The sequence below is a fragment of the Coregonus lavaretus genome (genome assembly GCF_964263955.1).
Source record: "Coregonus lavaretus genome assembly, chromosome: 1".
NCBI classification, from domain to species: domain Eukaryota; kingdom Metazoa; phylum Chordata; class Actinopteri; order Salmoniformes; family Salmonidae; genus Coregonus; species Coregonus lavaretus.
The window spans coordinates 38,602,703-38,721,268 of NC_139988.1; the positions used below are offsets into that span (position 1 = coordinate 38,602,703).

Sequence of the window (118,566 nt, forward strand, 5' to 3'; positions counted from 1 at the left end):
CTAGAAACTCCAAGGTTGATACACTGACAAACATACTGTTCATGGCTAACGATCCGGCAGGGAATGGATGTCAGGTCAGGGCTTAAGAAGGGGGATGATCAGGACCAGGTGTGCAGACCGCTGATGAGATGCAGGTGCGGTTAATCGGGAGATCTCCCGCCTAGCAACGTCGCCTGGCAACCAGGCCGGGAGCGTTCACGAACCCTCAGGAAACTGGAGATTCCGAGCAGAAAAATGGCAACACAGGCAGGAACCGACTCAGGATGCAGGGTTCATGACACTATCTTCACACATGTTCAGATTAATGTAACAATTTCTGACTGCATTCTCTTTTTAGACTGTATCTAAAAAAATATATTTTTTAAAAAAGTATTTTGTCCTCTCCTTCGTATATTATTTAATCCTACAATTAGCCTCTTCCCCCCTCTTGACACATAGTTCTGCTTATGTGTCAATTTTTTACCACCTTCCTAAACATTCCCTTAGGTAATTTATCAACCAACTGCCATGCCTTTCATTTTTGAGATTGTCTTTTGCTTCTTTATTGCTCCTCCCACTTCCTTTGTCTTTATGGCGGCTAAATTCGACTTTCATTCAGTTCAGAATCAATTAGTAATCCAATCAAACAATCTCTTATCTTGTAAAAACACTTATGTTTAGTTCAACCTCTGTTCTATCCCGGCTCTCCCGGGCTTGACCTGAAGACTGATTGTTGGACATGACAATCCATATTTAGGTCACCTAAGTGTTCTGCCTAGCAACAAAGAATAAAAACCTCTATGTTCGTGATTAACCCAGTTATCTCTAATAGCCCACCAAAAAAAACCCATCATCTTTAAATCACGACCAATGTCATATCCCTCTTTACTCTCTACCATTTGGGTAACATCCCTGATATATGTATGAAAAGCTAAGACTGTTTGGGAAGAGAGCAACAACATAAACTGTTCTTCCTCCTCAGAGTTCCAAATGATTTTACCATGGGCTGCCATTGCCTTCCCATAGATAAGATCACTTAATTTACCCGTATGTAGTACATAATGGAGTACCCAAGCTTTACAGCAGTCTATCCTTCCCAAAAAGCTCATCATTCTTCATCTATTTTTTTTTTCTTTCTAGTCAATGATCTAGGCAATAGTTGTCTCGCCTTAGATTGTACATTCCTCTGATTACTGCAGCTTATTCCATTAATTTAGTTTCAAATATCACCCAATAAACCCTTCCATCCCACAGCATAGTAAACACCACCTATGAACTGTTGAAAATCCCCTAAATTCAACATAACAACCCTTTATAAACATCATGCTGGGTGTGTTTTTTATTTATTTGAAAAACCCAATTGAAAAATAACAATCAAAGATAGTTAGGCTCAACTTAATTTGGTAGCTCCCTCTTATGACCTAAATATTGCCTAACTTCACTACTGCTCCCCCTTGCCCTGAGCAATATTCCAATGAGGTAAGCTAATCTCTTTCTCCTGGTTATACATTTTGTTAACCTTCAATTACCATCCGTAATCTAAAGATGGTAGTACACACAAAACATGATACAGATATCCCCAGTCCTAATCCATGAATAATGTTTGGATCAATCTAATTCCTTACAACTAATCCATAAAATCCCTCAAAATTCCTCGAGTATACAATGATTATTTAATTGATTACTCTAAATCTGCTACATGTGATCTCATTTCAAATGATCCATTATCAATTATTTGATCCACCCCCTAAGAAAATCTCTCTCCCCTTCTATTCTGGAGTTCTACCTCTACCAGCTATTTCCCTTAGTGATACATTAAATCCCGTATGTTATTTTTCTTACTCTATCCTGTCTACTGTTCCGCTCATGATGGATTGCATATCTCTTGACCTTGGCTAACGAAGTAGTTCCCCATCCCACTAAAGTCCTCTTAATATTCCAGCTTATTTCTGGTCTCATTCCACTAAGGGATGCTATTTTTTAGCTGCTGATGGTACGGAGTATCATTTCCCTGTCCCTGGGGAGGCTCAGGTATTTCACTTGGCTGATGGTCTCACTGTCTTCCTGTTTACATTCATGTACTTTGGAGAAGTCAGCATGTCGATGGTAAGGTTCCCTTAAATTATTACACAACTCAGTTATTTTCCCAACATTTTGCCCATCATCTGCCCATGGTAGGACTGCTCCATTGGCATCCCCTGAAACCCACTGCCCCCGAACAGCTGCCCAATCTTTCCCAACTAGGGTTCTGACTGCCCTCTCAATTTCCCCTGTGTTTAGCTTAAAGCTTGCTGCTAGACTCTCCAAATCCCTCCTGAACCCCTCTATTCCTGTCTTAGGGTGCACTACACCCTCTATAGCTCTCACTACATCTCGCTGTGTCCATGCCCTATATACATCCAGTGTGTCTGGTGCATGCTCCACCCCAGCCCTTGGGTTCGGCAAGGCTATCAAAGGGTACTGGTCATCCCCTTCCTCATCATCTAACCACTCTTTCTTCCCTGACTTATTATTGTAGTTTTCTAATCTTTTTAACTCCCTGTTTTTAAACTCTCTGTGTTTACTCTCTCTAGCTTTTCCTGTTTCTTCCCTCTCTACCCTCCTATCATTACTGAATCAATGATAAAATATTTACATTCTAGTCACCCAGCAGACGCTCCTATCCAGAGCGACTTACAGTTAGTGAATACATTTTATTTTATTTATTTTTTACTGCCCCCCCCCCCCCCCCTGCCCCCCCCCCCCCCCCCCCCGTGGGAATCGAACCCACAACCCTGGCGTTGCAAACACCATGCTCTATCAACTGAGCTCCATCCCTGCCGGCCATTTTCCCCCCTACCATGGACGACGCTGGGCCAATTGTGCACCGCCCATGAGTCTCCCGACAGAGCCTGGATTCTAACCAGGATCTCTAGTGGCACAGTTAGCACTGCGATGCAGTGCCTTAGACCACTGCGCCACTCAGGATAATAATAACTGCAATAACTATCAATAATAATTATAATAACTATTACAAATTATATTGTCCTTTTTCTGATGTTATAATTGTAGTCTATTCCATCACTTTAGTTTAAAATATACATTTATTTATAACAAATCCAGAACCCACCACAGGCTGGCGCTATTCCCCCAGCACATTTACATTTACATTTTAGTCATTTAGCAGACGCTCTTATCCAGAGCGACTTAAAGGAGCAATTAGGGTTAAGTGCCTTGCTCAAGGGCACATTTACGTCATTTAGCAGACGCTCTTATCCAGAGCGACTCACCAATTGGTGCGTTCACCCTATAGCCAGTGGGATAACCACTTTACAATTTTGGGGGGGGGGTAGAAGGATTACTTTATCCTATCCCAGGTATTCCTTAAAGAGGTGGGGTTTCAAATGCCTCCGGAAGGTGGTGAGTGACTCCGCTGTCCTGGCGTCGTGAGGGAGCTTGTTCCACCATTGGGGTGCCAGAGCAGCGAACAGTTTTGACTGGGCTGAGCGGGAACTATGCTTCCGCAGAGGAAGGGGAGCCAGCAGGCCAGAGGTGGATGAACGCAATGCCCTCGTTTGGGTGTAGGGACTGATCAGAGCCCGAAGGTACAGAGGTGCCGTTCCCCTCACTGCTCCATAGGCAAGCACCATGGTCTTGTAGCGGATGCGAGCTTCAACTGGAAGCCAGTGGAGTGTGCGGAGGAAGGGGGTGACGTGAGAGAACTTGGGAAGGTTGAACACCAGATGGGCTGCGGCATTCTGGATGAGTTGTAGGGGTTTAATGGCACAGGCAGGGAGGCCAGCCAACAGCGAGTTGCAGTAGTCCAGACGGGAGATGACAAGTGCCTGGATTAGGACCTGTGCCGCTTCCTGTGTAAGGCAGGGTCGTACTCTCCGAATGTTGTAGAGCATGAACCTGCAGGAGCGGGTCACCGCCTTGATGTTGGCGGAGAACGACAGGGTGTTGTCCAGGGTCACGCCTAGGCTCTTCGCACTCTGGGAGGAGGACACAGCGGAGTTGTCAACCATGATGGCGAGATCATGGAACGGGCAGTCCTTCCCCGGGAGGAAGAGCAGCTCCGTCTTGCCAGGGTTCAGCTTGAGGTGGTGATCCGTCATCCATACTGATATGTCTGCCAGACATGCAGAGATGCGATTCGCCACCTGGTTATCAGAAGGGGGAAAGGAGAAGATTAGTTGTGTATCGTCAGCGTAGCAGTGATAGGAGAGGCCATGTGAGGATATGACAGAGCCAAGTGACTTGGTGTATAGGGAGAAAAGGAGAGGGCCTAGGACTGAGCCCTGGGGGACACCAGTGGTGAGAGCACGTGGTGCGGAGACAGCTTCTCGCCACGCCACTTGGTAGGAGCGACCGGTCAGGTAGGACGCAATCCAGGAGTGAGCCGCGCCGGAGATGCCCAGCTCGGAGAGGGTGGAGAGGAGGATCTGATGGTTCACAGTATCAAAGGCAGCAGACAGGTCTAGAAGGACAAGAGCAGAGGAGAGAGAGTTAGCTTTAGCAGTGCGGAGAGCCTCCGTGACACAGAGAAGAGCAGTCTCAGTTGAATGACCAGTCCTGAAACCTGACTGGTTTGGATCAAGAAGGTCATTCTGAGAGAGATAGCAAGAGAGTTGGCTAAAGACGGCAAGCTCAATAGTTTTGGAAAGAAAAGAAAGAAGGGATACTGGTCTGTAGTTGTTGACATCAGTGGGATCGAGTGTTGGTTTCTTGAGAAGGGGAGCAACTCTCGCTCTCTTGAAGACGGAAGGGACATGGCCAGCGGTCAAGGATGAGTTGATCAGCGAGGTGAGGTAGGGGAGAAGGTCACCGGAGATGGTCTGGAGAAGAGAGGAGGGGATGGGGTCAAGCGGGCAGGTTGTTGGGCGGCCTGCAGTCACAAGTCGCAGGATTTTATCTGGAGAGAGAGGGGAGAAAGAAGTCAAAGCATAGGGTAGGGCAGTGTGAGTAGGACCAGCAGTGTCATTAGACTTAACAAACGAGGATCGAATGTCGTCAACCTTCTTTTCAAAGTGGTTGACGAAGTCATCCACAGAGAGAGAGAGAGGGGGGGGCGGGGGGGGGGGGGGGGGATTCAGGAGGGAGGAAAATGTGGCAAAGAGCTTCCTAGGGTTAGAGGCAGCACCACAGCCAATGCCACTTGCTTCCCTGTAACGAAAATAAATTATCGTTTTAAAATTTTCCAACTATTTGTATTTTCCCGCTAACCCATTTCAGTTCGCTATTCAATATCTTTAACAGTTCTCTCTGATTCGGCCCCAATCAATAAAACAAATGCTTGATATCGTTTATCAGCATACACTTAATGACATTCCTACCATCTGAACTTATTTACTGTCTCTCACCCCCCCCCCCCTCTCCTGGTCCTTCCTACATTATGGGGGAGGCGCGGGAAACTTCCCTACAATCTTCCTTCTTAGGAAATAATGTCATTCGTACTTATAACATATTTTCATTGACCTATCTAATGCAACTTTTAATACATGTAAAAAAAAAACTCTCTCTCCCTACACCCATTCCCCATTGAATAAGTGTGTCTTCCTAGTTACCCCATAACCACGCCTCAAATCTTTTATTCAGCATTTAACCAACCAAATACTAAGTAGTATCCGGTTATCATTCATACCCGCCGTTGAATTCCCTCATACACACACACTTCACCACATGCCATTCAAATGCCCAACACAACAGAACAGTCAATGCAACTCTCTATTGGTTCTTCAAGTCGCTCCGGACCAGAGCGTCTGCCAAATGACCAAAAATGCAAATGTAAATATTCTCTACTTTCTCACTCATTACGTACGTCTACGTTTGAGTGCGAAAGTTCATACATATGCATCGTTGGACTTTATAGGTACCTCTCAAATAATCGCTTTGTGGTGTTTTTAGCCAATTCTTAATTGACACAAATCATTTTTTCAAATATTTTCCTTTGTTACCGTTGAAGCACTTTCACGCTTAAAAAAACACTCGCTGTCTCTAGCCCCTCCTTTCGCTGTTTTTTCAAATTAGTTCCACAGTGTACATGCATCTGTTTGATCATAAGTTCTAATTTTTCTACTTCGAGATGCCCAATAAATCCATACTTTTTCTCCCAAACGGATCCATAAAACACATTTCTTCGATCTCTTCCTAACATATATCTTTCATCCCCCGTTAATTCCCGAGAAGATTTATTTCCCATGGTGGAAAACAAAAAAAATTCCCCCCTTTAGTAATAATTCCCAGAATTATTCTTCTAGGAGCTATTATTTTAGTGCGTCTTTTGAGCCAACGTATGATCTGCTTTTGTAATTAACCATTTAAAATTATTTAACCCCTAACCCAGAGCTTTTATTTAAAACTCTGGTTTCATGAAAGGGGTCGATAACCATTTTCTCTCACGCGACCTATTTCTTTAGCTCCTTCCTAGAAATAATTATCACGTATACTGATGGATTCTTAAGTCTCACACGTACACAACATTATACAATCATTTGCTAAACCTATTTGTAACCTAGAGGTCGTAACTGCTCTAGTTTCATGAAACACACAGAGTTCTAGCAAATCCCCAGTCGTATACGCGACTTTTGACCCGTTTGTCCATAGCACACGACGAAAATCATCCCTTTCCCTGTTTTATCGTAGTACTGTACCCAGTACAGTCTCAATAAAAAACTAGTTTACATTGGTGATGACCTTCACCCCTTGTCATTTCGGACTAGATTATTCTGGTAATAGCTATTTACCTAGGGTCAATTGCGGACCCTCCCTGTTTCGTAATAATTATTACTTCCTTTGAGACTTTGGTAACTATTCTCTGCCCTTTCACAAGAATCACTATTCTCATACAAGTTCAAATCATTTCACCAAAATCCATGAACAAAAATTACTGACCTCTTCCTTGCAGTTTGGATTTTAAATGCTTTTTCAAACTTGTTAACGTCTTTATCGTTCATAAAGAGTAATCACCGGCCTGTTTATAACCTTAACGTCGAAGGCCAGGACTATTCTCCACGGATGCAATCACCCGGCCGTGCACGGATTCGGTGTCCTTAGAACGATAAAGACGTATTTAAGCTCCGCTCAAAGGACCAATCTGTCATGTGAATTTCTATCTCTAATTCAACCTAAGCTTGAATCATTACCAGAGGTTGTAAGGCTCTGGTTTTAACCCTCCCGTTGTCCTAGGGTCAAAATGACCCGCCACTGTGTTGAACCAACTTTATTTAATTTTTATATTTTTTGGATCATTTGTGAGAAGGAGGCAGTGATACTTTCTTTAAAGTCTCACTGCCTCCTTCTCACAAATGATCCCAAAAATATAAAAATTAAATAAAGTTGATTCAACACAGTGGCGGGTCATTTTGACCCTAGGACAACAGGAGGGTTAATCATCAATGATTCAAGGTCCATAACCACGAAGAAGGATTTTTTGTATGTTTATTCATGGAGAGCTCTGGCGCCAAAAATACATACATACTGTTTTTATACCCCTTGACAAACAAAGGCATTATGCTCCTCCCACCTTTAGGTGGGATTCTTAAACAGTTTCCGCCTTCTCCTTTACCCTTGAATGTTTAGTACCCCCTCTGTTAGTGGGTTGACACTACATGATAATTTGAATATCGTATACACATTTCTACTGTATTTGGGGTGAAATCCTTTAGTCATTACTTTTAATACACAAATTAATCTATCAACAAGATATACACAAATCAACCGTTTTACTTCATAACTATCAGCTAGCTATATGTGAATTGTAATAATGTAGCTAACCAAATAGTTTAACAGGCAAAAATGACCTAAAACTAATATTATGCAAGATAGATTTCAATTCTTTTTGGGTAGCTAGCAAAAAACTATGTGTGGCTATCTGGCTAGCTAACAGTACTAGTAGCTAGCCAGTTAGCCCTATTGCCTTGCGATAAATAGTACGTAGGCAGGTAAACATGCCAAAATCAACACAGCATGTATTTATTAGCATATCAAAATAAAATATTGTAGTCAGGCAACATATGAGATGTGAATAGGCAACATTTCATTCCAAAGTGTGAGTGTATTTTTTCTCGGGCTTCAACTCAAATAATGGACACCACTGATTTCAAGAAGTTTTGCGTAATTTTTCACGTGGTTGCATCATATTCTTGCATACAATCGGTTGAAGCTTGCATCGATGCATGCTTCAAAATGTGTACAAATGATGGGCTGCGTTTCAAACTCAAAGTAGACAGCCCATGGCCTTAAACCCTCATCCCTTGAATGACGTTTTACATCGTCACATCCGAGTGTACCTTAAATGTCCCTTTCCCGAGGGAGGTTGATGATCGGAAAGGCAACGTCCTTGGTGGAAATCTTGAAGTTGAGCTTAAAAACAACCAACCTAAAGCTATTAATGTACCTAGTAAGCTAACGTATCTAGCTAGCACTCCTGTCAGGTAGCTAGCTACAGTTACCCATAGCTGGCTAGCTAGTTTTTTGTTTGGTCATTTATTCCAATACATTTTCAGAATTCCCAAAAATATGTGTATGAATCTAGCTACGTTTTATAGGCTCCTCACTACGAGACTAAGCCAATTTAACAACGCTAAAATCAATGTCTATATATATTTCTTAGCAAGCTAGCTTCATACTTTTTTCTGACATGCCAAAAATGCAGCCTTGTTGATAAAATTTACTTCGCGGCCACCAGAGTTTGACATGTGATTACAGTTCGCATTGAATTGTGGGTCACATCAACCCCGCTAGTGACCAAAGTTGTTCACTCACTCCCTCGAGCTAAATTGAGTTCAGAGGGGGCAACGTTAGTGAATTGGACCTCCACTTAAGATGGCAATCAAACTGCATCCGGTTTTGACAGGAATTCCCCCGAGGGAAAGTGGCTAGTGCAAGGGCTGAGGGGTAAAAATAAAGTGTTTGGACTGCAGCCATGGAGTACGCATTCGGGAAGTGCCCTCTATGCTCCATTTTGCAGACTTTGATTTGGACTCATACTCCGACCCTCCTGTGCTCCAATTTGCATGCTCAGAGCACGGTAGTATGCTTAAGTGATAATGCCAGAGAAGCCGGTGTTTGGAGGATATATTGGCACGGGTGTTGTTAGGCCCGAGACGAAGTGCCAATGTATCCTCCAAACACCGGCTTCGAGGGCATTATCAGTTTTATACAACGGATTACCAACATATTCAAATAATGATTTACATATTTTCATTAAAAACGTTATTTTGATGAATGTATTCATACTATTTCATCCTTCCACAATATATAGTCCCGACACAAATCTAGGGTTGCTACCCAAGCCGGCTGGTCATTCTATCAATTCGGTTGACAGAGACATGACACAGTCATTCAGTCTTTATGTTCTGTATCTATGGACGTGACCCAGTCGTTCGTTCTAAATGTTCTATTGCCATTCTGGCTGGCAATATTCTTATCCCTTGCTTGCTAGCTAGCCAACTACGGCTAACTTACTAGTGACAATTATTTAGATACATCCATAACAATTACTTAATGTGCTCTCTCGTCAGGACACTGAAGTTCAGAGGAGCTAGCCAACAACACAGCTAACACAATCACTTCAAACTGAAGTTGGAAAGACTGCAAATTAGCTGCACTTCATTTCATTGTACTTGTTTTCTATTGATATTTCTTTGTACTGTATATATCCATAAAAATTAGTCTGATTCATGATTTCGACTAGCTGAGAAAAGCTGCCTGCCTGTCTGTCTCATCCCGACTCCCAACACATCATTACAATGCGACAGCTGGAGATTGAATTTGAATATTGAAACAATGTTGCAAATGTCGGATAGCAAGGTTTATACAAATCTCCGCTGTTGAAAACTAAATGTTAGTTAGTCTTAAAGAAATGTGAGATAATGTCTAGATGCTTTTTTATAGTGGAGAAAAAGTTTATAAACTGCCTGGCTGGGCTGATGAGACAGTGGAGTGCACATTCAGAAGAAACAGAGTAAAAATACATTTTAATGTCATAGATTTAGCCGGTGGTAACTTGTGGAATAGACACCGGCTGGATGCGGTTTTAATCAGCATTCAGGATTAGACCCACCCGTTGTATACATTTTGAGAAACACCCACAGTATCTTCACGCCTAGAAAGAAACCTCCAGGCTTTCGTCATAACTGTCAATTTATTGAAAAAATTAAAAATTACAGAGGGCAGTTTGGAAAACACTAATCCCGTCCTAATCATTATCTGGAACAACGGACATTCTGGGGTAATAATTACATAACCAACGTTCACTAGTAATACTAGTCTCGTGCGAATAGGGCTGGGATAATAACCTTCCTGCCAAGTAAAAATGACTGACATGGCAGATTCGGACGGGACTAACATTACGGATTTGGTGATTTGTGCTTGTTGGGCCGATAGTCATTTAGACAGGTTACCTTGGCGTTCTTGGGCACAGGTGTAGGGCAGCCCCCGAAGTGACTCTACTTATCAACTGTATGCATGAATGTCCTCTGTGTTGTCTTAGGAATTCAGCATTCTCTGTGATGGTCTTGCCAACCCCCATTGTCACACCTCTGAGGAGCGGAGGTTATATAATGTAGGTCTGATATGTGATTGGAGGTTAACTTTACAGTAATACTATTGGCCAGCAACTCAGGTTTTGAATCCAAACAACTCAGATGCTTATAAAATGTCTAAGATTCATTGTTCTTTCTCTTATTTGTTCCTGACCTGCTGTGATGAGATACTTTCTTTCTTTCTTTCTTTCTTTCTTTCTTTCTTTCTTTCTTTCTTTCTTTCTTTCTTTCTTTCTTTCTTTCTTTCTTTCTTTCTTTCTTTCTTTCTTTCTTTCTTTCTTTCTTTCTTTCTTTCTTTCTTTCTTTCTTTCTTTCTTTCTTTCTTTCTTTCTTTCTTTCTTTCTTGCAAACTATTACAGACTACAAAGGGAAGAACAGCTGCGAGCTGCCCAGTGACACAAGCCTACCAGACGAGCCAAATCACTTCTAATGGGGATCATTTTAGGTCCCTATTCAATAAACGTGGAAAACACTTTAAAGAAGAAAAGCTACTTTAAAAAAGAAAAGCAGATTTAGAGGACTTAGAGAGAGTATAGATGAAGCTAGAATTTTGAAACAATTATTTAATGTTGATGTGAAGTGGAATGTGGTAGTCTAGTACTTCTTATTCCAGTATGCCACTGAGCCAGGTAAATACATGTTAATTAACTAATTGATTATGAAATACAAATAGTTATTTCTCACATTTTAAATGTGAGACTGTTGGTCATAAAACATCAACTCAGTAGCTACCACAATATCAACTGATTATGACATGACAGGTGGAATTCATGATGTTAGAAAGAACCATGCCATCACAACAGGATGAGGATTCTAATTCAGGTGAACATCAGTTGAAACCACATTCTGTCAGTTCTTTCAACAGAGGGCAGAAACCAAAAATATATTTGCCACTTGTAGACATTACAGTGAAATGCTTACTTACAAGCCCTTAACCAACAATGCAAAGCAAAACAAACAAAAAAGTGTTAAGCAAAAAAATCAAAGCAAATAACTAAAGAGCAGCAGTAAAATAAAATAACAATAGGGAGACTATTTACAGGGAGGTACCGGTGCAGAGTCAATGTGAGGGGGCACCGGCTAGTCGAGGTAATTGAGGTGGTTAGGCCTACTGTACTAATTAATGTCTATTTTCTTAAGTTATGGTCCGAACATTATTACTGTTATTCTTTAAGGTTGGCTAAGGTATGTTTTGTTAGGTTCTTCATGAATACTGCAGATTGCATTTTGACAATCAAAATATCTGTTAGCATGGGATTTCAATTGTTCTGCTTTCTTCCTGATGGCATTTGCTATTGCCTTAGCCACGTGGTTTCATTTTATCATGTTGAAATTATCATCAAATGTGATAACTGCTCATCTTCTCTGTATATTTGACATAAAGGATTATTATTTCAATAGAACGGTGTATGTAAGTAGGTGGTCACTGACATTGGTTCTCTTGGTATGGTCATCATTACTTTCTAAACAAAATCTTTGATATGTGTACAATAGAAATACAATAATTAGATTTCTATGATGTGTATCATGCTGCAGAGCACTGTAATCATGGTTATCAAACATTATGTCTGAATGTTGTCAGAAGATTGTTGTCAAAGTAACTAGAAAAAAGTGACTATGGCAACATAACTCAGTGCAATGCATAGAATTAGGAATTAGAATACTAGAATGGACATGAATCTTCCTATGATGGGATAGAGGTCTGCCATTTTGGTCAGGGTAGTTGGTCAACCATGGTTTGCAAGTGCTGTAATAAGATATTGTGTAAAATAATGAATTTGAAGAATTTGTTAGCCAGCTAGCCAGCCAGTTTTAGAGGATTCCATATATTTTTTCAAATTAACTGCCAATATGCCAATATGCCATTCAAAAAATGCAGTCAATCCACAGCCATACACTGGCCAAAATCAGTTAATGATAGGACTTAGATGATAGGACTTAAATTGTAAATGCAACAACTACTGATATTGTATCATCTAATAGCACTCACAGCTTTCCAATAAAACAAACATTTAGACATTTATGGTCTGTTCACATATATTTTAGAGGCTATTTATACCGGAAATGTTTATAAAACCTGTATAAACTCTATTTATAATTACATTATATGCCTTATTTTAATTTTCCTGCATAAGTAAAATCATGAACCGCCATTCAATCAAATTAGACTGGTTTGGATTTCTCCCTAACCAATAACGCTGCCATTTTCGCCCCATTCTGGAACTTTTAGGTTTTATGACATAGTCCCTCTAGTAATTTAATAGGATCTCTATGGTGCAATGTCACAATGTGATTAAAATGATATAGAGACTAGAACACAGAACTAGAATACATGTCTAAAATTCGAGATAGACATAGGGTGTGTTAGTAAATTCAATCTGGAGTGCCAGAGTCTCGGCGTTCGTAAATTCTGAGCGTTGTCAGATTGTCCGTTGGTAAATTCAAAGCTTTCACTCTCGGAGCATTCAGAGCGCACACTGGACGCTCTGGCCGAGGAGTAGGGTTGATTTGAGTGTTCTGTCCTCACAACGGCAGTCAAGCGCCCAAGCTAACTGTCTAACGTTGGCTAGTTTGCTAGCTACTTCCAGATACAAATGAGAGAACACCTCACTCTGACTATTTTACTCGCCCTAGCAGAGCTGGTTAGGCTGTTGTCATGTTATCCAGAGCGTTGGTGACCGTAAATGTGCTGCTGGCAACAATTTATTAATACTTTTTGCCGATGTTCACTGACACCGGCCATATTCAACGGATGTTGAGTGTTCGTAAATTCATCAGTTATTCTGCGCTCTGGCACACTCAGACGAGAGAGCTCTGAAATCGGAGTAGATAGCCAGAGCGAATTTACGAACGCACCCACAGTTTGAAATAATAGATAAACTAAACTTATTTGCAGATAATCTCCTGATATACCTGACCAATATTGAAAACTCAATGCCCCATTTGCAAAAAATTTTTTCCAGAATGCTCAAAGATCTCAGGTTATAAAATTAACATGGAAAAAATGAAATAATGCCAATAGGAAAAAGAAAAAGAATAACTCACGATCTACAGCAATCCTTTAAGTGGACCACAAAAAATGTTAAATACAAACAACAGATATATAAAGATAACTTTATTCCATTACTCAACAATATGAAAGCAGATCTAATTAAATGTAATAATCTTCCCATAAAAATCTTACAGGTAGAATAAACCTCTTTAGAACGGCATGGCTGCCAACGTTTTTGTATTTATTTTCGGTAATAACAACTACCCCACAGAAGACATTCTTTAAAAAAGTATACTTGGTCATAACAGACTTTATATGGGTAAATACAATTCATAGAATAAAAAGGAAAGTTTTACATCTTCCTAAGTCTGAGTGTGGTTTTAACCTTCCAGACGTGGAACTGTTTCAACTTGTTACCAAAGGCTTTTACTTGCAGCATATAGTTAAATGCACTGAAGAGGAACAATGGGTACATATTGAAGATGCGCATGCTCATTCCCAGAATCTTTTTACGTGTCTATTTCAAAGGATAAAGCTAAGAACATTAACAACTTCATACAATGGCTTGCAAAAGTATTCACCCCCCCCTTGGCATTTTTCCTATTTTGTTGCCTTACAACCTGGAATTAAAATTGATCTTTGGGGGGTTTGTATCATTTGATTTACACAACATGCCTACCACTTTGAAGATGGAAAAAAAATAATTGTGAAACAAACAAGAAATAAGACAAAAAAACTGAAAACTTGCCTACCACTTTGAAGATGGAAAAAAAATAATTGTGAAACAAACAAGAAATAAGACAAAAAAACTGAAAACTTGAGCGTGCATAACCCCCCCCCCCCCCCCCCCCCCCCAAACTCAATACTTTGTAGAGCCACCTTTTGCAGCAATTACAGCTGCAAGTCTCTTTGGGTATCTCTATAAGCTTGGCACATCTAGCCACTGGGATTTTTACCCATTCTTCAAGGCAAAACTGCTCCAGCTCCTTCAAGTTGGATGGGTTCCGCTGGTGTACAGAAATATTTAAGTCATACCACAGATTCTCAATTGGATTGAGGTCTGGGCATTGACTAGGCCATTCCAAGACATTTCAATATTTCCCCTTAAACCACTCAAGTGTTGCTTTAGCAGTATGCTTAGGGTCATTGTCCTGCTGGAAGGTGAACCTCCGTCCCAGTCTCAAATCTCTGGAAGACTGAAACACGTTTCCCTCAAGAATTTCCCTGTATTTAGCGCCATCCATCATCCCTTCAATTCTGACCAGTTTCCCAGTCCCTGCCAATGAAAAACATCCCCACAGCATGATGCTGCCACCACCATGCTTCATTGCGGGGATGGTGTTCTCGGGGTGATGAGAAGTGTTGGGTTTGCGCCAGACATTTTCCTTGATGTTTTCTGTTTTTTTGTCTTATTTTTTGTTTGTTTCACCCCAAAAAATATTTTGCATGTTGTGTAAATCAAATGATACAACCCCCCTACACAAGCATTTCAATGCTGTGACAACCTGTAGAGATTGGGCCTTGGTGGTCAAGTTACACTGTAAACTTGGTGTCATTTGATTCGTCGATGGTGGTTGGTCTTGGGTTGAAAGGTTACACTTTCAGATGTTATAAATGTAATTAAATACCTTTGTTCTCTCTCTTCTCCTGTTTCCAGCCATGGAGGAAGGTTGTATGATCAATTCTCATTTCCTAGGCTTCTAGGCCTCTGGCCTAGTAAGCATCTCTTTGTTCATGCTTTGTCCTGTAAATTAACCTTAGGAACTATATGCTTGGAATAATGCCTTGTAATGCTTGTTAATGCTTTGTAACTTGTATGTGAATCCATTAATTGTACAATGTTAGTTAAATATCTGCCTTCTCAGACCAATTATTGCTAGTCAACGTAAACTCAGTGCCTAATGCTTGCTTGTATGTTTGAATTCTCTTTATGGAATCAGATAAACATTTTAATAGGCTAATTGCTTAGTTTAATTACGAGTCGCATGTGAGGTATATATAATTAAGCAATAAGGCCAGAGGGTGTGTGGTATATGGCCAATATACCACAGCTAAGGGCTGTTCTTAGGCACGACGCAACGCTAATGGCTGTTCTTCTGCACGACGCAACCATGGAGTGCCTGGATACAGCCCTTAGCCATGGTATATTGGTCATATACAGTATCACAAACCCCCAAGGTGCCTTATTGCTATTATAAACCGGTTACCAATGTAATTAGAGCAGTAAAAATAAAGGTTTTGTCATACCCGTGATATACCACGGCTTTCAGCCAATCAGCATGCAGGGCTCGAACCACCCAGTTTATAATATCATACAGCCTAGTGTATATACACATGTCAAATATTACTGTCCACTACAGTAAATTAATTTTATGCTGAGTGGGTCATTCTCACCTAATAGTTCATAGAAGTAGTTGAGGATGTTCTCCCACTCATCTCCTGCTTCCTTCCCAGCAGCTTAGCAAAATGAGAGCAGCTGCTGTACAGGTGCAAATGGTCAATGCAGTCAAGGACCAAACCAACGACCTCCTGAGAGAAAGAGATATCAAGTGATGAAATAGCATATTTCAGAACAAAAACATCCCTCAACCATACAAATACAGAAAACGTATTTTGTCGTGCCACTTCTGGGGACAGTAGATTCAAGGCTAAATAAGTCACCATTACCTCCTCTGTTCTTCAGCGCTCGCACACTGTTCTGCCTGGCCTCATGTCCTAGCCTCTCCCCAGGTGTCTGGAAGTAGCCAATCAGATCCTGCAGACTCAGGCCCACAGTCTCTACTGGCAGGTTGAAAGAGGGAATGTTCCCCTGCTGACTGAGACCATCAAGTCTCCTAAAAACAGGAGAGAAGATTGACAACATTCAATCAACCATTTCTGCATATCCATATTTATAGATTTTTGTCCAGGCCTTGATAATATGAGCACAAATGTTCACAAACTACACAATGGCTCAATCATTTACACTCTTCACTCAACCAATCACACTGTTACCTCAGCTAAATCCCTCTCTGTGGGAACCCAGTTAGCCAGGTTTCCCAGAGGGCTGTGTGGTGGCCTATCTGATGAAGTGTGTGAAGAGGAGGACGGTGCTGCGGATGAGTCTGGTTGTGTGGGACTCCTCCCTATGAGAAAGGGACGGGCTCAGAACGTCATCCATGTGACACCCACTGTGCATTATGGCCAAGAGAAAAGGTCATGGGACAATGTGACAACAAAACACAATGAAGTACACAGTACACACAAAAAGTCAACAAATTAAAGATGGGCAAAATAAGCATATGTCCAAGTAATGACTCAAATACTGAGTAAGCCTACAGTGTAATGAAGTTCAGCAGAACTGAGTACTGGAAAAATACATTCTATTACCTTACGCTGCACCCCTCCCAAGCGGGCAAACTTGGCATCGATGGCTTCAAATAAAATTTTATTTGCCACATGCGCCGAATACAACAGTGAACAGTGAAATGCTTACTTACAAGCCCTTAACCAACAATGCAGTTTTAAGAAAAATACGTGTTAAGTAAAAAATAGATAAGTACAAAATAAATAAATAAAATAATGAAAGAGCAGCAGTAAAATAAATTAACAGTAGTGAGGCTATATACAGGGGGTACCGGTACAGAGTCAATGTGCGGGGGCACAGGTTAGTCAAGGTAATTGAGGTAAGCATTTAAATAATCAAAATACTTGTTGGTGTTTGAGATGTGTATGGGTGTGACTGCTCCTCCCCCTGCTCTGTAGACGGGACAGTCAGACACTCCCCTGTGTGTCAATGCTGTAGCTCAACGTGTCCCCGCCCTTCAGATACACTACTATATCCCACAGACATTCCCAAAATGACAGCAGTTGCATTTTGTCCTTGACCGATAGGTTGTGTTCTCTGTAATGACAGAAAGAGGCAACCTGCCTTGAGCAACTCCACTCCCGGAGAAGATGGAGGTGACACTCCAGAGGGTCTGCTGGAAGGCTGCGTCCACAATAAAACTAGGACAATAGGACAAATGATGCATAAAAACAACCAAGACAAGAGCCTTAACAAGATCATGACAGTGATGGAGGATAAAGAGACAGATTATCAGGATAAAAAGGATTTCACATAATGGAAACTGTTTTTAAATAAACCATTCATATAGTGGCTGTTATTATTGTGGGGTCTATATCAGACACTATTGAAGCTTATTCTAATATTATCACGCTAACTACTTCTCTCCTCTTCGAAGGTTACCTTCGTTGTCTGCCTTGCATGTCATGTCACTGTATCTCTTCATGTACTTCTCTGATCACTCACCAGGTATCTCTCAGATGTCACACTGACCATTATGAGGTCGTCCCCGACACGGACCTTCTCCCCCTTTGACCTCTGCTTGGAGGCAGGGTGAATAGTCCACCAGCATGCCTCACCTGGTCACAGGTAATTTGGTTGATTGCCAGCACAGAGGACATACTACTCATACGCCTACAGAAATCATATATAAACATCATCAAAACTAATATCTAAACATCATCAAAACTTTCTGATGTTCCATCGAGCATTTTAACACATCTTTAAAATGATGCAAAATACCTGTTTTATCATCCTGCAGGCCAACATCAAATGCTATCTTATCTGTCGAAGACTGGGTTGTGGACAAACAAAGATACTGAAGAAGGAGAAGAAAACATAGGAAGATCCATTTAAACATTGAACAACCCCTTATGACAGGAATAAATGGCATAATCAATCAAATGACTGCCCTAATGAGATTGATACAACCAAATGACAAGTCTTAGTTATTGAGAGAGACACTGTGATTAGTTGAGAACACTCACCATCCTGTTGTAGGAGTGTAGGAGAAGTGCAGCTTGACCGTAGAGGAGGGTGCGATGACCACCTCCCTGTCCAGCCTGCACAACACAACATAACTAGGGATCTTTATTCTAACAAAACCATGACTTCATCTAAGTCCATTATAGTGAGGCAGCATATCATATTGGAATGAGACCCAAGCTGTTAGCTCAACCCTGCTGCTTGGTTCTCTCTGTTAGCCAGCATCTCCTGCAGAGCTCTGACAGACAGACACTGGGCCAGCACAAAGGCACACACCGACAAGTCTGGAGAAACATTCTGGGGAACACAGTGCACACATTTCAGATTAATCAGTCTCTTATCAATCCTCTGATCTGGCATCCTCTGATTCCAAAGATCATGCTGTGGGATGAAGCTTTACCTTGCAACTGGAGGTGGACTCCAGACAGCAGAATCTGCAACCAAAGCCCTCTGCAGCCAGACACAGCTTCAGATGCTCTAGCTGGGACATAAAGATGCACTGCAGGACCACCTCATCATTCTGACAGAGGCAGGGGCACAGACCACATGGCTGTTACTAAAATATTGTGAGCAAGTTGTTTTCACCTGAAATCAGAATGTATTTAATACAGTAAAACTAACTTAGACACAGCGTTTATTTCATCAACAGAAAATGTGACAAAATATTAGTTAAACACCTATTTTTCAGTTGCAATTGAGAAGACTATAACTGACTAAATAGACCCAGAAAAAACTATAACTAAATAAAAATGATTTTCATTTCAGTTGGCTAAAACGAGATGAGACTAAATTATTTCTGTGACTAAAATCTGACTACTAAGTGGACTGGACAATAGTTTTTGGAGAGATTGAGAGTTTTTCAGTGATAAGCACAATTAATATCAGCAGCAAATCAAATCAAATCAGATTAACAGTGAAACGCTTACTTACGGGCCCTCCCCAACAATGCAGAGAGAAAGAAAATTGAGAAATAATAGAAAAGTAAAACATGTAATAAGAAAAGTAATAATAAATACACGATGAGTAATGATAACTTGGCTATATACACGGGATACCAGTACCGAGTCAATGTGAAGGGGTACGAGGTAATTGAGGTAGATATAGGTTAAACCATTTTGTTTATAAAATCTTACAACAGAAAAAAGGTAGATGTACATATAACTAGAAATAAAGTGACAGATAAAACAGTAGCAGCATATGTGATGAGTCAAAAAAGCTATTGCAAAAAAGGTCAATGCATATAGTGTGGGTAGCTATTTGCATGAGGCAAACGGTGGTCACACCAGATACTGACTGGTTTTCTGATCCACGCCCATTACTTTTTTTTAAGGTACAATATCTGTGACCAACAGATGCATATCTGTATTCCCAGTCATGTGAAATCCATAGACTACGGCCTAATTCTCTTTTTTTCAATTTACAAATGTTCTTATATGAACTGTAACTCAGTAAAATCTTTGACAGTGTTGCATGTTGCGTTTATATTTTTGTTCAGTGTAGGTTGAATACAAATGAGGCAATACAAATGCGATGTGACTCAAATGTGACTCAAATGAAAGGGCATTTAGTTGACTATAATGACTCACTGTTTTCGTCATTTTGACAATAACTAGACTAAATCATTATTCAAATGACAAAAATGTGACTAAGAGTTAATTATATTTTTGTCAAAATGACTAAGACTAGACGAAATCTAAAATAGAGTGCCAAAATGAACACTGCTTAGATAGTACTTCAACATTGTAGCAATAAGTCCTTAACTCCTTTATAAAGTGCACACCGAGGGAGTCAGGTCACAGCCATATAAGGAGCAGCCACGCTGGAACACCTCTCAGTGACCAGGGCATGATGCCACTGTGGTGTCTGACCCCTCCCTCACCCTCCATTTCACCCTATTATGAGCAGCCTCTGGACTTTATGAGTCACACTGCACAGTAGAACAACTTAGGGACCTAACTGAGTAAGGAATAGGCCTCAGAGCTGGCTGGGGTCAAGAATGTCATTTCCACTCAGGCCATACATTTAAAATTGTCAATATCCCATGAGATTTGAAAGGTTTTGAATTGTTACTGAGCTCAATCTTGCATTGTAGAGTTAAGTCAGAGCAGGGCAGAAGGGCTAACTTGGCCCATCGCAAGTTCTTTACGAGCAGAGATAAGGGCCACAGCAAAATTAACTGCAAACTTAGTTTCAGATATTTCTAGTGTAGGCTGAGAGACCAAAATGCCTGAACCAGTACCTGTCACCACAGCCCTTAACAGTCAACCTAAGCATGTGACTGTCCAGCATCAGCCAACACTCCACCAGTGACATGTCTTTATCAGAGGGCTGAGATACCAAGCCGTGAGAGGAGGACTCACAACCACAGAGAATGATAGGCCTCCATTATCTCAGTAGTGATAATACAATTAAACACAGAAAAAAATGAAATAAACTAATATTTCTACAGAAGTTGGCTAATGTTTCTTTAGAGTTTGGAAGAAAAGTCAGCAAGTCATTTTCCAGAGTGACTAAAGAAAAGGGATAAATGAGTGGCTCTCCTGAGTGGCGCAGTGGTCTAAGGCACTGCATCGCAGTGCTAACTGTGCCACTAGATCCTGGTTCGAATCCAGGCTCTGTCGCAGCCGGCCGCGACCGGGAGACTCATGGGCGGCGCACAATTGGCCCAGGGTAGGGGAGGGAATGGCCGGCAGGGATGTAGCTCAGTTGATAGAGCATGGCGTTTGCAACGCCAGGGTTGTGGGTTCGTTTCCCACGGGGGGCCAATATAAAAATAAAAAATAAAAATGTATTTAATAACTGTAAGTCGCTCTGGATAAGAGCGTCTGCTAAATGACTAAAATGTAAATAAATGGCTGTTGTTATTCGCTCAAATGAGAGGAGAGCAATAGAGATAGTAAAAATTATGTAATTTACTGTCTTTCCTTAGCAAATAAAAACATGACATGGTAGCCTACAAACAGTAAGTTTTAAAGGATCAGTGCAGTCAAAAACATGTTTTTCCTGTGTTTTATATATATTTCCACACCATGAGGTTGGAATAATACTGTGAACTTGTGAAAATTATGATAATACCGTTTTAGTGTCAGAGCTGTTTGAAAGAACCTGACATTTCAGCCTGTTTTGGTGGGATAACATAAACAGGCAGTAAATTAGTTAATAAAACAATAACAAATAGAGTTCCAAATCTCTCTGCTAATAACAGCTATAATTTTTAGTTTCCCCCTTCCCACTCAGACCACTCCCAAACAGTCCTAGCAAAATTCTTGCTTGAGGAATTGCTCTTTGTTACGAAACTATTTTTTTAGATTTGTGATCATTTTAATTTAAAACAATCAAGGTAAGGTACTTAATTGTTACCCAAATTTTTTTTGATATTGAGATACAAACGGCTGCATTGGACATTTAAAGACAAGTAATAGCCATTCAACACAGCCTAGTAACTTGCATATACTGTAGACAAAATTGAAACAGTTTCATATTCTACTCTAAACTCTCTATCATGAAAACAAAGGTTTGGCTTTTGTTATTTTTTATAAGTAACTTTCAAAAGAGTGTGTGACTGTGGGAAAAAGTGAACAAGTAAAATAGCACGTACTATTATACACCTCACCATTGTGGCCGAAAGTATCAGTGATTATTTTCCAGAAGCCTAATGTAAACTGTTATTTTTCTGGCTACTGTATCGATACCCTACATAGCAGCTGCGGCACGCAACCTTACTTTCCCGCCAATGCCACCACCTGTGTTAAATTCTCAGTAGCATTACCCTACGTAGAAATTTTATTTTATCTTCGCTTTCTCCCGATTCAGCCATGTCTGAAAATGTAAAACAGTTCACTGTCTTGTAGAAAGGATAGTTGAAAATAATATGTTAGATGGACTGACTCTCATTGGGTGGCTCCTTGTCATTTTGACCCAGCGCCCACTTGGCAGGTAAAACTAGGCTACAGTCGACCATTTGTCCACAACCACGCACATGCATTGACCAACCTGGGCAATTCCGTGCATAAAAGTGCAATTTGCAACATTTACTGTTGCTCAATGGTTTCGCTACCCATTTTCTTGCAGAACATAAAAATGCCTCAGTGTCAAAGGGCACAATGTCTCACAGCCAAGGGAGGTGACAGGACAGGTATTGTACAATAATAGCACAGGAGGCAAGACGATTTATTGAATAAATGTGCAAAGTAGGCCTAATTAATGAGACTTGAGACAGCAAAAGTCTCCACTTTAAATATTATTAAAAAATATATATTATTAATATTCTTTGGAACGCTACTCCTCTTACACTGTTTATGCTAGAAACGCCATTTAAACTATAAAACGTGCAGACCGGTCTGGAATAGTGTGATATTATACAGCTTTTTGATAACATTTATACTTTTAAAAATATTACACTTTTTTATCTTCTAAAAAACCTCATCCACTTTAATGGCATTTCTTCAACATTCTAAAGCTCACATTGTTATAAACTCCCATGACTTCCAACATTCTATTCACAGTAAACAACATACGTTTTGACACAAATCAGCTACTTTGACAACTTTACCAACAAGTTAGACAAAAAACTCAGAGCATATAAAATCTTAATTTACTTCTCCACTATTCAAATCTGAAATCAGAACAGAAATATATTATACCAATAAAACGATATAGCTGTTTTAGTAACAACATCAACAACATTTTCTGTCAACTTTTACAAACGACTGACATTTTGACCACTTTCCCAGCACTTGAGACAATAACTTAGAGGGTATGACATCTTGGTCTGCTTCTCTGCTATTCAAATCTGAAATCAGAATAGAAATACACGATATATACATAAGTATGTGGACACCCCTTCAAATTAGTGGATTTGGCTATTTCAGCCACACCCGTTGCTGACAGGTGTACACTACTGGTCAAAAGTTTTAGAACACCTACTCTTTCAAGGGTTTTTCTTTATTTTTACTATTTTCTACATTGTAGAATAATAGTAAAGACATCAAAACTATGAAATAACACATATGGAATCATGCAGTAACCCAAACAGTGTTAAACAAATCAAAATATATTTTATATTTGAAATTCTTCAAATAGCCACCCTTTGCCTTGATGACAGCTTTGCACACTCTTGGCATTCTCTCAACCAGCTTCATGAGGTAGTCAACTGGAATCCATTTCAATTAACAGGTGTGCTTTCTTAAAAGTTCATTTGTGGAATTTCTTTCCTTCTTTATGCGTTTCAGCCAATCAGTTGTGTTGTGACAAGGTAGGGTTGGGATATACAGAAGATAGCCCTATTTGGTAAAAGACCAAGTTCATATTATGGCAAGAACATTTAAAATAAGCAAAGAGAAACGACAGTCCATCATTACTTTAAGACATGAAGGTCAGTCAATCCGGAAAATGTCAAGTAGTTTAAAGAAATCACAGACAGTGTCACCAGCAAAGCACCCCCAAACCATAACACCTCCTCCTCCATGCATTAAGGTGGGAAATACACATGTGGAGATCATCCGTTCACCCACACTGCGGATTTTCCGGATTGGCTGACCTTCATGTCTTAAAGTAATGATGGACTGTCGTTTCTCTTTGCTTATTTGAAATGTTCTTGCCATAATATGGACTTGGTCTTTTACCAAATAGGGCTATCTTCTGTATACCCCAACCCTACCTTGTCACAACACAACTGATTGGCTGAAATGCATAAAGAAGGAAAGAAATTCCACAAATGAACTTTTAAGAAAGCACACCTGTTAATTGAAATGGATTCCAGTTGACTACCTCATGAAGCTGGTTGAGAGAATGCCAAGAGTGTGCAAAGCTGTCATCAAGGCAAAGGGTGGCTATTTGAAGAATTTCAAATATAAAATATATTTTGATTTGTTTAACACTGTTTTGGTTACTACATGATTCCATATGTGTTATTTCATAGTTTTGATGTCTTTACTATTATTCTACAATGTAGAAAATAGTAAAAATAAAGAAAAACCCTTGAATGAGTAGGTGTTCTAAAACTTTTGACCGGTAGTGTATAAAATTGAGCACACAGCCATGCATTCTCCATAGACAAACATTGGCAGTAGAATGGCCTTTCTGAAGAGCTCAGTGACTTTCAACATGGCACCGTCATAGTATGCCACCTTTCCAACAAGTCAGTTCGTCAAATCTTGGCCCTTCTAGAGCTGCCCTGGTCAACTGTAAGTGCTGTTATTGTGAAGTGGAAATGTTTAGGAGCAACAACTGCTCAGCAGCAAAGTGGTAGGCCACACAAGCTCACAGAATGGGACAACTGAAGCGAATGGTGCGTAAAAATCGTCTGTCCGCGGTTGCAACACTCACTACCGCGTTCCAAACTGTTTTTGGAAGCAACATCAACACAAGAACTGTTCGTCGGGAGCTTCATGTAATGGATTTCCATGGCCGAGCAGCCGTACACAAGCCTAAATCACCATGTGCAATGCAAAGCGTCGGCTGGAGTAGTGTTAAGCTTGCCGCCATTGGACTCTGGAGCAGTGGAAACCTGTTCTCTGGAGGGATGAATCACGCTTCACCATCAGGCATTCCAACGGATGAATCTGGGTTTGGCGGATGCCAGAAAAACGCTACTGGCCCGGATGCATAGTGCAAACTGTAAAGTTTGGTGGAGGATGAATAATGGTCTGGGGCTGTTTTTCATGGTTCGGGCTAGGCCCCTTATTTCCAGAAGGAAATCTTAACGCTACAGCATACAATGAAATTCTAGACGATTCTGTGCTTCCAACTTTGTGGCAACAGTTTGGGGAAGGCCATTTGCTGTTTCAGCATGACAATGCCCCCATACACAAAGTGAGGTCCATACAGAAATGGTTTGTCGAGATCGGTGTGGAAGAACTTGACTGGCCTGCACAGTGCCCTGACCTCAACCCCATCGAACACCTTTCTGATGAATTGTAACACCGACTGTGAGCCAGGCCTAATCGCCCAACATCAGTACCCGACCTCACTAATGCGCTTGTGGCTGATTGGAAGCAACTCCCCGCAGCAATGTTCAAACATCTAGTGGAAAGCCTTCCAAGAAGAGCGGGGGCTGTTATCCTCTACGGGATCGGTGTCCTGTGTACGGAACGGTTGAGCTAACGTGCGCTAATGTGATTAGCATGACTGTGGTAAGTAACAGCAAACTTTCCAGGACATAAACATGTCTTATATGGGCAGAAAGCTTAAATTCTTGTTAATCTAACTGCACTGTCCAATTTACGGTAGCTATTACAGTGAAAAAAGACCATGCTATTGTTTGAGGAGAGTGCAAAACAAAAACAAAACGTATCACGGCAACTGGTTTGATACATTCATCTCTGAAGGTAAATAACGTACTTACATTCAGTCATTTTGCTCTGATTTGTCATCCTAAGGGTCCCAGAGACAAAATGTAGCATAGTTCTGTTTGATCAAATCAATGTTTATATTCAAATGTAAGAAATGGGTTCTACAGTTTCAACCCCTGCTGTCTCTGGCTCCACACCCACCCCACCCGGCCATCTAGATGTGTGAAAGTTAGTGTATAAGCTAATGATCCATCATGTATGACATTCCTGGGAGTGTGTAAACTTACATTTTGTATTACCATAGCATTTTTGTATGTTCTCTATAGTTATGTACTTGAAAATATATCAATTGACCAATTCGGCACATTTGGGCAGACTTGATACAAAAACGTATAGTATAGCAATGCTTCACTGGATCAATCTGAAACTTTGCACACACACTGCTACGATCTAGTGGCCAAAATCTAGATTGCGCCTAAACTGCAATGTTATCTTGTGGCCTTTCTCTTGCATTTCAAAGATGATGAAACAAACAAATAAATAGAAAACGCATGTGTTTTGTTTGTATTACCTTTTACCAGATCTAATATGTTATATTCTCCTACATTAATTTCACATTTACACAAACTTCAAAGTGTTTCCTTTCAAATGGTATCAAGAATATGCATATCCTTGCTTCAGGTCCTGAGCTAAAGGCAGTTAGATTTGGGTATGTCATTTTAGTCCAAAATTGAAAAGAAGGGTCTGATCCTAAAGAGGTTAAAGCAGCAAAGGGGGGACCAACTCCATATTAATGCCCTTGATTTTGGAATGAGAAATTACTGTTCCAAAAGGAATATTTTTATGAAAAAATGCTTTTCCTCAGATCTTTACCTAACGGTGGCACTCTAAACATGCGCAATTTCCCATTGGAACACAGCCATTATAAAAGTGCAGGGCTTGTGCAACGTGCCATACCTTCTTTTCCATCTTACAGGAATGATATAAATTACATATGAGGAGAAAGCTGAAGTTTCTACCTATCCATTGATGTAAATATCCTCTGGCTGATTCCCAGTTTATCCACTAGATGGCAGTAGGAGATCACATGACATCTTTTGGCCATTTGAAACCAGTTGCATCTGGTTTGCGTAGTGAGTCACTGAACAGATTTTCAAGCCTGACATCTTAAAATGACCTTAGCAATCAGGGATTTCAAGTTCAACTAGCTCTCACAGTCTCACGTCAGGATAGACGTTCATCCATGTTTCTCAAATGTCAAATTTCGAAGTTGTTGCAAACGTAAAATTTTGAAGTGTTTAAGGTTAAGTTTAGGCTTAACTATACTTTTTTAAGGTTAAGGTTAAGTTTAGGCATTAAGTCAGAAATCGTTAGGTTAGACATTAACTCCGAATGGTTAAGGTAAGGGTTAAGGTTTGGGATAGGCTTAAAACAAAAATCTCAAAAACAACTTTGTATTCGAACTTGCAAAGACTTCCAAAAGACATCGGTGTCGTTCTGCACTTAGTGGGAACTGACTTAAATACACCTCTTTGTCAGGAAGCCCACACTTGTGGAATATATGCCTACTATTCCCATATATAAACAGGTGGCGTCAGGTAACTAGGCTACGTTATCCCCACTTTTGTCCTACGTGACCATTTTGGCACAAAACGGCGCAAAATACCCTGTCTGGGCTCATAATCACACTCATACAGTAGCCTTTGACTACAGGAATGCTACCATTGAGAGCCCTTGCCCTGCCAATCTTATCAAATATAGGACATTCACATCGGATTTTGCAGAACGTTTTTAATTGATTACTGTATATCCATGTTTGAATTGTGACTGTCATTTTCACTTTCGTATAGCCCACTTTAATCAACTATAATGAAAATAAATATGGCTTTTACAGTTTAGGCCTAGAGAATAGAAAAACCCAATGTTGTATTTAACTGCCCTCTTTTAATATGTAAAGAAAAATGAACATCAGTGATGATCAAGAAGAGGGTTTATTGGATAATCAAATCACTTGAAAGTACAAAGTTTACTGTCAACAGTGTCTAAATCAGTCACAATTTTTTTTTTGCTTTGGATTGAATAGTACAGGGATTCTCTCCTCCCTCCCTATCTTCAACTGGGAAATCCCAACTACAGGTGGCAGGCTATGAGAGACAGGCTTAACCTTATTTGAGGTTTGATACAAAGTATGTAGGAATTTTATAGGATTCAAGGCAATAAGCAGTATCATCAGAGGCAAAGTTGTTCATTTTGGTGCGACCAAACTCCTTTAGTTCTCAAATAAGAAAATGTAACAATGTTTTCTCTTAGCTTTGGGTTTGAGAAAGGTACATTGTGTGTCAACTGTGCAACCTATTGTTTTATCAATCAATCATAGCCTATAACTGTTCTTTATTTATATTGGGGAAATTGTGATGTGAGAAAAGTTTGCATAGAGCAGGCAACATGTGCTATGATTATATAACAAGTACATTTTGGTTCCATAAACAACATCACACTGGACACAGACATCAGTTCAACATATAGGTTTGCTTTTTTGGCTTTTTCCCAATCAGAACTCATACAGTAGTTCCTAATAAGGCACTGAAAGGAGATAAGGAGAAAATGTTGACTATTAGCCTGCTATTTTTCTGTTCTAGCTACACTGCTGCTATTACTGTAGTCAATAAACAAACAATGTTCTATATAGCTAACTATTGTAGCTTATATGATCATGTTATTTTTCTTAGCAGATAAGAAAAACTGTTATTCCATCTTCACTTCACCGCAGAACTCAAATGAGGGAAACTATTTTGCCACACAATAGTAGGTAAATGTACTATATCTACCTAATGTGAATCTAACGTAGGTAACTTTGCCTTGCTTTTACAGTGTGTTTGGTTAAAGGTGATTTCATCCAGAAGTGTTGGGTGGAGTCAAAAGGTCACTCTTGGGCATCATCTTGCAGGGTTAGAGGTCACTCTCTCCATAGAGGGCAGTGGAGAAGGCGGTGTAGTCTAGCGCCCCTGCAGATTTCCCTGGGCCACTGTAGTGGGGCATCCTCAAGATGCAGTACTCTGCCTGATCAGGGGGGAGCTCCCTCCTCAGATCCTCAACCAGAATGTAGGGCTGTGGAGGGGGGAGAAAAATTTAGAGAACACGGGCTCATTTAGGTAAGTCCGCTCTAGCAAATATTCATAATCTGACCGAATAATATGCATGTTGACATTGTACTGAATCTGCCCCTTCTGTGTGATTGACATGGTCCACTCAGTTGTCACACTCCCATTCACTTTCTCTCTCTCACACACACACCTTATCGGCTGCCAGGATCCTGAAGGATGCCACAACCTGCTCGGCGGTGTCCATGTCAGCGGTTTCTCTGGTCATAAAATCGATAAAGGATTGAAAAGACACCATGCCAGTGGCACTGGGATCAACCAGCATCATGATGCGGGCAAATTCCACTTCACCCTGACAGACAGTCACACAGACAGTCACACAGAGAGAGAGAGAGAGAGAGAGAGAGAGATCAGAGAGAGATCAGAGAAAGGAGCACTGATGTCTTTGTTCGTTGTTGCGTCATTACACATTGAATATTATCAATACCTCTTGCTATTAGTATGTATGCATTGTTTGCATACTGTAATTCTGCATGAGAACATTGCGACCCCTACCAAATCATAACCCATGGAGATCAGACAGGCCCTAAAGTCATCAGTGTCCATCGCCCCATGTTTCTTCTGTAGTCGGAGGTCAAGGGTGGAGGTTGGGAGTGGGTCACCACACAGGGAGGGGATGGGATAGAGAGGAGGGACAACAAGAGGAGGTGGACGGTAGAGCAGTGGAGATCCGGAAGGGGAGAAGACCAAAGCTAACACAGAAACATGGACACATACACACAACCAGACAGATGGACAGTGACACAGACAGTAACAACAGAAGACATGGAGAGAGAGATGAGAAGTTACTAAATTAACTGTCATCACAGACCAAAGCTGCTGCCACCAACATCGCCATGCCGTAGTGTATTATTTAGAGCCCACTATTAAAATATAGATAGAACTGGAAAAATATGCGCGGTAGCAGCAGGTTTGGTCTATTCTAGAAGGAATGGAAGAAGCCTAAGTCGTCAACGAGAGTCAGTCAGGGATCATGAAATGTTAGAGGTCAGTAGGGGTGAGTACCTGATGGTCATTGCCCACATAACCCAGGCTGATCAGACAGGTCTTGAACTCCTCACGACGCAGTTTGCCTGTGTTCTCCTGGGACCAGGTGTTAGAGCGGATGTCACACACACACACACACACATGCAAGTGTCCACTGTCCATAACACGCAGCATTACAACAATGTGGAACCAATATAAAAAATACTTGTTTATAGATCTATACATTACACTATCATACAATTGTATTTGTATTATATGTTTTAACTGTCTAGACAACCAAGCCCACAGAGCAGTGACTGTTCTAGTACAGTATCAACAACAATATATTACCCCAGTTTCCTTACACAGCTTCTGAATAAGATAGGCAAGACGGTGAATTATTATTTTTTGTCAGTGGTATTATGCTACTTAACATTATTATATGAGTCTGAGAACCGGGAGTCCAGAGTGTGGATAGAGCACTGTACCCGGTCAAAATGGTTGAAGGAGGAGCGGAACTCGTGCATCTGTTCCTGGCTGATGCCCTTGGCATCGCGTGTCAGGATCTGGGTCTCGATCTCGTTGATGGTGCGGGCGATGGTGGTGAGGAGGAGCTCCCAGCCCACACGGATGTGCTTTTACCATGACGATAAAACACACAAACAGATATAGACAAAGACAGACAGATTTATCAGCTGTCAACAATGTATTCCAACAATGCACCTTGGGATCTCGATGACATCCATCATCATTATCCCCATGACCACATCTAATCTACATAGAATGCATGTAGAGACGATCTCTCTGTAGTGCTCTGCAGTACCTCCATGGTGTAGTTGGTATGCTTGTTGTCAAACACCAGGGACTCCTGGATGTGCTGGTGGTCTCCCTCCAGCTTGTCAATGTTGGGCTTGTAGGTGAGGATGACGTGCTCGAACTGCTTCAACTGGGTCATCTGGTCCTCCAGGGTACCGCCCACCTCCAGGGAGCAGCGGCCAATCTCCTGTTAGAACCACACAAATGAGCAAGTCAGGTTTTTGTTCCGGGTCTAAAAGTACCCATAGACACTAAACTGATGGCTGACTCTCTGACCTCCATCCTTGTCTGTATCCAGGGTCCTATGAGGTTAGCCTGGGCAGCAAACTGCTGTCTCAGCCTCTCGTTAGTATGCTGCCGGGCTAGCTCCTCCTGGAGGGAGCCTTCTCTCTGAGGAACCAGCTTCTTCACCTGGTCAGCAACATAACAACAACACATACATCAATCTGACAGAAATTGGCTGTGTATGTGCATGCGTGAATGCATATGTGTGCATGTGTGTCTCAAGTGTATGTATGTGAATTCCGAGGTTGTACCTTGTCCCACTTGGCGAGGAGCTGCTCTGTGGTGATGGTGCTGTAGAGGTTGATGAGGTTGGCCTTGATGCCGTAGCTCTGGGAGATCTTCTGCACCTCGTTGTGAATCCCCAGAATGGCCTGTCTCTCTCCGTCTGCCTCTGGGAGGGTGGCCTTGAACTGCTCGTGGGCAGAGATCAGGCTCTGCAGGGGAGAACGAGAGGAGAGGTTGCAGTGCACGTAGAAGGTACTTTGGGCACTGTACCAAAATGACATAGCCGCAACATTTGTAACAACGGTAGAATGATGATATGGTATCAGTGAGTATTACGTACGTGGACCTCATCGATAGTGTGTACAATAAACATATCCTGCAGATCCTCCATGGCCCCTTCCATCCAGTTGTTGAAAGGTGCTGATCTCTTGGCAAACTCCAGGAACAACTGATCAATGGTTTCCAGCAGCTTCTCTGTCCTCTGGAAAACAGGAGAGAGAAAAACCTTTGTCATTCATCTCACTGACAATTCATCAACATTGCCTCACCTGTTTGGGCTGCTAATCCCAGGATGCATCACATTGACGTGACCCAATTGACCCCTGAGTTTGGCAAGATGGTCTGCATGCATTAGACCCCTCCCTTTGGGCAGGGAGAGGGGGCAGACAGCAGCCCATGTCAGTCACCCTAACCCCAGGCCTGGATAAGGGTCTTGAAACATTTGCAGGTCATGATCGCCCAGTAAGGATCAGAGGGGCTCAGAGGAAGGTGACTGTGGGCATCCTGCCATCCAGATACTGGACAGGCAGCCATATCTACATGAATGTGCCTTCAGTTCATCCCCTTATCTCTGTCAGCAGACTTAGTGGGCAACCAATAATCCCACCTTCCTCAATAAGCTGTGTATTCATTCCCAAGACCCCATCTCTAGCTATCTCAATAGAATATAGATGTAGCTTTATTATGGATTAAGCTGTCCTGTGAACACTCCACCCCACCTTAAGGTTACGTCATTCACTGCTTTATCTCCTCAGTTCTCAACTGGATTCATGGAACTGGTTCTCTTTTCACACTACCAAGATGTACTGTGCCGGCTTGCTTTTCACTGGGCACAGCAGTTTAGCCCAGTTTAGCTGGGAATATAGCATATCACGTCCCAAACCTCAACCCCCTCCACTCACCTCCAGAGCCTCTCTCCTCTTCTGGGTCAATGTACCAAGTTGATCCCACAGATCACAGATGCTTTGACACCTCTGGTTGACAGCAGCCACACCATGATAGTCCAGCTCACTGCACAACACCACAGGAAACATACAGGTCAATCTAGGGCTGAGCAGTTTACATTTACGTCATTTAGCAGACGCTCTTATCCAGAGTGACTTACATTTAGTGAGTGCATACATTATTTGTTTTATTTTTCATACTGGCCCCCCGTGGGAATCGAACCCACAACCCTGGCGTTGCAAACGCCATACTCTACCAACTGAGCTACATCCCTGCCAGCCTTTCCCTCCCCTACCCTGGACGATTGTGCGCCACCCCATGGGTCTCCCGGTCGCGGCCGGCTACGACAGAGCCTGGATTCAAACCAGGATCTCTAGTGGCACAGCTAGCACTGCGATGCAGTGCCTTAGACCACTGCGCCACTCGGGATTTACTAGCTATATACTGGTACTGATGCATGGACGGGTTTTGATTTTTACTGTACCTTCTCTAACAGTATTTTAATGTTTGATTTGTTACATTAAATAATTCAGCAATGACTCTGAAAAAATTATGGCAATCATACATTTTTATTGCCAGTAAGAAACTGTTAACAGCTGAAAACTGCTAGCTAACTTGCTAGCACAACAAGTCAACAACTTCGAGAGCACAAGCTTGTCAATTAGAGACCCCCGGAAATCGTTCGACTGCAATTTAATCCATTGAAGTAAGAACTGCAATTGAATCCATTGAAAATACATGTTCATAGAGGAGAATAATTAGTCTGATAAAGGAAAAGAGACTAAATAACGAAATAGAGGCATACAAAGACAAAACAAACGTGGCACAGTGTAGAAATGATGACAAATGTGACTCGTTTCAGAAAACTCGGCGTATGTCGTGGGTCACTATTTCACAGGAGAGCCATTTGAACGTAAACTTTTCTTTTTTCAAAATGCATTTTTTGGCAGAAATGCCTTCTGGAACATGTGAACTTTCATGTGTCTTAATAACAAACTTGTATGCCATCTGTAAATACGAATAAAATTGTGCAATTACAAGCCTAGTTGGTTAAGCCACAGAAAAAGACAGCAACCTTCCCACTAGCCATGATTTGCTGAGATAATGAGTTGGCTGGACATGCCGAGAGAGGAGTTCAGATTGGTCTGCCATGTAGCATGCTTCTGTCTATTTGAGCTGGTCAGTATGTGTAGGTAATCCAGTTTAACGCTGCTTTTTTTAAATGTATTGTGTAGTGGAGCTGCATACGTGTTGCTCTCCACTTTCTGGAGGATCGAGTTTTGAAATCAGTGGAATTAGAGTCTGATAGCTAAAGAGATGGTCCCACAGATCCCAGATCCTGTGTCCGGATTATATCTTCAAACTAAGGGCAACCATGGCATCCGTGACAGGGAGACGCGTCCATCATGCATGATGAATACGGGTAACATAGTCCACGAGCTACATTTTCAGATATTACATGTTTCTAATTTTGACAGAAAGTGGTTTCATTTTAAGTTAGAGTGTACTGTACTGTACTGAACTTGTATTATTAAAAAACATTTAATACCGTCATACCGTCAAAAATTATACAAATATTGTGATTTGACATTTTGGCCATATTGCCCAGCCGTAGGTAAAGTGCATCATACCATATTTATGTATTTTGATAGATCTATATTTTGAAAACTTGATTGCTGACATGCAAAACATTTGGGACTATATCAACAATGGACTAATGACACAAATACCTAAATATGTTTTTTGGGTGTAGTTTTCCTTTAAGTAGAATGCAGATTGTATTCCTTGTCAAAGCCATGATTTTATGAATTGGACATGGTAGGGATGATGGTTAGGAGTGAGGGTTAGAGGAAGGGTCCGTACTTGAGCTCCTGTGCGATGGCAGCGATCTGCTCCACCCTGTCCTGGTGAGCAGCCAGGTCACTCTCAAACGACTCGTGTTTCCTTAGCAACGCCCGCACCTCCGTCAGGGTGGCCGTCTCGTAGTCCTTCTGAGATAGAATCAGCTCTTTACCTTGGTCAGAGAGAGAGAGAGAGAGAGAGAGAGAGAGAGAGAGAGAGAGAGAGAGAGAGAGAGAGAGAGAGAACCTCCCATTAGTCAAAACAAATGCTTTAGATTTACTCTGACATTTTCCCATTGAAAACTCTCAAAGGATTTGGAGCTAATCACTTACATTCAAAGGTCAAACTCTAGACATACCAGGGACATGAGTAAACACTCCACAGACAGACAGACAATAATAGCCCAGACTGACCACTAGCCCAGGTCTCATGGGTGGTGGCTTTCTGGCAAAACTTTTCAGCCAGGTGGTCCAGTCTCTCCAGCCTGCGGATCTCAGTCAGAAGCCACTCCTCATAACCTTTCTCGGCCCCCTCCAGCCCCTGCCATGCACTGCTTATGTCCTACAACCACATAGAGACACACAGACACGGGTCAAAACTAGCAAAGAGTGCCTTGGTCTTTACCTTGGATGACCTATATCCATAGCTATCTATAACTACTGTACTTTGACTGGTGGCTTGTGTTTAATCAGTTTTATATGATTTATAATTGAATGTTGGGTGTTAACACTTACAGATACCATCTTTCCCTCAGAGGGCATAAAGGCGGGCCGGTTGCTTATGCGCAGCTTGGTCTGCAGGGTGTTGAAGCTGATCTCCAGCTGGCACTTCTCCTGCACCTTGGGGGGCTTGTGCATGCGGCGGTAGTCCCTGAAATCCTCCAGCTTCCTCTGCATCTCAACCATGGTCTTCTCTGCAGCCCTGTTCTCCAGCCATGGGGTGGTCCGGCGGATCCACTCCAGTAGCTACGAAATACAGAGGGTAGTGATGGAGTGGAGCTATGGGATTTGTGTGTTGTTATTCCTCTCAATTCAATTAAGTTGAATTGGACATTGAATTTGATTTGAATACTTGGAAATTCCATTCCTGCGAGTTTGTGTGTATAGGGATGTGAGACGGTGGACTTTTTGAGTTTTCAAATTGGGGTAGAAGTATGTCTCCTAAGAGAGTTCACCAATATGAAAGCATACATCCAAAAGTATGCTTTACCTCACTGGCCAGCCTCTCGTACTCCTCCATCAGTTTCTCATTCTCCTGGTTCACACCCAGCACTTTACAGATCCTGTTGGCTGCCGTCTCAGCCTACCAAGGGGAGGGAGGAAAGACAGATGAGGTCAGGGAGGAAAGAGAGGTGAGGTGAATTGGTTCTTGTCGCATATATAACGCAATTCCTCATACAATTACACCCCACCCAACCAACACGCACACCATTTAAGTAATATCTTTAATGCAATCTGTGTGCATCGTTTCAAAAACATGCATGTCAATGTCAAACTCACAATTTACCCAACTTAGTAGAATTATGATGTCAAACAACTTGCAGGCTAGCAAAGAGGACATACCAGGATATGTGTTTTTGGTAGTGATAGGGTAATAAGGCCTTAGAAACTTTGAATGATTGGATTATCGTGTGCTTCTTTTAAGTGGAATGATTGACACATGGTAATCATCATCAAATGGTTTTGAGGTATTTTACCCATAACACATTGCATTCACAAACTCGATTCAAATTGTTCATGGTGCAAGCTGTATACCTGCTCGGCTCCAGCAAAAGCATGATAGAAGCAGGACACATAGGTCATGATAGCTCTCTCATCAGGCTTGGGAGTGTTGATGATGTCTACAGTGTGGAGGGAGGGACAGAAGAGGGTGACAGACGACAAGTAGAGAAGGAGGAAGACACTGAAGGTGGGGACAGGAAACACAAGAGCACTGACAGAAGAGAAGGACCACAGATAGAAACTCCACACCTGAACGTCTTAGCCCAGGGCTATCCTGGAGGGAATTTGGGGTGGTCTATGGCCAAGGGGTCTAAACAAGGACCTAAAACTTGACCAGGTCACATTGACACTAGGACTAACGCATCAATGTGCCCTCACCTTCTGTACCACTGCAAATGTGTGATACAAACTGGACATATAGGTCATAACAGTCCTGTCATCTGGCCTTGCTGCACTTATCAAATCTGTGGGGACACCAGGCACATAGGACTTTATCATTACAATGTGCATACAAATACAGACAATCCTCCTGGCAATCTCCTCCAGACAATTCTGCAACAAAGCCTATAGTCTGACTCCCACCATTACAGTACCAAATAAGATGGTTTATGTTTTCATAATGAGCAGAACAAGATGCCTATAGCTAATGCCAATTTTCTAAACTTGATTTTCCTTAGAAGACATTACCTTCTGCGTCCAGCATCTTGGGAATATCCAGGTGCTTCTCTGCTATTTCAAAGGCCAGGTTCAGGTTCCCCATAGGATCATCCTTGAAAATAATCAGTATTATAGAAACATACTTTCCAATTATTTTGTTGCATAGCAGTTAGCGTATAACTGTATTTCAACTACTGTACACCACCTTAGCACCATTACACTTTTTAAAACTAAGAAAGAGTAATCTTTTCATTTACTTTTAATACGAGAAAACGTGCAAATGTAAAGTATTTGAAACCAGATTACAAACTGTCCTGCACCCAGTGATTAACCAAACAGGTGACAGACAGTCAGTAAGGGTCTCCTCACTAATGGAGTAGGGTGAGTCAGTGTGTTTAGTGGGATTAGAGTGCTCATGCTGCTGGTATTGTCCTAAATCTGTTCCACTGACGCTGGCTGAGGGGGAAAGCCTGTTACAGGACAGTGGCAGCTGCAGAGATCCAGGGCCGGCCGATACCTATGGGTCTGTTCCCCACATGGAGACATTTCAGCAAGCTAACACTCAGGGCTTACTGAGCCCACTCACCTGGAGACAGACACGACAGCTGACAGGGCCTGTCTGGGCCCAATGCATGCATGGGAGTGTTTGGGGGGGGGGGGGGGGGGGGGGGGGGGGGGGGGGGGGGGGGGCATATAGAGATGTGTATTTGTGTGTGTGTGCAGGTGTGTGTGTGTGTCCACGTGCATATGTATGAGGGAGAGGGGGGACACCTCTACTAAAACCTTTTCTGAATTAAACAACATTCTGAATGGTTTGGGTTTCCCAGATCTATCAATTGTTTTTTTTTGTTTTTTTTTGTCATTTAGCAGACGCTCTTATCCAGAGCGACTTACAGGAGCAATTAGGGTTAAGTGCCTTGCTCAAGGGCACATCGACAGATTTTTCACCTAGTCGGCTCGGGGATTAGAACAAGCGACCTTTTGGTTACTGGCACAACACTCTTAACCACTAAGCTACCTGCCGCCCAGGGCTTCAATTTTCCTGTCTATTCCCAAAAAACAATGGATAGATTGATTGCCCTATAAAGAGATTTTCTTCATCTATTCACAGTCATTTCTTCAAGGCAAAACTGCTCCAGCTCCTTCAAGATGGAGGGGTTCCGCTGGTGTACAGCAATATTTAAGTCATACCACAGGTTCTCAATTGGATTGAGGTCTGGGCTTTCACTAGGCCATTCCAAGACATTTAAATGTTTCCCCTTAAACCACTCGAGTGTTGCTTTAGCAGTATGCTTAGGGTCATTGTCCTGCTGGAAGGTGAACCTCCGTCCCAGTCTCAAATCTCTGGAAGACTGAAACAGGTTTCCCTCAAGAATTTCCCTGTATTTAGCGCCATCCATCATTCCTTCAATTCTGACCAGTTTTCCAGTCCCTGCCAATGAAAAACATCCCCACAGCATGATGCTGCCACCACCATGCTTCACTGTGGGGATGGTGTTCTCGGGGTGATGAGAGGTGTTGGGTTTGCGCCAGACATAGCATTTTCCTTGATGGCCAAACAGCTCAATTTTAGTCTCATCTGACCAGAGTACCTTCTTCCATATGTTTGCTTATTTTTTTCTTCAAGCAATGGCTTTTTTCTGGCCACTCTTCCGTAAAGCCCAGCTCTGTGGAGTGTACGGCTTAAAATGGTCCTATGGACAGATACTCCAATCTCCGCTGTGGAGCTTTGCAGCTCCTTCAGGGTTATCTTTGGTCTCTTTGTTGCCTCTCTGATTAATGCCCTCCTTGCCTGGTCCGTGAGTTTTGGTGGGCGGCCCTCTCTTGGCAGGTTTGTTGTGGTGCCATATTCTTTCCATTTTTTAATAATGGATTTAATGGTGCTCCATGGGATGTTCAAAGTTTCTGATATTTTTTCATAACCCAACCCTGATCTGTACTTCTCCACAACTTTGTCCCTGACCTGTTTGGAGAGCTCCTTGCTCTTCATGGTGCCGCTTGCTTGGTGGTGCCCCTTGCTTAGTGGTGTTGCAGACTCTATGGCCTTTCAGAACAGGTGTATATATACTGAGATCATGTGACAGATTATGTGACACTTAGATTGCACACAGGGGGATTTTATTTAACTAATTATGTGACTTCAAAAGGTAATTGGTTGCGCCAGAATTTATTTAGGTGCTTTATAGCAAAGGGGGTGAATACATATGCACGCACCACTTTTCCGTTATTTATTTTTTAGAATGTTTTGAAATAAGTTATTTTTTTCATTTCACTACACCAATTTTGACTATTTTGTGTATGTCCATTACATGATATCCAAATAAAAATCCATTTAAATTACAGGTTGTAATGCAACAAAATAGGAAAAATGCCAATGAGGATGAATACTTTTGCAAGGCACTGTACTATCTTGTCCCCTAAAGGTGCACTATTGGCTATTTTAAGGTACAAACTGCAAGGGTACAATTATGTACCTATAACTAACACTACAATAGACCTACCTTACAGGGTACCACTGCAGTGACAAGTGTTTGTACCCCTTTAAGTACAATTCTGTACTTTTTTTCTGAGAGTGTACTAGGCTTGGAAGCTATACCTTATATACCATATACCAGGGTACAGTTGAAGTTGGAAGTTTACAAAAGCCTTAGCCAATTACATTTAAACTAAATTTTTTCACAATTCCTGACATTTAATCCTAAAAAAATTCCCTGTCTTAGGTCAGTTAGGATCACCATTTTATTTTAAGAACGTGAAATGTCAGAATAATAGTAGAGAGAATTATTTATTTAAGCTTTTATTTCTTTCATCACATTCCCAGTGGGTCAGAAGTTTACATACACTCAATTAATATTTGGTAGCATTGCCGTTAAATTGTTTAACTTGGGTCAAACGTTTTGGGTAGCCTTCCACAAGCTTCCCACAATAAGTTGGGTGAATTTTGGCCCATTCCTCCTGACAGAGCTCGTGTAACTGAGTCAGGTTTGTAGGCCTCCTTGCTCGCACAAGCTTTTTCAGTTCTGCCCACAAATTTTCTATAGGATTGAGGTCAGAGCTTTGTGATGGCCACTCCAATACCTTTACTTTGTTGTCCTTAAGCCATTTTGCCACAACTTTGGAAGTATGCTTGGGGTCATTGTCCATTTGGAAGACCCATTTGCAACCAAGCTTTAACTTCCTGACTGATGTCTTGAGATGTTGCTTCAATATATCCACATAATTTTCCTTCCTCATGATGCCATCTATTTTGTGAAGTGCACCAGTCCCTCCTGCAGCAAAGCACCCCCACAGCATGATGCTGCCACCCCCGTGCTTCACGGTTGGGATGGTGTTCTTCGGCTTACAAGCTACCCCCTTTTTCCTCCAAACATAACGATGGTCATTATTACCAAATAGTTATATTTTTGTTTCATCAGACCAGAGGACATTTCTCAAAAAAGTACAGTCTTTGTCCCCATGTGCAGTTGCAAATCATAGTATGGCTTTTTTATGGCAGTTTTGGAGCAGTGGCTTCTTCTTTGCTGAGCGGCCTTTCAGGTTATGTCGATATAGGACTCATTTTACTGTGGATATAGATACTTTTGTACCTGTTTCCTCCAGCATCTTCACAAGGTTCTTTGCTGTTGTTCTGGGATTGATTTGCACTTTTCACACCAAAGTACATTAATCTCTAGGAGACAGAACGTGTCTCCTTCCTGAGCGTTATGACGGCTGCGTGGTCCCATGGTGTTTATACTTACTTACTATTGTTTGTACAGATGAACGTGGTACTTTCAGGTTTTTGGAAATTGCTCCCAAGGATTTTCCCAAGATGTCAAGCAAAGAGGCACTGAGTTTGAAGGTAGGCCTTGAAATACATCCACAAGTATACCTCCAATTGACTCAAATTATGTCAATTAGCCTATCAGAAGCTTCTAAAGCCATGACATCATTTTCTGGAATTTTCCAAGCTGTTTAAAGGCACAGTCAACTTAGTGTATGTAAACTTCTGACCCACTGGAATTGTGTTACAGTGAATTATTGTCACGATCGTCGGGAACAGAGGACCAATGCGCAGCGTTGAATGCAAACATATTTATTAAATCTGAAGGATAACACGAACAAAAACAACAAAACGATAACGTGACGTCCTTAGCTCAAACAAAACCTACTAGTAACACGGAACAAGATCCCACAAACACTGAGGGAAAACAGACTGTTTAAATATGGTTCCCAATCAGAGACAACCAGCAACAGCTGACACTCGTTGCCTCTGATTGGGAACCACTCTGGCCAACATAGAAATACAAGACCTAGAATGTAAAACAAAGAGCACAACACATAGACTCTACACACCCTGGCTCAACATAAAAGAGTCCCTAGAGCCAGGGCGTGACAGTACCCTCCCCCCCAAAGGTGCGGACTCCGACCGCGCCAACAGAACACCACAGGGGAGGGACCGGGTGGGCACTCCGCCTTGGCGGCGGATCCGGCTCTGGGCATGATCCCCACTCCCTCTCTAACCCCCCACAGTACCCCTGGTCCGGTCTGGCCCTGCTGGCCGGAGCTGGACTGAACACTGGTGGAGCGGATTGCTCTAGCTCCGACGTGGAGCAGCTGACCGGTACCGGACCAGGCACCGGTGGAGCAGGCACGGGCCGTGCCGGACTGACAACGCACACCACTGGCTTGGTGTGGGGAGCAGGAACCGACCGAGCCGGGCTGACGAAGCGCACCACTGACTTGGTGCGGAAAGCAGGAATGGACCGGGCTGGGCTGGCGACGCGCACAACTGACTTGGTGCGGGGAGCAGGAACAGACCGGACCGGGCTGGCGACGCGCACCATAGGCTCGGTGCGGGGAGCAGGAACAGGCCGGGCCGGGCTGGCGACGCGCACCATAGGCTCGGTGCGGGGAGCAGGAACAGGCCGAACCGGGCTGGCGACGCGCACCATAGGCTTGGTGCGGGGAGCAGGAACAGGCCGGGCCGGGCTGGGGACGCGCACCATAGGCTTGGTGCGGGGAGCAGGAACAGGCCGGGCCGGGTTGGCGTCGCGCACCATAGGCTCGGTGCGGGGAGCAGGAACAGGCCGGGCCGGGCTGACGACACGCACCACAAGCTCGATGCGAGGAACAGGAACAGGCCGGACCGTACTGGGGACACACACCACTGGCCCTATGCAGGGATCAGGAATGGGCCGGACCGTACTGGGGACACACACCACTGGCCCTATGCAGGGATCAGGAACGGGCCGGACCGGACTGGTAACACACCCCAGTACCTCTCGCCGTGCCTCCACACTTTCCCTCTCCTCTGTGACCAGTGGCCCCCTTAACCTGGCGGCCTCCTCTGTACACCCGCTAGACCGCTCCCTCGCGGCCTCCTGCTGCCCCGTCGTCCACGGCGTGAGCCCCCCCCTAAAAATTTTCTGGGGGTCTCTCTTCCCCGTGGGCCAGGCCTCTATAGTTCTCGCCCAACTCTCGCTCTTCTGCTTCCAACTCCAGCCATTCTGCTCCTCATTTGGCTTGACCCAGTCGAGACTCTTCCTCCACTGTTCCCAAGTCCACCCTCTCTGCTCTTCACTAGGCTTGACCCAGTCGAGGTTGCCACGGAGATCTGCTAGCGATTCCCCTGGCGATGGCTCCTGGACACGCTGCTTGGTCCAGTTTTGGTGGGATCTTCTGTCACGATCGTCGGGAACAGAGGACCAATGCGCAGCGTTGAATGCAAACATATTTATTAAATCTGAAGGATAACACGAACAAAAACAACAAAACGATAACGTGACGTCCTTAGCTCAAACAAAACCTACTAGTAACACGGAACAAGATCCCACAAACACTGAGGGAAAACAGACTGTTTAAATATGGTTCCCAATCAGAGACAACCAGCAACAGCTGACACTCGTTGCCTCTGATTGGGAACCACTCTGGCCAACATAGAAATACAAGACCTAGAATGTAAAACAAAGAGCACAACACATAGACTCTACACACCCTGGCTCAACATAAAAGAGTCCCTAGAGCCAGGGCGTGACAATTATAAGTGAAATAATCTGTCTGTAAACAATTGTTGGAAAAATTACTTGTGTCATGCACAAAGTAGATGTCCTAACCGACTTGCCAAAACTATAGTTTGTTAACAAGAAATGTGTGGAGTGGTTAAAAAACTGGTTTTAATGACTCCAACCTAAGTGTATGTAAACTTCCGACTTCAACTGTATTTGGAAAAAGCTGAAGTGAGGAGAGGGATTATTTAATATACTCTTTGAAGAGGTAGGGTTTCAGGTGCTTTCGGAAGATGGGCAGGGACTCTGCTGTCCTATCATCAGGGGGATGCTGGTTCCACCATTGGGGTGCCAGGACAGAGAAGAGCTTGGACTGGGCTTAGTGGGAGCTGCCCTCCTGTAGGAGTGGAAGGGCCAAGAGACCAAAGGTGGCATGTGTAGAAGTGTGTGTGAGTGAATGTGTGAGTGAGTGCATGTGTGCTAAGGTGCGAAGAGTCAGTGCAAGGAGACTATTGGTGTGGAGGTGGTCGGTCCCGGTTTAGGTGTTCAGCAGTCTGATGGCTTGCGGGTAAAAGCTGTCTCTGAGCCTGGTTGTCCGAGACCCAATGCTTTAATTCCGTTTGCCAGACGGTAAAGGAGAACAGTCCGTGGCTGGGTTGTGTGTGGTCCTTGATGATGTTGCGAGCCTTCCTCAGGCACTGCTTGGACTAAATGTACTGTATGGGTGGGAGCCTGGCCCCAGTGATGGACTAGACCTTCTTCACCACCTGCTGAAGGGCTTTGCAGTTGAGAGCGGAGCAGATTCCATACCAGGCTGTGATGCAGCCAGTCAGGATGCGCTCAATGGTGCAATGATAGAAATTGGAGAGCGTCCGGGGGGACATGCCACATTTCTTCAGCCACCTGAGGAAGTAGAGGTGCTGTTACGCCTTCTTGACCAGAGTTGTGATGTTGAGGTACCATGTCAGGTTCTCAGTGATGTGGATGCAGGTTGACTCTAATCAAGTTGTAGAAACATCTCAAGGCTTATCAATGGAAACAGGATGCACCTGAGCTCAATTTCAGGTCTCATAGCAAAGGGTCTGAATACTTATGTAAATAAGGCATTTTCGTGTTTTATTGTTAAGACATTTGCAAAAATGTATAAAAAACGTTTTTTTCTTTGTCATTATGGGGTATTGTGTGTAGATTCCCGAGTGGCGCAGTTGTCTAAGGCACTGCATGGCATTGCTAGCTGTGCCACTAGAGATCCTGATTTGAGTCCAGGCTCTGCCGCAACCGGGAGACCCATGGGCGGCGCACAATTGGTCCAGCGTCGTCCAAGGTAGGGGAGGGTTTGGCCGGCAGGGATGTGGGTTCGTTTCCCACGGGGGGCCAGTATAAAAAAATAATAAAAAATAATAAAATAAACGTATGCGGAAAAAGTCAAGCGGTCTGAATACTTTACGAATGCACTGTATGTATAACTTGATGAGTTGGATTGCCTGTCCTTGCAAATTGTTTTTATTTAGTTTGAGCTTGTTAGCATATTTAGCTAGTAGCATCTATGGAAATTCGCTAGTACTTGCGCTAATTTGTTAGCATTCTGGTAATAGTTTGTATTAATTTATTTTTGTTTGTTTTTAGTGCCCCCTTGTGTACTAAGGCGGTAATACCGTAAATCCTGGGATGAGAGAAGGATGATATGATGATGTGAAAATCTGGTACCGCCCAACCCTAGAGTGTACCAGACAAACGATACGTCTAGGATAGCCTACTACTACACATAGCACACAAATTCTACACACAACAAAGTCTACTTTTATGAGATTTCACTGCTGTACCTACACATACGATACCTTCAAATTTTGATAGTTGATTAGATCTGGCCTGTGTTTGTGTATCAGGGCACAGAAGGCTAACCCATCCTTCCAGCTTTATACAATGGTGGGTCAGTCAGGTGAGCATGTCAGTAAGACAGTGAATGCAGAAATCAGTAAGGGAGCGATTGCGTGAGTTAAATCAGGGGTTCTCAAAGTGGGGTGCATGGAGGTACTACAGGGGGTCAGCGGCCAGATCTCAAAATACAATATATGTACTGTATATATTTTTTTTTACATTTCATTTTTTTGGGTCAAGGGATCCGTGGAATAAGTTGAAAGTGTGTAATACAATACAATTAAATGTAATATTGTTGATCTCCAATGTATGTTCTTAACCCTGGGCAACATGGACCTGGGAGGCTCACAGGGATATTGGTATTCACAGTACTACACCAACATAAATGTACTGTAATTTAAGCTTTAAAATTGCAGTTTTCTCTCTGCCTCATGGCAAAATGTGTAGAATTGCAGGAAATTGTTTTGAAAACTGCAACATTTTCTCTCCAATGCCAAGAGGCGGCCTTTTAAATGTTATTTTGAGACTAGCTTTGTCCAGCCATGTACTGTAAAAGTCCTTGTAGGCCATTTTTAATGCACTCGAGTTGTGTTCTGATTATGAGGGAGTCCCTGACAAATTTGCTAATAAAAAAGGTGTCCCCGGCCCCAAAATGTTTGAGAACCCCTGAGTTAAACATAATGAAGCACTCTCTTATTTCTACTTCTCAAGTCAATCCATCCACATCATAACTTTCTTTTAATCCATGCTGTGTGAAAAGACTGGAGTTAATATTCTGGACATAGGGAACCCTTCTCTGTTAGTATGTGGGAGGCACTTGACACCATCATGGTTAGTGTTTGGGACACACGAGAGACCTTGTTGAGCTTAGCATAGTCGATGAGGTCAGGTCTGTGTCTGTGAATCAGGGCACAGAAGGCCAGTCCGTCCTTCCAGCTTCACCAGCAGGCAGCAGAGAGAACCAGGTCAGAGGTCAGATTGGCATGATAACTGAGTAAAACAGAGGTCACCAACACTGGTCCTAGAGAGCTATAGTGTGTGCAGGCTTTGCCTCTCTTATTACTTAGTACTAACACATTAGCACAGAATATAATACAATTGAAAAATACATATTAGTTCAACTTCGAGTTTTAACATTCAAAATCAAATAGCAAAATTATCCTTGGTATTACCTTCTTAAAACAATTCCATATAGCTTAGTAGAACACCTCCCCCAGTTTACACAGGGCTTAGACTCTAGAGGGTTAGGCAAAGCCTCAAAAGTCTTCTCACCTAATGTGGAAGTTCTGGACATTGACATTTCTGTATGGGGCAGTCTTTCTCTGGCACCATAAGAGAAGGCCTTCCTTTGCAGAAGTTTCTGAAAGGAGAGAGAAATATTTGTTCAACAGCAATATTCCCCAGTGAGATCTCTATTTAATTAAACCAGGAAGTCAGTACAGATAATCTGGCCAAGAAGGTAGCTGCAGTATAAAAACACTGGGAATCATTTACATTTACATTTTCGTCATTTAGCAGACGCTCTTATCCAGAGCGACTTACAAATTGGTGCATTCACCTTATGATAGCCAGTGGGACAACCACTTTACAATATATATACAGTGAGGGAAAAAAGTATTTGATCCCCTGCTGATTTTGTAAGTTTGCCCACTGACAAAGAAATGATCAGTCTATAATTTTAATGGTAGGTTTATTTGAACAGTGAGAGACAGAATAACAACAAAAAAATCCAGAAACACGCATGTCAAAAATGTTATAAATTGATTTGCATTTTAATGAGGAAAAATAAGTATCTGACCCCTCTGCAAAACACGACTTAGTACTTGGTGGCAAAACCCTTGTTGGCAATCACAGAGGTCAGAAGTTTCTTATAGTTGGCCACCAGGTTTGCACACATCTCAGGAGGGATTTTGTTCCATTCCTCTTTGCAGATCTTCTCCAAGTCATTAAGGTTTTGAGGCTGACGTTTGGCAACTCGAACCTTCAGCTCCCTCCACAGATTTTCTATGGGATTAAGGTCTGGAGATTGGTTAGGCCACTCCAGGACCTTAATGTGCTTCTTCTTGAGCCACTCCTTTGTTGCCTTGGCCGTGTGTTTTGGGTCATTGTCATGCTGGAATACCCATCCACTACCCATTTTCAATGCCCTGGCTGAGGGAAGGAGGTTCTCACCCAAGATTTGACGGTCCATCGTCCCTTTGATGCAGTGAATTTGTCCTGTCCCCTTAGCAGAAAAACAACCCCAAAGCATAATGTTTCCACCTCCATGTTAGACGGTGGCGATGGTGTTCTTGGGGTCATAGGCAGCATTCCTCCTCCTCCAAACACGGCGAGTTGAGTTAATGCCAAAGAGCTCGATTTTGGTCTCATCTGACCACAACACGTTCACCAGTTCTCCTCTGAATCATTCTGATGTTCATTGGCAAACTTCAGACGGGCCTGTATAAATGCTTTCTTGAGCAGGGGGACCTTGCGGGCGCTGCAGGATTTCAGTCCTTCACGGCGTAGTGTGTTACCAATTGTTTTCTTGGTGACTATGGTCCCAGCCGCCTTGAGATCATTGACTAGATCCTCCCATGTAGTTCTGGGCTGATTCCTCACCGTTCTCATGATCATTGCAACTCCACGAGGTGAGATCTTGCATGTAGCCCCAGGCCAAGGGAGATTGACAGTTATTTTGTGTTTCTTCCATTTGCGAATAATCGCACCAACTGTTGTCACCTTCTCACCAAGCTGCTTGGCGATGGTCTTGTAGCCCATTCCAGCCTTGTGTAGGTCTACAATCTTGTCCCTGACATCCTTGGAGAGCTCTTTGGTCTTGGCCATGGTGGAGAGTTTGGAATCTGATTGATTGATTGCTTCTGTGGACAGGTGTCTTTTATACAGGTAACAAAACTCCCTTTAAGAGTGTGCTCCTAATCTCAGCTCGTTACCTGTATAAAAGACACATGGGAGCCAGAAATCTTTCTGATTGAGAGGGGGTCAAATACTTATTTCCCTCATTAAAATGCAAATCAATTTATAACATTTTAGACGTGCGTTTTTCTGGATTTTTTTTTTGTTATTCTGTCTCTCACTGTTCAAATAAACCTACCATTAAAATGATAAACTGATCAATTCTTTGTCAGTGGGCAAACGTACAAAATCAGCAGGGGATCAAATACTTTTTTTCCCTCACTGTATATATATACAGTGGGGAGAACAAGTATTTGATACACTGCCGATTTTGCAGGTTGTCCTACTTACAAAGCATGTAGAGGTCTGTAATTTTTATCATAGGTACACTTCAACTTTGAGAGACGGAATCTAAAACAAAAATCCAGAAAATCACATTGTATGATTTTTAAGTAATTAATTTGCAATTTATTGCATGACATAAGTATTTGATCACCTACCAACCAGTAAGAATTCCGGCTCTCACAGACCTGTTAATTTTTCTTTAAGAAGCCTTCCACTCATTACCTGTATTTCCTGCAATTGTTTGAACTCGTTACCTGTATAAAAGACACCTATCCACACACTCAATCAAACAGACTCCAACCTCTCCACAATGGCCAAGACCAGAGAGCTGTGTAAGGACATCAGAGATAAAATTGTAGACCTGCACAAGGCTGGGATGGGCTACAGGACAATAGGCAAGCAGCTTGGTGAGAAGGCAACAACTGTTGGCGCAATTATTAGAAAATGGATGAAGTTCAAGATGACGGTCAATCACCCTCGGTCTGGGGCTCCATGCAAGATCTCACCTCGTGGGGCATCAATGATCATGAGGAAGGTGAGGGATTGTCACGCCCTGGCTCTGGGGACTCTCGTATGTTGAGCCAGGGTGTGAGTTTCTAGTTTTTGTATTTCTATGTTGGCCAGGGTGGCTCCCAATCAGAGACGGCTGAAGCTCGTTGTCTCTGATTGGGAGCCATACTTAGGTAGCCGTAAGGCATTCGTTTGGTGTGGTTTCTTGTTCCTTTTGGTTTGTGTTTGTACCGTAGGACTTCACGTACCGTTTGTTGTTTTGTTCGCTGTGGTGTACTAAATAAAATATGTACGCATCTCATGCTGCGCCTTGGCCCGCATCTTTGCAAGACGATCGTGACAGAAGAAACCACCACGACTGGGTCAAGCAGCGTGATGAGGAGAGTGGTTGGACGTGGGAGCAGATGAGCGAGAGTCTGGCGAGAGCCATGGAGGCCGGGTCCACGGGGGAGAGAGATGGCCAGAAAATTTTTAGGGGGGGGCTCACGCCGTGGACGACGAGGCAGCGGGAGGCCGCAATAGAGCGGTTAGCAGAGGAGGCCGCCAGGTTACGGGGGCCACTGGTCACCAGGGGGAAGGAGAGTGTTGAGGCACGGCGAGAGGTACTGGGGTGTGTTGCCAGTCCGGTCCGGCCCGTTCCTGATCCCCGCGTAGGGCCAGTGGTGTGTGTTCCCAGCCCGGTCCGGCTTGTTCCTGTCCCTCGCACCGAGCCTGTGATGCGCGTCACCAGCTCGGTCCGGCCTGTTCCTGCTCCCCGCACCAAGCCTATGGTGCGCGTCGCCAGCCCGGCCCGGCCTGCTCCTCCTACCCGCACCAAGCCAATGGTGCGCGTCGCCAGCCCGGCCCGGCCTGTTCCTGCTCCCCGCACCAAGCCTATGGTGCGCGTCGCCAGCCCGGCCCGGCCTGTTCCTGCTCCCCGCACCAAGCCAATGGTGCGCGTCGCCAGCCCGGCCCGGCCTGTTCCTGCTCCCCGCACCAAGCCAATGGTGCGCGTCGTCAGCCCTGTCCGGCCTGTTCCTGCTCCCCGCACCAAGCCAGTGGTGCGCTTCGTCAGCCCGGTTCGGCCCGTCCCTGCTCCCCGCACCAAGCCAATGGTGCGCGTCGTCAGCCCGGTCCGGCCTGTCCCTGCTCCCCGCACCAAGCCTGTGGTGCGCGTTGTCAGTCCGGTACAGCCCGTGCCTGTTCCACCGGTGTCTGGTCCGGCACCGGTCAGCTGCTCCACTCCGGAGCTAGAGCAATCCACTCCACCAGTATTCAGTCCAGCTCCGGCCAGCAGGGCCAGACCGGACCAGGGGCGCTTTGGGGGGTTAGAGAGGGAGTGGGGGTCATGCCCGGAGCCGGATCCGCCGCCGAGGCGGAGTGCCCACCCGGTCCCTCCCCTGTTGTGTTTGGTTGGCGCGGTCGGAGTCCGTGCCTTTGGGGGGGGGGGGGTACTGTCACGCCCTGGCTCTGGGGACTCTCGTATGTTGAGCCAGGGTGTGAGTTTCTAGTTTTTGTATTTCTATGTTGGCCAGGGTGGCTCCCAATCAGAGACGGCTGAAGCTCGTTGTCTCTGATTGGGAGCCATACTTAGGTAGCCGTAAGGCATTCGTTTGGTGTGGTTTCTTGTTCCTTTTGGTTTGTGTTTGTACCGTAGGACTTCACGTATCGTTTGTTGTTTTGTTCGCTGTGGTGTACTAAATAAAATATGTACGCATCTCACGCTGCGCCTTGGCCCGCATCTTTGCAAGACGATCGTGACAGGGATTAGCCCAGAACTACACGGCAGGACCTGGTCAATGACCTGAAGACAGCTTGGACCACAGTCACAAAAAAAAACATTAGTAACACACTACGCCGTCATGGATTAAAATCCTGCAGCGCATGCAAGGTCCCCCTGCTCAAGCCAGCGCATGTCCAGGCCCGTCTGAAGTTTGCCAATGACCATATGGATGATCCAGAGGAGGAATGGGAGAAGGTCATGTGGTCTGATGAGACAAAATTAGAGCTTTTTGGTCTAAACTCCACTCGCCGTGTTTGGAGGAAGAAGAAGGATGAGTACAACCCCAACTACACCATCCCAACCGTGAAGCATGGAGGTGGAAACATCATTCTTTGGGGATGCTTTTCTGCAAAGGGGACAGGATGACTGCACCGTATTGAGGGGAGGATGGATGGGGCCATGTATCGCGAGATCTTGGCCAACAACCTCCTTCCCTCAGTAAGAGCATTGAAGATGGGTCGTGGCTGGGTCTTCCAGCATGACAACGACCCGAAACACACAGCCAGGGCAACTAAGGAGTGGCTCCGTAAGAAGCATCTCAAGGTCCTGGAGTGGCCTAGCCAGTCTCCAGACCTGAACCCAATAGATAATCTTTGGAGGGAGCTGAAAGCCCGTATTGCCCAGCCACAGCCCCGAAACCTGAAGGATCTGGAGAAGGTCTGTATGGAGGAGTGGGCCAAAATCCCTGCTGCAGTGTGTGCAAACCTGGTCAAGACCTACAGGAAACGTATGATCTCTGTAATTGCAAACAAAGGTTTCTGTACCAAATATTAAGTTCTGCTTTTCTGATGTATCAAATACTTATGTCATGCAATAAAATGCAAATTAATTACTTAAAAATCATACAATGTGATTTTCTGTATTTTTGTTTTAGATTCCGTCTCTCAAAGTTGAAGTGTACCTATGATAAAAATTACAGACCTCTATATGCTTTGTAAGTAGGAAAACCTGCAAATTCGGCAGTGTATCAAATACTTGTTCTCCCCACTGTATATATATATATATATATATATATATATATATATATATATATATATATATATATATATATATATATATATATATAAAAAAAAAAAATTGGGGGGGGGTAAGGGGGGGTAGAAGGATTACTTTATTCTATCCCATGTATTCCTTAAAGAGGTGGGGTTTCAAGTATCTCCGGAAGTTGGTGAGTGACTCCGCTGTCCTGGCGTCGTGAGGGAGCTTGTTCCACCATTGGGGTGCCAGAGCAGTGAACAGTTTTGAATGGGCTGAGCGGGAACTGTGCTTCCGCAGAGGTAGGGGGGCCAGCAGGCCAGAGGTGGATGAACGCAATGCCCTCGTTTGGGTGTAGGGACTGATCAGAGCCTGAAGGTACGGAGGTGCCGTTCCCCTCACAGCTCCGTAGGCAAGCACCATGGTCTTGTAGCAGATGCGAGCTTCAACTGGAAGCCAGTGGAGTGTGCGGAGGTGCGGGGTGACGTGAGAGAACTTGGGAAGGTTGAACACCAGACGGGCTGCGGGGTTCTGGATGAGTTGTAGGGGTTTAATGGCACAGGCAGGGAGCCCAGCCAACAGCGAGTTGCAGTAATCCAGACGGGAGATGACAAGTGCCTGGATTAGGACCTGTGCCGCTTCCTGTGTAAGGCAGGGTCGTACTCTGCGAATGTTGTAGAGCATGAACCTACATGATCGGGTCACCGCCTTGATGTTAGCGGAGAACGACAGGGTGTTGTCCAGGGTCACGCCAAGGCTCTTTGCACTCTGGGAGGAGGACACAATGGAGTTGTCAACCGTGATGGCGAGATCATGGAACGGGCAGTCCTTCCCCGGGAGGAAGAGCAGCTCCGTCTTGCCGAGGTTCAGCTTGAGGTGGTGATCTGCTCCAGCTCCTTCAAGTTGGATGGCTTCCGCTGGTGTACAGCAATCTTTAAGTCATACCACAGATTCTCAATTGCATTGAGGTCTGGGCTTTGACTAGGCCATTCCAAGACATTTAAATGTTTCCCCTTAAACCACTCGAGTGTTGCTTTAGCAGTATGATTAGGGTCATTGTCCTGCTGGAAGGTGAACCTCCGTACCAGTCTCAAATCTCTGGAAGACTGAAACAGGTTTCCCTCAAGAATTTCCCTGTATTTAGCGCCATCCATCATTCCTTCAATTCTGGCCAGTTTCCCAGTCCCTGCCGATGAGAAACATCCCCACAGCATGACGCTGCCACCACCATGCTTCACTGTGGGGATGGTGTTCTCGGGGTGATGAGAGGTGTTGGGTTTGCACCAGACATAGCATTTTCCTTGATGGCCAAAAAGCTCAATTATAGTCTCAACTGACCAGAGTACCTTCTTCCATATGTTTGGGGAGTCTCCCACATGCCTTTTGGCGAACACCAAACATGTTTGCTTATTTTTTTCTTTAAGCAATGGCTTTTTTCTGGCCACTCTTCCATAAAGCCCAGCTCTGTGGAGTGTACGGCTTAAAGTGGTCCTATGGACAGATAGTCCATTCTCCGCTGTGGAGCTTTGCAGCTCCTTCAGGGTTATCTTTGGTCTCTTTGTTGCCTCTCTGATTAATGCCCTGCTTGCCTGGTCCGTGAGTTTTGGTGGGCGGCCCTCTCTTGGCAGGTTTGTTGTGGTGCCATATCCTTTCCATTTTTTTTATAATGGATTGAATGGTGCTCCGTGGGATGTTCAAAGTTTCTGATATTTTTTTATAACCCAACCCTGATCTGTACTTCTCCACAATTTTGTCCCTGACCTGTTTGGAGAGCTCCTTGGTCTTCATGGTGCCGCTTGCTTGGTGGTGCTCCTTGATTGGTGTTGCAGACTCTGGGGCCTTTCAGAACAGGTGTATATATACTGAGATCATGTGACAGATCATGTGACACTTAGATTGCACACAGGTGGACTTTATTTAACTAATTATGTGACTTCTGAAGGTAATTGGTTGCACCAGATCTTATTTAGGGGTTTCATAGCAAAGGGGGTGAATACATATGCACGCACCACTTTTCCGTTATTTATGTTTTAGAATTTTTTGAAACAAGTACTTTTTTTCATTTCACTTCACCAATTTGGACTATTTTGTGTATGTCCATTACATGAAATCCAAATAAAAATCCATTTTAATTACAGGTTGTAATGCAAAAAAAATAGGAAAAATGCCAAGGGGGATGAATAATTTTGCAAGGCACTGTATATTACCTTCTACAGAGATGTCCTGGATAGCAAAGCGGAGGATGATGGTCCATATCATTCCCAGAGTCATCTTAACGTTACCATCCACAATTTCTGAGGAGAAAACATCCCACTACCATCAGATCCAACACATAATTAGAGTAAGAACTGCTTCAGTGAATTAGATAATGGATTAATCAAATTAATCAAGAGATACTGAGCTGCCAACAGGGGAAGTACGGGCCGAATAAAAGATCACCTTCAGCTCCAATAGAGACAAGTTTCACTCCTTTGCTGGTGATGAAGTCTAGGGCTTTGTTGACATTGGCAATTTTGTGAAAACGCATCTTCCCTCTGTCAGGCTTGGGTAACCTCTCACCTGAGGGAAGGAGCAAACAGCATTAAACTCTCTGTGACTACCAATCAATGTATTCAACTATCAACTATATATTCAACAAACAATACCTGAAATTACTTCCAAGAGAAGCATGAGTTTGAGGCCATTCCTAAAGTCGTCCTCAATGTTCTCAATCTGTGTTTCTGCTTTCCTCAGGTGGGAGTTACACCAAGCTGTGAAGGTCTACAAAATAAAATGATGTTTTGGGGAGGAAAATACAAATAGTACAATGTAAATGTCACATAACTTTGATGCGGTGACCTCAAATTAGGATGAGGTTGAGCATTGATTGTAGAGACTTTCTGTGAGCTAATCAGATAACCTTGAGTGAGTTTTCCATCAAGGGTCTTATTCATCAAGGGTAGAATGTTCCACAATGTTTTAAAACTTTACAGTTTATTTTACATTAACTTTTCCAATTGGAAGGCTCATATACCCTTCCCAGTTGAAAGTTTGCCATCTATACTTTATGAAGGTAGCTACTGTAAGTGTATAGCCTGGTAGTAACATACTATAAGATAACAGCTTAGCATGACTTAGCCAGAGGCCATAAATTGTGATGACTGTGGTCCCTATGGCAAGTGCCACATATTGAGATTAACCTACTTGTTGAGGGTCAGCAAACCCCTTGGTTTCAAATTACACCTTCCCTCCATCCAACCTACTGCCTATTGTAAAGGATAAAATAATTTGTGCTCCGATAATGTTTATGCTTTCTACTGTATCCTTATGCATGACTTCAATATTACAACTCTCTTCTGCTATGTTTATATTAAGTCACTCTATCTCACAATAGCAAACAGAGCCCACAGGCGATCAACACTGTATAGATGAAGGCTTTGAGAAGACCCCAGCTCACATTCCTGATGATATAAGGAGTTAAATTTAGCCTGCTCTGGTGGCCCTAGTGATAAAAGACACAAAGAAAACATTTTAACTGAATATCAAGATTAGAGGAAAATGTCACATGCATACAGTGTATTCTTCTCTCACGTGTTTCTCTTTGAAAAGAAAAAAGCCACACTTTTACCAAAATGTTAACAAGTGTCTGATAATCAAAAATGATAAGTGGAGCTATCGCCATATTGCTTTCACTATCTATCCAGTCGTTCCAGATACGGTATGTGAATACCGAAAGGGCAAAGGCTAAAACGGGTGGGGGCTATGGGCCTTAATTGAAAAACCCAAATGTGTCAATTCTTGGATGTGTCACAAACTGGGAGTGATCTACAGTATATTGAATGGGATACATTGAACATCCCTTCTCAAAATGCCTTACTGGATCAGCCTCAATTAGACTCCTTACATTAACCAGGAATGTGATCTGTCAATTTGCCACCAGCTTTCATCTACACAGTGTTGACTGTACTGTGCGTAAACACAGGGAATGTTTTATATGCTTCAGTGACATGTTGTGTTTTCAAGCCATTCCAGTCCACACAGCATGACTAGGGGAGTGATCTTCTGGCCCTTAAGAACCTTAAGTTCTTATAGTACACAGCTTGGTCCCCCAGAGGGCTGTGGGTTAACGCCACCCTCCTGGAGAGGCTGCCCGGTGGAATGCCTGTCTAAATTAGGAATAATAGAGGCTTTGGAACAAAAGACGCAGCATGACAAAACAGACCAAAGTGTATGTGACATTGAACTGCTGCCCCCTCATTAAACATGGCTGGTCCTCAAGATCCTACCCCGCCAAACCCCTTCCTCCCTCCAACAGCCCTAATGATCAGAGCTAAATATATTCATGAATCATGTCCAATAGGGACCAACCCTGTCATTGAAGGAGTTGTTCAAACACATTAACTGGTTGAAGGCTGTTTATTCATTATTTTCACTCTTGGTTCCAAGAATCATGTCTAATTTGCCTCTGTTCACCAAACCCGGCTGAATCAGGTGGCACCTGGTAGAGTCAGGTGGCACACCTAGCCTGTGCTAGAACATGGTAGCCTAATTGACATGTTAGTTTACAAAGGTAAGGACAGTTCAGGTTGCCAGCAGGTCTCATTTGAGGGCAGCAATGTCTTCCCCGGTGGCTCTTACTGGGTAATAGGATTAAAGTGGAGGGAAAGCTAATATAGAGCCTTACTTAAGATGTCAGAGAAGGTACTGAAAACTGAAAACAAATCCCACGTGGTCAACACTGCTATCCACCTATGCCATGCATATACCATGCAGAAGGCCCTCGGTAGGCCTATACGTCTTAATTAGCATGTACCTAAAATACCCACAAAATAAATATTTGTTTTGCCTTGTTAAACCAAGATAGTTGAGACACATTTCATCCTCTTCCATGACAATAAAGTTTGAGCATTTCTGAAGGAAGACATACTGTAACCTCATTCTGTTTTAGACCAGTTGACAGATAGGCTCCTGAGTTGGGGGCCTATATTCAGATGATTGGTACAGTATTTGTGGTCTCTATAAACAAAAAGATTCCACACCAAGGACACTGGATTAACCCACTATAATGCCTTTTGGTCTCGAGGTTAAAATTAGATATAGCATTCATTCTAATCCCAAGCACATCATAATGTGTTAAGAAGCATCTGTTGACAGTTCACATTCCTCGCGTATCAGTGGAATGGCAACAGTTTCGAGTGCTGCTCATTGAGCTATTGTTAGCTGGTACCCATCGCATCTGTCGGTCAATATTCCCGTCAACTGGAGCCAAGACAGATCCCTGGCTCCGGCTGAACCTAATACCAGGAACCAGAGAGCGCTTAGAAGTCTGAGCTCAACGTGAATAACTCAATATTTAATTAATTTAAAAAATTGGAAATGGAAAAAAAAAAAGAGTGTACTGTCTCCAAATCCGGTGCGTGGAGTACTGCAGTGCGTAAAGTTAATTTGTTGAATTGGTTATGTGCATGTCGTCATCTTCTCTCGACTTACCTTTCTTTGCTGTTTTTCCCAGGCAGGGTCCAGCAACATGTCCCTGTCCCACTCATCCTCCTGTATCATGTAGTCCTCCTCATCTCCGAAACCATTATCATAATGCACCGTCGTCTCTATTTGGGTCATCATTGCGTCCTAAGTATTTGTATTCCCCCAAATTCACTGTGTTTTTGTCTTCCAATATCCCTATGTGTTTTCACTCTGATAATTGAATTATTGACCTGGGATGGGTAACTTCCACTCTCCTGCTCTTTCTATCTCACTCCCTCTCTCTCATTCACGCTTGCCGGTGTTCGGTCTGGCCGCAGTTGCCACAGCCGGACAAGCGTTGATATCAATAAGTACTGACAGGTCACGTGACAGGCGCGCAGGGTTTCAGTGCCCTATACATGGGGAGCAAACTGCTCTACTGTTCACAGACCCACCGGCGCGCGTGCACACACACGCACACACACACACAGGCAGGCAGATAAGTATTCGTTTCATGAATCTAATATCAGTATGATTGTAAGATGGATAGTTATATTGGTGTAATGATAACTCATTGTTTCAAAGGCTATCATCTGTGATAATACATTCAGAGATAATAAGTGTTCTGGACTCTAATAAGCCAAGGTTGAGGTGACAGCAAGCAGGTCCTAGCCATGACTTAACACACATGTGTACACACACACACACACACACACACACGCACACACACACACACACACACACACACACACACACAATAATGTATTTCTGATTAAACCAAACACACTCTTTCATTCACAAACACAAACCGAGGCCTCCTCCTTAAATGTTCCATAAAAGCTTCCTCTCTTCCAATCAACCTGGAGCCAGGCCAGTGTCCTGACGTGGCCCCGTGTTCCAACAGCTGACAGCAAACACACACTTTCTCTTCCTCCCTCACACATAAACAGTACATAGCATCTCTCACATCCAGAGTAGCTTTTATAAATCATCAAATGGCCTACAAAATACCCAGCTCAACATTCAGGGGTCATAACTGAGGGCTTCAGAAATGTAGTTCATGAGAATAAAAAAAAATAACATTGCTTAGGTGGGCAGAAATATACTTTATTTCTGTAGAAAACGTTAATTTCACACTTCCGAAAATATTCCTGCACATTTGAAAGGACGTACAAACACAAAATGGGTGAATTTTGACAGTTATAAATATAATCTTTCTTCCTTGAGGCCCCCAGATAGTATTGCATAAATAACCAAATGGGTCACAGGCCTTCCTATGGGCCACGGAAAAAAATGAATCACAATACTTTTCAGTGGGAATAACACCAGCAATTATTTTGCTTGTCTTCTTTTATGGGCCCACATCGATATCCCCTAAGGTTGCATGAATCTGAGTGAATTTGCCAAGATTTTAAAGACACCATGTTCTTCCCTCCCTCTTTTCCTTCACACAAATGCGGAAGAGTTCCTCATGTGTATTACCAAAGAATCAAATGTTCTGTCTAAAATGTGAGTGAGTATTCAAATCCAAAGTCAGTCCAATACCAAACCAGACCTAGGTCTTAAAAACAAGAAACAAATTATACCCCAGCTATGAACAGTTAAACATCAGATAAGATTGTCTGTGCAGTACGTGGGAGTGTTGGAGTGTACGTCTGTGTGTGTGGTATGTTTGTGAGAGAGTTATGTTAGTATAAACTGGAGTGACTTGAAACACACAGAGTCCATAAAGAGTGCAAACAAAGACATAAGGTTGATGTGTTCATTTGAGACATATCCAACAGCCTTGAGAGCACCATGTCAGTCAGAAAACCACTAATCCTGTCCAAGCTGAAAGCCCCAAAACATCCTGGGCTCAGAGAGGTACAGAGTGGGGGTAAGGAGCGAATGAAGGAGGGAGGGAGGGAGGGAGGGAGGAAGAGGAGGAGGAGGGATGCCCATAGCCCCCTTTTCATAGCCTGTCATCCGCAGAAGTGTTCTCAGGTCCTGGGGTGCAAGAGGAACAGAGGGATAGAGGAGGGGTGTGGAAGGAAAGCCTTCACCCTTCATCATGCAGTCTCATTCAGGCCACAGGGACGTCTGAACTCCTGCCCTCGTTCATGGATCCATTTGTTTGATACTGAGGGTGACAAAGAAGATAGAGAAAGATGTTCGCTGCCATAGCCTGGTCTGGTATAATGTCTACAGTACTACAGTCTACAATATATCAGAGATAACTTGGAGAAGACCAAAACAACGATTACCTGAAAAAAGTAAATGACTGACTGTAAAGGTAGTTAGAACAGTGTCATAAACATTTACAGAGATAAATTTAGGTGGTTTCGATACACAAACTCACCCCACTTGTTGCCCACCAGTACTGGGCAGGCTGCGTGTCTCGTACTGTAGTCTCCCTCTCCACTGGGAAACAGGTTATACCAGAACACTGCAGTCCCCTGAAATACATCACACACAGCAGAGAGAGGTTACAGGGAACTATGTAACTACGCTCATACACATAGGCTGCAAATACACACGCTCATAAGCATTTAGTCACCTTTTTCGGCCATACTGCAGCACCCACATCTGGGAATACTGTAGCACCTCCCGCTGCCACATCACTCATCTAGAACCGAGAAAACAATAACTAGTCATCCACTATTATCTTATTGGAATCTTACCTAATGTATTTCTTTTAGGGGTGTGGGGGCAAAGAAGGAAGCAGTCCCCATGCATATAGAGATACTCACATAGAAGAGCCAGGTTGCTATGCGGTTTCCAGTTCCCAGCTCTTTAAAGGCATCAGGCTCATCTTTCTGTAGAGAGAGAGAGAAACTAGGTTATCATGACATGATCATTATGAGCAAAAATGGCACATCCTATGTGTAATCCAAAAACGTCTTACAGCAATAATATGTGCACTTATATATCAGGGCTGCAGGGCAATACTAACCCGTCCAAAGTCAAAGTGGGGCTCATACTGCCCTCCCACACCATAGTTTGCAACCTGCAAAGCAAAAAAATGAGAATAGTGAGATCATTAATATTGGAAATGTAACCGTCAACAATCCCAAACAATGACACAAACACACACACTGTACCTGCAACTCTTCTGCAGTGTCCATCTCCAGTCCTGTGAGGTCCTCAATCCGCTGGTTGATCTGGTCAATCAATGGGTGTTCATATGCTGTCAGCCATGCACTGGGACAGGGGAAGGACACAGGGGTTAATGGAGAACAGGTCAAATACAGGGTATATGAATTGTCATAGGGGGGCAGTAGAGTCACTATAGTACAATAGTTATTACTGATGAACAGTATAGGAGAGAGAGAAACTTGACGAACCATTCTGCAAGCTACTGCTGAAGATGAAATATATAAACTACAGCAGGTTAATGCGTTACGTGCATTTGATAGATGAGCAGTGGCAGGAGCGTTGAGAGAGGAAGAGGAGAAAGCGGCCCGATAGTCTCCAATCAGCTCAGCATACAGTGGTGGGAGTGTCTGAAGTTTAGGAGTAACAAAATAAAGTTGTGTTTTTTAATCTATTTTTCAAGAACGTATGCCTTCTATAGGTTGAAGCTCTCAGTTTGCGGTCATCATGTGGCTTGGGAGAATTCTGGAGGTCACATAGGCTTGGTTGATGACTTAAGGGGCACCAGAGGAGAGTATTTTTTATGCTTTTAGTGAACACTACCAGCCTTTCACCACCCCCCAAGGCCCAGTAGTCTAAACTGCCCACTCCAATAGGGAGGGAGTCATTCTGACTGGGGGTCATGGCAATGACTTCTATCATATATCATATAAAGACATCACAATTTCTTACATCTCTCATTTTATGGACCACAACATTATTTTGTAGTCGTTTTTCTGGGTCATGCACCACAAGGCACAGTGTGCAAATAAAAATGGTAAAACCACAGAACATAGCATTCTTAAGGTGGATTCTTTGTTTAATAGATTTGCCTACACTGCATGAAGTGAGAGTTGTAGCAGTTGTGGCCGCAATGTTTTCAAGGCCAGGGGGCTGGAGTTTGAGTTTACAGTATCGGGATGAGGTCCAGGCCAAAGGCATAGGTTCAGACATCTGCTCTCCACACACCATACCTTTTTATTAGATACATTATTGAATCTCTCAGCCAATAAAATACACTTTCTGTATTACTTAATACTGAAATTCCTTTATAAGATTAGCCAAATTCAAAACTAAGATTAGTGTTAGTCTATGTGTGTGTGAGTAAAGTGATTTATTAGAAGTTGCTGTTGGGGGAGTGAAGACAGTAAAACATTAATTGGACATGATACAGTGGTGGTTAGGTCAAAAAGTCTCTCTTCCTACAAATTCTCTCCCCTGCTGTGACTGCTCTCCCACTTTGACCTCTTGGTCAATTCAAATGAGGTTCACGCTCAGTTCACGACACACACAGTTGCACATACTTCCACATGAACACACAGACGCAGACATAGACAGACAGACACACACACACATATATACTTGCATGCAGACACATGCACACACTCTAGCAAACACACAAATAAGCACTCATACACAGTAATAAGCAGGGACAGAAAAAATAAAGTGACGTAGGGTGGTATGGGTGTGGAATGGTTGGTCCTATTTAAAAAAAGGTTTTTAAGTAACTATGATTTAAGACTGGCATGTTCCCCTACAATCTAGTAGTCTTACCATAGATGGAGGTTGTGTGGGTGTATTAGATCTCCACAAGGGGGCACTCACTGTTCATCAGAATCATCAGAGAGAGAGAGAGCGAGAGAGCGAGAGAGAGAGAGAGAGAGAGAGAGAGAGAGAGAGAGAGAGAGAGAGAAAGAGAGTGTTTGTGGATGTGTGTGAGAGGGGAACTGCTTCAGACCGGCTGATATGGAACTTGAGGTGTCATTGGCCCTGTCTGCACAGAAACACTGTGGCCTCAGATGAAGAAGAGGAGAGAAGCCATAATGAGCTCATTCACCTGATTGTAAGAGAGCAGCATAGATTCACTGCAGAAAAAGGTGGTGACGTGGCCCTACTGACTCAAAGACATGCCAAAACCTGGATAGGACGTCCTGGGGATGCAGGGCAGGTCAGGGTGGTATGGGATGGGATGGGATGGATAGAGACCAGAGGGGATGGGGGGTCTCTGGAGCCCCTAATGTATTATGACCTTTGACCCCTTACCTCTTGGAGACTCTGTACAGAGCCGTGGTGAGTTTCCCAGTTAGGGGGTCATGTACTGTGGCACGCCTTAGCTAGTTCCCCAGGGCACAAGAAAAAACAAGGAAATAAACAAATGACAGAGAGAGAGAGGAGTAACACACACAACAAAAAAATAGATTAAGTAGAGGGAAATGGGAAGTGAAAGAAACAGAGAGAGGAGAGATAAGCAGATCTGGTCAATGTTATTCCGACATTATGCCAGGGGTTGTTTCAAGGCCAGTCCTTTAACCCAAGGTTAGTATCACTTAATGGTTTATTCTCTAGTTTAGGAGAATACTAAACTAGTGATTACATTAGTGATAAAAGGAACAGAGGATTTGTGAAAAGGACTGCTCCTGACACACCCTTAGTTGGTCAAAAGCAACTATGTTAATATCAACAACTTAATCTTTATACCTATATGTTTTATCCTCCTCCCCCTCCACTGGGTTAAAATCCAAGAGCAGCAGTAACTCCTGAGCAGAAACACATTTTCACCACATTCAGGCCCTACACTCCTACATACTCTGAACTTCTAGAATGCCCCTGGAATCTTCTAGAATCTGACTTATGGTTAGACTAAGAAAATTAGTCTGAGAGAGAGCGTGGAGGAGGGTCTAGTCAAAGTAAGATTCTGTGCTGCAGAGGAGTCTTCAAGCCTAGGAGGGAGGGAGGAATACGGACCGGACTCAGAGGCATAGGCCAGTGGCAGGTGTAAGAGGAGGGGGTTGAGGTGCGGTGAGAATGGGGAGAGGGGTTATGTGTACCCCCCTCCTGCTCCACCCCTCCCCTTGACCCCCTCCTCTCCTGCTGCCTGCACCTGGCTGTGCCTTACCTCTTGCTGATTCTGTATGGGGCAGTCTCGAGCACACCAGTGATGGGGTTGGAGATGGTGGCCCGGCGAAGCTGTAAGCCAGGGAGAGGGTGTTTACAGGATACCCTGACACCACCTTCATCGCTCACCTCCACCCCCCAGCCTCTGCTCTGGCTGGGCTTAAAGGGCTCAACCTACCTACACTTTCATGGCTCTTTGATTTAAGTCAACACTCATTGACTCAATCAATACATACTGTGTCAAGAGTGTTTATATTTAGCATTAACATTTCCCATTCGTTCTGCCTTCCAGTGGCCTCGACCCTGCAGATACACAGCTTCAGCTGGTCAGACAGTTACTAGTATGAGTATCTTGATTACCCCAGAGCAAAGACACAGAAATTACACCTCTGTAGAACCATGAAACCCTTCCATCACACACTTCTGTGTGGCCATGACACCCTTCTGAACCCTTATTACCTCAATGTAACACACACATACCCGACAGAGCGTGGAACTCACCCTGGGCTTGGCCAGCTCTTTGACCTTCTCGATCTCGCTGTGAGAGATGATGTCATGGTAACGGACGATGTAGGGCCGGTCCCACTCATCCTCCTGCTTCACCGGGCTCAACAGGTACTTGGGGTGACTGTGGTTGTCATAGTAACGGCAGAAAAGCCGGCTCTGTCTGCGGGGGGTCTACAAGGCAGAGATGGGGGAGGGTGGAGGTAAGAGGACAGATAGATTGACACATAGAGATAAAGAGATAAAGACACAAGAAGAGACAGACCTAGAAATTGGACATTACTCTTTGATAACTACAACTTGTGTTCAACTAACACACATATGCACAACCACACTAACACACACTCTAAACCCATTTATATGAGCTCAACCTCTCACTGTGTGTGTGAGTAACTCCTCCTCACCAGCTTGATGCCCTCCCCTCGACACAGCATCTCATACATCTTCCTCTCTGGGACAGGCTCCCTGAAGCGCTTCTTCTTCTTGGAGGCATCACTCGTCTGTCTCTTCGTTCGCACCTTGCCCTCCTTCTGGGCCTCCTCGGCCTGGGCCTTCCTCTGCTTTATCAGTTGAAACTCAAAGTACTTCAGGTTGCCGTTGGCACGCTGGTGTTCCGGGTCTGGAGTGAGGAGAGAGAGAGAGGGGACAGTGAGATGAAATACTGATGCTCATACAGTAACAAGACAAGGAAGACGTTGTCTCATTTTTAAGATTCATACTCAGCGCTACTCACTATCTGGATCACTAACTTCAGATCCTACTGCCTTCTGGGACATTTTATGAGTAATCCTCTATCCCAGTTTATGCTGGGCATACAGGACAGCAGCTGTCGTTCAATGATTCACCTGGAGGGCATTATATTCCCTTAGCACTTGTTAACAGTTCAGGTCCTTCAGTGTGCTCTCAGTTTCACTCCTTTAACTGTCTTAGTGTGTCCTTAGTTTGACACCCACCCCCAGTGTGCCTAGTTTAACTCCTTTAATTCTGAGCCATGTTAGGGTAACTCACCCAGTATGAGCAGCCTCTTGGTGAGCTCCAGGGCCCTGCCTAGCTCCCCCTGCTGGTAGATGGCATAGCTGAGGTAGTCCAGCACGGTGACCTTGTCCACGGTGGACTCCTCTCCTTCGTCCAGCTGCTTCAGGGCCTGCTCCATCCACAGCTCAGTGTGGTAGTAGTCCACCTCGGTGTAGGCAATCTTCCCCAGCTCAAAGCAGTCCTCCGCCGTCATAGGGCTCTTGTGCGTCACTCCTGTGGATGAGTCAGCGGTTTCAAACTTACAAATTATAAAAGGCCTCAAGTTCTCTCTCTAGCACTCCCTAACCCCTTACCTGGCAGGTCTCCTGTAGAGATGGTGTTGGTATCCAGCCTGTAGGTGTCCTGCAGTCTGAGCAGCGCCTTGGCTGCGCCTGTCTGGTCCTCATCTGTAGGGAAGTGTTTCCTCTGGAGGGTCAAGTTAGAGATGAAGCCTGATAGAAAGAGAGAGATCCTCATTCATGAGGATGCTCACTGTGAGCATACAACAGACAAACAAACATTGCAGCAAATCTCTAATGTTAACAACACTTATCTGTCGTTGCTGCTTTGTGACTACTTTTCAACATCCTTTTCATCCCTTCTAACGTGACCCTCATAGTGTCATAATGTCTAACCGTCTGTGGTGTCCTTCAGCACCAGGCTCTCCAGGTCTCCCCATTCTGTGTTCAGCCTCTTCATCAGTTTGAAGGCGTTGACCGGGTGCCCCAGGAAGCCCTCGGGATCCTGCACGGCTGTGGCTGACAACACATCCAGCTTCTCTGCCCACCTAGGAGAGGGTTGGGAGAAGAGACACAATTCAGCTACTCTGTTTGTGTGTGTGTGTGTGTGTGTGTGTGTGTGTGTGTGTGAGAGTGTGTGTGTGTACGCGCGTGCGTGCATGTGTGTCTGGACACTCACTGTTTGACCTGCTTCAGCTTGTTCTCCTCTGCCATGATATAATCCTTCAGTGAAGTGACCAAGTCTTTCTCTGTGTACAACAGATCTGTCATGTGACCTAAGGGAGGAAAATACACACACACATTATCAAACTTTATTTTAAGCTTATTTAAACCAATAATACACATAGTGATAAGGAATACATTGTGTACTATATCATTTAACTTCCGGGTAGATAACAATCACAGTATGTGCTTGATATTTTAGACAGCCAGATAATTTATTTCATTGGGGCATTGAGGGCAGACCAAACTTCTGTCTCACAACCGGTTTCTATTTCATAGGAGAGGGAGGAGCCTCACCGATGGATGTGTAAAAGTCACTGTGGGCTGAGAAAGTCTGGAGCAGGCAGCTCAATACCAGTAAACACCACCAACACCGTCGCTCCATCCTGGACATACTGGGAGAGAGAGAGAAGGTGAAGGAGAGAGAAAGAGAGATAGGAGGTGAGAATGAGGGTGAGTGAAAGAAGGACAGTGCATGTATGCTGTTTGCTCACTCGAATAATCTGTCAGCTAATGTACTAGAAAAAGTAATGGTTTATAGGGTAGTTCCCTTATGACAGAACCCACTAATCACAGACCAATGTCGACGTCTTTTAGACATCTTTTTCTAAGCTCTTTTCCTTGTGCGGTCCGGACCGGCCTTGATTTCAATGTCCACAGACTTAGATTTTTGGACCGGACCAAATCTGAAACAATGATAGAAGTCTATGTTTGGTTCAGATTTGGTGCGGTCCGTACAGGCCTTGATTTCAACGTCCACAGATGTCCAGTCTGGACCGGCCTATGTTTGGCCCAAACATAGACGTCTATAATTGGTTCAGATTTGGTCCGGTGCAGGCTGGCCTTGAGTAGGCCCAAACATAGACGTCAATGTTTTACAAGTTTGGACAGCACAGTACAGCACAGTACAGTAGAGCACAGTAGAGTAGAGAACAGCACAGAAAGGTAAAGTATAGTACAGTATAGTACAGTACGATACAGCTCTACGGGCAATTCCTTCGACCTCATGGCTAGGTTTTTGCTCTGACATGCTATGTCAACTGTGGGACCTTTATAGACAGGTGTGTGCCTTTCCAAATCATGTCCAATCAATTGAATTTACCACAGGTGGACTCCAATCAATTTGTAGAAACATCTCAAGGATGATCAATGGAAACAGGATGCACCTGAGCTCAACTTTGAGTCTCATAGCAAAGGGTCTGAATACTTATGTAAATAAGGTATTTCTGTTTTTTATTTTTAATAAATTTGCTAAAGTTTCTAAAGTTTCTAACAACGGGCATGTGTATGATCTGTGTATTAATATTATTCATATCTCAGAGCCATTTGCATTGCTAGTTATAGCCTAATGTTAGCTAGCTTGCTAACATTGAACCTAGTTGGTTAGCTTTAGCTACCTGTAGATTCATGCAGGGTAGTAACGTTATGTGCTGGGATTATGGTTAATTGTTTAGCTAGCTAGCTTGCTACATGTCTAATCAAAAGACTCCACTATGCATGTGTGCAACCTAAGTGTCACATGATCTCATTATATACATCTGTTCTGAAAGGCCCCAGAGTACGCAACACCACTAAGCAAGGGGCACCACCAACCAAGCGGCACCATGAAGAGCAAGGAGCTCTCCAAACAGGTCAGGGACAAAGTTGTGGAGAAGTACATATCAGGGTTGGGATATTAAAAAATATCAGAAAATTTGAACATCCCACGGAGCAGCATTAAATCCATTATTAAAAAATTGAAAGAATATGGCACCAGATCAAACCTGCCAAGAGAGGACCGCCCACCAAAACTTCCGGAAGAGGCAGGAGGGCATTAATCAGAGAGGCAACAAAGAGACCAAAGATAACCCTGAAGGAGCTGCAAAGCTCCACAGCAGAGATTGGAGTATCTGTCCATAGGACCACTTTAAGCCAAACACTCCACAGAGCTAGGATTTACGGAAGAGTGGCCAGAAGAAAAGCCATTGCTTAAAGAACAAAATAAGCAAACACGTTTGGTGTTCGCCAAAAGGCATGTGGGAGACTCCCCAAACATATGGAAGAAGGTACTCTGGTCAGATGAGACTAAAATTGAGCTTTTTGTCCATCAAGGAAAATGCTATGTCTGGTGCCAACCTAACACCTCTCATCACCCCAAGAACACCAACCCCACAGTGAAGCATGGTGGGGGCAGCATCATGCTGTAGGGATGTTTTTCATCGGCAGGGACTGGGAAACTGGTCAGAATTGAAAGAATGATGGATGGCACTAAATACAGGGAACTTCTTGAGGGAAACCTGTTTCAGTCTTCCAGAGATTTGAGACTGGGACGGAGGTTCACCTTCCAGCAGGACAATGACCCTAAGCATACTGCTAAAGCAACACTCGAGTGGTTTAAGGGGAAACATTTAAATGTCTTGGAATGGCCTAGTCAAAGCCCAGACCTCAATCCAATTGAGAATCTGTGGTATGACTTAAAGATTGCTGTATACCAGCGGAACCCATCCAACTTGAAGGAGCTGGAGCAGTTATGCCTTGAAGAATGGGCAAAAATCCCAGTGGCTAGATGTGCCAAGCTTATAGAGGCATACCCCAAGAAACTTGCAGCTGTAATTGCTGCAAAAGGTGGCTCTACAAAGTATTGACTTTGGGGGGGGGGGGGGGGGGAATAGTTATGCACGCTCAAGTTCAGTTTTTTTGTCTTATTTCTTGTTTGTTTCACAATAAATAATATTTTGCATCTTCAAAGTGGTAGGCATGTTGTGTAAATCAGATGATACAAACCCACAAAAAAACAATTTTAATTCCAGGTTGTAAGGCAACAAAATAGGAAAAATGCCAAGGGGGGTGAATACTTTCGCAAGCCACTGAAAGAATACCATGCTATTGTTTAAGGAGAGTGCACAACACAAAAAATGTATCATGGCAACTGGTTTGATACATTCACATCTGAAGGTAAATAATGTACTTAAATTCAGTAATCTTGCTCTGATTTGTCATCCTAAAAATGTAGCATAGATTTGTTTGATAAAATCAATTTTTATATTAAAATGTAGGAACTGGGTTCTACAGTTTCAACCCCTGCTGTATCTGGCTCCACACCCACCCCACCCGGTCATCTAGATGTGTGAAAGTTACTGTGTAAGCTAATGATCCATCATGTATGACATTCCTGGTAGTGTGTCAATTTACATGTTGTATTACCATATCATTTTTGTATGTTCTCTATAGTTATGTACTTGAAAATGTATCAATTGACCAATTAGGCACATTTGGGCAGACCTGATACAAAATAGTCCAGTATTGCAATGCTTCACTGGATCAATCTGAAACTTTGCACACACACTGCTGCCATCTAGTGGACAAAATCTAAATTGCGCCTAAACTGCAACATTATATTGTGGTCTTTCTCTTGCATTTAAAAAATGCTGATAAGAAAAAATATATATATATGCATGTTTTTTTGTTTGTATTATCTTTTACCAGATCTAATATGTTATATTCTCCTACATTAATTTCACATTTCCACAAACTTCAAAGTTTTTCCTTTCAAATGGTATCAAGAATATGCATATCCTTGCTTCAGGTCCTGAGCTACTGGCAGTTAGATTTGGGTATGTCATTTTAGGCAAAAATTGAAAAAAAGGGTCAGATCCTTAAGAGGTTAAAATACACCAGTTATGCTATTTTGGACCACCAGTCTGCGATGTCGTTTTTGTGTTCATACTTTTCCTAACGACAATGACAAGTTTGATGTCAGACGACAATAGAATGTTCATGATGTCACTACTACTAAAGACATGTCGATAGACGTAGTATAAACCAGCCTTTAGTCTTGAAATCTTTGGTTGTTTAGTACACTACTGTACTCTTTTAGCACATGTTCTCACGTGTAAATCTGTAAAGAGATGGGTGGGGCTAAGGCTTAAGAGGGTGTGAACGATGTTGAATGGGTGTAGACTAAGATGAGCTCTCCAGTAGGAAGACCAAAACTTTCAAGGATCATTCTCTTAAACATGGGGTTACAAGTTTAGCAATTTTCAAAGCAGAATTACTTTCCCATTGTTCCTCAACTGTAGTGTATGATATACTATTTTCTAGCTCTGAGTCTTTACTTTTATCCAATGTAAAAAAACATAATTTAAATTTTGCTACATAAGACCGAATCGAACACGTCAGTCACATTTGTACTTGTTTGGGGTGGAGGTCATTAAAATAATACCCAGCATGCTTTGCAAGTGTTTGTTTTTACATTTACATTTTGGTCATTCAGCAGACACTTTTATCCAGAGTGACTTACAGTCAGTGCATTCAACTAAGGTAGATAAACAACAACTTATCATAGTGTGTCACGAGTGTCAGTATAATGTGGTGGATCGAAGTCAGGCACAGGACACAGAACTCAATGAAAACGTACTTTACTAACAAGTAAAGAAACAAATACAAAATACCTCCACACAGGGAGGAGTAAACCCGCTCACCAAACGACACACGAAACGAAATAACAAACATGCACAAAACACAATGGGAGCCACCGGGTTAAATAGGGAAGGAGTAATTGCAGGTGTGAGACAATCAGACCACAACAGGTAGAACATAGAAACATAGAACATAGATCGGCAGCAGCTAGTACTCCGGTGACGACGAACGCCGAAGCCTGCCCGAGCAAGGAGGAGGGGCAGCCTCGGCAGAATCCGTGACATAGTGATAGTGATAGCAAGAAGAAAAGAAGAAAAAAAAGTAGTCTGTTGGTTTATTCTGTAGGTTGGACTAATTTGAACATCATCGCTGACAGTTTTAACGTTTTTGAAAAAGCTAACATAAGTGCATGTGACAGATTGGACCAATAATAAATATTTTACGTTACAATCTTCAGTTGGCTCCTCTTTCCTATATTAGATGGATTTTAAAACAATTATTGTGATATACTGTAACGCTTACTTTGTTGAGAATGTACAGTGGGGAAAAAAGTATTTAGTCAGCCACCAATTGTGCAGGTTCTCCCACTTAAAAATATGAGAGAGGCCTGTAATTTTCATCATAGGTACACGTCAACTATGACAGACAAATTGATGAAAAAAAATCCAGAAAATCACATTGTAGGATTTTTAATGAATTTATTTGCAAATTATGGTGGAAAATAAGTATTTGGTCACCTACAAACAAGCAAGATTTCTGGCTCTCATAGACATGTAACTTCTTCTTTAAGAGGCTCCTCTGTCCTCCACTCGTTACCTGTATTAATGGCACCTGTTTGAACTTGTTATCAGTATAAAAGACACCTGTCCACAACCTCAAACAGTCACACTCCAAACTCCACTATGGCCAAGACCAAAGAGCTGTCAAAGGACACCAGAAACAAAATTGTAGACCTGCACCAGGCTGGGAAGACTGAATCTGCAATAGGTAAGCAGCTTGGTTTGAAGAAATCAACTGTGGGAGCAATTATTAGGAAATGGAAGACATACAAGACCACTGATAATCTCCCTCGATCTGGGGCTCCACGCAAGATCTCATCCCGTGGGGTCAAAATGATCACAAGAACGGTGAGCAAAAATCCCAGAACCACACGGGGGACCTAGTGAATGACCTGCAGAGAGCTGGGACCAAAGTAACAAAGCCTACCATCAGTAACACACTACGCCGCCAGGGACTCAAATCCTGCAGTGCCAGACGTGTCCCCCTGCTTAAGCCAGTACATGTCCAGGCCCGTCTGAAGAGTGCATTTGGATGATCCAGAAGAGGATTGGGAGAATGTCATATGGTCAGATGAAACCAAAATATAACTTTTTGGTAAAAACTCAACTCGCCTTTTTGGAGGACAAAGAATGCTGAGTTGCATCCAAAGAACACCATACCTACTGTGAAGCATTGGGGTGGAAACATCATGCTTTGGGGCTGTTTTTCTGCAAAAGGACCAGGACGACTGATCCGTGTAAAGGAAAGAATGAATGGGGCCATGTATCGTGAGATTTTGAGTGAAAACCTCCTTCCATCAGCAAGGGCATTGAAGATGAAACGTGGCTGGGTCTTTCAGCATGACAATGATCCCAAACACACCGCCCGGGCAACAAAGGAGTGGCTTCGTAAGAAGCATTTCAAGGTCCGGGAGTGGCCTAGCCAGTCTCCAGATCTCAACCCCATAGAAAATCTTTGGAGGGAGTTGAAAGTCTGTGTTGCCCAGCGACAGCCCCAAAACATCACTGCTCTAGAGGAGATCTGCATGGAGGAATGGGCCAAAATACCAGCAACAGTGTGTGAAAACCTTGTGAAGACTTACAGAAAACGTTTGACCTGTGTCATTGCCAACAAAGGGTATATAACAAAGTATTGAGAAACTTTTGTTATTGACCAAATACTTATTTTCCACCATAATTTGCAAATAAATAAATAAAAAATCCTACAATGTGATTTTCTGGATTTTATTTTCTAATTTTGTCTGTCATAGTTGACGTGTACCTATGATGAAAATTACAGGCCTCTCTCATCTTTTTAAGTGGGAGAACTTGCACAATTGTTGGCTGACTAAATACTTTTTTTCCCCACTGTATATGCAGTTAAAAATTGGCCATAGAACCAATGACCAAAAATATGTAGTTTCAACTTTCATTCAGAACAGAAAATTCACCTGATTTCAACGTTGAAAAAAAGAAGACATATTTTCAATGTCTGGAAAATAAGTATTTTCAACTTTAATTCAGAACCGAAAATGAACTGATTTTAAAGTACGGAAAAAACATATTTTCATGTCCGGAAATACATATTTTAAACGTCAGAAAAACACTTATTTTCACCTTTAATTCAGAACCTAAAATGAACATAACTTAATCGTCTGGAAAATACATATTTTCAACGTCTTTTCAACGTAATTTTGCTTACTAGTCAAATGAGGTAGAGGAGAGAATTTCCTGATAAAGAAGGTAATAGAGACCAGAATTTCTCCGATACATCTGAAACCTATAGCATAATAATTCCACTCATCTTTTTTCCCAGAGTTTAGACTATCCTGACAAAGAGGTCAGAAAACAAACAAAATTAGCTATAGCTGTGCTTCCACTGGTAGAAATAATTAAAATTAAAGTGGGAATGGACATTCCTTGAGGGCAAGACTAACCATAACCCTGTCTGCATTCTGACACAGCAACTTCACAACACAAGACCTCAATCCTCAACCCCAAAGAAGACACCGGTTAGGTCAGTGTGAGGCCGTGGAAGGATAAGCCATAGTGAGATACTGTAACAAACAGAAAAGAGAGAGAAAGAGAGAGGAAAACTGCTGATGCACAACCAACTTTCAAAACCTGGTGTATTCTACTATTCTAACTCTCAACAGTAATTTGAGACCCCAACTTTTATTATTATACAAACATTTTTACAGAGGTCTGTCTGTACCTCAGTGTCCTCATATGTAGCTACGGCCCTGTATGTATACATGTAGGTGTGTCAGGGAAGCAGCATGGGCCTTGTTTTAACAAACATGCCTGCCTATATTGCCCTCAGGGGTGGACATGGACGGGGACAGAAGGGGGCAAGAAAAGGAGGAGGGAACTTCATTCACACATAGACATTCATTCTATTCCACAAACACACGTCCTTATTAGGCTAGGGGCTTTAAAACAAACAAACAAACCAACAAACAATACCCCATCTATACCCCAGCAGATGTCTCTATTGTCAACAAAAATGTATCACCTCTCTAAACAATAGCATATCTAGCACACCACTCATTAAGCATATGAGAATGAATGGCAACATTGGACAAAGACTGCAGCATAACCTCCCTGTGTTAACAGTAGCTTATCTGGCTGAAAGCAGTAGTGCTATTTGTCCCGAAGCTGACACACACCCAAGAGATCCAAGCATATTGTGTAAATACTGCAGTCAAACTTTTACTCAAAACGGTTGCATACATCTGTACTGTAGGTTCTAAATCCCAGCTGCACTGATATGGATATACCAATCTGGCAACCTCGCAGATAGTTTGGATGACACTAGACACAGAGCAGACCGGTATGTACGTGTTAAATGCTTTTCTTCCACTGTAGTACACTACTACAGTAGTGTTACTCACTGATGCTCAAATGACAGTAACACTTCACTTGTGTGATGAGCAAGAGGACAAATACATTAGTGTCTAGTTTGAGAAACAGGCGCCTCACAGGTCCTCAACTGGCAGCTTCATTAAATAGTACCCGCAAAACACCAGTCTCAATGTCAACAGTGAAGAGGCGACTCCGGGAAATTGACATTCTAGGCAGAGTTGCAAAGAAAAAGCCATATCTCAGACTGGCCAATAAAAATAAAAGATTAAGATGGGCAGTCTGAGATATGGCTTTTTCTTTGCAACTCTGCCTAGAAGTTCAGCATCCCGGAGTCGCCTCTTCACTGTTGACATTGAGACTGGTGTTTTGCGGGTACTATTTAATGAAGTTACCAGTTGAGGACCTGTGAGGCACCTAATTCTCAAACTAGACACTATAATGTATTTGTTCTCTTGCTCAGTTGTGCACCGGGGCCTCCCACTCCTCTTTCTATTCTGGTTAGCGCCAGTTGGCACTGTCCTTTGAAGGGAGAAGTACACAGCGTTGTACGAGATCTTCAGTTTCTTGGCAATTTCTCGCATGGAATAGCCTTCATTTCTCAGAACTAGAATAGACTGACGAGTTTCAGAAGAAAGTTATTTGTTTCTGGCCATTTTGAGCCTGTAATCTAACACACAATTGCTGATGCTCCAGATACTCAACTAGTCTCAAGAAGGCCAGTTTTATTGCTTCTTTAATCAGCACAACATTTTTCAGCTGTGCTAACATAATTGCAAAAGGGTTTTCTAATGATCAATTAGCCTTTTAAAATGATAAACTTGGATTAGCAAACACAACGTGCCATTGGAACACAGGACTGGTGATCGCTGATAATGAGCCTCTGTACGCCTATGTAGATATTCCATTAAAAATCAGCCGTTTCCAGCTACAATAGCCATTTACAACATTAACAATGTCTACACTGTATTTCTGATCAATTTGATGTTATTTTAATTGACAAAAAAAATGTTTTTCTTTCGAAAACAAGGACATTTCTAAGTGACCCCAAACTTTTGAACGGTAGTGTATATTATTTACTATATGTAAAGACAAGATTAAATCAAGAATAGTCTGATGGGTGACAATATTAGCTTATCACTTGTGAATTATATATTATCACTTGTGAATGATGCCCAGCTTAAGGCAGAAACAGCCTTATTTTTGTTTTGTTTTTACTAGTCGCACACCTCATGTAGCCTAGCCCAAAGGCCTAGGGTTGAAGTCGGAAGTTTACACACACTTAGGTTGGAGTCAATAAAACTTGTTTTTCAACCACTCCACAAATTTCTTGTTAACAAACTATGGTTTTGGCAAGTCGGTTAGGGCATCTACTTTGTGCATGACACAAGTAATTTTTCCAACAATTGTTTACAGACAGATTATTTCACTTATAATTCACTGTATCACAATTCCAGTGGGTCAGAAGTTTACATACACTAAGTTGACTGTGCCTTTAAACAGCTTGGAAATTTCCAGAAAATGGTGTCATGGCTTTAGAAGCTTCTGATAGGCTAATTGACATCATTTGAGTCAATTGGAGGTGTACCTGTGGATGTATTTCAAGGCCTACCTTCAAACTCAGTGCCTCTTTGCTTGACATCATGGGAAAATCAAAAGAAATCAGCCAAGACATCAGAAGAAAAATGGTAGACATCCACAAGTCTGGTTCATCCTTGGGAGCAATTTCCAAACGCCTGAAGGTACCACGTTCATCTGTACAAACAATAGTACGCAAGTATAAACACCATGGGACCACGCAGCCATCATACCGCTCAGGAAGGAGACACGTTCTGTCTCCTAGAGATGAATGTACTTTGGTGCGAAAAGTGCAAATCAATCCCAGAACAACAGCAAAGGACCTTGTGAAGATGCTGGAGGAAACAAGGTACAAAAGTATCTATATCCACAGTAAAACAAGTCCTATATCGACATCACCTGAAAGGCCGCTCAGTAAGGAAGAAGCCACTGCTCCAAAACCGCCATGAAAAAGCCACACTACGGTTTGCAAAGATCGTACTTTTTGGAGAAATGTCCTCCGGTCTGATGAAACAAAAATATAACTGTTTGGCCATAATGACCATCGTTATATTTGGAAGAAAAAGGGGAAGGCTTGCAAGCCGAAGAACACCATCCCAACCATGAAGCACAAGGGTGGCAGCATCATGCTGTGGGGGTGCTTTGCTGCAGGAGGGACTGGTGCACTTCAAAAAATAGATGGCATCATGAGGAAGGAAAATTATGTGGATATATTGAAGAAACATCTCAAGACATCAGTCAGGAAGTTAACGCTTGGGTCTTCCAAATGGACAATGACCCCAAGCATACTTCCAAAGTTGTGGCAAAATGGCTTAAGGACAACAAAGTCAAGGTATTGGAGTGGCCATCACATAGCCCTGACCTCAATACTATAGAACATTTGTGGGCAGAACTGAAAAAGTGTGTGCGAGCAAGGAGGCCCACAAACCTGACTCAGTTACACCAGCTCTGTCAGGAGGAATGGGCCAAAATTCACCCAACTTATTGTGGGAAGCTTGTGGAAGGCTACCCGAAACCTTTGAACCAAGTTAAACAATTTAAAGGCAATGCTACCAAATACCAATTAAGTGTATGTACACTTCTGACCCACTGGGAATGTGATGAAATAAATAATTATCTCTACTATTATTCTGACATTTCACATTCTTAAAATAAAGTGTTGATCCTAACTGACCTAAGACAGGGAATTTTTACTAGGATTAAATGTCAGGAATTATGAAAAACTGAGTTTAAATGTATTTGGCTAAGGTGTATGTAAACTTCCGACGTCAGCTGTATATGTTTTGATAACATTTTTAAATTTTAGTCATTTAGCAGACGCTCTTATCCAGAGCGACTTACAGTTAGTGAGTGCATACATTTTTCATACTGGCCCCCCGTTGGAAACGAACCCACAACCTTGGCGTTGCAAGGTTGTGGGTTCGTTTCCCACAGGGGGCCAGTATGAAAAATGTATGCACTCACTAACTGTAAGTCGCTCAGGGGAAGATAAGGTTTGTATCACAACTAAAGTGGCCAAATAACTTCTTAAAATTAAGCACATTAATCCGCTTTATAAAGGTTGTAGAGCCTAACTGGCATACATAAGCAGCGCATGAGTTTCAAGTTTGGGGAAGATAATTTTTACCATAAAAATGCACCTATATAATAAAAGCATTACATGCATAATCGCATTTGTGGTCACTTTTGAGAATGGTGTTTTCCTGCTAATGGAACATTTGCGCGTATAGCCTACTGCCGTGTGCGCATTTCTGCGCTTATAATGTGAAGAAATAAGCTAAAAATTCTGATCCGTTGCGTTAGCCTCATTTTATGCTAGTCGTTTTATTAATTTGGGATCTATCGCATCCCAGACTATGTTTGGAATATTAATTTTTCGAACAGAATAGGTCAACTTTTGTACTATGGGGGATAGTAGATTGACATAGGCTAGTGCTTTTGCTGTTCATTAGGCCTACTCATCATGTTGGCTGACGAAAAGTAAATGTGGACAGTTCTTCCGATATCTTCAATATGCACCTCGGAATTGGATAAGGACGCGTGCAGTTGCGTCCCCGATGTGTCTGTCTCTAGTCTGTGAGAAAGACCAGTCGTGATGGAGAGCCGTGTTGAGCGATGCTTCGGAGAAGGGCTACAAAAGGCATGGATTTTTTTAGGGTGCATTATGGGGATGCCGCCGGGAAATCTGAGGCATTATCAAGTACTTCTCAAATTGTGACTGAGAGACTGACGAAGTGTGTACAGCCTGCGGAAAAAAACAAAGCAGAGCTCATGCCTTTCAAGCGACTTTTTACAACAAATAATCATTAGTCGCATCATGCAGCCTTACAATGTATTAAAAATCAAAACATATATCTGTAGAACAACTAAAGTTACATTAATAACTCTAAATTAAGCATTTAGGAGTACCTATTTCTTTGTTAACCACTCAACACAGAATAGCCGCATGTGCGCACTCCCTCAAATCGTTTGGAGAAAATATCCTTTCTATTTTATTCAGCTTTGTTCAATTGTATTCTGCATCCAATAAAATTATATGAAATAATGCCACGGAATTCTAAGCAAATCTTGTCTGCTAAATGAACTAGTGTATCCCACAGCCATATGGCATAGCCAGATCAGGACCTAACATAAGGACAACTCAGAGTATGCTATTCTGTTCTTCTGAAATAGACTACAAATGTCTTGAGTCAATAAGTATTCAACCCCTATGTTATGGCAAGCCTAAATAAGTTCAGGAGTAAAAAATGTGCTTAACAAGTCAAATAATAAGTTGCATGGGCTCACTCTGTGTGCAATAATACTGTTTAATCAGATTGTTTAATGACTACCTCATCTCTGTACCACACACAATTATCTGTAAGGTCATTCAGTCAAGCAGTGAATTTCAAACACAGATTCAACCACAAAGACCTGGGAGGTTTTCCAATGCCTCGCAAAGAAGGGCACCGATTGGTAGATGAGTAAAAAAAAACAGACATTGAATATCCCTTTGAGCATGGTGAAGTTATTAAGTACACTTTGGATGGTGTATCAATGCACCCAGTCACTACAAAGATACAGTCATTCTTCCTAAGTCAGTTGCCGGAGAGGAATGAAACCGCTCAAGGTTTTCACCATGTAGTTACTCCACAATACTAACGTAATTGACAGAGTGAAAAGAAGGAAGCCTGTACAGCAGTGTCCACCAACCAGTCAATCGCGATCGACTGGTCGATCTTCAAACCATTCCTAGTCAATCACCAAACATTTCTGTAAAAAAAAAAAAACGATAAAGCCTTGCGTTCCTATTTGTTTTTATTCGTTTTGTGTTGTTGGTGGTAGGTGCACTTGATTCAGAAGCCCTAGCGCCAGGAAGGCATTATTCCCATTTTGAACCATTGAATGTGTCTGAAGGTAGAACTCCGCCTACCCGGAAGGCCCAGAGAGCAAATAAAGTGCACCTATAGGCTTACCGCTGGCCAATCACATAGCTCAGATCACCATGTCTGCACAGTTTCCTCAAGCCGTAGACTGTCAGAAGAAGCCTCGAATGCACAGTAAAGTGATACTATGAGATTTCATAACTTTTAAAACCATGACTAGAGAGAGACTCAATGCATACAGCAAAGAGCTGCTGTTGTATCAGTAAGTTCATGTTTAAATTGTTATTAAGCTGTGTCAACACTTTGTTCAACACTTTTATAAGCCATAAAATGAACGTTCTCCCTACTTCCACTCACACTGCAAGCAGCTGCAATGAATGAGTATAGCAAAATGTTCTGATAAGCGTGCGTTGTTATTATTAGCGGCTTGTGTCTTTTTTAATATCAAGGAATGTTTCGCTTTCTCTGGTCATAGGAGTAACAACATGAATTTGTGCATGAGGCAGAAATAATGCAGTGCGACTTGAGTTTCGCCATCAGCTGGAAGACTGTCCCCCGTTTTCTCATGGAGGGAGGGAGAGTGGCGGGACGATGAGTCAGGTGAGATGCAGCCTCACCGCTGCTCCCTCCCTCCCCTCAGACTGACCATGAGATGCAGGCCATCAGTCCAGTAAAAAACAAAAGCAAATTATTATGCTCAGTCAGCTGTGCCTCATACGTAATAAAACAAATTATCTATTACCAGTGTGATCATATACTGTACCTACAATTTTTAAAATATAATTTCAAAATGGTCTGAGAAGAACAACATTGGCAGGGCAATTCAAGCATAGCCAATATGCAGTGATAATGTATTGGGCATATAGCCTACTGTACGAACCTCATTGTTACATAACTGTTCTTAATTGGTTAATGTTGCATAGGCTTCTGTTTTTTAAGTAATGCAAGCTCTAAACCCAACAACTCAGTAATCAATATTTACACTTCAGTCATTTAGCAGACGCTCTTATCCAGATCGACTTACAGTAGTGAGCTCATACATGTCGCCCATGGGAATCAAACCCACAACCCTGGCGTTGCAAGAGCCATGCTCTACCAACTGAGCCACACGGGCCTACGTACAATTTAGTACTAAAAATAACATAAGGTACAATAAAAACAAACAATAAATAAAAATAAGAAATAAGAAGAACACGAGAAGTAAGTAACAGGGTCAGTCAGTTCCAATACCATATTTACAATGTGCAGGGATACTGGAGTGATAGAGGTAGATATGTATAGGGATAAGGTGACTAGGATATGTGATAAACAGAGAAGTAGCAGCGTTTATGATGATTGTATGTGAGTGTGTGTGCGTGAGTGTAGAGTCAGTATAAATGTGTGTGCATGTTGTGTGAAGTGAAGTGTGTGTGTGTGTGTGTGTGTTGGAGTGTCAGTGTGAGTATGTAAAGTCATGTGAGTGTGCATAGAGAAAAATACAAGGTTCAACTCAGATAGTCCGTGTAGCCATTTAGCAGTCCTATGGCTTGGGGATAGAAGCTGTTCAAGACTTGATGCACCGGTACCACTTGCAGTATGGAAGCAGAGAGAACAGTCTATGGCTTGGGTGGCTGGAGTCTTTAAAGATTTTCTGGGCCTTCCTTTCACACTGCCTGATATAGAGGTCCTGGATGGCAGGGTGCTCGGCTCCAGTGATGTACTGGGCTGTCCGCAACACCCTCTGTAGCACAATGCGATTGAGGGCGGTACTGTTGCCATACCAAGTAGTGATGCAGGCAGTCAAGATGCTCTCAATGGTGCAGCTGTAGAACCTTTTGAGGATTTGAGGGCCCATGCCAAACCTTTTCAACCTCCTGAGGGGGAAGAGGTGCTGTTGTGCATTCTTCATGACTGTGCGAGTGTTAGTGGACCAATTTAAGTCCTTAGTGATTTGGACACAGAGGAACTTGAAGCTCTCGACCCGCTCCACTGCAGCCCCGTTGATGTGGAGTGCTAACCCCCCCCATTTCCTGTACTCAACGATCAGCTCCTTGGTCTTACTGACGCTGAGTGAGAGGTTGTTGTCCCGGCACCACACTGCCAGGTCACTGACCTCATCCCTGTAGACTGTCTCATCATCGCCAGTGATTAGGCCTACCACCGTCGTGTCGTCAGCAAACTTGATGATGGTGTTGGAGTCATACGTGGTCACGCAGTCATGGGTGAACAGGGAGTACAGGAGGGGACTAAGCACACACCCCTTTGGGGCACCCGTGTTGAGGGTAAACGTGGCAGAGGTGATGTTGCATAACCTCACTACCTGGGGTCGGCCCGTCAGGAAGTCAAGGATCCAGTTACAGAGGGAGGTGTTCAGTCCCAGGGTCCTAAGGTTGGTGACGAGCTTGGAGAGGACAATGGTGTTAAATTTACATTTACATTTACATTTTAGTCATTTAGCAGACGCTCTTATCCAGAGCGACTTACAGGAGCAATTAGGGTTAAGTGCCTTGCTTAAGGGCACATCGACAGATTTTTCACCTAGTCGGCTCGGGGATTAGAACCAGCGACCTTTCGGTTACTGGCACAACGCTCTTACCCACTAAGCTACCTGCCGCTAAGCTGTAGTCAATGAACAGCATTCTCAAATATGTTTTCCTCTTATCTAGGTGGGTAAGGGCAGTGTGGAGTGCAATTGAGATTGTGTCATCTATGGATCTGTTGGGGCGGTATGCAAATTGTAGTGGGTCTAGGGTGTCTGGGATGATGGAGTTGAGGTGTGCCATAATCAGCCTTTCAAATCACTTCATGATTACAGATGTGAGTGCTTCAGAACATTAGTCATTGTGGCATGAAGTCTTAGAGTTCTTGGGAACAGGAATGATGCTGGTCAGTTTAACATGTGGGGACTACAGACTGGGACAAGGAGAGGTTGAAAATGACCGTAAATATGTCTGCCAGCTTTTCTGCGCATGCTCTGAGAACGCGCCCAGGAATACAGTCCGGTCCGCGGCATTGAGAGTGTTGACCTGATTAAAGACTTTACTCACGTCGGGAGGGCCTTGTATGCTTAATTGTGGGCAGAGTAATAGTGGTCTAGGACTTTATCACCCCTAGTGGCAAAGGAGACGTGTTGATGGAAGATGGGCATCACATGTCTTAATGATGTGGAATTAAAATTGCTTGCAACAAAGAAAGCAGAATCCGGGTGCAAGTTTTCCTGCTTATTTATAGCTTCGGACAGTTCGTTAAGTGCCAGCTTGTTATTTTCTTGTCCTGAGGTGGAATGTCACGATAACAGCTAAAAACTCCCTTGAGAGGTAGAAGGGTCGCATCTGACCATCAGGTATTCCAAGACGGGTGAACGATTGGTCGAGACTTCCACTGCACTCAAGTCAGCACACTATTTGTTGTTGATGAAGAGGCAAACCCCTCCCCTCTCGATTTCCCTGACTCCACTGTCCTGTTCACTTGGTGAATGCTACTCTTTGATACTCTGATCTTCAATGTGTATTGATGTGTATTGATTTAATGCAGGGAAACTTAAATCCGTTCTACCTAATTTCTACCAGCATGTTAAATGTGCAACCAGAGGGGAAAAAACTCTAGACCACCTTTACTCCACACACAGAGACGCATACAAAGCTCTCCCTCGCCCTCCATTTGGCAAATCTGACCATAACTCTATCCTCCTGATTCCTGCTTATAAGCAAAAACTGAAGCAGGAAGCACCAGTGATTCGGTTAATAAAAAAGTGGTCAGATGACGCAGATGCTAAGCTACAGGACTGTTTTGCTAGCACAGACTGGAACATGTTCCGGGATTCTTCAGACAGCATTGAGGAGTACACCACATCAGTCACTGGCTTCATCAATAAGTGCATCGATGATGTCGTCCCCACAGTGACCGTACGTACATACCCCAACCAGAAGCCATGGATTACAGGAAACATCCGCACTGAGCTAAAGGGTAGAGCTGCCGCTTTCAAGGAACGGGACTCTAACCCGGACGCTTATAAGAAATCCCGCTATGACCTCCGACGAACCATCAAACAGGCAAAGAGTCAATACAGGTCTAAGATTGAATCATACTACACTGGCTCTGACGCTCGTCGGATGTGGCAGGGCTTGAAAACTATTACAGACTACAAAGGGAAGCACAGCCGCGAGCTGCCCAGTGACACAAGCCTACCAGACGAGCTAAACCACTTCTATGCTCGCTTCGAGGCAAGCAACACTGAAGCATGCATGAGAGCACCAGCTGCTCCGGACGACTATGTGATCACGCTCTCCGTAGCCGATGTGAGTAAGACTTTTAAGCAGGTCAACATTCACAAGGCCGCAGGGCCAGACGGATTACCAGGACGTGTACTCCGAGCATGTGCTGACCAACTGGCAAGTGTCTTCACTGACATTTTCAACATGTCCCTGACTGAGTCTGTAATACCAACATGTTTCAAGCAGACCACCATAGTCCCCGTGCCCAAGAACTCTAAGATAACCTGCCTAAATGACTACCGACCCGTAGCACTGACGTCTGTAGCCATGAAGTGCTTTGAAAGACTGGTCATGGCTCACATCAACAGCATAATCCCAGAAACCCTAGACCCACTCCAATTTGCATACCGCCCCAACAGATCCACAGATGATGCAATCTCTATCGCACTCCACACTGCCCTTTCCCACCTGGACAAGAGGAACACCTACGTGAGAATGCTATTCATTGACTACAGCTCAGCATTCAACACCATAGTGCCCTCTAAGCTCATCACTAAGCTAAGGATCCTGGGACTAAACACCTCCCTCTGCAACTGGATCCTGGACTTCCTGACGGGCCGCCTCCAGGTGGTAAGGGTAGGTAACAACACATCTGCCACACTGATCCTCAACACGGGGGCCCCTCAGGGGTGCGTGCTCAGTCCCCTCCTGTACTCTCTGTTCACCCATGACTGCATGGCCAGGCACGACTCCAACACCATCATTAAGTTTGCCGACGACACAACAGTGGTAGGCCTGATCACCGACAACGATGAGACAGCCTATAGGGAGGAGGTCAGAGATCTGGCCGTGTGGTGCCAGGACAACAACCTCTCCCTCAACGTGACCAAGACAAAGGAGATGATTGTGGACTACAGGAAAAAAAAGAGGACTGAGCACGCCCCCATTCTCATCGACGGGGCTGTAGTGGAACAGGTTGAGAGCTTCAAGTTCCTTGGTGTCCACATCACCAACGAACTATCATGGTCCAAACACACCAAGACAGTCGTGAAGAGGGCACGACAAAGCCTATTCCCCCTCAGGAGACTAAAAAGATTTGGCATGGGTCCTCAGATCCTCAAAAAATTCTACAGCTGCACCATCGAGAGCATCCTGACTGGTTGCATCACCGCCTGGTATGGCAACTGCTTGGCCTCTGACCGCAAGGCACTACAGAGGGTAGTGCGTACGGCCCAGTACATCACTGGGGCAAAGCTCCCTGCCATCCAGGACCTCTATACCAGGCGGTGTCAGAGGAAGGCCCTCAAAATTATCAAAAACTCCTGCCACCCTAGTCATAGACTGTTCTCTCTGCTACCGCACGGCAATCGGTACCGGAGTGCCAAGTCTAGGTCCAAAAGACTTCTCAACAGCTTCTACCCCCAAGCCATAAGACTCCTGAACAGCTAATCATGGCTACCCGGAATATTTGCACTGCCCCCCCACCCCATCCTTTTTACGCTGCTGCTACTCTGTTAAGTATTTATGCATAGTCACTTTAACTCTACCTACCTCAACTAGCCGGTGCCCCCGCACATTGACTATGCAACGGTACCCCCCTGTATATATAGCCTCCCTACTGTCACTTTATTTTACTGTATATATAGCCACCCTACTGTCACTTTATTTTACTTCTGCTCTTTTTTTCTCAACACTTTTTTGTTGTTGTTTTATTCTTACTTTTTTTGTTTAAAATAAATGCACTGTTGGTTAAGGGCTGTAAGTAAGCATTTCACTGTAATGTCTGCACCTGTTGTATTCGGCGCATGTGACCAATAAAATTTGATTTGATTTGATTTGATTTGATTCCTCTTAATCTGCTTGGTAAGGGCTAGGTTTGTACTAGCTATGCTGATGGACGTTCAAATTTTTTCTCTGCATCAGGTCTCACTGAGACTGGATTACCCAAGAGACATGCTATTCAGCTGCCCATGATAGCCTGATCTGAGTGTAATAGATCCAATTGAAATAACACCGCTTCTAATAATACACTGCTCAAAAAAATAAAGGGAACACTTAAACAACACAATGTAACTCCAAGTCAATCACACTTCTATGAAATCAAACTGTCCACTTAGGAAGCAACACTGATTGACAATACTTTTCACATGCTGTTGTGCAACTGGAATAGACAACAGGTGGAAATTATAGGCAATTAGCAAGACACCCCCAATAAAGGACTGGTTTTGCAGGTGGTGACCACAGACCACTTCTCAGTTCCTATGCTTCCTGGCTGATGTTTTGGTCACTTTTGAATGCTGGCGGTGCTTTCACTCTAGTGGTAGCATGAGACGGAGTCTACAACCCACACAAGTGGCTCTGGTAGTGCAGCTCATCCAGGATGGCACATCAATGCGAGCTGTGGCAAGAAGGTTTGCTGTGTCTGTCAGCGTAGTGTCCAGAGCATGGAGGCGCTACCAGGAGACAGGCCAGTACATCAGGAGACATGGAGGAGGCCGTAGGAGGGCAACAACCCAGCAGCAGGACTGCTACCTCCGCCTTTGTGCAAGGAGGAGCAGGAGGAGCACTGCCAGAGCCCTGCAAAATGACCTCCAGCAGGCCACAAATGTGCATGTGTCTGCTCAAAAGGTCAGAAACAGACTCCATGAGGGTGGTATGAGGGCCCGACGTCCACAGGTGGGGGTTGTGCTTACAGCCCAACACCATGCAGGACGTTTGGCATTTGCCAGAGAACACCAAGATTGGCAAATTCGCCACTGGCGCCCTGTGCTCTTCACAAATGAAAGCAGGTTCACACTGAGCACGTGACAGACGTGACAGAGTCTGGAGACGCCGTGGAGAACGTTCTGCTGCCTGCAACATCCTCCAGCATGACCGGTTTGGCGGTGGGTCAGTCATGGTGTGGGGTGGCATTTCTTTGGGGGGCCGCACAGCCCTCCATGTGCTCGCCAGAGGTAGCCTGACTGCCATTAGGTACCGAGATGAGATCCTCAGACCCCTTGTGAGACCATATGCTGGTGCGGTTGGCCCTGGGTTCCTCCTAATGCAAGACAATGCTAGACCTCATGTGGCTGGAGTGTGTCAGCAGTTCCTGCAAGAGGAAGGCATTGATGCTATGGACTGGCCCGCCCATTCCCCAGACCTGAATCCAATTGAGCACATCTGGGACATCATGTCTCGCTCCATCCACCAACGCCACGTTGCACCACAGACTGTCCAGGAGTTGGCGGGTGCTTTAGTCCAGGTCTGGGAGGAGATCCCTCAGGAGACCATCCGCCACCTCATCAGGATAATGCCCAGGCGTTGTAGGGAGGTCATACAGGCACTTGTTTTAAGGACATAACATCAAAGTTGGATCAGCCTGTAGTGTGGTTTTCCACTTTAATTTTGAGGGTGACTCCAAATCCAGACCTCCATGGGTTGATAAATTTGATTTCCATTGATAATTTTTGTGTGATTTTGTTGTCAGCACATTCAACTATGTAAAGAAAAAAGTATTTAATAAGATAATTTCATTCATTCAGATGTGTTATTTTAGTGTTCCCTTAATTTTTTTGAGCAGTGTATAAGTTTGTAAAGCAAATCAAATCCTATTTTAACTCTCCTTTTTTTTCAGGTAGAAACCCTTGTGTCCTGATTCAACAGACACCTCCCTTGGTGAGTAATGTAAAGTTTCTCCCCTTTCTCTCTTGCTCACACACGTACGCAGTTTCAGAGAAGAGGAAGGTATTTGCCAGTTACACCCATTTCTAACAATGTTTGTTGCAGGAATGATATGACAGACACACAACTTTTGAAAAATATAATATTTTACTTTCTCTTTATTGTCTCTTTACACATACTTACATTTTTGCATTTGCCTTTCTTTTTTAAGACTGCCAAGCTGTACTCAATTGGGGGAACCTCTGTCCGGGAAAATGTCCTCAGCATTATGGAGCGGAATTTTTCTTATAAAAAGTTTTTGAATATTACAATGTGTATTAGGATTAAGCAATACCATTTAGAGATGAGTTAAACATTTTCATTATCCAACTACTGTCTAATTTTGATATCCTCTTTCATAAAATGTTTCAGATTGATGACTAATGAGTTAATGTCCCACTTCAATATAAAGGGACAGAGGAGCAAACATGCCTTTGCTACCACTCGTGTGTGCTCCATTGTAGTTGGTAAGTAAATGTGAGCAGTTGAGACATTTGACATAGACAATAGGACATTTTTTGTAGATTCTGACTGTCAAAGATATTTTACTGTGCGTTACTGTTCTGTCGTGTCCTGCATGCCCACATTATGCCAATCGTTAATTTATTTTCTTCTCTTTTTATGCTTACAGTAAGTGTCATGAAAAGCAATAAAACTCAGGTTGATGTGTTGCGGGCCGCTGGAAATTCCCTTAGGAAGTTCCTAAAATATCCCCCTGACCGCCATGGTGGAGGAGGACGCAAAGTATGTATATGAGCAATTTGCTATTTTTTGAAGATCTATAAGCTATAACTACAATAAAACTTTTTCAACTAGTACCATGGAAATACTTTTAGACAGCTGCTTCCACAAAGTTTCTTCAGGAATGTCCTTTTCTAGTTTTCTTTTAAAATCTCAAATTGATAAAGTTGTAATGCGCTTATTCTCTTCACTGCAGATCTGACCCATCACATAACTCTTCAAGAGGGCCACTACGCTCCAGATCGCCTTCTCTGCTCAGAGGTCCTTGATGAGGATCTACCCCATCACACCACTCTTATTAATCATTCATAAACAAAACAATGGGCCTTTATATACTCTGTGTCCCAATCTTTCTATGCATGTAATGTATGTGGGTGAATTATTAAACAATTACTGTATGCAGATGTGCAAAAAAATGTGCTGTAGATTTCTTTTTGCCATTGCTTTATCTATTTTAAATGTAAGAATATGTTGCAGATTGAAACTTTAATTGGTGCCTATGGAAACAAATAGAAATGTAATGAACAATATTTTCAATATCCAACTTTATCCTCTGCAACACTTTATATAGTAGGTAATAGGCTGTAGTCAGGTGGTCATTAACAGGTTATGATGAGGTCTTAACTATGACCAGTACATTATATACCACATACAGTGGGGGAAAAAAGTATTTAGTCAGCCACCAATTGTGCAGGTTCTCCCACTTAAAAAGATGAGAGAGGCCTGTAATTGTCATCATAGGTACACGTCAACTATGACAGACAAAATGAGAAAAGAAAATCCAGAAAATCACATTGTAGGATTTTTAATGAATTTATTTGCAAATTATGGTGGAAAATAAGTATTTGGTCAATAACAAAAGTTTCTCAATACTTTGTTATATACCCTTTGTTGGCAATGACACAGGTCAAATGTTTTCTGTAAGTCTTCACAAGGTTTTCACACACTGTTGCTGGTATTTTGGCCCATTCCTCCATGCAGATCTCTTCTAGAGCAGTGATGTTTTGGGGCTGTCGCTGGGCAACACGGACTTTCAACTCCCTCCAAAGATTTTCTATGGGGTTGAGATCTGGAGACTGGCTAGGCCACTCCAGGACCTTGAAATGCTTCTTACGAAGCCACTCCTTCGTTGCCCGGGCGGTGTGTTTGGGATCATTGTCATGCTGAAAGACCCAGCCACGTTTCATATTCAATGCCCTTGCTGATGGAAGGAGGTTTTCACTCAAAATCTCACGATACATGGCCCCATTCATTCTTTCCTTTACACGGATCAGTCGTCCTGGTCCCTTTGCAGAAAAACAGCCCCAAAGCATGATGTTTCCACCCCCATGCTTCACAGTAGGTATGGTGTTCTTTGGATGCAACTCAGCATTCTTTGTCCTCCAAACACGACGAGTTGAGTTTTTACCAAAAAGTTATATTTTGGTTTCATCTGACCATATGACATTCTCCCAATCCTCTTCTGGATCATCCAAATGCACTCTAGCAAACTTCAGACGGGCCTGGACATGTACTGGCTTAAGCAGGGGGACACGTCTGGCACTGCAGGATTTAAGTCCCTGGCGGCGTAGTGTGTTACTGATGGTAGGCTTTGTTACTTTGGTCCCAGCTCTCTGCAGGTCATTCACTAGGTCCCCCCGTGTGGTTCTGGGATTTTTGCTCACCGTTCTTGTGATCATTTTGACCCCACAGGGTGAGATCTTGCATGGAGCCCCAGATCGAGGGAGATTATCAGTGGTCTTGTATGTCTTCCATTTCCTAATAATTGCTCCCACAGTTCATTTCTTCAAACCAAGCTGCTTACCTATTGCAGATTCAATCTTCCCAGCCTGGTGCAGGTCTACAATTTTGTTTCTGGTGTCCTTTGACAGCTCTTTGGTCTTGGCCATAGTGGAGTTTGGAGTGTGACTGTTTGAGGTTGTGGACAGGTGTCTTTTATACTGATAACAAGTTCAAACAGGTGCCATTAATACAGGTAACGAGTGGAGGACAGAGGAGCCTCTTAAAGAAGAAGTTACAGGTCTGTGAGAGCCAGAAATCTTGCTTGTTTGTAGGTGACCAAATACTTATTTTCCACCATCATTTGCAAATAAATTCATTAAAAATCCTACAATGTGATTTTCTGGAATTTTTGATGAAAATTACAGGCCTCTCTCATCTTTTTAAGTGGGAGAACTTGCACAATTTGTGGCTGACTAAATACTTTTTTTCCCCACTGTAGTAGTGGTAAGAATTGGTCGTATGGTGGTCAGAAAACCAGTTTGCGACCAGATTTCATAAAAAGATGTCATACTGACGTCTTTTCAACCAGGGAACAGGGTTGCCATGTCTGCAATTTTCTAGCCAATTATGTTGCAGGTGAAAATGTATTGGTCGCGGGTTGTAGGGTTTTGGGCTACTTCTAAGTTACACTGCGGCCGCCATGGCATTTCTCTTTAAAAATATATGTATATATTTAACTGTGACCTGCTGCTGCTGACTATCAGGCTGTGAGGCCGGCTGTTGCTGAGTGAGTGAGTGGTGTGGAGGACTTAAGGAGTGTGTGACTAGCATGTGAACGCTGCAAGAGTCCACTATTGGCTGAGTCACGTAAGTGAGGAGACAAGTTCTACAGCTGCACCATCGAGAGCATCCTGACTGGTTGCATCACCGCCTGGTATGGCAACTGCTCTGCCTCCGACCGCAAGGCACTACAGAGGGTAGTGCGTACGGCCCAGTACATCACTGGGGACAAGCTTCCTGCCATCCAGGACCTCTATACCAGGCGGTGTCAGAGGAAGGCCCTCAAAATTGTCAAAGACTCCAGCCACCCTAGTCATAGACTGTTCTCTCTGCTACCGCACGGCAAGCGGTACCGGAGCACCAAGTCTAGGTCCAAAAGGCTTCTCAACAGCTTCTACGCACAAGCCATAAGACTCCTGAACAGCTAATCATGGCTACCCAGACTATTTGCACTGTGGCAAATAAAATTTGATTGGATTTGATTGCAGCACGCACGCATATCGTGACAACATTTTACCAGTTGTAGGTAGGCTACAGTGAGGGAAAAAAGTATTTGATCCCCTGCTGATTTTGTACGTTTGCCCACTGACAAAGACATGATCAGTCTATAATTTTAATGGTAGGTTTATTTTAACAGTGAGAGTAGGAATAACAACAAAACAATCCAGAAAAATGCATGTCAAAAATGTTATAAATTGATTTGCAAATTAATGAAGAAAATAAGAATTTGACCCCTCTGCAAAACATGACTTAGTACTTGGTGGCAAAACCCTTGTTGGCAATCACAGAGGTCAAACGTTTCTTGTAGTTGGCCACCAGGTTTGCACACATCTCAGGAGGGATTTTGTCACACTCCTCTTTGCAGATCTTCTCCAAGTCATTAAGGTTTCGAGTCTGACGTTTGGCAACTCGAACCTTCAGCTCCCTCAACAGATTTTCTATGAGATTAAGGTCTGGAGACTGGCTAGGCCACTCCAGGACCTTAATGTGCTTCTTCTTGAGCCACTCCTTTGTTGCCATGGCCGTATGTTTTGGGTCATTGTCATGCTGGAATACCCATCCACGACCCATTTTCAATGCCCTGCCTGAGGGAAGGAGGTTCTCACCCAAGATTTGACGGTACATGGCCCTGTCCATCGTCCCTTTGATGCGGTGAAGTTGTCCTGTCCCCTTAGCAGAAAAACACCCCCAAAGCATAATGTTTCCATCTCCATGTTTGACGGTGGGGATGGTGTTCTTGGGGTCATAGGCAGCATTCCTCCTCCTCCAAACACGGCGAGTTGAGTTGATGGCAAAGAGCTCGATTTTGGTCTCATCTGACCACAACACTTTCACCCAGTTCTCCTCTGAATCATTCAGATGTTCATTGGCAAACTTCAGACGGGCCTGTATATGTGCTTTCTTGAGCAAGGAGACCTTGCGGGCGCTGCAGGATTTCAGTCCTTCACGGCGTAAAGTGTTACCAATTGTTTTCTTGGTGACTATGGTCCCAGCTGCCTTGAGATCATTGACAAGATCCTCCCGTGTAGTTCTGGGCTGATTCCTCACCGTTCTCATGATCATTGCAACTCCACGAAGTGAGATCTTGCATGGAGCCCCAGGACGAGGGAGATTGACAGTTCTTTTGTGTTTCTTCCATTTGCGAATAATCGCACCAACTGTTGTCACCTTCTCACCAAGCTGCTTGGCGATGGTCTTGTAGCCCATTCCAGCCTTGTGTAGGTCTACAATCTTGTCCCTGACATGCTTGGAGAGCTCTTTGGTCTTGGCCATGGTGGAGAGTTTGGAATCTGATTGATTGATTGCTTCTGTGGACAGGTGTCTTTTATACAGGTAACAAACTGAGATTAGGAGCACTCACTTTAAGACTGTGCTCCTAATCTCAGCTCGTTACCTGTATAAAAGACACCTGGGAGCCAGAAATCTTTTTGATTGAGAGGGGGTCAAATACTTATTTCCCTCATTAAAATGCAAAATCAATTTATAACATTTTTGACATGCGTTTTTCTGGATTTTGCTGTTGTTATTCTGTCTCTCACTGTTCAAATAAACCTACCATTAAAATTATAGACTGATCATGTCTTTGTCAGTGAGCAAACGTAAAAAATCAGCAGTGGATCAAATACTTTTTTCCCTCAATGTATTTAGATTATTATTATGGAAACAACCTTTTTTCCAAAAAACATATTAACACGATAGAACTGATGCGCATCAATAAATAATGGCGACAAAGCACTAGAAAACGACTTTGGGCGCACTAGAGCTCATTAGATAAATTCGCACAGAGGTGGTCTAAACTCCATTCTAATGTCGACTTTGCTTATGGAAAATGGTATCAAGCGAAGTGTCTTGGTGGCTGCGCAAGTGGAAATCTGAAATGGAAGTTATGGAACTCCCTTGCACGCTTCTGTTATGGGGAAAAGTCCTGACTGGAACTGACATTAAATGTGGAGAATGATACATCTGTTGGCCACAAAGTAGCCTATTAATTTATATGCCATTGTAGTCTACTATAGGCTAACATTTGATACAATAAATATTTTGAAATGACAATATCACTGGAGTCATTGCAAATCAATTTGTGCCTATTGTGTAGCATAGCCCGGAGCTATTAAACAGATTTTATAAATAGCCTATAACTTCAGTTTATTGTTGTTGTAGCCTTGTGTTATTATGCAATTATTAATGGCCATGTTTAGTTAATTAAATTGGACGTCATGAAAGCTCTATCACAATTGCCGATCAGTTGTTAGAACGCATTAGATTGAGGTTAACAGTCAGTCAGATTAGGCTACAGGTAAAAAATAAAATAAAAAACACTGGCTGTTGTTGACAAGCATATTCAGTTCATATACATATTATTCATATTTAATACAGTAATTGAAATTACGACCCCATCCTCAGTAGGCCATTCCAGCAGGCTATTGGGAAACGCCTCGCTATTCATGTTGAATAAATTAGTCAGTCATTTTGGACTAAGCAAGCTGCTAAATTGTTCAGTTTACATCTTGCCTACACCTTGCCTACGCTACTGAAATGAGATGTAGGCCTATCATGGGCTATAGGATACCTGCATCTAGCTAAGCAAACCATGGCAAAGTTGAATTAGAATCATAAACCCAGATTTCCTGTCTGTAGTCTACAGTCGTGGTCAAAAGTTTTGAGAATTACACATATTAATTTTCACAAAGTCTGCTGCCTCAGTTTTTATGATGGCAATTTGCATATACTCCAGAATGTTATGAAGAGTGCCATGAAAATGAACTTAATCCCAAAATAACATTTCCACAGCATTTCAGCCCTGCCACAAAAGGACCAGCTGACATCATGTCAGTGATTCTCTCGTTAACACAGGTGAGAGTGTTGACGAGGACAAGGCTGGAGATCACTCTGTCATGCTGATTAAGTTAGAATAACAGACTGGAAGCTTTAAAAGGAGGGTGGTGCTTGAAATCATTGTTCTTCCTCTGTTAACCATGGTTATCTGCAAGGAAACATGTGCCGTCATCATTGCTTTGCACAAAAAGGGCTTCACAGGCAAGGATATTGCCGCTAGTAAGATTGCACCTAAATCAACCATTTATCGGATAATCAAGAACTTCAAGGAGAGAGGTTCAATTGTTGTGAAGAAGGCTTCAGGGCGCCCAAAAAAGTCCAGCAAGCTCCTTAAGTTGATTCAGCTGCGGGATCGGGGCCCCACCAGTGCAGAGCTTGCTCAGGAATGGAAGCAGGCAGGTGTGAGTGTATCTGCACGCACACTGAGGCAAATACTTTTGGAGGATGGCCTGGTGTCAAGAAGGGCAGCGGGGAAGCCACTTCTCTCCATGAAAAACATCAGGGACAGACTGATATTCTGTAAAAGGTACAGGGATTGGACTGCTGAGGACTGGGGTAAAGTCATTTTCTCTGATGAATCCCCTTTCCGATTGTTTGGGGCATCCGGTAAAAAGCTTGTCCGGAAAAGACAAGGTGAGCGCTACCATCAGTCCTGTGTCATGCCAACGGTAAAGCATCCTGAGACCATTCATGTGTGGGGTTGCTTCTCAGCCAAGGGACTGGGCTCACTCTGTGACGAGGTGTGAATGAAGGAGTCAGGCGCAGGAGGTAAAATACCGAAGTCCAGAGTTTATTACGTTTACATAAATCAAACACCCCAAGCGTCAAACGAAACTATTACAAGGGAAAACATCCACCTTGGCATAAACACAGTGAATAGTAGCTCAACCGAGCTACTCGCTCTCACAACAAACAATCACTCACAAAGACAAGGGGAACAGAGGGAACACTTATACACATACTAATTAGGGGAATGAGCACCAGGTGTGTGTGATTGACAAGACAGGACAAGTGGAGTGATGAGAATGGGATTGGCAGTAGCTAGTACTCCGGTGACGACGAACGCCGAAAACTGCCCGAACCTGGAGGGGGGGCAGCCTCGGCGGAAGTCGTGACAGTACCCCCCCTGACCCCGGCCTCGGGGACGGCCAGGAGGACACGGAGCAGGGCGAGTCGGATGGCGATGGTGGAAATCCCTCAACAGGGAGGGATCGAGGATGTCCCGCATTGGAACCCAGCACCGTTCCTACGGACCGCCCCTTCGAGCCAATGTCTCCACACCGTCAAAGCTCGGACAACAGCCAGCAGCTCCCAATCACCAACGCCATAGTTTTACTCCGCCGAGCTGAGCTTCTTAGAAAAGAAGGCACGGGGCGGAGCTTGGGTGATGTGCCCGAGCGTTGGGATAAGACAGCTCCCATCCCTACCTCGGACGCATCCACCTCCACTACGAACGGTAGTAATGGATTGGGGTGAGCCAGTACCGGGGCTGAGGTGAACAGACTCCGCAATCTACCGAAGGCCAAATCAGCCTCAGCAGACCAGCGGCGCCGGGACGGCCCACCCTTCAACAAGGAGGTAATGGGAGTTGCGACCTTGCCAAAGCCCTGAATAAACCTTCGATAGTAGTTGGCAAAGCCAAGGAAGCACTGCACCTCCTTTATGTGGTTGGAGTCTGCAAATTACGCACGGCTGCAATGCGGTCTCCCTCCATCTCCACACCTGTGGTGGTAATGCGATATCCGAGGAAGGAGATTGACTGGTGGAAAAACTCACACTTCTCTTCCTTGGCATAAAGATCATTTTCCAGCAGTCAGACCAGTACCTTGCGAACCAGGGACACATGCTCGGCGTGCGTAGCGGAATACACCAGGATGTCATCGATGTAGACCACCACACCACGACCAAGCATGTCCCGAAACACCTCATTCACAAAGGACTGGAAAACGGATGGAGCATTCATCAAACCGTAGGGCATCATCAGGTATTCATAATGCCCCGAGGTTGTGCTGAATGCTGTTTTCCACTCATCCCCTTCCCGAATACACACCAGGTTGTAGGCACTCCTGAGGACTAATTTGGTGAAAAAACGGGCCCCATGCATTGACTCAATCACTGAAGGAATGAGAGGAAGAGGATAACTAAATCGTACAGTCACATTATTCAGTGGTCGATAATCAATGCACGGGCGTAAACCGCCATCTTTCTTCTTCACAAAGAAGAAACTCGAGGAGGCAGGTGAAATGGAGGGACGTATATACCCCTGGCGCAGGGACTCAGTGACGTATGTTTCCATAGCCTCCGTTTCAGCCTGCGACAGGGCTGACTGGGAGGTACAGCATCTACCTGAAGGTTTATCGCGCAATCCCCCTCCCGATGAGGTGGTAATTTAGTTGCTTGCGTCTTGAAAAACGCGAGCGCCAGATCATGGTATTTGGGGGGAATGTGCACGGTGGGGGTACCATCTGGACTTTCCACCGTGGTCGCACCAACGGAAAAACCTAGACACCTACCCGGACACTCACGCGACCACCCAGTAAGAACCCTCTGCAGCCATGAGAAATTGGGGTTGTGAAGGGCTAACCACGGGATACCCAAGACTACAGGGTAAGCAGGAGACTCAATAATCATAAAGGTGATCTGCTCAACATGCGTCTCCTGCGTAATCATGGTGACTGGTACCGTAACTTCCTTAACAAACCCGGACCCTAAAGGTCGACTACCAAGTGATCTGATGGGGAGTGGAATGGTTAGGGGAACCAATGAAATGCCTTGATGGCGTGCAAATGCCCTGTCCATAAAATGTCCAGCTGCGCCTGAATCGACTAGCGCCTTACACTGGGAACCTACCAAGTGATCGGGAAAGGAGATAGATAAAGTACAGTGCGCCGCAAAGGGCTCTGAACACGTTTGGGTGTTCGCTACCTGGGGTGATGCGTGAGTACCCTGCCTACCGCCTCCAGACCCAAAAGAACGTTGACTGCGACGTGAGGTGGATTGTCGCTGTCCTCCTGCGCTCTCTCGACTGGCGGCTCCCCCCAGCTTCATCTGCTCGGGGTCAGAGTCGTCCGGAGTGGGAATGGGCAGACCCCTACCAGGACGGCATCTGGCTGCCAGCAGATTGTCCAGCCGGATGGCCATGTCCACCAGTTGGGAGAACGATAGCATGGCATCCCGGCAGGCTAGCTCCCGTCGGAAGTCCTCCCTTAGGTGGCACCGGAAATGGTCGATCAGGGCCCGCTCGTTCCACCCGGACCCCGCTGCCAGCGTCCGGAACTCCAGCGCGTAGTCCTGAGCAGTCCTCGTCCCCTGCCTCAGATGAACCAGTCGCTCGCCCGCAATTCGACCCTCAGACAGGTGATCAGAAACGGCACGAAAGAGGCGAGCAAACTCCCCGTAGTCCTCCAACGCGGTACCTCCCTCGTTCCACACCGCGTTGGCCCACTCCAGGGCTCTCCCACAAAGGCCGGAGCCCCGGGAGCGGGAGAAGGTATCCGTCCTCGTTTCCTGCCTTTGTGGGAGAGCCCTGGAGTGGGCCAACGCGGTGTGGAACGAGGGAGGTACCGCGTTGGCCCACTCCAGGGCTCTCCCACAAAGGCAGGAAACAAGGACGGATACCTTCTCCCGCTCCCGGGGCTCCGGCCTGATGCTGGAGAAATACAACTCCAGTTGGAGTAGGAATCCCTTACATCGTGCTGCCGTCCCATCAAACGCCGGTGGCCGGGATATCTGGATCCCTCCAGGGACTGGGTTGTAGGTGGCTGGATCCAGTTGACCAGCTGGTCTTGATAGATCGGATCCTCTCCTCTCCAGGCGTTCTACCACTTGAATAACCCGATCCATCGCTTCCCCCAAGCTGGCCAACATCGAGGAATGCTCCTGGACCCTTGCCACAACTCCAGGCATGCGGTCTTTTCCTGCTGACTCCATATCAGATCAGGTGAGTGATTCTGTGACGAGGTGTGAATGAAGGAGTCAGGCGCAGGAGGTAAAATACCGAAGTCCAGAGTTTATTCCGTTTACATTAATCAAACGCCCCAAGCGTCAAACGAAACTATTACAAGGGCAAACATCCACCTTGGCATAAACACAGTGAATAGTAGCTCAACCGAGCTACACGCTCTCACAACAAACAATCACTCACAAAGACAAGGGGAACAGAGGGATCACTTATACACATACTAATTAGGGGAATGAGCACCAGGTGTGTGTGATTGACAAGACATGACAAGTGGAGTGATGAGAATGGGATCGGCAGTAGCTAGTACTCCGGTGACGACGAACGCCGAAGCCTTCCCAAACCAGGAGGGGGGGCAGCCTCGGCGGAAGTCGTGACACACTCACAATTTTGCCTAAGAACACAGCCATGAATAAATAATGGTACCAACACATCCTCCGAGAGCAACTTTTCCCAACCATCCAAGAACAGTTTGGTGATGAACAATGTCTTTTCCAGCATGATGGAGCACCTTGCCATAAGGCAAAAGTGATAACTAAGTGGCTCGGGGAACAAAACATCAACATTTTGGGTCCATGGCCAGGAAACTCCCAAGACCTTAATCCCATTGAGAACTTGTGGTCAATCCTCAAGAGACGGGTGGACAAACAAAAACTCACAAATTCTGATAAACCCCAAGCATTGATTATGCAAGAATGGGCTGCCATCAGTCAGCATGTGGCCCAGAAGTTAATTGACAGCATGCCAGGGCGGATTGCAGAGGTCTTGAAAGGGTCAACACTGCAAATATTGACTCTTTGCATAAACTGAATGTAATTGTCAATAAAAGCCTTTGACACTTATGGAATGCTTGTAATTATACTTCAGTGTACCATAGTAACATCTGACAAAAATAGCTAAAAACACTGAAGCAGCTAACTTTGTGAAGACCAATACTTATGTCATTGTCAAAACTTTTGACCACGACTGTATGCCTATTGAAATGAAAAGTAAATCTTGCAAATGGCCATTTATAACTGTTTGTAGTCTTAACATCTGGCACATAATAAATGCACAATTGCCAGAAAATAGCCTATGTTTTATTTTATTTTTATTTTTTTGTCCATGTGTTCCTTGCTCAGAGATTTCTAGATCCTCTGTCCAACTTTCATCACTCAAACTCTCCTGTCAGATTTATCTATAGTTATGCACATGGGCAAAAGGGATTTATTTACAATTATAAACCGGGTTCGAGCCCTGAATGCTGTTTGGCTGAAAGCCGTGGAATATCAGACCATATACCACTGGTATGAAAAAATATATATTTTTACTGTTCTAATTATGTTGGTAATCCATTTATAATAGCAATAAGGCACCCCGGGGGTTTGTGGTATATGGCCAATATACCATGGCTAACTGCTGTATCCAGGCACTCCTCTTTGCATCATGCTTAAGAACAGCCCTTAGCCTTGGTATATTGGCCATACACCATACCCCCTCGTGCCATATTGCTTAATCATAGCAGTCAAACAAGTTAAATCGACATCCATTGATGGAAAATGATCTGGCAAGTTTAATAAGGGTGAATTATCTTTTATCTTGAGACATATTCAAACTCCTTTATTATGTCACGTCATAGCTAGCAAGAACCGAATGTTGCTTCTAATGTTGTTACAAGTTACATTGATATTCCTTCTTAATTGGCTCGATAGCGTTATGGAAAAAGGGTTTAGTGTATAAATGTGGCAACTCCTCTCTTGCTGCAGGAAAACACAATTTGGCTAGTTTTCTGGCCTTTTGGGCGGGTTTTGAGTGGTCATTGGCTAGACCTGGCAACCCTGACTGGGAAAGGTCACACAACCTGACACCCAAAACAATCTTGAAATGTGACATCAAGTCTACCCTTATAAAAAAGATTACAGTTTTGAAACTGCAGTAAAAGTGCAGTAACTGCAGTCGACTGTGGTATTTTGGAAGCAGTAGTTGCAGAATAACTGCAGTGTACTGCAGTTGTACTGCACTGTAACTGCAGTTACACTGCAAAATTACTGTAGGAAAAAAATATTTATTTTGGATGCAGTATTTGCAGCATACTGCAGTTAAGACTGCACTTTAACTGCAATCTTTTTTCGTAAGGGTATATCACTATAGTCCATCTATTTGGAGTGCTGCTGAAGCCAAAATACATGCATAAACGTAGAGGAAATAATTTCCAAAACTGTGCTACAGTCATTTTTTGGTAGAATAAAGACTAAAGTATCAGTGAAAGTTCCAGAATCAGTCAGAGGATGTGGAGAGCACTGCCACGTCTTCGCCACTCCCCCGCATGGAAGTTTCTCGGGATGTGAGTAGCCTATGTGAATGCTGTTATTGCTCTACCTGCAACCGGTAAGAAACTAATGAAAAATACTTACACCTGAAATACTTTCTGGAGATTCTGACAGCTTGTTATTTCAGCAAGTCAGCCCCGACAGTCAATAAACATCAGTGGGCTACACACGTATACTTTGTAACAACTTCTTTAAGAAATTACCTGCTAATATATAACAAACAATGGTAACAAATCACTTTAACAACAGTAAACGCCACGATATAATGTTTATTAGTTTTAGCAACCGAAGTCTTGTAGCTAACTTTTCCTTTTGATAGACTACTAAAGGCACGGTATATTCATATATCCATTGTCAAATATAGCCTTCTACAATAAAGCAATATATGGAATAAAACAAACAAACATCATAGCTTTAAATAAAATAAATAAATAAAAATAGCTTTCTAGAGGCAGAGATAACGCAGGCACAGTCGTGTGTAAATAAAGTCATACTCACGTTGCATCGGAATTTAAGGCAGTGGGTTTGGAATAGATGCCGGAATGTATAGATTTTGTGTGTAAAGTACTCTACAAATAAATAAATGGCAAGACCAGTTTGAATGATAGAATAGAGACAGACTTTAAGCAACAGACAATCACACATTGGACATGCAACGCGTTTGTAGAGAAAGTTATTGGTCTATTGATAATGCAGATGCATGCAGATGAAGGGTCCCATCCAATATGGTGATCAAACTAAACACTAGGCTATGTTTAGACAAACAGATAATTGTCAACATGCAAACAAACATGAATCATTACCGAAATGATGAGAGAACTTGTCTTGGAACGGTGGCACAAAACAGTCCGGTAGTCAAAATGTATCTCCAGCTCCTGCTCGTAAGCTCTCCATAGGTGTCTCCCTGCTTAGTGCTTTGGTACGGTTTAGGACAGCCCCAACCTCCAGTCGCTCTTATTCGCGTTGTTTGATCGGTCCTCGGCTCGCCATCTGGCGGCTGGTTCTATCCTCAGAAAATGCTACGTGCAAAGGCTCACAAATGCACTCGACCCTAGTTTGGGACACTCCTGGAGTATCCTTCAGGGGTTCTTCAAATTGAAACTGTGGGGGAACCCCTAAAAGTTAACCCTTTAAAATAGTTCTTCAAAGAACCCCTTTTGATTAATCCCCCCCCCCCCCCCCCCCCACACACACACACACACACATTATTATTATTATTATTATTATTAATACACATAACAATAACCAATTACGACAATAACACACTATTTTAGTTGGCAGTATTTATTTTATTATGATTTTAGTGGCAAAGCAAAATAAAAAAATCTAAATATGAGGTAAAAATCCCAGCAGAGCCACAAGTCCAATGGGTATATCCTCTGGCGTGTTGATGCTCTCCGTATCCATAGTGTTGGTCCTGTCATCTTCAGGACAGGAATACCGGCTTACTTAACGGAGGAATAAACACACATGTTCATCGTTGGAGTTTTTAAACAGAATGGGGGAATGCCCTTTCTTTATTTTTGCACATGCGCAGTTGTACATCTCTCAAAGGGCATGACTGTACCAGTGTAAGAACACAATTTAATAACATATTAGTCTATATGTTAACAACCCCACTTGCTCTTATACTGTACAAGTCGTATTCAACCAAACTTTATCAACACATTTAGCTTACAGTTATACATCTCACAAATGTCAGTTTATATTCCAAACATATAACCCAATAATTTTTCATTTTTGAACTTGTCAAAACATCTGCAACCATGTCTGCCGTTGGACAATATTCAATACTTATTTTACCATCACTGAGTGCAGATCGAATGAAATGATATCTGATGTAGACATGTTTACATCTCTGACGACATACTGGGTTCTTTGACAGAGCAATTGCACCTTGGTTATCTTCAAAGATTGTTACTGGTGCATATTGGCACTCACTATCCATCTCGCCCAATAACTGTACAAGGTACAAACTTTCTTGTGTAGTAGCAGCCAGTGCCATGTACTCTGCTTCACATGTAGATAAAGCTACTGTTGGCTGCTTCTTAGACCTTAGGTCCACATTTAGTTAAACTAAAACAATACCCTGTTATGCTTCGTCTGTCACTTTGATCTGCCGCCCAATCAGCATCACTATATGCTACGAGGTTGAGTTTTTCCACCCCCTTTTTGTAACACAACTCCTGATTCATTGTCCCCTTCAAGTACCTCAACACATGTTTAGCTGTTATCCAGTGTTTATTTTTTTAATTTATTAAAAAAAAAAAAAAAAATCGGGGGGAATGGATCAGCTTAATATTGCAGATAGATTGTATCTTCTATCAATGTAATTGTCTGCATCACTTCCAATCCCCCATGTTTTTTTTGTTTTTTTTATATATATATACTCCCCTTTATTACTTTTCAACCCCACCATCCTTTCCCTACTTGGAGTAAATTAGTGAACAACAATGCCCAGGCCTCTACTTCCGGTCTATACTTACTATCTACACCTTATGGACAGAGTTAATTTTACAATAATTCTATTATATATATATATATATATATATTATTTATTTTTTTGCTCCTGAACTTCTTCTACTCTCAACCTCTCCGATCATTTTCATGATGTCCATCCGGTTTGCTTCTATGTGCCATATCTTTCTAACTGTGCTCTTTCCCAAAAGCTCCCAACATACAGTGGGGAAAAAAAGTATTTAGTCAGCCACCAATTGTGCAAGTTCTCCCACTTAAAAAGATGAGAGAGGCCTGTAATTTTCATCATATGTACACGTCAACTATGACAGACAAATTGAGAAAAAAAAATCCAGAAAATCACATTGTAGGATTTTTTATGAATTTATTTGCAAATTATGGTGGAAAATAACTATTTGGTCACCTACAAACAAGCAAGATTTCTGGCTCTCACAGACCTGTAACTTCTTCTTTAAGAGGCTCCTCTGTCCTCCACTCGTTACCTGTATTAATGGCACCTGTTTGAACTTGTTATCAGTATAAAAGACACCTGTCCACAACCTCAAACAGTCACACTCCAAACTCCACTATGGCCAAGACCAAAGAGCTGTCAAAGGACACCAGAAACAAAATTGTAGACCTGCACCAGGCTGGGAAGACTGAATCTGCAATAGGTAAGCAGCTTGGTTTGAAGAAATCAACTGTGGGAGCAATTATTAGGAAATGGAAGACAAACAAGACCACTGATAATCTCCCTCGATCTGGGCCTCCACACAAGATCAAACCCTGTGGGGTCAAAATGATCACAAGAACGGTGAGCAAAAATCCCAGAACCACACAGGGGGACCTAGTGAATGACCTGCAGAGAGCTGGGACCAAAGTAACAAAGCCTACCATCAGTAACACACTACGCCGCCATGGACTCAAATCCTGCAGTGCCAGACGTGTCCCCCTGCTTAAGCCAGTACATGTCCAGGCCCGTCTGAAGTTTGCTAGAGTGCATTTGGATGATCCAGAAGAGGATTGGGAGAATGTCATATGGTCAGATGAAACCAAAATATAACTTTTTGGTAAAAACTCAACTCGTCGTGTTTGGAGGACAAAGAATGCTGAGTTGCATCCAAAGAACACCATACCTACTGTGAAGCATGAGGGTGGAAACATCATACTTTGGGGCTGTTTTTCTGCAAAGGGACCAGGACAACTGATCCGTGTAAAGGAAAGAATGAATGGGGCCATGTATCATGAGATTTTGAGTGAAAACCTCCTTCCATCAGCAAGGGCATTGAAGATGAAACGTGGCTGGGTCTTTCAGCATGACAATGATCCCAAACACACCGCCCGGGCAACGAAGGAGTGGCTTCGTAAGAAGCATTTCAAGGTCCTAGAGTGGCCTAGCCAGTCTCCAGATCTCAACCCCATAGAAAATCTTTGGAGGGAGTTGAAAGTCTGTGTTGCCCAGCGACAGCCCCAAAACATCACTGCTCTAGAGGAGATATGCATGGAGGAATGGGCCAAAATACCATTAACAGTGTGTGAAAACCTTGTGAAGACTTACAGAAAACGTTTGACCTGTGTCATTGCCAACAAAGGGTATATAACAAAGTATTGAGAAACTTTTGTTATTGACCAAATACTTATTTTCCACCATAATTTGCAAATAAATTCATTAAAAATCCTACAATGTGATTTTCTGGATTTTTTTCCCTCATTTTGTCTGTCATAGTTGACGTGTACCTATGATGAAAATTACAGGACTCTCTCATCTTTTTAAGTGGGAGAACTTGCACAATTGGTGGCTGACTAAATACTTTTTTTCCCCACTGTACAACCTATATACTTATTATGGACACAGTATGCTTACATTATTAGCTATCTTTGTTATTATTTGTTGTTATTTGTTATTAGTCCCATCCTTCAACTCTATTCAATACCTCCCATCTACAGTGGGGGAAAAAAGTATTTAGTCAGCCACCAATTGTGCAAGTTCTCCCACTTAAAAAGATGAGAGAGGCCTGTAATTTTCATCATAGGTACACGTCAACTATGACAGACAAATTGAGGAAAAAAATCCAGAAAATCACATTGTAGGATTTTTTATGAATTTATTTGCAAATTATGGTGGAAAATAAGTATTTGGTCACCTACAAACAAGCAAGATTTCTGGCTCTCACAGACCTGTAACTTCTTCTTTAAGAGGCTCCTCTGTCCTCCACTCGTTACCTGTATTAATGGCACCTGTTTGAATTTGTTATCAGTATAAAATACACCTGTCCACAACCTCAAACAGTCACACTCCAAATTCCACTATGGCCAAGACCAAAGAGCTGTCAAAGGACACCAGAAACAAAATTGTAGACCTGCACCAGGCTGGGAAAACTGAATCTGCAATAGGTAAGCAGCTTGGTTTGAAGAAATCAACTGTGGGAGCAATTATAAGGAAATGGAAGACATACAAGACCACTGATAATCTCCCTCGATCTGGGGCTCCACGCAAGATCTCACCCCGTGGGGTCAAAATGATCACAAGAACGGTGAGCAAAAATCCCAGAACCACACGGGGGAACCTAGTGAATGACCTGAAGAGAGCTGGGACCAAAGTAACAAAGCCTACCATCAGTAACACACTACGCCGCCAGGGACTCAAATCCTGCAGTGCCAGACGTGTCCCCCTGCTTAAGCCAGTACATGTCCAGGCCCGTCTGAAGTTTGCTAGAGTGCATTTGGATGTTCCAGAAGAGGATTGGGAGAATGTCATATGGTCAGATGAAACCAAAATAGAACTTTTTGGTAAAAACTCAGCTCGTCGTGTTTGGAGGACAAAGAATGCTGAGTTGCATCCAAAGAACACCATACCTACTGTGAAGCATGGGGGTGGAAACATCATGCTTTGGGGCTGTTTTTCTGTAAAGGGACCAGGACGACTGATCCGTGTAAAGGAAATAATGAATGGGGCCATGTATCGTGAGATTTTGAGTGAAAACCTCCTTCCATCAGCAAGGGCATTGAAGATGAAACGTGGCTGGGTCTTTCAGCATGACAATGATCCCAAACACACCGCCCGGGCAACGAAGGAGTGGCTTCGTAAAAAGCATTTCAAGGTCCTGGAGTGGCCTAGCCAGTCTCCAGATCTCAACCCCATAGAAAATCTTTGGAGGGAGTTGAAAGTCCGTGTTGCCCAGCGACAGCCCCAAAACATCACTGCTCTAGAGGAGATCTGCATGGAGGAATGGGCCAAAATACCAGCAACAGTGTGTGAAAACCTTGTGAAGACTTACAGAAAACGTTTGACCTGTGTCATTGCCAACAAAGGGTATATAACAAAGTATTGAGAAACTTTTGTTATTGACCAAATACTTATTTTCCACCATAATTTTCAAATAAATTCATTAAAATGTCTGTCATAGTTGACGTGTACCTATGATGAAAATTACAGGCCTCTCTCATCTTTTTAAGTGGGAGAACTTGCACAATTGGTGGCTGACTAAATACTTTTTTTCCCCACTGTATCTCTTAACACCATCCATATAGGATTTCTATTTGCCATATATATTTCAACCGTACTGTGATGTTTTACAAAAGTTCTGAACCTTTCTATTCTCATTGCTTCTACAGATTGTGAATTAAAAATAAACATTTTTGCTAAAAGTATTATTATATTATTGATTGATTGACTATGACTTTTCAGATCACCCAGTAATGCCATCTGCAAGGTTAGTTCCAGGTAAATATTGCAATCCTTTAGCCATTCCTGGACCTGTGTCCAAAAACAAGCTACAAATGGACAGAACCAAAACAAATGATCTAATGATTCTGTCTCTTCACAGCAAAATCTGCAAAGCTGGGAAGATTGTATCCCCCATATAAATAACATTCTATTGGTAGCAAGAATTTTATATAATAATTTAAATTGAAAGATTCTAATTTTTGAATCCGGTGTCGTTTTGCCTGTCAGTTCATAAACACTATGCCATGGGATCGGTACGTCAAAGATCTCTTCCCAACTACTTTGCAATCTATATGGGACGGCTGTCAATCCTTTGGTCCTTAAGTGAAACTGATATACTTTTTTATTCATCACAGTTTTCCTTAACCAATTATGTTCTTTAATGCAAGGCAGACAGACAAGTTCCTTACTTTCTCCCCCTTCCACTTTCCTCTTCCACTTTTGCGGTAAGGCTGCAATTATTTGGTTGTAATTTTGGGTAGAGCAGACATTTCCATATGTTTTTGTTAGCTGCATGTGTGACATAACTCCACCAGTCCTACCGATGATATCATTTACGAAGATTATACCTTTTTTAAACATTCTGTCAAAAAATAAAGGTTTTTTGTCAATTAGTATATTTGAATTTAACCACAATATTTGTTGCATTATTTGTTCTGTCGTTTCTGGAGGATTAAATTGAAATTGCAACCAACTTTCTATGGCTTGTTTTAGAAATAGTGACATTTGGGAGATTATTTCCTTTTCAAATAACTGAAAGTGAGAGGTTGTAATCTGAATAAAGGGAAAAAGGCCTTTCTTGAACATTGGGTGAGACAATCTTACTAATTTGCTTGAGAACCAGTTCGGATTTAAGTATAACTTTTGTATGACTGAAGCTTTTAGTGATAGGTCTAATGCTTTTAATATTTAATAATTTCTGTCCTCCGAATTCATATTCATTATATAAATATGCTCTTTTAATTTTGTCTGGCTTGCCGTTCCAAATAAAATGGAATATTTTTTTCTCATATAATTTTAAAAACTGTTCGCTAGGCGTAGGCAAGACCATAAGCAAATAGGTAAACTGGGATAATACTAAAGAGTTAATCAGGGTTATCCTGTTATCCAGTGTTGCTCTTTTGGTTCTGATAGGTATTGTGACAGCTTGCTGACAATCCAACTGATATCCGGTCTTGTACATGTCATCACATATATCAAGCTGCCTATCACTTCACGATACCTTTTTGAATCAATAGGTTCACCATCACCATCAAAGTTTTGTTTTTGTTCACATGGTGTTGACCTTGTTTTTTACAGTCTGACATACCAAACCTTTCCAGTATCTTGGTTATGTACCTTGTTTGGTTCATCTTTATTTTCCCTTCACTTTGTGTAAAATCAATGCCTAGGAAATGTCTAAGCCTCCCAAGATCTTTCATCTTACATTTTTCACTTAACATTTATTTTACACTTGTGAGTGAGTCACTATCACTAGCAGTGATAACTAGATCATCAACCCAAATTATCAAAATGATCCTTTCTGTTGCAGTTTGTTTGTTATAAACACAGTGATCAGTAGGGTTCTGTGTAAAACCATTTTCACTAAGGTGATCATGCAACATTTTGTTCCAGTTCCTTCCTGACTGTTTCAGGTCGTACAGTGACTTGTTCAGTTTGCAGACTAGTTGCTCACCTGTGTCTGACCTGACTTCAAAACCCTCTGGTTGCTCCATGTACACTTCACAGTCAATAGGAGCATGTAGATATGCTGTTTTGACATCCATCTGATGTAACTCTAAGTCATACTGAGCTGCTAGCTGCATCAAACAGCGTACTGATGTCATATTTGCAGTTGGAGAAAAAGTATCCTTATAGTCTATTCCTGCCACTTGACTATACCCCTTTGCAACATATCTTGCCTTGTATGTCTCAGTCTCATCTGAATTGTTTTTGACCGCATAGACCCACCTGCCCCCCACTGCATTTTTACCCTCTGGAAGTGTGGTCAATGTGAATGTATCATTTTCCCTAAGGAAATCCATCTCCTCCTTCATAGCAGTAGCCCAAATTTCTGATTTTGGTGAAATCATTGCTTCTTTGAAGGTTTGTGGTGTATTGCACATTACTTTGTAGCAGTAGTCAACACTAGGTGGTATCTGGTCATCACACTTCACTTTACACTCATAGTCCTTTACAGTTTTTTTGGATTGCTTACACACTAAAATTAAAAGTAGTACACTATTAGCAAAACCTTACACTCAAGAAGCAAAACATCAGCCCATATTTGCACAACTATAAGCACATTGTCAACCTTACACTTGTTGCAAAACTCTACACACAGTGATTTGCAAAACACTAAACACACTTAACATACATTACACACAAAAATCTATCATGAAGTCACGTCCTTGCAATACCAAAGCACTGACTGTCAAATTACCACACCGTCCAACCAATTGGTTCAACACAGTCATCAGGTGTGCAAACACTCGTTTGCTTAATTGTAGACACACCAATCAGGTGTATAAGCACTATAAAAAGCAGCAGGTGAGTTCATCGGTCTTCAAGCACAATGGAAAGAGTCAGAGAAAGAGTAAGACGAGGAGGAGGAGGAGGAGGAGGACGAGGAGAACGAGGAGGAGGACGAGGAGAACGAGGAGAACGAGGAGGACGAGGAGGACGAGGAGAACGAGGAGGACGAGGAGGACGAGGAGAACGAGGAGGACGAGGAGGAGAACGAGGAGGAGGAGGAGGAAGGGGAGGAAGAGGAAGACAAGAAGGTGCTCAAAGAGGACCGAATCTGACAAATGAGATCCGCGCAACACTGGTTGACCACATTGTCAACCACGGCCTGACGCTGAGGGAGGCTGGACTGCGAGTACAGCCAAATCTAAGCCGATATACAGTGGCAAGTGTGATGAGAACATTTCGACTGGAAAATAGGTATTGTAAAAATATCATCATATCAAAAACATCTGCACGGTTTCAGTAACTGCTTACAGTACTATATTCTATGCACTATCAGCACTTCTGTTACCTTTTCCTGTGAAATTACTGTACTATTGTATACTATTTTTTTTTCTACATAGGATTGAGGGTCAGGGACGACAAGGGGGAAGGCCTCCTATGTTCACAGAACAGCAAGAGAGGGAGATAGTAAACATGGTTTTGGCCAACAATGCTATAACACTCAAGCAGCTCCAAGCTAACATTGTCAATAACCACGCCATTTTCAACGATATCCATCAGGTCTCAACATCAACACTGGCACGCATCCTAAAAAAAAAACATATTCAAATGAAGCAAATTTATCGAGTGCCTTTCGAGCGCAATTCCGAAAGGGTGAAACGACTGCGGCATGATTATGCAGAGGTATGTATTCACTTTAGCAGTGTGATCTTGCATACTGTCTCATAATCTTTTACTGTACTGTAATATGTATACTAGATCTACACTGAATTACACAATTTTGCCTGACACTGTTTTTCAGAGAGTTTTACGAATGGATGGAGAGGAGATCCAGCATGAGTTCATTTACGTTGATGAGGCTGGGTTCAACCTGACGAGAACACGAAGGAGGGGAAGAAACATCATTGGCCACAGGGCTATAGTCAATGTCCCAGGGCAACGTGGGGGTAATATAACACTCTGTGCAGCCATTACACAGAATGGGGTCCTCCACCGCCATGCCCATATGGGCCCTTACAACACAGCACTCATACTTACATTCTTGGACCAATTGCACAACATAACAGCAGCAAATCAAATCGATCATATGTAATACATTGTTGTCTGGGACAATGTGTCTTTCCACCGCTCTGCTCTGGTTCAGAACTGGTTTCAGCAACATCCACATTTTACCGTCCTATATCTTCCACCATACTCTCCATTCCTCAACCCTATAGAAGAGTTTTTCTCGGCATGGTGGTGGAAGGTATATGATCTCCGTCTCCAGGCTGAGGTACCCCTCATCCAAGCCATGGAGGAGGCCTGTGACCAGATGGAGGTAGCAGCAATGCAAGGATGGATTCGTCATTCAAGACGTTTCTTTCCAAGGTGTCTTGCTAATGACAACATTGCCTGCGATGTTGATGAAATTCTCTGGCCAGATCCAGCTAGGCGAAGAGACAATGTCTAGTTATTTAAAAAAAAAAAAATTGAACTTACAATACGTAAAGTGACGTTTGGTTACAGTATTATGAATCTCCATGTCAACATTTTGGGTGTGTTGAGAAATAAATGAGTTTCTTCAGTCTGCAACATTGGTCTTGTGTAGTGTTTGGTGAATTTACATTATATTTGTACTTTGTTGAGAGTAGCCTACTCTAATCATAGGGAAGTAGAAGTGCTAAAAGTGTTTTAGGTTTATCACAGCAGAGTGTAACTCGTGCAAACAGAGTATAGTAATGTGAAACGTGTGTGTTTCATATGGTAACAAAGTGTGGTTTTTAAAAAGAAGTGTATAGTTTTTACAAGAGTGTTTAATTTTGCAAAGGATCTGTAGTGTTTTGCTAATTGGGTGTGTGGTTGTGCTAATTGTGTGTAGTGTTTTGAAAACACGGGCCCTGTTTTGAAAATCGTGCTTAAGCAATCAAAAAAAACTGTAAATTCCTCGCTCTGTCTGGATAGCGTGGACTCTGACTATCTGAAGTCTAATTTTGCACATCTTGTGTCTCTTCGGAATTTTGATCTGCCATCTTGGCTTTTGGCATGGGGGATTCAAATCTCTCCCCATGAAGATCATCACTAATTTCCAAATCTGTCTGAGTTTGGCGTTCGACTACACCTTTTGTAACGAACTTGACTAATCTGTTTTTAAGAACTTTTCAAGTGTCTGGGTAGTAGACTAGGTATGCTGGACTATTTTTATCATACCCGACAAAAATACCCTTTTCACATCTTGAGTCCAACTTTTTCTTGTTCTGTCTGTATGCATAGCAAACAGATCCAAATTCTTTCATCTTTGAAAGATCAGGCTTTCTCCCAGTAAACATGTAGTGTGGAGTCTGTCCTACACGCTTATTGTAACACCTATTTCGAATTACTGCAGCAGTCATTACAGCATATGTCCACAAGTTCTGGTTGCTCTCAAGTAGCATGCATCTTGCCATTTCAAACAGTGTTCTCCAATTTCTCTCAGCGGTCCCATTTTGATGGGGTGAGTAAGGGGCTGAAGTTTCATGTCTTATGGCATTCTTACTGAGCAGTGACTGGAACTCTTTGGCTGTGAACTCTGTGCAATTATCTGACCTGACACACTTTATTTTCCCATAAGGGGCCACATCAGCAATAAACTTCTCAGTAGTTTTTACAGTATCACTCTTTGCTTTTAGGAAATACACCAAAACTGCCCCTGAATAATCATCCGTAAATGCTAGAGTATATCTGAACCCATCTTCCGCCTCTGGCTCAATAGGGCCAGCCAAATCAGTGTGCACAAGCTCAAGAGCCACCTTTGCCTTTTCATCAGGCTCCCTGTTTCTGCTCTGAACAAATTTTCCCTGTGTGCAGATTTCACAGTTGAGGGTAGATTTGTCAATCTTACCTGTGATTTTCATTCCCTCTGTCACATTTTCTAACTTTGACACATCCTCAAAATTACAGTGGCCAATAATTTTGTGCCATGTGTGAATATCATAGCACCCATGACATCCATCATCATTTTCATCACTTACAGTGTTAAGATAGTAAATTATATCGTACTCCTCGATGTCAAAAGTGGTACCGTTCTTGTGGATAAGCTTGTTACACCCCTGTCGAAAGTTGACTGAAGCTCCGATGGCTGTCGCTGCTTTAACAGAGAAAATGTCCTGTGGAAACGACGGCACGTACAGCGCCTTCGTCAGCGTTGTTTTCACTCGACGACCCGTGTTGTCTCTCAGGTAAACCTCCACTGCACCTCTCCTCTCCGCGACACCATTCGTTCTTGTTCCGTCAGCCAGCTCCACGGAATGTTTTCCGGTTTGAAAGTCTCGTCAAACTCCTTAAACTTCCCGATGTCCGTGACTATATGTGACGTTGCTCCTGTATCAACCATCAGCCCTTTTTGTTTCAGTCCACGAACCTGACAGTCACTTATTCTGAATGCAAATGTGTGGCCTTCAGCATCTGTTGCTTGTTTCACATTGTCTCTTATTTTTCGTCTGCAATTTGCGTCAGTATGAGTGGAGCTCTTGCAAAAACTACACCACTGTCTCCGTTCTCTGTGCTCTCCAGTAACGGTACATTCCCAGGCCTTGTGCCCTTTCTGGCCACAGTTGAAGCAGGTTATCTCGGTCCCTTTATCTCTTCCTCTTGGCCAGCTAACTTTAATGTTACTTGCCTTCATCACATTGTCGTCAGTGGAAATGGCGCTAAACTTCTCGGTGCTTTCATAGCTCCTCAACTTGGTTTTGAACTTGCCATAAGTTGTCGGCTCGTCACTCTGCGTTATGTGGATGGCAAACGGCTTAAATGATTTGGGCAAACCTTTCAGAAACATTGCAATCAACAGCCCGTCACTTAAAGTCTCTTCAGCATTCCTCAGTGCTGTAATAGCCGTCTCAGCACGAATTATATAGTCTGTAACACTTTCGTCAGCGTCTTTCTGAAGAGAAGTTAGCTCAGTGTAGAGGCTTATCACACGTGGCTTCCCTTTACCTGCATAATGTTCCCTCAATATCTTCAACGCTTTTCTCCCATCATCTGCTGCTTCTCTCATTATCAGGGAAAGACTTTTATCATCCAAAACCTGTATCAATTCGGCGTAGGCTTCTTCATTTTTCTCTCCGTCTTCTTCATCTTCATCCACGCTCAATATGGCGGCCTTTAGCCCTAGCAAACGCAAGTGCCCCAAAAACTTTGTCTCCCATAACTCGTAGTTTTTTTCATCTCTGTCTAAACATAATCTATTCCATCGGCTTCCATGTTCCCTTCTGGGCCCATAACCTGTTGGTGCTGTCATCTTCAGGACAGGAATACCGGCTTACTTAACGGAGGAATAAACACAAATGTTCATCGTTGGTGTTTTTAACCAGAACGGGGGAATGCCCTTTCTTTATTTTTGCACATGCGCAGTTGTACATCTCTCATAGGGCATGACTGTACCAGTGTAAGAACACAATTGAATAACATATTAGTCTATATGTTAACACATAGGCAGAATGATTTTGCAGTGCATGGTAATCAAACAGGTTTCCTGTTATATTCATCTGAGGTGTAGGGAGGTTGAAGTCTGTGAATCCAAAAAATTGTAATTATACAGATGATGAACAAAACATGCACACGACAGTATTCATACCTTGGTTTTTGTGGTAAACGTGAATGAAAAAAACTGTTTTGATAATGGTTTTCATACACATACCTTGTCCATGACTGCTTGCTGACAATCCAACTGATATCCGGTCTTGTACATGTCATCACATATATCAAGCTGCCTATCACTTCACGATACCTTTTTGAATCAATAGGTTCACCATCACCATCAAAGTTTTGTTTTTGTTCACATGGTGTTGACCTTGTTTTTTACAGTCTGACATACCAAACCTTTCCAGTACCTTGTTTGGTTCATCTTTATTTTCCCTTCACTTTGTGTAAAATCAATGCCTAGGAAATGTCTAAGCCTCCCAAGATCTTTCATCTTACATTTTTCACTTAACATTTATTTTACACTTGTGAGTGAGTCACTATCACTAGCAGTGATAATTAGATCATCGACCCAAATTATCAAAATGATCCTTTCTGTTGCAGTTTGTTTGTTATAAACACAGTGATCAGTAGGGTTCTGTGTAAAACCATTTTCACTAAGGTGATCATGCAACATTTTGTTCCAGTTCCTTCCTGACTGTTTCAGGTCGTACAGTGACTTGTTCAGTTTGCAGACTAGTTGCTCACCTGTGTCTGACCTGACTTCAAAACCCTCTGGTTGCTCCATGTACACTTCACAGTCAATAGGAGCATGTAGATATGCTCCTAAAAAATTGTAATTATACAGATGATGAACAAAACATGCACACGACAGTATTCATACCTTATTTTTAATTTTTTTGAACCCTTGTTGAACACCTAATTGTTTAGTGTACGTGGAATTTCAGGGGAGCATTTTTTAGCATGATTCCACTCCAACGCAGTTGAGAACCGCGGTCAACCTATCCTGCAAAAGAAAATCCTTTGTCAAGGCATCTGCACTGTAGAATTTCAGACTGGTCTATTAGACTAGACTTAATATAGTAAACGTAAATACTCAAATTAGTATATGCTATGTTTGGTATGGTTACATAAGATAGGTTACTTAAGGCAAAAAGAAAGGGAGGGTGGTTGGTCAGGGTGGATGGTCGAATCTCATCACGGGAACGTTAGCATTTTAGTTCATTAGCAACTTTGCAACTATACTGAACAAAAATATAAACGCAACATGTAAAGTGTTGGTGCCATGTTTCATGAGCTGAAATAAAAGATCCCAAACATTTTCCACACGCACAAAAAGCTTATTTCTCTCAACTTTTGTGCACTAATTTGTTTACATCCCTGTTAGTGAGCATTTCTTATTTGCCAAGATAATCCATCCACCTGACAGGTGTGGCAAATCAAGAAGTTGATTAAACAGCATGATCATGAGAGCTAGTTTCATCATAGCGCTTGATGGTTTTTGCGGCTGCACTTGAACACACTTTCAAAGTTCTTGATATTTTCTGGATTGACTGACCTTCATGTTTTAAAGTAATGATGGACTGTAGTTTCTATTTGCTTATTTGAGCTGTTCTTGCCATAATATGGACTTGGTCTTTTACCAAATAGGGCTATCTTCTGTTTACCACCCCTACCTTGTCACAACACAACTGATTATCTCAAACGCATTAAGAAGGAAAGAAATTCCACAAATTAACTTTTAACAAGGCACACCTGTTAATTGAAATGCATTATGAAGCTGGTTGAGAGAATACCAATAGTGTTTAGAGCTGTCATCAAGGCAAAGGGTGGCTACTTTGAAGAATCCCAAATATAATATATTTGTTTAACACTTTTTTGGTTACTACATGATTCTATATGTGTTATTTCATAGTGTTGATGTCTTCACTATTATTCTACAATGTAGAAAATAGTAAAAAATAAAGAAAAACCCGGGCAACGAAGGAGTGGCTTCGTAAGAAGCATTTCAAGGTCCTGGAGTGGCCTAGCCAGTCTCCAGATCTCAACCCCATAGAAAATCTTTGGAGAGAGTTGAAAGTCCGTGTTGCCCAGCGACAGCCCCAAAACATCACTGCTCTAGAGGAGATCTGCATGGAGGAATGGGCCAAAATACCAGCAACAGTGTGTGAAAACCTTGTGAAGACTTACAGAAAACGTTTGACCTGTGTCATTGCCAACAAAGGGTATATAACAAAGTATTGAGAAACTTTTGTTATTGACCAAATGCTTATTTTCCACCATAATTTGCAAATAAATTCATAAAAAATCCTACAATGTGATTTTCTGGAGAAAAAAATCTACATTTGTCTGTCATAGTTGACGTGTACCTATGATGAAAATTACAGGCCTCTCTCATATTTTTAAGTGGGAGAACTTGCACAATTGGTGGCTGACTAAATACTATTTTTTCCCCACTGTACATTTTACGGACACAATCTATTTTACAATAGTTATATTTGGTTTGCTTTTAGTCCTGTCCTTCCGCTACCCTCAACCTCTCCCATCTGGAGTGGAGGACAGAGGAGCCTCTTAAAGAAGAAGTTACATGTCTGTGAGAGCCAGAAATCTTGCTTGTTTGTAGGTGACCAAATACTTATTTTCCACCATAATTTGCAAATAAATTCATAAAAAATCCTACAATGTGATTTTCTGGAGAAAAAAAAACTCAATTTGTCTGTCATAGTTGACTTGTACCTATGATGAAAATTACAGGCCTCTCTCATATTTTTAAGTGGGAGAACTTGCACAATTGGTGGCTGAATAAATACTTTTTTTCCCCACTGTACATTTTACGGACACAATCTATTTTACAATAGTTATATTTGGTTTGCTTTTAGTCCTGTCCTTCCGCTACCCTCAACCTCTCCCATCTATTTCTGATGTCCATACATTTTAACTGTGCTGTTTCACAAAAGTTCTGAACCTATTTATATTTTACGGACACAGTATATGTTACATGAGTTATCTTGTTGTTATTAGTCCCACCCTTCAGCTCCATTCAACTGTGCTGTGATGTTTCACAAAAGTTCTGAACCTTTCTATTCTCATCATTTCTACAGATTGTAAATTAAAGATAAACATTTTTGCTGAAAGTATTATTATATTATTGATCGATTGACTATGACTTTTCAAATTACCCAGTAGTGCTATCTGCAGAGTTAGGTCCAGGTAGATGTTGCAATTCTTCAGCCATTCCTGGACCTGTGACCAAAAACAAGCTACATATGGACAGTAACAAAATAAATTATCTAAATACTCTGTCCCTTCGCAGCAAAATCTGCAGAGCTGGGATGGTTGTATCCCCCAGATATACGTATAACATTCTATTGGTTGTAAGAATTTTGTATAATCATTTAAATTGAACAATTAAACGTTTTGAATCCGGCGTCGTTTTGCGTATCAGTTCATAAACCATGTGCCACGGAATCAGTACATCGAAAATCTCTTCCCAACTATTTTGCAATCAATATGGCACAGCTGTCAATTTTCTGGTCCTTAAATGAAACTGGTATACTTTTTTATTAATCACAACTTTCTTTAACCAATTTTGGTCTTTAATGCAGGGCCGACAGATAAGTTCCTTACTTTTTCCCCCTTCCTCTTGCCTCTTCCATTTTTGCGGTAATGCTGCAATTAGTTGGTTGTAATTTTGGGTAGAGCAGACATTTCCATATATTTTTGTTAGCTGCATGTCTGACATAACTCCACCAGTCCTATTTATGATACCATTTACAAAAGTTATACCATTCCAAATAATTTTTGCTCATATAATTTTTTTTAAACAGGTCGCTAGGTGTAGGCAAGACAATAAGCAAATAGGTCAACTGGGATATGACTAAATAATTAATTAGGGTGATTTTTCCACAGATAGACAGGTATTTTCCTTTCCATGGTAGCAAGATCTTATCTATTTTTGCAGACTTTCTATGAACATTTATTGGAGTGAGATCATTTCTTTCTTTCGGCATATGTATACCGAGTATGTCCACATCACCGTCAGACCATTTTATTGGTAAATTACACGGTAATGTAAAAGTAGTATTTTTTTGTGATCCAATACGTAATATTGTACACTTATCATAATTTGGTTGTAATCCAGAGAGGTTAGAAAAAGTATCTAGAGCCTCTATGAGGATGGATCAAAATTGTGCATTTAAAGAAAATGTGGATCAACAGCGTACAATGACACCTTTGTTTTTAAGCCCTGGATTTCTAACCCCTTGATATTATTGTTGGATCTGATTTTAACAGCTAATAATTCGATGGCAATATTAAATATATATGCCAATAGTGGACAACCTTGTTTTACTCCTCTTGACAGTTAAAACATTTCTGAGAAGTAGACATTATTTACTATTTTACACCTAGGGTTGCCATATACAGTGGAGAGAACAAGTATTTCATACACTGCCGATTTTGCAGGTTTTCCTACTTATAAAGCATGTAGAGGTCTGTGATTTTTATCATAGGTACACTTCAACTGTGAGAGACGGAATCTAAAACAACAATTCAGAAAATCACATTGTATGATTTTTAAGTAATTAATTTGCATTTTATTGCATGACATAAGTATTTGATCACCTACCAACCAGTAAGAATTTCGGCTCTCACAGACCTGTTCTCCACTCATTACCTGTATTAACTGCACCTGTTTGAACTCGTTACCTGTATATAAGACAACTGTCCACACACACAATCAAACAGTCTCCAACCTCTCCACAATGGCCAAGACCAGAGAGCTGTGTAAGGACATCAGGGATAAAATTGTAGACTTGCACAAGGCTGGGATGGGCTACATGACAATAGGCAAGCAGCTTGGTGAGAAGGCAACAACTGTTGGCGCAATTATTAGAAAATGGAAGAAGTTCAAGATGACGGTCAATCACCCTCGGTCTGGGGCTCCATACAAGATCTCACCTCGTGGGGCATCAATGATCATGAGGAAGGTGAGGGATCAGCCCAGAACTACACGGCAGGACCTGGTCAATGACCTGAAGACAGCTGGGACCACAGTCTCAAAGAAAACCATTAGTAACACACTACGCCGTCATGGATTAAAATCCTGCAGCGCATGCAAGGTCCCCCTGCTCAAGCCAGCGCATGTCCAGGCCCATCTGAAGTTTGCCAATGACCATCTGGATGATCCAGAGGAGGAATGGGAGAAGGTCATGTGGTCTGATGAGACAAAAATAGAGCTTTTTGGTCTAAACTCCACTGCACCGTATTGAGGGGAGGATGGATGGGGCCATGTATCGCGAGATCTTGGCCAACAACCTCCTTCCCTCAGTAAGAGCATTGAAGATGGGTCGTGGCTGGGTCTTCCAGCATGACAACGACCCGAAACACACAGCCAGGGCAACTAAGGAGTGGCTCCGTAAGAAGCATCTCAAGGTCCTGGAGTGGCCTAGCCAGTCTCCAGACCTGGACCCAATAGAAAATCTTTGGAGGGAGCTGAAAGTCCGTATTACCCAGCGACAGCCCCGAAACCTGAAGGATCTGGAGAAGGTCTGTATGGAGGAGTGGGCCAAAATCCCTGCTGCAGTGTGTGCAAACCTGGTCAAGACCTACAGGAAACGTGTGATCTCTGTAATTGCAAACAAAGGTTTCTGTACCAAATATTAAGTTCTGCTTTTCTGATGTATCAAATTCTTATTTCATGCAATAAAATGCAAATTAATTACTTAAAAATCATGCAATGTGATTTTCTGGATTTTTGTTTTAGATTCCGTCTCTCACAGTTGAAGTGTACCTATGATCAAAATTACAGACCTCTACATGCTTTGTAAGTAGGAAAACCTGCAAAATTGGCAGTGTATCAAATACTTGTTCTCCCCACTGTATAACTTTAACTCATTTTATATGAGATTGTCCTAAATTGAAATATTCCAGGCATTTATATATAAATTCCAGTCGTACTTTATCAAAAGCCTTTTCAAAAGTCAGCTATGAATACCAGGCCTGGTTTCCCAGATTTTTCATAGTGTTCTATTGTTTCCAGTACTTATCTTATATTATCTCCAATGTATCGTCCATGTAAAAATCCTGTCTGATTAGGATGAATAATATCCGACAATACCTTTTAAATTCTGTGCTATACATTTTGCTAGAATTTTTGCATCACAACACTGAAGTGTAAGAGGCCTCCAATTAGTCTGACCGTAGTCTGACTTTTTTATGGCGGTTTTGGATCAGTGGCTTCTTCCTTGCTGAGTGGCCTTTCAGGTTATGTCGATATAGGACTCATTTTACTGTGATATAGATACTTTTGTACCTGTCTCCTCCAGAATCTTCACAAGGTCCTTTGCTGTTGTTCTGGGATTGATTTGCACTTTTCGCACCAAAGTACGTTAATCTCTAGGAGACAGAACGCGTCTCCTTCCTGAGCGGTATGACGGCTGCGTGGTCCCATGGTGTTTATACATGCGTACTATTGTTTGTACAGATGAACGTGGTACCTTCAGGCGTTTGGAAATTGCTCCCAAGGATGAACCAGACGTGGAGATCTACAATTTTTTATCTGAGGTCTTGGCTGATTTCATTTGATTTTCCCATGATGTCAAGCAAAGAGGCACTGAGTTTGAAGTTAGGCCTTGAAATTCATCCACAGGTACACCTCCAATTGACTCAAATGATGTCAATTAGCCTATCAGAAGCTTCTAAAGCCATGACATATTTTTCTGTAATTTTCCAAACTGTTTAAAGGCACAGTCAACTTAGTGTATGTAAACTTCTGACTCACTGGAATTGTGATACAG

At 42.9% G+C, this 118,566-nt stretch overlaps 2 protein-coding genes across 5 annotated transcripts; both read right to left on the bottom strand.

Annotated features, from left to right (window-relative positions):
* Positions 1-28,548: 28,548 nt before the first annotated feature.
* On the bottom strand, positions 28,549-56,449 carry LOC311129237 (alpha-actinin-2-like; the record flags this gene model as incomplete). Of its 3 annotated transcripts, none has more annotated exons than XM_084161535.1 (21): positions 28,549-28,707; positions 28,894-29,052; positions 29,256-29,321; positions 30,215-30,361; positions 30,550-30,729; positions 30,819-30,953; positions 31,079-31,261; positions 31,393-31,533; positions 32,234-32,342; positions 34,140-34,290; positions 34,532-34,679; positions 34,853-35,083; positions 35,328-35,420; positions 35,873-35,958; positions 36,527-36,608; positions 44,322-44,397; positions 45,634-45,721; positions 53,056-53,142; positions 53,288-53,407; positions 53,494-53,608; positions 56,318-56,449. In XM_084161535.1, the coding sequence occupies 21 exons, from the start codon at positions 56,447-56,449 to the stop codon at positions 28,549-28,551; spliced, it is 2,688 nt and encodes an 895-aa protein (XP_084017661.1). The 3 variants fall into 3 exon arrangements, with proteins under 3 accessions (XP_084017661.1, XP_084017660.1, XP_084017659.1); XM_084161534.1 differs by lacking the exon at positions 44,322-44,397 and adding an exon at positions 45,219-45,297; XM_084161533.1 differs by lacking the exon at positions 44,322-44,397 and adding an exon at positions 45,219-45,297 and having other exon boundaries at positions 34,140-34,267; positions 34,509-34,679.
* A 929-nt stretch (positions 56,450-57,378) lies between these two features.
* On the bottom strand, positions 57,379-99,376 carry LOC311129272 (prolyl 4-hydroxylase subunit alpha-1-like). Of its 2 annotated transcripts, none has more exons than XM_084161562.1 (15): positions 99,282-99,376; positions 65,074-65,171; positions 64,733-64,829; positions 64,450-64,601; positions 64,129-64,266; positions 63,809-64,048; positions 63,205-63,419; positions 62,798-62,974; positions 61,445-61,515; positions 59,371-59,470; positions 59,223-59,276; positions 59,020-59,085; positions 58,827-58,895; positions 58,629-58,725; positions 57,379-58,409 (listed from the first exon to the last, which is right to left on the bottom strand). In XM_084161562.1, the coding sequence occupies exons 2-15, from the start codon at positions 65,168-65,170 to the stop codon at positions 58,339-58,341; spliced, it is 1,644 nt and encodes a 547-aa protein (XP_084017688.1). In that variant the 5' UTR covers position 65,171; positions 99,282-99,376; the 3' UTR covers positions 57,379-58,338. The 2 variants fall into 2 exon arrangements, with proteins under 2 accessions (XP_084017688.1, XP_084017687.1); XM_084161561.1 differs by lacking the exon at positions 61,445-61,515 and adding an exon at positions 62,298-62,368 and having other exon boundaries at positions 99,282-99,358.
* Positions 99,377-118,566: the final 19,190 nt, after the last annotated feature.

Excerpts from the sequence above, each read along its gene's own strand:
- LOC311129272 (XM_084161562.1), bottom strand. The coding sequence starts at position 65,170 with ATGTCCAGGATGGAGCGACGGTGTTGGTGGTGTTTACTGGTATTGAGC. Across the intron at positions 59,471-61,444 it reads CTGTACAGAGTCTCCAAGAG|TGCATGGCTGACAGCATATG; the intron begins GTAAGGGGTCAA and ends CCCCTGTCCCAG. Across the intron at positions 59,086-59,222 it reads CCCACTTTGACTTTGGACGG|AAAGATGAGCCTGATGCCTT; the intron begins GTTAGTATTGCC and ends CTCTCTCTACAG.